At 45.7% G+C, this 143,373-nt stretch overlaps 21 protein-coding genes and 1 long non-coding RNA gene across 22 annotated transcripts; 14 read left to right on the top strand and 8 right to left on the bottom strand.

Annotated features, from left to right (window-relative positions):
• Window positions 1–43,901: 43,901 nt before the first annotated feature.
• Window positions 43,902–44,213, top strand: LOC308175747 (histone H4; the record flags this gene model as incomplete). Its single annotated transcript, XM_080550295.1, has 1 exon — window positions 43,902–44,213. One exon carries the CDS (start codon window positions 43,902–43,904, stop codon window positions 44,211–44,213), a length of 312 nt encoding a protein of 103 aa, XP_080406421.1.
• A 1,932-nt stretch (window positions 44,214–46,145) lies between these two features.
• Window positions 46,146–46,520, top strand: LOC308175736 (histone H2B-like; the record flags this gene model as incomplete). The annotated part of the gene is made up of 1 exon (XM_080550284.1): window positions 46,146–46,520. The coding sequence occupies one exon, from the start codon at window positions 46,146–46,148 to the stop codon at window positions 46,518–46,520; it is 375 nt and encodes a 124-aa protein (XP_080406410.1).
• A 3,651-nt stretch (window positions 46,521–50,171) lies between these two features.
• On the top strand, window positions 50,172–50,804 carry LOC308175683 (histone H1-like; the record flags this gene model as incomplete). Its single annotated transcript, XM_080550256.1, has 1 exon — window positions 50,172–50,804. One exon carries the CDS (start codon window positions 50,172–50,174, stop codon window positions 50,802–50,804), a length of 633 nt encoding a protein of 210 aa, XP_080406382.1.
• Window positions 50,805–51,839: 1,035 nt separating this feature from the next.
• Window positions 51,840–52,226, top strand: LOC308175727 (histone H2A-like; the record flags this gene model as incomplete). The annotated part of the gene is made up of 1 exon (XM_080550275.1): window positions 51,840–52,226. One exon carries the CDS (start codon window positions 51,840–51,842, stop codon window positions 52,224–52,226), a length of 387 nt encoding a protein of 128 aa, XP_080406401.1.
• Window positions 52,227–53,045: 819 nt separating this feature from the next.
• On the top strand, window positions 53,046–53,456 carry LOC308175714 (histone H3.2; the record flags this gene model as incomplete). Its single annotated transcript, XM_080550262.1, has 1 exon — window positions 53,046–53,456. One exon carries the CDS (start codon window positions 53,046–53,048, stop codon window positions 53,454–53,456), a length of 411 nt encoding a protein of 136 aa, XP_080406388.1.
• A 4,985-nt stretch (window positions 53,457–58,441) lies between these two features.
• On the bottom strand, window positions 58,442–58,804 carry LOC308155794 (histone H2B-like; the record flags this gene model as incomplete). The annotated part of the gene is made up of 1 exon (XM_080529167.1): window positions 58,442–58,804. The coding sequence occupies one exon, from the start codon at window positions 58,802–58,804 to the stop codon at window positions 58,442–58,444; it is 363 nt and encodes a 120-aa protein (XP_080385293.1).
• A 5,041-nt stretch (window positions 58,805–63,845) lies between these two features.
• On the top strand, window positions 63,846–65,185 carry LOC308175758. The gene is made up of 3 exons (XR_013937981.1): window positions 63,846–63,905; window positions 63,993–64,332; window positions 64,462–65,185. It is a non-coding gene; the product is annotated as an uncharacterized lncRNA (long non-coding RNA).
• Window positions 65,186–67,121: 1,936 nt separating this feature from the next.
• Window positions 67,122–67,433, bottom strand: LOC308155773 (histone H4; the record flags this gene model as incomplete). The annotated part of the gene is made up of 1 exon (XM_080529146.1): window positions 67,122–67,433. The coding sequence occupies one exon, from the start codon at window positions 67,431–67,433 to the stop codon at window positions 67,122–67,124; it is 312 nt and encodes a 103-aa protein (XP_080385272.1).
• Window positions 67,434–69,266: 1,833 nt separating this feature from the next.
• On the top strand, window positions 69,267–69,920 carry LOC308175597 (histone H1-like; the record flags this gene model as incomplete). Its single annotated transcript, XM_080550247.1, has 1 exon — window positions 69,267–69,920. One exon carries the CDS (start codon window positions 69,267–69,269, stop codon window positions 69,918–69,920), a length of 654 nt encoding a protein of 217 aa, XP_080406373.1.
• Window positions 69,921–70,653: 733 nt separating this feature from the next.
• Window positions 70,654–71,040, top strand: LOC308175725 (histone H2A-like; the record flags this gene model as incomplete). Its single annotated transcript, XM_080550273.1, has 1 exon — window positions 70,654–71,040. The coding sequence occupies one exon, from the start codon at window positions 70,654–70,656 to the stop codon at window positions 71,038–71,040; it is 387 nt and encodes a 128-aa protein (XP_080406399.1).
• An 815-nt stretch (window positions 71,041–71,855) lies between these two features.
• Window positions 71,856–72,266, top strand: LOC308155762 (histone H3.2; the record flags this gene model as incomplete). Its single annotated transcript, XM_080529136.1, has 1 exon — window positions 71,856–72,266. One exon carries the CDS (start codon window positions 71,856–71,858, stop codon window positions 72,264–72,266), a length of 411 nt encoding a protein of 136 aa, XP_080385262.1.
• Window positions 72,267–77,656: 5,390 nt separating this feature from the next.
• On the top strand, window positions 77,657–77,968 carry LOC308175745 (histone H4; the record flags this gene model as incomplete). Its single annotated transcript, XM_080550293.1, has 1 exon — window positions 77,657–77,968. One exon carries the CDS (start codon window positions 77,657–77,659, stop codon window positions 77,966–77,968), a length of 312 nt encoding a protein of 103 aa, XP_080406419.1.
• Window positions 77,969–78,638: 670 nt separating this feature from the next.
• LOC308175735 (histone H2B-like) lies at window positions 78,639–79,013 on the top strand (the record flags this gene model as incomplete). The annotated part of the gene is made up of 1 exon (XM_080550283.1): window positions 78,639–79,013. One exon carries the CDS (start codon window positions 78,639–78,641, stop codon window positions 79,011–79,013), a length of 375 nt encoding a protein of 124 aa, XP_080406409.1.
• A 2,987-nt stretch (window positions 79,014–82,000) lies between these two features.
• LOC308155750 (histone H2B-like) lies at window positions 82,001–82,375 on the bottom strand (the record flags this gene model as incomplete). Its single annotated transcript, XM_080529124.1, has 1 exon — window positions 82,001–82,375. One exon carries the CDS (start codon window positions 82,373–82,375, stop codon window positions 82,001–82,003), a length of 375 nt encoding a protein of 124 aa, XP_080385250.1.
• A 1,056-nt stretch (window positions 82,376–83,431) lies between these two features.
• Window positions 83,432–83,809, bottom strand: LOC308175756 (histone H2B-like; the record flags this gene model as incomplete). The annotated part of the gene is made up of 1 exon (XM_080550304.1): window positions 83,432–83,809. The coding sequence occupies exon 1, from the start codon at window positions 83,804–83,806 to the stop codon at window positions 83,432–83,434; it is 375 nt and encodes a 124-aa protein (XP_080406430.1). The 5' UTR covers window positions 83,807–83,809.
• Window positions 83,810–84,626: 817 nt separating this feature from the next.
• LOC308175751 (histone H4) lies at window positions 84,627–84,938 on the bottom strand (the record flags this gene model as incomplete). Its single annotated transcript, XM_080550299.1, has 1 exon — window positions 84,627–84,938. The coding sequence occupies one exon, from the start codon at window positions 84,936–84,938 to the stop codon at window positions 84,627–84,629; it is 312 nt and encodes a 103-aa protein (XP_080406425.1).
• A 6,129-nt stretch (window positions 84,939–91,067) lies between these two features.
• Window positions 91,068–91,478, bottom strand: LOC308175718 (histone H3.2; the record flags this gene model as incomplete). The annotated part of the gene is made up of 1 exon (XM_080550266.1): window positions 91,068–91,478. The coding sequence occupies one exon, from the start codon at window positions 91,476–91,478 to the stop codon at window positions 91,068–91,070; it is 411 nt and encodes a 136-aa protein (XP_080406392.1).
• A 984-nt stretch (window positions 91,479–92,462) lies between these two features.
• On the bottom strand, window positions 92,463–92,849 carry LOC308175733 (histone H2A-like; the record flags this gene model as incomplete). The annotated part of the gene is made up of 1 exon (XM_080550281.1): window positions 92,463–92,849. The coding sequence occupies one exon, from the start codon at window positions 92,847–92,849 to the stop codon at window positions 92,463–92,465; it is 387 nt and encodes a 128-aa protein (XP_080406407.1).
• Window positions 92,850–93,589: 740 nt separating this feature from the next.
• LOC308175712 (histone H1-like) lies at window positions 93,590–94,201 on the bottom strand (the record flags this gene model as incomplete). Its single annotated transcript, XM_080550260.1, has 1 exon — window positions 93,590–94,201. The coding sequence occupies one exon, from the start codon at window positions 94,199–94,201 to the stop codon at window positions 93,590–93,592; it is 612 nt and encodes a 203-aa protein (XP_080406386.1).
• Window positions 94,202–114,066: 19,865 nt separating this feature from the next.
• On the top strand, window positions 114,067–114,702 carry LOC308175627 (histone H1-like; the record flags this gene model as incomplete). Its single annotated transcript, XM_080550250.1, has 1 exon — window positions 114,067–114,702. One exon carries the CDS (start codon window positions 114,067–114,069, stop codon window positions 114,700–114,702), a length of 636 nt encoding a protein of 211 aa, XP_080406376.1.
• A 1,016-nt stretch (window positions 114,703–115,718) lies between these two features.
• Window positions 115,719–116,102, top strand: LOC308171669 (histone H2A-like; the record flags this gene model as incomplete). The annotated part of the gene is made up of 1 exon (XM_080546541.1): window positions 115,719–116,102. The coding sequence occupies one exon, from the start codon at window positions 115,719–115,721 to the stop codon at window positions 116,100–116,102; it is 384 nt and encodes a 127-aa protein (XP_080402667.1).
• Window positions 116,103–119,535: 3,433 nt separating this feature from the next.
• LOC308169751 (histone H3.2-like) lies at window positions 119,536–119,946 on the top strand (the record flags this gene model as incomplete). Its single annotated transcript, XM_080544487.1, has 1 exon — window positions 119,536–119,946. The coding sequence occupies one exon, from the start codon at window positions 119,536–119,538 to the stop codon at window positions 119,944–119,946; it is 411 nt and encodes a 136-aa protein (XP_080400613.1).
• Window positions 119,947–143,373: the final 23,427 nt, after the last annotated feature.

The following is a 143,373-nucleotide window of genomic DNA, read 5'->3' as shown; positions in this document are numbered from 1 at the left end:
TAAACAGCAAGCAAGATCCAAAACTAGGGCCGGTGGAGGAGGGCAAGTGTCACATTGGACAGACTACCAAAACAGAAAAATACAAAAAAACTACAGCAAGTGACACATCAACCTCTATTTCATGATTTTTTAAATATATAACGACGTAGATCATTGATCGGCAACGACACTATATCATTGTTTGCCTGACTGGCCATCCGATTTGGGCTCCTAATAGCTAAAAAGCAATACTGTTTTCTTATTTTAACGTATAAAAGTAGCAAAGACCATACATTTGCATTGACCGCAAGTCAAACTTCTAACAATTCTACCACCCAGAAATTGGGTCGACGGGCGGGGTTGGAACGTTTTAACGGTCTAGATATCATCACAAAACATGGTACCTGGAAAATCAATAGGTGGTATGGAAAATGATTTCAAGGCAAGCGTGGCAACCCTGTTAGTGTTAAGTTAAGGTTAGGGTTAAGGTCAGGGTTAGTGTTAAGTTAAGGTTAGGGTTAAGGTCAGGGTTAGTGTTAAGTTAAGGTCAGAGTTAGTGTTAAGGTCAGGGTTAGGGTCAGGGTTAGTGTTAAGTTAAGGGTAGGGTTAAGGTCAGGGTTAGGGTTAAACGTTGGCCATCCCAAGGATCCCATTTTGTATCTGTCCTGCCAAATGCTGCTGTGTCGGTCTGGCCGGGAGGCGTCCTAGCGATTCCCACCCGAGTTGGGGTAGACCACGCCAACTTCTGGAATATGTAGGGGTGTTTTTTTTTCTTTTTTTTCTCAAACACAAACACAATCACTGACACACAAGAATAGGCGCGCGTTCCAGGGCCCACAGGGCCCACAGGGCAATGAGAGCCCTAATTAGGGTTTGTTAGGGTTTCCGAGGCCAACTTTTAGGTATCGAGTCCAGCATCATGGAATAAATAGTAAATCATAATGGTAATAATAATAATGGCACACCGTCGGATTCGGCACGGCATGCCGGTAATTTAGCCATTAAAATTAACCCTTTCCGACCTTCCTATCAAAAGTTTTTTCTCGGCAGTAACCCCACCTGTCCATTTGGCGGGTGACTTTGACTTTCTGGGGGGTTTCACATCAGGGTATGGAAGTACAAATAAGATTATATAAGTCCCTAACCACCCTAACCTACATTTTTTTCCAAAGTGCATTATGGGGCATCCCACATCAGGGTATCAAGTCCAATACTATGGTATAAGTCCCTAACCACCCTAACCTAAATTTTTTGCCAAAGTGCATTATGGGGCATCCCACATCAGGGTATCAAGTCCAACACTATGGTATAAGTCCCTAACCACCCTAACCTAAAAATGTTGCCAAAGTGCATTATGGGGCATCCCACATCAGGGTATCAAGTCCAATACTATGGTATAAGTCCCTAACCACCCTAACCTAACATTTTTGCCAAAGTGCATTATGGGGCATCCCACATCAGGGTATCAAGTCCATTACTATGGTATAAGTCCCTAACCACCCTAACCTTTATAACTCCCCTCCTGAGTGAGCTAGAGTTCTGGCTCTCGGCACCGTGAAGCGGCATAGGGGTCCGGTCGCGTGCCCCGAGTTTCGAGGCGCTAGCTCAAACGGTCGCTCCGTGGCGCCCCCTTTAATTACGGATTTCGCACTTACTTCAAAGCTCCCCGTTTGGGCCACGAATGGCCGATCAAGCCGAAACGTTGGGTAAACACTTGTCTCACCAAGATGTTCGACATATGTGAAAACCAGACCTCTAGCTCACACTCAGGAGGGGAGTTATGAATTCTCTGCACTTACGAATGGCCGATCAAGCCGAAACGTTGAGTAAACACTTGTCTCACCAAGATGTTCGACATGTGAAAACCAGACCTCTAGCTCACTCAGGAGGGGAGTTATGAATTCGTTTGGACCACGAATGGCCGATCAAGCCGAAACGTTGGGTAAACACTTGTCTCACCGAGATGTTCGACATAATATGTGAAAACCAGACCTCTAGCTCACTCAGGAGGGGAGTTATGAATTCGTTTGGGCCACGAATGGCCGATCAAGCCGAAACGTTGGGTAAACACTTGTCTCACCGAGATGTTCGACATATGTGAAAACCAGACCTCTAGCACCTGTCCGGGGGTGCCGCCAAATCTGCTCGTAAAAATAAAATAAAAAAAGTATAATATAAAAAATATATTAAAAAATAAAAGTATAATATAAAATTATAATAATAATACATTAATAAACGTTTGTTTATTACATGTGCAATGGAGTTCATAAGCAAATAAAATATATATTTCTCAGATTTGAAAGATATTAATTTACTAACTAGGCCTACTAGTTACTAACTAACTACTCCTCACTGAAGTCTTGGACCAAGCGGTGAAAATGGTTAATTATGTAAAATCATGCCCGCTGAAGTCACGGCTGTTCAGCACATTGTGCAATGAGATGGGGTCCGAGCATGAGGGGCTCTTATTACACACAGAGGTCCGCTGGCTGTCGCGGGGCAAGGTGTTATCCCGTGTCTATGAGCTCCGAGATGAACTGATCACTTTTGTCAGTGAGCACGACTTGCCATACAAAGAACAATTGGAAGATGAATCGTGGTGGATTAAGCTTGCTTATCTGGCAGATATTTTCAGCCACCTTAATGACCTCAACATAAAAATGCAAGGGAAGGCTGAGAATATCCTGACAGCGACAGACAAACTGAACGGATTCCGATCCAAATTGAGACGGTGGCAAGACGGGGTGGCCAAGAAAAACATTGAAATGTTTACGTTGACGGCCAATGACGCAGCACACAAGTCAGCGTCTTTCTTGAATCTGATCGCTGCGCACCTACGTATGCTGGAGGAGAGATTTGAGTAATATTTCCCTCCAATGAACGAAGACTACGACTGGCTCCGGGATCCGTTCAACCCCCTCTCATCAGCATCAGCCGCTAGTTTGAGCAGCAAAGCTCAAGATGAACTGGCAGAGCTCATTATGGACCGCACACTGAAGCTCAAACATGGTGAGCTAGGTTTGGATAGGTTTTGACTGCTTGTGGGACATGAATATCCATCTCTCTCAGAGAGCGCCATCAAGGTGCTTTTACCCTTCCCAACTTCCTACTTGTGCGAGCTGGCTTTTTCTTCTCTAGCATACGTCAAGAACAAGACACGCACGCGTCTGTCAGTGGAACAGGACCTGCGTGTCGCGCTGTCCACTATCTCTCCCCGCATAAAGAGACTCTGCTCCCAAAAGCAGGCGCATGTGTCCCACTAATGCGCACAACATATTTCTTTGTCTCTCAATTTTTACAATTCTGTCATGATTATTATTGTTAAATTATTATAGTTGTGAGTTACCCGTTTGGTTCAGATGTGAAATAATAATCTCAGAATGAGCATTGAAATGAGAATTACATTTTAAGGCATTATTTTAAGCCCCAAAAAAAAGCATTGTTCCATTGATTGATTATACAGGCCTTTGATATTTTATTTGTGTGAAGAATTCCCTCTGAGTCTCCTCCCATATTGTACAATCCTTGAGGGACACAATTTTATTTAATTTAGCGATAGTTTGACTGACCTATGCATTCTTGCCCATCCATTACAGTTCATTTATGACTTTTATTATCTTGTTAAAATTCATTGGGGCAATACTTATGTATTATATATAAACACACATTTTCAAACCAATTCATCGTGTATTGTTTTTAGTTTAAGCTCCGAGGCATTTTTTAAATCTTCGTAGAGTTGGGGTGCCTTGGAGAAGGGGGAAAGCTTCAGGGGTGCCTTGGTTGAAAAAAGTTTGGGAACCTCTGCTCTAGCTCACTCAGGAGGGGTGATATAATCCAATACTATTGATTTTAATGATATGACTTTGCCATTATATTGGATCCAACTTCTATATCGGATCCAAGTTCTGTTATATGCAATGAAGTCCAACATCATTGTGGGTAATTATTGTTGATTTTAAATTTTGATTTAGCTTTTTCTGACCTTTGAATCAAGCAGTCCAGCTTCTGTAATATGAATTAGGATGAAGTCCAATATTATGGTATTCTAATCAAGCAGTCCAGCTTCTGTAATATATGGTATTCTATATCGGATCCGACTTCTATATCGGATCCAAGTTCTGTTATATGCAATGAAGTCCAACATCATTGTGGGTAATTATTGTTGATTTTAAATTTTGATTTAGCTTTTTCTGACTTTTGAATCAAGCAGTCCAGCTTCTGTAATATGAATTAGGATGAAGTCCAATATTATGGTATTCTAATCAAGCAGTCCAGCTTCTGTAATATGAATTAGGATGAAGTCCAATAATATGGTATTCTATATCGGATCCGACTTCTGTTATATGCAATGAAGTCCAACATCATTGTGGGTAATTATTGTTGATTTTAAATTTTGATTTAGCTTTTTCTGACCTTTGAATCAAGCAGTCCAGCTTCTGTAATATGAATTAGGATGAAGTCCAATATTATGGTATTCTATATCGGATCCGACTTCTATATCGGATCCAAGTTCTGTTATATGCAATGAAGTCCAACATCATTGTGGGTAATTATTGTCGATTTTAAATTTTGATTTAGCTTTTTCTGACCTTTGAATCAAGCAGTCCAGCTTCTGTAATATGAATTAGGATGAAGTCCAATATTATGGTATTCTAATCAAGCAGTCCAGCTTCTGTAATATGAATTAGGATGAAGTCCAATATTATGGTATTCTATATCGGATCCAACTTCTATATCGGATCCAAGTTCTGTTATATGCAATGAAGTCCAACATCATTGTGGGTAATTATTGTTGATTTTAAATTTTGATTTAGCTTTTTCTGACCCTACAATCAAGCAGTCCAGCTTCTGTAATATGAATTAGCATGAAGTCCAATATTATGGTATAAACGTATAAACCTATAAACTTTGCCAAAGTGCATTATGGGACATCCCACACCATACATTCAGTACATGTAGTCCCATGGGATTGAACCCACAACCTCAGCATTGTTAGTGGCACGCTCTACTAAGTGGGCTACAGAGAACTTGGTTTAAAAGTCTCTGTATTGCTACAGTAGTCTCCACAGCCTAATTACATGCTATGGAGTTCATGCTACCCTCCACAGCCTAAGTACATCCTGGGAGTTCATACTACCCTCCACAGTCTAATAGAACATACATACATGTCATGGTTCAGCCATCCACCAGCCACAAACGAAAACTGGAAGACAAAGAGAAGCAGCTGTGTTAGAGGAGACACAATTAATGAGAATCAATGGTGCCATACACTTTTTAGTTTTTTGTATGTGTGAGAAATAGTTTTTTTTCAGAACGACCCATGGAATCACGCACAATGACCTCGTCGAAAACGGTGCGTCTCTGCGCCTCGGAACGGCCGCGCTGACCGAAAAGCATATAAAAATAACTCAAATTCAGGCTTTTCTGGCCTAGTGGGCTAGGTTAAAGGACTTTAGCTCAGCAACCGTAAGTGCCACAGACACGGTTCAGATATTTTCCGAATCGGCTCGGGCCCGCCGAACACATATCCGAGCCCCGACTCGGTTGCGGCGCCCCCTGTGGCCAGAATTCATAACTCCCCTCCTAGCTGTGAGCTAGAGGTCTGGTTTTCACATATGTGGAACATCTTGGTGAGACAAGTGTTTACCCAACGTTTCGGCTTGATCGGCCATTCGTAAGTGCAGAGAATTCATAACACCCCTCCTAGCTGTGAGCTAGAGGTCTGGTTTTCACATATGTGGAACATCTTGGTGAGACAAGTGTTTACTGAACGTTTCGGCTTGATCGGCCATTCGTGGCCCAAACGGGGAGCTTTGAAGTAAGTGCACATATCTTCAAATCATGTCAGACACACACTTTGTCTGACAGGGCTGTGAAAAAGGCCTTTCTTAAAGGGACAAAAAAAAGTTTCTTAAGAGACTCAAAACTTTACGAAACTTTGCAGGATGGTAGAAGGTCATAATAATTCATATTAGGCAAAGTTTATAGGTTAGGGTTGTTAGGGGCCAATACGATACTATTGGACTTCATGCTATCTTCGTATTACAGAAGCTGGACTCCATTGATTACATTGGCGACCTCCTGAACTTTAGGCTCACTTTTGGGACACTTCCTATCTAGCCAGGGGAACAGAAAAAGACACACACCATCAGTGGGATGCCAGCTTTCAGCCAAAAGTGATTTCAAGTCTCTAGCCCAATGTATCACTAAACAGCACTCAATTTAGTCACTCACTACCCCTCTCCACTCAGCCGTTTAACATTGGCGACCTCCGGAACTTTAGGCTCACTTTTGGGACACTTCCTATGTAGCCAGCGGAACAGACAAAGACACACACCATCACTGGGATGCCAGCTTTCAGCCAAAAGTGATTTCAAGTCTCTAGCCCAATGTATCACCAAACAGCACTCAATTTAGTCACTCACTACCCCTCCCCACTCAGCCGTTTAACATTGGCGACCTCCTGAAATTTAGGCTCACTTTTGGGACACTTCCTATGTAGCCAGGGAACAGAAAAAGACACACACCATCACTGGGATGCCAGCTTTCAGCCAAAAGTGATTTCAAGTCTCTAGCCCAATGTATCACCAAACAGCACTCAATTTAGTCACTCACCTCTCTTCAATTTAGTCACTCACCTCTCTTCAGCTAACTACTAACATCAGCTAACTACTAACATCAGCTAACTACTAACATCAGCTAACTACTAACATCAGCTAACTACTAACATCAGCTAACTACTCACATCAGCTAACTACTAACATCAGCTAACTACTAACATCAGCTAACTACTAACTTCAGCTAACTACTAACATCAGCTAACTACTAACCTCCCCACTCAGCCGTTTAACATTGGCGACCTCCGGAACTTTAGGCTCACTTTTGGGACACTTCCTATGTAGCCAGGGGAACAGAAAAAGACACACACCATCACTGGGATGCCAGCATTCAGCCAAAAGTGATTTCAAGTCTCTAGCCCAATTTATCACCAAACAGCGTTCAATTTAGTCACTCACTATTCGCCTACCCCTCCCCACTCAGCCATTTAACATTGGCGACCTCCTGAACTTTAGGCTCACTTTTGGGACACTTCCTATGTAGCCAGGGGAACAGAAAAAGACACACACCATCAGTGGGATGCCAGCTTTCAGACAAAATTGTTTTCAAGTCTCTCGTCCATTGTATGGCCCCCTGTGGCCAGAATTCATAACTCCCCTCCTGAGTGAGCTAGAGGTCTGGTTTTCACAAATGTCGAACATCTTCGGTCGCGCCTAGCAGAAAAAACTCGACAGAGTACGGGTGCCAAGCCCCTTACGAATGACCTCGTCGAAAACGGTGCGTCTCTGCGCCTCGGAACGGCCGCGCTGACCGAAAAGCATTTAAAAATAACTCAAATTCAGGCTTTTCCGGCCTAGTGGGCTAGGTTAAAGGACTTTAGCTCAGCAACCGTAAGTGCCACAGACACGGTTCAGATATTTTCCGAATCGGCTCGGGCCCGCCGAACACATATCCGAGCCCCGACTCGGTTGCGGCGCCCCCTGTGGCCAGAATTCATAACTCCCCTCCTAGCTGTGAGCTAGAGGTCTGGTTTTCACATATGTGGAACATCTTGGTGAGACAAGTGTTTACCCAACGTTTCGGCTTGATCGGCCATTCGTAAGTGCAGAGAATTCATAACACCCCTCCTAGCTGTGAGCTAGAGGTCTGGTTTTCACATATGTGGAACATCTTGTTGAGACAAGTGTTTACTGAACGTTTCGGCTTGATCGGCCATTCGTGGCCCAAACGGGGAGCTTTGAAGTAAGTGCACATATCTTCAAATCATGTCAGACACACACTTTGTCTGACAGGGCTGTGAAAAAGGCCTTTCTTAAAGGGACAAAAAAAAGTTTCTTAAGAGACTCAAAACTTTACGAAACTTTGCAGGATGGTAGAAGGTCATAATAATTCATATTAGGCAAAGTTTATAGGTTAGGGTTGTTAGGGGCCAATACGATACTATTGGACTTCATGCTATCTTCGTATTACAGAAGCTGGACTCCATTGATTACATTGGCGACCTCCTGAACTTTAGGCTCACTTTTGGGACACTTCCTATCTAGCCAGGGGAACAGAAAAAGACACACACCATCAGTGGGATGCCAGCTTTCAGCCAAAAGTGATTTCAAGTCTCTAGCCCAATGTATCACTAAACAGCACTCAATTTAGTCACTCACTACCCCTCTCCACTCAGCCGTTTAACATTGGCGACCTCCGGAACTTTAGGCTCACTTTTGGGACACTTCCTATGTAGCCAGCAGAACAGACAAAGACACACACCATCACTGGGATGCCAGCTTTCAGCCAAAAGTGATTTCAAGTCTCTAGCCCAATGTATCACCAAACAGCACTCAATTTAGTCACTCACTACCCCTCCCCACTCAGCCGTTTAACATTGGCGACCTCCGGAACTTTAGGCTCACTTTTGGGACACTTCCTATGTAGCCAGGGGAACAGAAAAAGACACACACCATCACTGGGATGCCAGCTTTCAGCCAAAAGTGATTTCAAGTCTCTAGCCCAATTTATCACCAAACAGCGCTCAATTTAGTCACTCACTATTCGCCTACCCCTCCCCACTCAGCCATTTAACATTGGCGACCTCCTGAACTTTAGGCTCACTTTTGGGACACTTCCTATGTAGCCAGGGGAACAGAAAAAGACACACACCATCAGTGGGATGCCAGCTTTCAGACAAAATTGTTTTCAAGTCTCTAGTCCATTGTATGGCCCCCTGTGGCCAGAATTCATAACTCCCCTCCTGAGTGAGCTAGAGGTCTGGTTTTCACAAATGTCGAACATCTTCGGTCGCGCCTAGCAGAAAAAACTCGACAGAGTATGGGTGCCAAGCCCCTTACGAATGACCTCGTCGAAAACGGTGCGTCTCTGCACCTCGGAACGGCCGCGCTGACCGAAAAGCATATAAAAATAACTCAAATTCAGGCTTTTCCGGCCTAGTGGGCTAGGTTAAAGGACTTTAGCTCAGCAACCGTAAGTGCCACAGACACGGTTCAGATATTTTCCGAATCGGCTCGGGCCCGCCGAACACATATCCGAGCCCCGACTCGGTTGCGGCGCCCCCTGTGGCCAGAATTCATAACTCCCCTCCTAGCTGTGAGCTAGAGGTCTGGTTTTCACATATGTGGAACATCTTGGTGAGACAAGTGTTTACCCAACGTTTCGGCTTGATCGGCCATTCGTAAGTGCAGAGAATTCATAACACCCCTCCTAGCTGTGAGCTAGAGGTCTGGTTTTCACATATGTGGAACATCTTGGTGAGACAAGTGTTTACTGAACGTTTCGGCTTGATCGGCCATTCGTGGCCCAAACGGGGAGCTTTGAAGTAAGTGCACATATCTTCAAATCATGTCAGACACACACTTTGTCTGACAGGGCTGTGAAAAAGGCCTTTCTTAAAGGGACAAAAAAAAGTTTCTTAAGAGACTCAAAACTTTACGAAACTTTGCAGGATGGTAGAAGGTCATAATAATTCATATTAGGCAAAGTTTATAGGTTAGGGTTGTTAGGGGCCAATACGATACTATTGGACTTCATGCTATCTTCGTATTACAGAAGCTGGACTCCATTGATTACATTGGCGACCTCCTGAACTTTAGGCTCACTTTTGGGACACTTCCTATCTAGCCAGGGGAACAGAAAAAGACACACACCATCAGTGGGATGCCAGCTTTCAGCCAAAAGTGATTTCAAGTCTCTAGCCCAATGTATCACTAAACAGCACTCAATTTAGTCACTCACTACCCCTCTCCACTCAGCCGTTTAACATTGGCGACCTCCGGAACTTTAGGCTCACTTTTGGGACACTTCCTATGTAGCCAGCAGAACAGACAAAGACACACACCATCACTGGGATGCCAGCTTTCAGCCAAAAGTGATTTCAAGTCTCTAGCCCAATGTATCACCAAACAGCACTCAATTTAGTCACTCACTACCCCTCTCCACTCAGCCGTTTAACATTGGCGACCTCCTGAACTCTAGGCTCACTTTTGGGACACTTCCTATGTAGCCAGGGGAACAGAAAAAGACACACACTATCACTGGGATGCCAGCTTTCAGCCAAAAGTGATTTCAAGTCTCTAGCCCAATGTATCACCAAACAGCACTCAATTTAGTCACTCACTACCCCTCCCCACTCAGCCGTTTAACATTGGCGACCTCCTGAACTTTAGGCTCACTTTTGGGACACTTCCTATGTAGCCAGGGAACAGAAAAAGACACACACCATCACTGGGATGCCAGCTTTCAGCCAAAAGTGATTTCAAGTCTCTAGCCCAATGTATCACCAAACAGCACTCAATTTAGTCACTCACCTCTCTTCAATTTAGTCACTCACCTCTCTTCAGCTAACTACTAACATCAGCTAACTACTAACATCAGCTAACTACTAACATCAGCTAACTACTAACATCAGCTAACTACTAACATCAGCTAACTACTCACATCAGCTAACTACTAACATCAGCTAACTACTAACATCAGCTAACTACTAACTTCAGCTAACTACTAACATCAGCTAACTACTAACCTCCCCACTCAGCCGTTTAACATTGGCGACCTCCGGAACTTTAGGCTCACTTTTGGGACACTTCCTATGTAGCCAGGGGAACAGAAAAAGACACACACCATCACTGGGATGCCAGCTTTCAGCCAAAAGTGATTTCAAGTCTCTAGCCCAATTTATCACCAAACAGCGCTCAATTTAGTCACTCACTATTCGCCTACCCCTCCCCACTCAGCCGTTTAACATTGGCGACCTCCTGAACTTTAGGCTCACTTTTGGGACACTTCCTATGTAGCCAGGGGAACAGAAAAAGACACACACCATCAGTGGGATGCCAGCTTTCAGACAAAATTGTTTTCAAGTCTCTAGTCCATTGTATGGCCCCCTGTGGCCAGAATTCATAACTCCCCTCCTGAGTGAGCTAGAGGTCTGGTTTTCACAAATGTCGAACATCTTCGGTCGCGCCTAGCAGAAAAAACTCGACAGAGTACGGGTGCCAAGCCCCTTACGAATGACCTCGTCGAAAACGGTGCGTCTCTGCGCCTCGGAACGGCCGCGCTGACCGAAAAGCATTTAAAAATAACTCAAATTCAGGCTTCTCGGCCTAGGCACTTCAGGTCAAAGTACCGCTGCGTCGCAACCGTACGAGCCACAGACGCCGTTCTAATATTTCCTGAATCGGCTCGGGCCCGCCGAACACATATCCGAGCCCCGACTCGGTTGCGGTGCCCCCTGTGGCCAGAATTCATAACTCCCCTCCTGAGTGAGCTAGAGGTCTGGTTTTCACATATGTGGAACATCTTGGTGAGACAAGTGTTTACTGAACGTTTCGGCTTGATCGGCCATTCGTGGCCCAAACGGGGAGCTTTGAAGTAAATGCACATATCTTCAAATCATGTCAGACACACACTTTGTCTGACAGGGCTGTGAAAAAGGCCTTTCTTAAAGGACTTTAGCTCAGCAACCGTAAGTGCCACAGACACGGTTCAGATATTTTCCGAATCGGCTCGGGCCCGCCGAACACATATCCGAGCCCCGACTCGGTTGCGGCGACCCCTGTGGCCAGAATTCATAACTCCCCTCCTAGCTGTGAGCTAGAGGTCTGGTTTTCACATATGTGGAACATCTTGGTGAGACAAGTGTTTACCCAACGTTTCGGCTTGATCGGCCATTCGTAAGTGCAGAGAATTCATAACACCCCTCCTAGCTGTGAGCTAGAGGTCTGGTTTTCACATATGTGGAACATCTTGGTGAGACAAGTGTTTACTGAACGTTTCGGCTTGATCGGCCATTCGTGGCCCAAACGGGGAGCTTTGAAGTAAGTGCACATATCTTCAAATCATGTCAGACACACACTTTGTCTGACAGGGCTGTGAAAAAGGCCTTTCTTAAAGGGACAAAAAAAAGTTTCTTAAGAGACTCAAAACTTTACGAAACTTTGCAGGATGGTAGAAGGTCATAATAATTCATATTAGGCAAAGTTTATAGGTTAGGGTTGTTAGGGGCCAATACGATACTATTGGACTTCATGCTATCTTCGTATTACAGAAGCTGGACTCCATTGACATTACATTGGCGACCTCCTGAACTTTTGGCTCACTTCCTATCTAGCCAGGGGAACAGAAAAAGACACACACCATCAGTGGGATGCCAGCTTTCAGCCAAAAGTGATTTCAAGTCTCTAGCCCAATGTATCACCAAACAGCACTCAATTTAGTCACTCACTACCCCTCCCCACTCAGCCGTTTAACATTGGCGACCTCCTGAACTTTAGGCTCACTTTTGGGACACTTCCTATGTAGCCAGGGGAACAGAAAAAAACACACACCATCACTGGGATGCCAGCTTTCAGCCAAAAGTGATTTCAAGTCTCTAGCCCAATGTATCACCAAACAGCACTCAATTTAGTCACTCACTACCCCTCTCCACTCAGCCGTTTAACATTGGCGACCTCCTGAACTTTAGGCTCACTTTTGGGACACTTCCTATGTAGCCAGGGGAACAGAAAAAGACACACACCATCACTGGGATGCCAGCTTTCAGCCAAAAGTGATTTCAAGTCTCTAGCCCAATTTATCACCAAACAGCACTCAATTTAGTCACTCACTATTCGCCTACCCCTCCCCACTCAGCCGTTTAACATTGGCGACCTCCTGAACTTTAGGCTCACTTTTGGGACACTTCCTACGTAGCCAGGGGAACAGAAAAAGACACACACCATCAGTGGGATGCCAGCTTTCAGACAAAATTGTTTTCAAGTCTCTAGTCCATTGTATGGCCCCCTGTGGCCAGAATTCATAACTCCCCTCCTGAGTGAGCTAGAGGTCTGGTTTTCACAAATGTCGAACATCTTCGGTCGCGCCTAGCAGAAAAAACCCGACAGAGTACGGGTGCCAAGCCCCTTACGAATGACCTCGTCGAAAACGGTGCGTCTCTGCGCCTCGGAACGGCCGCGCTGACCGAAAAGCATTTAAAAATAACTCAAATTCAGGCTTCTCGGCCTAGGCACTTCAGGTCAAAGTACCGCTGCGTCGCAACCGTACGAGCCACAGACGCCGTTCTAATATTTCCTGAATCGGCTCGGGCCCGCCGAACACATATCCGAGCCCCGACTCGGTTGCGGTGCCCCCTGTGGCCAGAATTCATAACTCCCCTCCTGAGTGAGCTAGAGGTCTGGTTTTCACATATGTGGAACATCTTGGTGAGACAAGTGTTTACTGAACGTTTCGGCTTGATCGGCCATTCGTGGCCCAAACGGGGAGCTTTGAAGTAAATGCACATATCTTCAAATCATGTCAGACACACACTTTGTCTGACAGGGCTGTGAAAAAGGCCTTTCTTAAAGGACTTTAGCTCAGCAACCGTAAGTGCCACAGACACGGTTCAGATATTTTCCGAATCGGCTCGGGCCCGCCGAACACATATCCGAGCCCCGACTCGGTTGCGGCGACCCCTGTGGCCAGAATTCATAACTCCCCTCCTAGCTGTGAGCTAGAGGTCTGGTTTTCACATATGTGGAACATCTTGGTGAGACAAGTGTTTACCCAACGTTTCGGCTTGATCGGCCATTCGTAAGTGCAGAGAATTCATAACACCCCTCCTAGCTGTGAGCTAGAGGTCTGGTTTTCACATATGTGGAACATCTCGGTGAGACAAGTGTTTACCCAACGTTTCGGCTTGATCGGCCATTCGTAAGTGCAGAGAATTCATAACACCCCTCCTAGCTGTGAGCTAGAGGTCTGGTTTTCACATATGTCGAACATCTCGGTGAGACAAGTGTTTTCTCAACGTTTCGGCTTCATCGGCCATTCGTGGCCAGAACGAATTCATAATTCCCCTCCTGAGTGAGCTAGAGGTCTGGTTTTCACATTATGTCGATGTGGGATGTCCCATAATGCACTTTGGCAAAGTTTTTAGGTTAGGGTGGTTAGGGACTTATACCATAGTGTTGTACTTCCTTACCATGATGTGGGATGCCCCATAATGCACTTTGGCAAAGTTTTTAGGTTAGGGTGGTTAGGGACTTATACCATAGTGTTGTACTTCCTTACCATGATGTGGGATGCCCCATAATGCACTTTGGCAAAGTTTTTAGGTTAGGGTGGTTAGGGACTTATACCATAGTGTTGTACTTCCTTACCATGATGTGGGATGCCCCATAATGCACTTTGGCAAAGTTTTTAGGTTAGGGTGGTTAGGGACTTATACCATAGTGTTGTACTTCCTTACCATGATGTGGGATGCCCCATAATGCACTTTGGCAAACATTTTAGGTTAGGGTGGTTAGGGACTTATACCATAGTATTGGACTTCCTTACCATGATGTGGGATGTGGGGGACTCTCTGGCGCCACTAACAGGTCATCGGGTCTTCCTGCACAAGAATCCAGCTAGCTCTATAAAAGATACGAAACAGTTCTGTGTCTTTTAACATGGGCGCGGAGCTCTGCTGTCAGGAAACACTATATGGAATCCCGCTTTATGTATATGCCTATGGGAAAAGTCCAACTTTTAGGTACGAAATCCTCGCCGCGCCCGGCTGCTTGCCATTGGCCCGCGGCACACTTAGCGCCGCCGAGTTGCATACAGAGATGGGTAACCTATATCTAATCGTGCACCCCGTGTTACGTCACAAACTAAAATCCAATGGGGTTGCGGAACGACCTGCGGGGCGGAAGAACAAGATACAGAGAACACCCCTACATATTCCAGAAGTTGGCGTGGTCTACCCCAACTCGGGGCGTGGTCTACCCCAACTCGGGTGGGAATCGTTAGGACGCGGCCGGGAGATTAGAATAGTCACATGATTTCTTTTAACAGCATCAATGATGTGTAATACAACCTTCCACCTGTAGAGGGCGCTCTGACCACAGAGACGCACCACGGCTCTGTGTGTGTGTGTGTGTGTGTGTGTGTGTGTGTGTGTGTGTGTTGCTTCTCTCCAGGGGACTTTCCAGTCCTTGATTCATCGCCTGATAACTGTTGTTGTGGTAATCCCTCCATACACACACACCAACACACATACCAACAACTGCAGTTTTATTAATGTGTTAGTTGTTGAGAAATGCACTTTTATGAAAACTAAACTAACACAGAATATGACTCCATGTCATACTATTTTTTATTTATTTCTATTTTTGTCATTTAGCAGACGCTTTTAATCCAAAGCGATTTACAATTACGAATTACAGGGACATTCCCCCTGGAGTAACTGAGGGCTAAGTGCCTTACTCAAGGACACACTAGTAGTGGTGTGGTTTCAGGCGGGATTTGAACTCACAACCTTACACCTTTACGACGTTTACATTCTCATTAGATACACACACACATACACACACACACACACACACACACACACACACACACACGCACACACACGTGCTCTCACGCACACATGCACACACACATGCGCACACATGCTCTCACACACACACACACACACGCACACGTACGCATACACACACACACACTCTCTGAGCCACTCTGTCTGTGTCTGAGTGAAGGTGTGACATCACTGTGTTTTATTACTGCTGATTGACCCTGTCTGACTGAACCTCTCTCTCTGTCTCTGTCTCTCTCCCTCCCTCTCTCTCTCTCCCTCTCTATCTCTTCCCCTCTCTGTCTCTCGTCTCCGTCCCCCTCTCTCCTCCCCCTCTTTCTCTCTCTCTCTCTCTCCCTCCCTCCCTCTCTTTCTCTCTCTCTCTCTCTGTCTCTCTCTCTCTCTCTCTCTCTCTCTCTCAGATGTACACATTGCCCAGTGGATGCTTAGCTGTAGTTGGGATGAGGAGACTGGAGTCTCAGAGGGGTTTAGTCAGTATGGTTATGATGGACATACTGTAGATGGACAGCTAGATGATAACAAGCACTTCCTCACCCAGGAGTGCAACGAGTGGCTGAAGAAGCTCCTGCAGTACGGGGAGAGCACTCTGAAGAGGACAGGTACACACTGACACGTCACCTGACACGTCACCTGACACGTCACCTGACACAACATGTTCATATTCAACTACGTTGAAGTGGAACAATTACATTGCTTTTATTTCCTGCCCTATTTACTGCTGACCTTTCCCCCTCTCTCTCCCTCTCTTTTATTTTCTCCTCTTTTTTTTCACCTTCCCACCTCTCTCTCTCTCTCCACCTCCATCTCTCTCTCCCCTGCCCCCCCTCCCTCCTCCCCACCCCTCTTCCCCTCCCTCTCTCTCCCCCTCCCTCTCGTCCCTCCCGCTCTCTCCCCCCCCCCAGTCCCTCCCTCAGTGTCTCTGCTCCAGAAGACCCCCTCCTCTCCAGTCACCTGCCACGCTACAGGTTTCTACCCCAGAGAAGTTGTGATGTTCTGGAGGAGAGATGGACAGCATGTGTATGAGGATGTGGACTACGGAGAGGTTCTCCCCAACCACGACGGAACCTTCCAGATGAGGACTCGCCTCCTTGTGAAGCCTGAGGACTGCGAGAAGAACCAGTATGACTGTGTGGTTCAGCTCTCTGGGATGGAGGACGACATCGTCATCAGACTGGAGCGCTCCGTGATAAAGACCAACAGAGGTAAGAAGATACAACGTGATCATTCTCAGTGACTCAAAATACACACAGCAGAGCACCATGGACTCCCTCACTAAACGTCCTCATGTTCTCCATCTCTCAGTGGACCTGGTCAGCGTACCCCTCTCTGACAACATGTTCACTCTTCACATTCACAAAGTCCCTTCAGGAACTCTTACTGAGTGACTGAGAAAGTGTCTTGGTTGAGAGGAAACCAAACTGTGACCTTCAGTTCCAGTCTGACTGCTCTGTGTTGGTTACAGATCCCACTGCCCCCCTGGGCGTCATCATTGGAGCTGTGGTCGGACTCCTCCTCCTGGCTGCCATCATCATCATCACCACTGTGTTCTTCATCATGAAGAAGAACAGATTCCTGAACCAGTGGTTTAACATTCAAGCTGTTAGACTCTTTTCTCCAAAGCCACTGACAGTAAGGACAGTCTGTCAGTATGTGAATCACATCAGTCATCAGTGCCATCGGCAGTCTACAGTTCCATAGAACTCATCCAACCTTCCATAGAACTCATCCTCCATAGTTCCATAGAACTCATCCAAAATCTCATTAATGTTTTGGGGGATGAGAAACTTCCTTGATACAGATTATCTGCGCTCTTGTCACAACCAGAGATGGGACCCTAAAGCAACAAGAGAGCAGGGTTAGGGTTAGGAGTTCAAACTAAGTGTGTTTATTTAGCTTCCAAAAGTGCGCTGACGCGGTAGGTAGGCAGGTAGTCAGACAGGTGAGGGTCAGGCAGGTAGGCAGGCAGGTAGGCAGGCAAGTAGGCAGGCAGGCAGGTAGTCAGATAGGCAGGTAGGCAGGTAGTCAGACAGACACACGTACAGGGGCAGAGACGCATGTGGTACGGAGGAGCTGTGTTTTCTTGTGTAGTATATTTCTACTTAAACACACACAGATGCATGGATTGTATAATAATGGGCCTGTATGTATGCTGTGGGGGAGTGTTGTGGAATGGCTCTTGTGGTCTGTGACCTGCCCCCTGACTTAGGGCCAGGTGACATCATATTGGGCTCTCCCTTTTCACATCTTGACCATCTCTACAGTGAAGGTGATAGGCCATTGCCTGTGACTGTATTTGCATATTGTGTATAAATAAGGGTGTGGGGCCCAAGGGGGGCTCTCTTAACCACCCCAGCCCAGCAGAGCAGACCAGACCAGAATCCAGCTTTGGTATCTGTATACTTACTTTTATACTTTAAATAAATCGTCTTAAACTCAGAATTGATTCTTTGATCCATAACCAACAAGGTAATATACTACACTTGTCAAGGTGAAAATACTCGTAGGGCCCCGCGGTGGTGTAGCGGTCTAAGCACTGGCCACTAGTGCATGCTGCCCACTGGGGCCGGGGTTCGTATCCCGGCTCGCCAGACCCGGATATGGCCAGGGCACACACGGGGAACGGCATATTGGGCGGCCGCTCCCGAGGGGGGTATAGGAGTAGTTCCGGACAAGGATCCGTCGCGCAACAGCGCCCCCGTCTGGTGCTGGAATAACGGTGCTGGGCTCGAGGAGCCAGTCAGCTAGTCTGCCTGGCGGCCTCCTCTGGGACTGCCGGCCGCGGGGTCGTGCGGCGGATCCCTCGCAATAGGCAGGGGATAATTGGATGCTAGGTTGGGTTCAATTGGCTACCAAATTGGGTGAAAAAAGGGATAAAATCTGAAAAAATAAAATAAAAAATATAAATAAATACTCGTAGACTAAAATACTGTTCAAGTGTTGGCACAAGTATTACTGTGAACAGAGGACACCCACTCCTAGTTGCACAGAAACACACACACAAATGGGGTAGTGGTGGTCTAGTGGATAGTGAGTTGGACTTGGGATCGGAATGTTGTGAGTTCAAATCCCGCCTGAAGCCACACCACTACTAGTGTGCCCTTGGGTAAGGCACTTAGCCCTCAGTTACTCCAGGGGGAATGTCCCTGTAATTCGTAATTGTAAGTCGCTTTGGATAAAAGCGTCTGCTAAATGGCAAAATTATTAATTATTAAATTAGAATTGATTCTTTGATCCATAACCAACAAGGTAATATACTACAGAAATGGCGAGCCAGCCAGGAGGCCTATAAGAGGAAATCTGAGTTTGAAGAATCCAGCTGGAAACAGGTAAAGGGGGGAAAAAAAAGCGCAATTTTTTCTTTAAACCGTGCGCAATAGCTGTGATTTTCAAACATTTCTTTGAGGCTAAAGAATCTTTTAATAAGTAATCTTGTTGGAATAGAAACAAATCTTTCATAATCTTTAATAAGCTGGGGTTGGTGAGAGCCGGATTACGAAGTCCGTTTTTGTAAATATAGTCATTTGATGGTAAGGAAATGTGATTTGAGTAGAGTATTATGGAATATCGTGTGTGTGTGTAAAATTGTGTTTATGGAATAAGTATTCCTAATTTGATAAAGTGTTATTGGACTGTGAAGTCTATTTTGTAAGAAAGAGCATTATTGTAGTATATTAAGAAATCAAATCTTTAAAAACTGTGGCCTACAAGTATTTTGAGAATCCATTGTCCATTGTCCTTGAGAAAAGACACGCGCTCAGGCACGCGCAGACACGCGGACAAAAGAGGCCTTTAAGATCTCTGTGAAGAGAACGTGGAAAAAGCATATGCATTGTAGAATATTTTAATGAGATTTAATTTGGTAACTAATAGTTTAACTGCATTGAAAGATAATCTTGATATTGCTGTGTCGTGATTGTAATTTGTTTGTGAAAACAAAGTTGTGTTAAGTGATTGATTAAAGCGAAAACACAGGCGCGGTTTTCCCCAGAGGTAAGACAAGTAATAATACCCCTCCCCCTGTGCCCTCTGGCTTTTCTCTCCTGTTCGTTTTCAAATAGACGTGCGTTCACACACACGCACGAGCGTCCGCTCACACACATACTCATTCATTCAAGCTCCGAGAAAAAGGGGAGCTGAATTTGATGGATTTCATTACTCATCTCTTACAGATAAAGATAAATCCATACACATAGATTGTAGTATTTATAAAGATATATATATAGTGAATTGATCATCGGGGTATTTTAAATAGTTTAAAGATACGGTTAAACATTCATAGACTAGAAACAGAGGAGTTTACACGCAGTATACACGGAGGCTCGCGCATGTGCATTGAAGGCGCATTCCACACAGAGAGAGCGCAGTGTCACAGCAGGACATTTATTACCCCCATAAAACGTCTCTGTGACTGTGTGTGTGCTTGCAGAATGTTGATGAAATAATCATTTACAGTCATAGATTGATGTTTGTAAATGACTGTTGAATATTACATTTACATCTTTTATTTTAGTTAGGTCATTTCCTCAGCTTTTGATTAAGGAATAGCAGAATAGTACATATTTGATAGTTGAGCAGTAAAAGGGTTTTTGTAAATCAGTGAATACTTAGGTGTTGACCAGCCTTTGTAGTTTAATAATTGTGTTGACCAGAACTGTGATTAGTATTGAATGAGTAATTAAGTGACATATCATAAACAATTAGGAAAAACATTTAAGTATAAAGTACTTACACAGAGATTAGATTTAAGAATATTTTCAGCATATTGAGCAGTAGAAATCAATCAGCTTAAGATGGGGGCAGATTCAAGTAAGATGTTAAAAGATATTAGTGAACATAGTGGAATATTGGCTACTTTATCCCCTATGGCTATAGTAGAAAAAATGAATCCTCTTGTTAAGGTAATTAGCAAAATGTCAACGAAATGGAATAGTCGTTGGGCAGACATTGAACAGCCGTGGCCGAAAGAGGGCACCTTCGACTTACGAGTTATTGCAACTTTAGAGGTACTTATTAAAACATATAAAGCAAACCAGAAAAAGGCAAAGAATAGATCAGAAAAACGCAGGTTAGAGTTAGCTATTTTAAAGCTATTTAAGGTAGAGGGGCAGAAAATAGCATTAGCTTGGAATGAGAAAACAGCACAAATGGGAACGGAAAAGAAAAATGAATTGGCCAAAACACTTGAGGAGAAATTGAACATTCCATTCACAAACATGTGTCCAGTCTCCAGTCCCCCTCCATATGCTAAGGCACTGGAGGACAATTCCCAGAAGAAGAAGAAGGAGCCAAGGGGAAAAGGGGAGGACAAGAGTGACAAGGAAGATGACAGCGAAGATGGCAGTGAAGACTCAAGTGATGACGACAATGCAGATGAAGGCTACAACGCTCAGGTCAGGAAGATGATAGCCACAGCCGAAAAGAAAGGTGGGAGAAGACGCCGGGAGAAAAAGGAAAGAGAGGAAGAAAGACACCACAGACGGCTGAAGGAGCAACGGGAAAGGGAGGAAGAGGAAGATTGTCATCGAATGTCATCAAATACATTAAAGAACTGTCCAGTGCTGATTCGGGGTAACAAGATAGAATATCATCCTTGGAATCATACAGATCTGTCTGAAGTGATAGAAAAGCTCCCAGTCCTGGAGGATGGTGGCCACCCGTGGACTACAGAAGTGGACGTGAGACTGACAGGAACGCAAGCAGCGATGGGAGACCTGAAAAGACTCTTAGCTTTTATTGCAGGATTGGATACAATGCAGGAAATACTGATGAAGGCAGGACTTCATAGATATATCAATACATCAGTCTATGATCCAGAGCTCTTCGCAGCAAACAGAGGCAAGCTGTGGAAGGCAATCAGGGAAACTTACCCTACTCACGTTCACCCAGACAATATCATTGTGAAGCCACTAGGGGGAGATGAGAACCCCAGAGGATTTGTTGCCCGTGTGCACTCTCAATGGAGAAGTGTGACAGGGAAGGACGCTGAAGATAATCCGTTATCCGTTATATTCAGATACAGAAGACACAAGACGAAGAGTCACTCAGAATATTGACTCATGTGCAATTGACTGAAAGCAAGAGGAACATAGAGGGGGTGCAGGCTTTAGCTCTACAGGTCCCATCTCAGCCACAGCAACAGCCACCTGGAGTGCAGACTGCTACTTACCAGTCCTACTCACAGGGGCCACAAGGGGGGTATCCTGCTACTTACCAGCCATACCCACAGGGGCCACCAGGGGTGCAAGCGGTTCCATACCAGCCATACACACAGCCTGGCCAAGGACCACCACCAGGGGGATGGACAGCAGCAGGGAGGAAGATTCTAGGACCATGTTACCAATGCGGCCAGTATGGACATCTAGCCCGTACCTGCTACAACAGGCCCCAAGGGGGCGCAGGGGGGAGCCAAGGAGGAGGATATTGGCCTCCTGCTACACCTGCTCCAGGAGTGATGAACCTCTACGGAGGCCCAGCAGCTGGGCTATAGGGGTGCCCGGAAGATCCGAGTGGGAGGTGCCAGCTGGTGGTGACAAAGAAGCCTGAAGACGCCACGCACCTTCCTATGTCTGGAAAATATGTGAAGACAATCGGATTTGAGGGAATTAAACAGCTGATTCCTACAACTGAGCTTGTAGACTTAGAGTACAAGGGACAGAGAGCAACTCTGTCAATACTTGTGTCAGAACACACGCCAATAGGGCTGCTAGGGAGAGATGCTCTATGCCAATTGAACTGTACAGTGAAATGACGGTGCCATCAGAAAACAGACAGCTGTCTGTCATGATGGACAACAACGCATCCATGGTGTATTGGGTGGGAGGGCTTAGCCCAGACCTAATGGAACCAGCAAGGATGTGGGACAATTACATCCTGACAAACATGTCAGGGGCCAGAAGGCCTACTGATCCATTGCATTGTACACTCCAGTATTTTAGAAATGCTGCAGACGCAAACCCAGATGAGTGGCTGAAGCATCAACCAAAACAGGTACAGCTTAGCACAAGTTGTATAATCCTAGGCCCTCAGGGAGTGGCTATGAAGATAAATAGTGACACTTATCTAGATCAGGAGCATAAGGTTGAGGGTAGCATCCCTCATGTGACACTTATGATATCTGAACACTATGAACAGAAGCATTTAGGGGCAATGATGGCAGACTCAGAAAAGGCCAGATTTGTAACAACAAAAGAAAACCCTGCTATCTGGAGGAGCAGTGATGGACAGTTTACAAAACTGATGATCTCTGCTCAAGGAATGGGACATCCACACACTGTGAAGCTAATGAACAAGCCAATCCTTCCTGTACAAGCGGAAAGAGACCTCAGAGAGGAAATTATGCAGAATGTGCCAGCAGACCCGTGGGCAAATCCGTTAAGTAACACACCTCTTCTGCCAGTGAAGAAACCTGATGGTTCATATCGTCTGGTACATGACCTACATGCTGTGAATGAGGTGGTCGTCAGCTACCCAACTGAAGTTCCTCATGTGCTGTTGACTCAGATTCCATCGACAGCCAGAGTGTTTAAGCATAGAACAGACCTACAAGCTTTGCCTTTAAAGGGAGCTGATATAGAATATTGGGTTGATGGGTCTTGTTACCGGGTAGGAGAAACTTTGTGCGCTGGGTATTCCTTAGTTAAAGCACAAAATTCAAAGTTTATTGTGGAACAGGCTGAGGCAGTTCCTCAGCCTTGCTCAGCTCAGTTGGCTGAGTTGATTGCCCTCACAGAAGCATGCAACTTGGGAACCGGACGGAGAGTGACAGTGTACACCGACTCTGCCTATGCACATAATGTTTGTCATTTTAATGGAGCCGTATGGAAGGGGCGGGGTTTTAAGAGAACTGATGGTACGCCTATACAGCACCACGCACAGATCAGGAAGCTGTTACAGGCCATGATGAAGCCAAAGGAATTAGCCATAGTGAAGTGTGCCGCACACAGGTCTGACTCATCACATGTCACACAAGGTAACAGGGCTGCAGATGATGCAGCCAAAGCCATTACAGGAGCAGACAAGGCAGGTAAAGTTCTTCTGGTCGCACATGAAGTGCAATTACAGGGCATGGTCACACTTGAGGATTTATTGATGTTACAGAGTAGAGCAACTACGTTAGACAAGAACGTTTGGCTAGCAAGGGGGGCAAGTCAGGATGACACAGGTCTGTGGAGGAATCATGAGGGGTTGGTTGTAGCACCCTCAGATTTATTAGGCATGTTAATGCGGGAGGCTCATGGATTAGCACATGTGGCTAGGGGGGAGGTAAGACGCAAGATCACCAAGGAATATGGGTTTTGGAGTCCATATTTGATGGAACAGATTGACCATGCTTTAGGTCAATGTGGGGTCTGTTGGAGAAACAACATCAGAGTGGGTACACCAGTGGTGTCTGGGCATATCCCTACCCCAACTGGGCCACGGGTGGTGGACAGGGGGGTGGATGTACAGAGTAGGCAGGATATTGTGCCAACAGGTGACGAGGTTCCCAGAGAACCTGTGAAGGAGGAGCTACGAGGAGATGCTGTGGTGTTGCCAGAGCCAGTGGCAATGCCAGAGTTACAGCCAGTGACATTACCGGCAATGCCTGAAACCGAGGGGACAGTGGAAAGCTGTCCAGATGCCAATGAACCAGAAACCAATGAAGCAGAGAGTGTTGACAGTCTGGAGGTCCAGCCTGGGAGTGTCCAAAGCCTGGACACCTGTGCTACTGGGGATGCTGGCGAGTGCCTGCATCATGCTTCAGATGATGCTGAGGGCGACTCCCCAGACCTTGATCAGCGTGGGAGGGGACCAGATTACTGCCTGAACCTGAATGACACTGACAGACGACGACTAGTTAGGAAGAGATTAAAGTCTACGAATAGGGTAGTGAAGCAGCAGATCAAAGGGAACGACGGGAATGGACAGCAGATGATAGCATGGCTGGAAACAGTCTTAGGGGCATGGGAAACGTATTTTGCTAAGATAAGAGCACCTATTATAGCAGACATGATTTTTGACTTTCTTAGGAGACAGGGCCTCATTGACTGTTTTTGGAAAATCAGTCACTCAGTCCACGTTGATGAACTTTTCAGAAGACTAGTCCTCATCTGAGGTGAAGATCTATGCATTCATGCTTTCCCTTTGTCCTGTGCTTACTGTTGGGGAATTATGTGTTATGATAACTGAATGTCATTATTTGTGTCATTGTTTGTTTATTTCTATATCGTATGTGATTGATGTCAGTTGAGAAGTGATGTGGTGGTTATGCAAAGATAGGAAAGAAGTTCTGTTCCTAACGCAACGAAGAAAAAGCTCCTGACTATGGAAAGGTTATCAATCTGAGACAGCGGTAAGGGTTGTTCTCCAACTGGGGTCAAGTGCTAGTAACCTCTGACCCTGATGATGCAAGAACCAAGAAGACGTCGGTCGTTGGAAGTTTTTGTGTTGAAATGTGTATGATGTACTGTGTTTAGATTAATTTGTATTGTCATTTTTAGGATTTAAATTTTTTTTTTATTGTTGATTATTTTATATTTGGTTTGTATGTTATCTTTGGTTGCTGGTACTGGTGCTGGGTTGGTCTGTGTTATTATGTTTCTTGTGTTGTGTGTTGGTGTAGTTTTTCTGTCTGTTGTTGTTTATTTATTTTTTATTTTGTAAAAAAAAAAATTCTCTTTGGTTTCTTAGCTGCAGTATGTGGGGTTTTGTGTTTTTGTTTTTGTTTTGTGGTCGTTTAATTTCGGAACACGAGGGTGTTCCGAGGGGGGAATATGTAGTATATTTCTACTTAAACACACACAGATGCATGGATTGTATAATAATGGGCCTGTATGTATGCTGTGGGGGAGTGTTGTGGAATGGCTCTTGTGGTCTGTGACCTGCCCCCTGACTTAGGGCCAGGTGACATCATATTGGGCTCTCCCTTTTCACATCTTGACCATCTCTACAGTGAAGGTGATAGGCCATTGCCTGTGACTGTATTTGCATATTGTGTATAAATAAGGGTGTGGGGCCCAAGGGGGGCTCTCTTAACCACCCCAGCCCAGCAGAGCAGACCAGACCAGAATCCAGCTTTGGTATCTGTATACTTACTTTTATACTTTAAATAAATCGTCTTAAACTCAGAATTGATTCTTTGATCCATAACCAACAAGGTAATATACTACACTTGTCAAGGTGAAAATACTCGTAGGGCCCCCCGGTGGTGTAGCGGTCTAAGCACTGGCCACTAGTGCATGCTGCCCACTGGGGCCGGGGTTCGTATCCCGGCTCGCCAGACCCGGATATGGGCAGGGCACACACGGGGAACGGCATATTGGGCGGCCGCTCCCGAGGGGGGGTATAGGAGTAGTTCCGGACAAGGATCCGTCGCGCAACAGCGCCCCCGTCTGGTGCTGGAATAACGGTGCTGGGCTCGAGGAGCCAGTCAGCTAGTCTGCCTGGCGGCCTCCTCTGGGACTGCCGGCCGCGGGGTCGTGCGGCGGATCCCTCGCAATAGGCAGGGGATAATTGGATGCTAGGTTGGGTTCAATTGGCTCCCAAATTGGGTGAAAAAAGGGATAAAATCTGAAAAAACAAATAAAACAAATAATAATAATACTCGTAGACTGAAATACTGTTCAAGTGTTGGCACAAGTATTACTGTGAACAGAGGACACCCACTCCTAGTTGCACACAAACACACACACAAACACACACCTGAGCTTACACACAAAAAAAAGGAAATTACAATTACAGCTAATAAAGTGTGACTAGTAGTTCCACAGTGGAGGCACCGCACTATTATTTAATTGGTTATTTGCTATAAGATATAACTACATACATGTATCCGTGTCATTCAAACCTGTACTGACATCTGTTGGTAAAATGGAAAATGTAGCCAGCTCAACATCAACCCCCCTAACTCTAACCCTAACACTCAGGATCCTGTTAATGTAAATGTGAAGTAGAAGCTCTTTATAATCCTCAGCAGGGGTACATGGATAGGGAGAACAAGGTGAGGCAGGTAACACAGGTAACAGGCTGGACACTGAGACATCTACTACCCCCCTGTACTGTCCCTCCTGAGACATCTACTACCCCCTGTACTGTCCCTCCTGAGACATCTACTACCCCCTGTACTGTCCCTCCTGAGACATTTACCACCCCCCTGTACTGTCCCTCCTGAGACATCTACTACCCCCTGTACTGTCCCTCCTGAGACATCTACTACCCCCCTGTACTGTCCCTCCTGATCAGGTCATGGTATGGCGGCTGTATCGACTAATTCACCAGTCAGGAATTTGGGGCAAAATACAATAAGCCCACCGTCATCTGTGATGTCTTGTTCAATAAAGGTGCTGTGACAAACTGTGTCGATGTGTATGTGGCCATATACGTATGCGGTCTTAAATGTTGGTGTGTCTAGTAGACTGCAGCCTAGTAGAAAGTTTAGCTTGTTTGAATTGATGACCTGTCATAAATGTGTCTGTAGTCAATATGACGTCATTCTGATTGGCATGAAGGATGACAAATAAATGCAAATGTTGTTTTACATTTCTGATATGTAACAATACAAACCTGAACGACATTTAGGCATGTGTGGGACATGGCTGTGTGACAATTGGGGCAGATATAGATGGTCAACATGTCATAACAGGGCCACAGTGTTGGGATGTGCTGAGTGGTCGGTGCCGGTGTCAGAATCAGAAAGCTCTGATGAGAGCGAGCGGCAGGTAGAGGCTCACGAGCTCCCTGCCCTCGCCGCCCCATCTCGGTGCGCAGGCGGCGGCAGCGGCGAATAACATCGCCGTGTTTAACGCCGCCATTGCGAAAATCACCACAGACCGACCCAACGGTCTGTCTGCAGCGGAGGCGGAGCTTCTGAGCAAGCTCCACCTCTTCTTCTTCCGCCGTGGTGACGAATAGACCGTCAACGACTGCGAAACGGAGGTTTCGGCGTGATGCGGCACTGGCTCTACCTCTAAACGACGGAGCCATGCCCCACTCGGCATCCCCAGCCCCCGCCGCTGACCACTGGGAGGGCCAGCTACGGCCCCCCACGGCAGCGTGGCCCGGTTTCACTGGCGGAGGGGTCGGTAATGACCCCACCACCGGTTTCCTCTTCATGGCTGCTACCTCATAAAGAGGCAAAAGAAGGAAAATCCCCACCTTACTTTTTCAGTAAAGGAGATTTTTCCCATGTTATCTACCGGAGCGGAGACCCACCTGCCTTGTCGGAGCGTGGTCCAATCGCTACCGGTTAGAAACAAGGCGGAGACTGGCCCAGCTTACCAGCGTGTGGCCAGCTCTCTGCCTAGCGGACTAACCCCTATCACGACACAAAGGGGGTTAAACACCCCTGTCTGTAGCCGTATGGAGGGACCGTTATTTACATCAAAAACTCCTCCATGTCTATCAAGATCTGGCCCAGCTCATGAGCGTGCGGCCGGTTTTTTGGTTATCAGGCATAATAAACCTACGTCGATAAAGGGCATTGTTACTCAAAACAAGCACTCTTTACAGACGGCAAACCATCCCTAAGGAGGATTTTCCATGGTATCTACCAGAGCGGAGACCCACCTGCCTTGTCAGAGTGTGGTCGAATCGCTACCGGTTAGAAACAAGGCGGAGACTGGCCCAGCTTACCGGCGTGTGGCCAGCTCTCTGCCTAGCGGACTTACTACTATCACGACACGAGGCGGGTTAAACACCCCTGTCTGTAGCCGTATAGAGGGACCGTTATCTACCAGAGCGGAGATCGACCTGCCTTGTCAGAGTGTGGTCGACTCGCTAACGGTTAGAAACAAACCGGAGACTGGCCCAGCTTACCGGCGTGTGGCCAGCTCTCTGCCTAACGGACTTACCCCTATCACGACACGTAGCGGGTTAAACACCCCTGTATGTAGCCGTATAGAGGGGTCGTTATGTACATCAAAAACCCCTCCATGTCTATCAAGACCTGGCCCAGCTCATGAGCGTGCGGCCGGTTCTTTGATTATCAGGCATAATAAACCTGCGTCAATAAAGAGCATTGTTACACATAACACTCTTTACAGACGGCAGCCCATCCCTTTCGAAATGACCCCACCTTGGGCTGTGCCACCTCCTCGGTGTGCAGCGGCGGCTGGGATCATACAGAAATTCAAGTTTTTTCTGTCGACTGCACCACAACAGACGGTCCAGCCGCTGTCGTTGCGTTATGCAGAATGACTAGAAGGGACAGGTATTCTGTCGGGCTGGCTAGACAGGACATTGAGGAGGGGATATGCACTACAGTTCATTCAGCCTCCTCCGCCCTTCAGGGGCGTGAGAGAGACTGTTTTTTGTCCTGCCCGATAAAGACACGTGCGCTCCAGGAGGAGATTACGAATCTCCTAACAAAGGGCGCAGTGACATTGGTTCCGAGGGACCAGTGGGACATGAGATGGTACTCCCCGTATTTCCTTGTCCCAAAGAATTCGGGAGACATGAGACCCATACTAGATTTCAGGGTCCTCAACGAGAGAGTGGCGAAACGCCCCTTTCGTAGATACCTGAGGGTCGCGTATTTCGTGTGCCAATCACAGAGTGGCACAGGAAATTCCTAAGTTTTGCTTTCCAAGGGAAGGTTTACGAGTACACGCGCCTGCCCTTCGGGTGCACGCTTGCTCCTCGTTTTTTCTCCAAATGCGTGCAGACAGCACTCGAACCACTGAGGCGAAACGAGATACGCATATCAGCATATCTCGACGACCTACTGGTCTTGGCCCAATGCCCAAATCGAGCCATTCGGGACGCAACCTCACTGGTGCAGCACCTCACTCAGCTGGGGTTAGCTGTAAACTGGACAGAGAGTGCTCCGTGGCCGGCTCCACCAACCAAGCAAACCGCTCGTAAATCCACCGGCGGCAAAGCCCCAAGGAAGCAGCTCGCCACCAAGGCTGCCCGTAAAAGCGCCCCGGCCACCGGCGGCGTGAAGAAGCCTCACCGTTACAGGCCCGGCACCGTGGCTCTGAGGGAGATCCGTCGTTACCAGAAGTCCACCGAGCTGCTGATCCGCAAACTGCCCTTCCAGCGCTTGGTGAGAGAAATCGCCCAGGATTTCAAGACCGATCTGCGCTTCCAGAGCTCTGCTGTGATGGCCCTGCAGGAGGCTAGCGAGGCTTACCTGGTCGGTCTGTTCGAGGACACCAACCTGTGTGCCATCCACGCCAAGAGAGTCACCATCATGCCCAAGGACATCCAGCTGGCTCGCCGTATCCGTGGAGAGCGCGCCTAAGATGACCACACCGATCTGAGAGGAAATCCCCAAAGGCTCTTTTAAGAGCCACCTCAATATTTCCCTCAAAGGCGTGTTTCCATTTACCACCCGTGTAGGGCGTTAATCTATAACTTATACGACTCAAATGAGTAGCCTGCAGGGATGCTGACCGTGCCATCTCGGTAACCGAAATACATGTAGGCCAATTCACAGCAGCATAAGGCCTTAATGTGTGAATTCGTTGTGATTGTCCTTGTAAAATAATCCGAAGTACAGGTAAATCAGGGTCAGTCAGTGTATTCTGTAGATCACGGATTTTCTCCACACAAGGTCTGATTTACTTCAGCTAAAGCTTAGGGAGGACATCAAAATGCGGTACCCCCATAGGCTGTTCTTAAAATAGATAGTATATGTATATATACAGTGTTCAGACCCCTTCAATTTTCCACATTATGTGGTGTTATAGACTCAATTTAAAATGGATTAAATTAGAAGAATTTGCCATAAATCCACACACAATGAGCACATTATAAAAGCATGTTGTATTGTATTAAATATGTCAGGGTTATTAAAACATGTTAGACTATACTGCATATGTGAATGAAATGTGCCACAGTATGTATTGTAAATAAAGTTTAATCTGATTTGATGGTTAGGGTCATTTACATTGTACAAGGAAAACATTTAAATGTAGAAAATAATAATAATAATCTCTCAAAAAAAACAACTTCTCTTTTACAGTTTATTGAGAAAACATTGAAAACAAATGTCCTATTTGCAATCATTGGATCATTCAAATGAAGATGACCTGACCCCAGGAATATGTAATAGAGGTCCAACCTCACCAGACATGAACCCTGGAATATGTAATAGAGCTCCAGTATGACCAGATATGAACATCCTCTGACTGTTGACACCATCACAGGATTGGGATTCAATAATCTCAGATTCTAGACTTCACAGAGAGAGCTCAATCTGAGAGTCAACCCTCTGAGATTCATTGAAGTGGGAAATAATTACATATAAACTCTTAAAACCAAATCACAGAGAAATATATTTCTACAGAATAGTAGCTTATAATAAAGCATCACTCACTTATGGGGAGCTCTAAGATCACACAGCTCAGCACTGTCACCCCAATGAGGCCCAAACCCAGGATAGAGGGGCTGAGAGAATGTGGTCTGGACTCTGTGGAGGAGGGTCATTGTGTCAGAGGAGACGCTGTAGAAGGACAGAGTACCTGACCTGTGATCCAGGTACACTCCTACTCTGGAGGACAGAGGGCCTGATACTGCAGTAGGAACATTATTGTGATGGAAACTGTAACCATTACTACAACAACAAAATCAAATCATGATACAGGTGATGGTACTCCTGCTGGGCATTACTGCCTGACGCACCTCCAACAGTGCCTTTAGAACAGGTGTGCTGTGACACCTCACTGAACACCTATGTGGGCCTAACTGGGTCATCAGCTGGGGACCACCAGTCATTGACGTTTCGCTCCTTTAACCCCAGTACATCTCCTGGTGGCGGAGCGATGGCAGGGATCTCTCCCTGCCACCCCCTGCTGATGCCCTAGGTCTTGGGCTCTGGTGGCAGTAAAACATCCACTGCATTCACTACAGACACACAAACACATTCACAGAGAGAGAAAACATTCGCATCATGTCATATTACACACACATCATGTACTGTACACAAAGTGATGATTAGGACCGTGGTCTGAAGTTAAAGGGACCAGAGCAAAGTGATGATTAGGACCTTGGTCTGAAGTTAAAGGGACTAGAGCAAAGTGATGATTAGGACCTTGGTCTGAAGTTAAAGGGACTAGAGCAAAGTGATGATTAGGACCTTGGTCTGAAGTTAAAGGGACTTGAGCAGACGTGGTCCAACTAAGGCCCATGGACCGGATCCGGCCCGCCACAAGAACACAGATCTCAAGCAAAGGAAGAAAAATCGGGACCAACTCGAGCAGTCATAACTGAGCCTGATCTTTGCCATGAAAAAGGCATACGTATGGCCACCAGAACCGGTCCACTTATAATAATAATAATAACTTTTATTTGTATAGCGCTTTTCCTGCAAACGTTGCAGCTCAAAGTGCTCCAATCATTATATAATCATCATTTAATCATTTAGTCATTTAAAGGCAATATTAAAAATATGGGTTTTTAGTCTTGACTTGAAAATATTTGCTGAGGTTGCATCCCTAATGTAAACTGGCAGTGCATTCCACAATTTGGGAGTATAAAATGAGAATGCAGCCTCACCAAATCTCTTCTTTTGTACATGTGGTACACAGAGAAAACCAGCGTCAGAAGACCTGAGAGCTCTATTGGGCTGATATACTAGCAAAAGATCTTTCAGATATTCTGGTGCTGTGCCAGTGAGAGCTTTATAAACAAGCAGAAGGATCTTGAAATTTATTCTGAACTTAACAATAAAATTATTATTAATTAAATTATTAACAGGAAGCCAGTGTAGAGTTTCTAAATGCTGCTACACACACACACACACAAACACACACACACACACACACACACACACACACACACACTCTCTCTCTCTCTCCCTATCTCTCTTTTACCTTTGCTATGTCTTTTTCTCTCTCTTTCCTTCTCACTCCCTCTCTCCTTTACTTTCCTTTCTCTGATTTCCCTCTCTCCCTCAGTTGTTAGAAGCAGGAAGGACTCCTGACCTCAGTGCCTCATAAACCATAACCATAAACAAGACAAGTACAACACCAAAGAAAGTCCCCTCTGTGCTGTGTTCCAGGTAAAGGTGTGTGTGTGTGTGTGTGTGTGTGTGTGTGTGTGTGTGTGTGTGTGTGTGTGTGTGTGAATGACCTCTGTGTCCGAGCCGGGGTGTCCCTGGAGTGGGTGCGGTCTGACTCTGAGACTGTTCGGGTCTCAGAGAACTGTATATCTGACCCTCTCACACAGGTCAGGGCAACAGCCTCCTTTGCTGGACAGAGCCACCAGCTAACATCTAGAGGGGCCAGACGGACTCTCATGGACCTTCATCAACATCAACAACAACAACACTGGACTGGTCTGAAACTCCAGGGAAAACTGGCATGTCTTCCCACAGCTGATCACTCTGTTTCCCATTCTTTTCTAAAAAACACTGCACTCGATGAGGACATTGTCATATTCACAACCAAGGCCAGATTACAAGTCCTTCCTACCAGACTCAACCTCTCTATTTGGTTTCCCTCCACTCAGGTTCCTCATTGCTTGCACCACACCACAGAACAGGTTACAGAAACACTATCACATATCTTGAATGGCTGTTATGTTTACAAAGGAATGTATATAGCACGTCATGACAGAATTGTGAGCCTTATAGTAAAGGACATATCACTCCACTTCCCAGTTACAGTGAAAATGTATACACATGCTTGTGTCAATGCATCCATGTTCAATTTCTGTAATGACCAATGTCACTTTTCACAGTTGTCTGCTAACACACCAGATGTTGTTGTTGTTAATGAAGAGTCCAGAGAGGTGTCTGTATTAGAGGTAGCATGCACCTTTGATATAAGCCTAGAGGAAGCCTTCATGACTAAGGTCATGAAATACCAGCAGCTTGTAGACACCATCTCAGAGCTAGGCTATAGGTGTACGCTATTAGTCTTTATATTTGGCAGTCTTGGACATGTGCACAGATTGGTTGTCAGAGGACTACGTCTACTGGGAATGTCCAAGGGAGAAGCAAAAAGGCTCAGCAAGTATTGCTCTGTCTCTGCGATTATTGGCAGCCGCCATATATGGCGGAGACGGTGTTACTTGTACCCGTGAGTCTTGTCCTGTTGTATGTGAAAGACATTGTCCATGTCTGTTTGTGAATGCATCCCATCTGTGCCTTCAGTATTTGTGTCCCTGTATACTTGTTTCTATGTGGACAGAAATAAATGATTAAAATGTGTGTGTGTGTGTGTGTGTGTGTGTGTGTGTGTGTGTGCGCGTGCGCCTCACAAACATAGTTTCATCTCCCAGGAAATCCCCCCTCCCCTCTCTGCAGCAAAGGTGTCAGGTAATCAAGAGGTATAATTGTTTTAGGTTTTTATTTTCAAATGATCAATGTGGATCTCAATTGTACCTACAAATACTTAAATACACAATTAGTTCGACCCAGGTCTGATCTGCAATACATTTACATTTACATTTACAATACCAAATATTGGGAATTTGCATTTACAATAGGCCCTGTACTGAAGAACGTGGGCTCATGTTGACCTCACAAACACTGAGACAAAGCGGGTACATTCATGTAAGGTGCAGTCAGCTGTCTGTGTATCTATTAAATGTGTATCTGAAAGGTATGGCTATTTGAACTGATAACAGAGCAGGATGCACACAGACCATAAAAAGTTGGATAACAGCTTATAACGGCAGCTGTTACCTGCACAGCAGTTTAGTAAATCCTTAAATTGTCCTTGTAGGAGCCGTACAATAAGATATTTCAGTGTGTGCTTTCCCCCTCCTCTAATGGTCAGCTATGACAGGTTTAGGCTAGTTAAGGATGACTCCAGGGTGCAACTGGTCTGAGTGACTTTTAATTAGTACATCTCTATCTCTCTCTCATTTTGGGAGGAGAAAGAAGAGATCAGAAGAGATAAAGTGGGAGAGCCATATAAGGCGTGTGCAAATAGGCGGGAAATTAAGTGTAGGTGGGAAGTTTTTTTTTTTTGCTGTTGAGCTGAGCAATCAGTCTGACTGCCTCAAGCTCCAGCAGATTGAGGGGGAGTACAAACCACTGGTCCCTGGGGACTAGGACCATTGCACCCTTTGCCAGCAGATTCGCAATCTCCTCTCGGAGTGCCCTTGTCTTTACCGGGCAGGGCAAAACAGTCTCTCTCACCCCCCCCTGAATAAATCAATAAATAATTCAGTCATTGGCTACCTATAGGAGTAAACCAATAGGAGCAGAGCTCTCCTATGGGGCAGAGCTCCACACAATAGAACAGTTGAGCCTACATTTCCTACTACAACATTGAAATGGTTGAAATGGTTGCAGTCATAATAGTGTCTAAATTTGACCATGTGCTGTTGTAAGGAGTCAATCTTACCATTCCAAATATCTTGATTAATGTTATGTTATTTTACTGATTATGAGTGTGTGTGTGTGTGTGTGTGTGTGTGTGTGCGATGTCCTTTTGCTTCAATAATGCCCATAATGCCAAACGTTGTCCCTAGCAGAAGCTCCTCCCTCGACAAAAATCCCCCACAAGAAAAAAGAAAAAAAGAGGCAAGCGATAGCGCTAGATCCAATGATCTCTGACGATTAAAGTAGAGCTGGTTTGAAACAACCACAAAGTCATCTGGTGGCGAGGAGAGTTCTAGCAGCCAGAATGATTCTCATGAGGTCTTAGACACACAAAAATATTGTCTTAGTTTTGCCACAATACATACAAAAAAGGGTAGTGGTTTAAATCTTCCCCAATGAAATGGGACAACACTTCAACACCCTGATACATCATCAGTAGTTACATTTCAGGCGTCATATGCCATCAAAGGGGGGAAATGTGACATGGAAACATGTCAAAATGCAGGACTGTTATGCACAAATCAGCCTTAAGTGAATGTGCAAAATGAAGGGGTAGGCTAAATTGTAAGGGGTGTATTGGGATTGGGCCAGAGTGTGTATGGAGTATGTAATATCTACCAGAGCTTGAGAGAGAGAGGGAGATAGATAGATATAATTAAATAACTACAAAAAGGAGCTCCCAACCTTCATAGCAGTGAGATACTGCTGCTTGATATATACTATGTGCAATATGATCAACCCTAGTCGTCTATCTGTACAGTATAGTATAGTGGATAGTGTACATAGCCTCTATTTATGTAAACCAGCTCCTTCCCTTCTTGTGTTTTTTTTCCAGTTTTTTTTTTCTTTCCTAACACCAGGGGAGCTGTCAGGGCAAAACCTTCCGCTGGGCAAAAGCTACCGGGGGTGCGGCCTAACGCGTCACGACCAGCTGGCACGCGCACGCGTCACGACCTGGCGACTGTGACGTCATTCTAGTGCGCTGTGGAAACACCTGCTACACGACACACCTGCTACTACAGAGAACTACTAGAGAACTACTACAGATAACCCTATCATTTCCTTTTAATATATATATATATATATACACACAATGGCATCCTATACTAGCCACAGTGACATTTTCTTATATCTGTCCAAAGACCAGTTCCAGGAGGATATGTCTGCAGAGAAGAAGCGTGTTCTCCGGAGAGCAGCTGAGAAATACATGCTTCAGGGTAAGATTTGTTAAATTAACCCATAAAGCAATAAAGTAGTGTACTACTGTAAAAAAACAACAACAACAAAAAAACATTATTTAACAAGTCCTGGTCTCTTTTCTCTAATCCTTTTGATGTTGTAGATGGTCGCATGTATTTGAGGCCCAAGAAGGAGGGACAGCCACCAAGGAGGGTCATCATGTCAGACGAGGAAAGGGAGGCAGTGCTGACCGAGGTCCATGCCGGTCACTTCGGAAAGAAGCGCATGATTGGCAAGATTAATCAGCGCTTCTTCTGGTTTGGCATTGTGAAGGATTGTGAAGACTGGGCAAGCAAATCTATTATTTCTTTAGTTAGTTTTTATGTTTTACAAACAGTAGCAAGATTGTATTTTACACACAGATAATATTCATTCATTCATTCACATTTCATTTCAACTTGCACTTTACTGTTTGTTTCAAGGTCCGTACCTGCGTGGCTTGCCAGAGGTTTGAGAAGGTGAAGACTGAAGCCCCTGAGCTGAAGAGCATCAAGCCTGTTTCACCGTGGTACATGATTGGTGAGTTCTACACTTTTATATCCCAATTAATTTTTTGGGTTTTGACTTGTTTCCCACCATGCTTTCTTTCAGTATGCTCTTTTAGTGTGAATGTTTTACTTCCGCTTGTCCAATGTTAGAGTATGCCAACACATTTTTCTTGCTAGGTGTGGACCTCATCGGACCGTTCAAGGCCTCATCCAAGAATAGCAATCGCTACTGCCTCACAGCGACAGATTTCTTCACCAAGTGGGTGGAGGCCATTCCTATCCAGGTGTGTTATATCTGTGTTTAGTGTTGTTTTCTCAAATATAATGATCATGACCATGCTTTTTAAAATACTTGAATGTATTGTACTTGAACAGTTCATCACCATGTATCCCAATTTTCATCTTAAAATTAACATTATAAGTATTAATATAATAGTACCATATCCTGTGTGTATACACTGCTAGGACAAGACGGCAGTGGCAACATCCCAGGCCCTGATAGACATCTTCCACACCCATGGTGCGCCGGAGGTCATCCTGACTGACCAGGGCAAAGAGTTCTGCAACAAGGTCATGTACTTGCTAAAACATATGATCTTGTAACAGTTATGGACATACTTGTATGGACAAAACTAATGACTTCTGTCTTACTACTTTTAGGTCAACCAGATTTTGTTTGAGAAGTGGGGGATGAAGCACCGGATTACCTCTGCCTACCATCCCCAGACCAACGGACTGGACGAGCGGACCAATCAAACACTCAAGAGGGCTATCGGGAAATCTCTGGAAGGGCACCAGGAACGGTGGGAGGACAACCTTAAGTTAATCCTTTTCGCACATAACACCAGCGTCCAGGCCTCCACCAAGTACTCGCCCTACCGCCTGATGTACGGTCGGGAGCCACGGCTGTCCTGTGAGGTATGTCAACTCTTGATATTATTGTTCTTATAATATATAATTTGTTTTGCAAATTGATTCTCAATATAAACAAAAAATAAAACACTAACTCTATGCAAATGTATGTATTGCGTATCTCTATTTGCCTCTCATTTCAGATCACAGGCGACCGTCCTTTTGTGGAGATGGACGAGATTAATGAAGACACCGCTGCAGACTATCTCCACGCCAGGGCTGAGAAGGATGAGGAGGTCTTTGACGAGGTGAAAGATATTACACAACTATATACTGAACAACCACCTGAGTGATGCTAAGTAACTGCTAAAGCAATAACAATGCCTCAGCAATATACAGAGCTATACTGCACAACAGAGAATTACAATCTCTGCTGCTTCGCTTTTTCTTCAACGATCAAGGTGCGACTCAACGTGGAGAAGGCCCAGGAGAAACAGCGGGAAAGCTACCGGAAGAGGATCAAGAAGGGAACCAAGCGGTTTGAGATCCTCCCGGGCATGGAGGTCCTGAAGAAGAATGAGAGGAAACGTGGGAGACCTGGTGGCACAATGGACCCAGACTGGCCAACTACGTACCGGTAAATGTTAGACTTTTAAGAATATTCAGAATGAGAGGGTGATGTGTGATGTCCAATTTTGCCATTATTAATACATATTTTCTTCAGGGTGACTGAGGTTGGGGACAACAATTTGGTGCAGTTGGAGACCTTGGATGGCCAACAACTGGGAACCAAAACCCCCTATGCCTCAGTGAAGCCTCTGCGGACGAGTAAGTGTAACATACAGTTCACATTTTAAAGTTAATGTAATGTGAAACTGTATTTTTTTTACCACAAGATGTCATTCTAAAATTGTTTTGTTGATTGACTTAAGGATTCCGAGCCTGCCCGCCCACTCAGAAAGCTGTGTCCCATCCACCGGAGCCAGTGTGTTCTGATGACCCTGAACCGCTAAACTCTGAGCCGGAGTGGGACTCACTTCAGGTACACTTACAAATCCTAGCTTCATTCATTTTAAATAATCAAAATTCCAATGGCTGAGTACTGTAACATGACAGTCCCTTTAACCCAACATCATTATGTTTTTTAGGCACCATCTCAGCTGCTAGATGTCACCATCACAGATGTTCAGCTGGGGCGGGCCTGTCCAGCTTTACGTAGCGGGTTGGAGGTGCTTAGGCCTTTCTTTCTGGATCCCAATTGTTGGCTGAATGATCTCTCCATTGACCATGCTCAGGCTCTTTTACAGGCTCAACATCCCCATGTAGGAGGCCTCTACGCCACAACGTCCCTCTCCCTCCTCTCCTCCGTGCCTGCATCAACCCAGGGGTTTGTTCAGATTTTAAATGTTTGTTCAAATCACTGGGTTACGGTAAGTAACATCAACTGCGAGGTAGGTACTGTTAACATTTATGACTCCGCTGGTCACGGGTCGACCGAGGAGTTCATTTCTCAAATAACAGGTCTCCTCTCTTTTTCAGGTCCCAAGGTCCTTCTGCAGTGGCCTGATGTCCAGCAGCAGAGAGGCAGCTCAGACTGTGGGCTGTTTGCTATTGCGAACAGTCTCACATGCTGCAGAGGTGAGGACCCAGCAAGCAAGGAATTTGATCAGTCTGATATGCGTAAGCACCTCTTTTCCTGCTTTCAGGATGAGTACCTGAGACCATTCCCCAGCTCCATACGGTGTCCACGCACGGCCCAGTCAGTGTACACTATGGACGTTAGTGTGCACTGCATCTGAAGGAGGACCATCCGACCAGAGCTTCAGGTATCCTGCAGGAGGTGTTCCAAGTTTTTCCATTCGTCTTGTGTGTCAATTAATATTATGTTTCCTAATGAATTTGTTTGTACTGCTTGTAAAGTTGTTTTTTAAGTATTTTCCAGATTGTACACAGATAGCCCTGCTACGTCCTCCGTGAGGGCCCGTTCCCCTGTACATAAGTCCCTGTCCAGCCCTGCTACATCCTCCGTGAGGACCACCTCTACCACATCCTCCGTGAGGACCACCTCTACCACATCCTCAGAGAGGACCACCTCTACCTCAGGCTACTGCAAGTATGAGCCACAATTACATCATTGTTATTTTTAAATGTTCATATTGATTGTTTCATTACTAATACATTACATGTATGCTCATTCATTCACACAGCACCAAGATGTTTTGGACAAAATTACATCTGGACAGTTACCTTTCATCCCCATCCACCCAGTACACTGGTAAGTCACATTGAATAGGGATTATTTAGAAATGTGTTTACTCACAAAATGTTATTTTGACTGTACATATCTGTGCTTGTTTGTGTGTTTACACTAACAAGATGGTTATTGCTTACCTCAACAGGAGAGCTGATTGGTGTGATGTTACCTAACCCCCCAGATGTTACCCACCAACCCTCCAGATGTTACCCCCAACCCTCCAGATGTTATCCCCTAACCTCCCAGATGTTACCCCAACCCTCCACCACCACCTCAGACACACCACCACCACCTCAGACACACCACCACCACCTCAGACACACCACCACCACCACCTCAGACACACCACCACCACCACCACCACCTCAGACACACCACCACCACCTCAGACACACCACCAGGATGTGGTAGAGGTGGTCCTCACGGAGGATGTAGCAGGGCTGGACAGGGACTTATGTACAGGGGAACGGGCCCTCACGGAGGACGTAGCAGGGCTATCTGTGTATTTATCTGTTCTATTATTGTTGAATTTGTGAATGATATGTTACTCCCTAACTATTATTATATACCTGATTGTAACCTGTACAGTTCTTTTGCAAACGTTAGCCCCCTGAAGTGTTGTGTATTTATATATAAAGTTTATTCTGTTTTCTGAATCAGTGTGGACTCGTGGTGTGTTTGTTCATCGTCTGACATTGGCACGTTTTATTACAATATCAACTACTATACTAGTCCAAAAGTTACATATGACTGTAGTTATCATAACTGTACATGTCCTACTCTAATGGATCTTGAACGAAACGCGCATTTTTTAAATTAAGTTGAATTGCTGAGTTGCGTTTGCAACTTTATGAGAAAATGATCTGCTGATCAGACCACTCTAACAGGAGTGTTTGTCCGTGAATAACACCGGCTATGCCCGGGGTAGAAACACAAGACTATAGCTGGATAAGGTCTACACGGTCTACACGGTCATTTTAAGCCGTCGACCAGCCCTCTACGACCACGGGAAGTCATGTTAAAAGTGAAGATACTTCTGTTAAACTAAGCTAAGCTAAACATCGCTAATCGCTAACTCCCTCCTGGGCTTAAAGTGACAAGTAATAACGTTGTGAAAAAAACCGTCAGATCAGATAGATATAAGGGTTATTTTGATAAACCGGATACATTTTGTGAATATATATGGTTACTTTCTCGCCTGAAAACATATTAAAACTTCATAAAATGACATATTAACACTTGTAGAGCCAAATTAAAGCTTTTCGCTAATGGCGGCCAAAACGGAGGTTTCAAAAACACTCGCCAGCTGGTCGTGACGCGTGCGCGTGCCAGCTGGTCGTGACGCGTTAGGCCGCACCCCCGGTAGCTTTTGCCCAGCGGAAGGTTTTGCCCTGACAGAGCCACCCCTCCTAAATTTCGTTGTTTGGTACCTGTACTATAGCAATGACAATAAAGACCATTCATTCATTCATAATGACATCATGGGGGTGATATAAAAGCATTTTATCGATAGATAAGTGGGCATGTCTTGGCGGTAGTGGTAGGCTAACTTCTTGATTGTACTAGATTATCCACATGTGAACGCCGTTTAAACCATTATTATATTTATATGCTTGAGAAAGCAACACAAGAAGAAAGAGCGAACGAGGACTGCCTTCTACAGAGATCCCTACAAGTTCGTCAAAGACCTCTTTGTCAAGGAGAAAACGGGTACCCTCAAAGTACCCATAAGGGAACTAGAGGAGCACCTGAGGAAGACCTACTCTGACAACCAGAGGCATGTGCCAGCCAGCATTCCGGATGACATGCCACCAATCCAACCACCTGAGCACCAGATGGAAACAAGGCCCCCTACATGGAGCGAAGTTGAGAGCACAGTAAAACGGGCAAGAACAGCCTCAGCCCCTGGGCCCAACGGTGTTCCATACAGGCTATATAAGAACAGTCCAGGCGTCTTGAAATACCTCTGGAAGCTAATGAAAGTGGCATGGGAAAAGGGAATCATACCAAAGGCATGGCGAAGGGCAGGAGGGATCCTGATTCCCAAAGAGAAGAATTCCTCAACCATCGACCAGTTCCGCCAGATCAGTCTACTGAATGTGGAAGGAAAGATTTTCTTCAGTGTTGTGGCCCAGAGGCTCTCAGTATTCTTGCAGAAGAACAACTTTGTCGACACCTCAGTGCAGAAGGCAGGGATAAGTGGATTCTCAGGATGCCTGGAACACACAAATGTTATCTGGCACCAGGTACAAACGGCCAAGAAGGAGAAAAAAGACCTGCATGTGGTTTTCTTAGATCTTGCCAATGCCTTCGGGTCAGTGCCTCATGAGATTTTGTGGACAGCGTTCAACTTCTTCCAAGTCCCAGAGGGCATCACAAGGCTGGCAAAAGCCTACTTCCAGGACCTCCAGTTTTGTGTTACAGCACAAGCCAGTACAACTGCATGGCAGCACCTCGAGATAGGCATAATGGCGGGCTGCACCATCTCTCCACTGGCGTTTACCATGGCAATGGAGCTCATTATTCGAGCATCCCGATGGGTCGTTGGAGGGGAACGGTTGAAGAGCGGGCTGCGTCTTCCTCCAATCAGGGCGTACATGGATGACATGACGACAATAACAACAACAAACGCATGCACCAAACGCCTGCTGGATAAACTCCAGGGAAACATCAAATGGGCACGAATGGAGATTAAACCCAGCAAGTCCCGCAGTATCTCCATTGTCAAAGGCAAGCTCGCCAATGAGAGGTTCCACGTCAACAACGAGCCAATACCAACAGTTCTGGAGAAGCCTATCAAAAGCCTTGGCCGCTGGTATAGCGCAGAACTCAAAGACTCGAAGCAGGTGGAACAACTCAGGCAGGATACAATCAGTGGCCTCAAGCAGATCAACAACACTGCTCTCCCTGGGAAGCTGAAGCTGTGGTGCTTTCAGTTTGGGCTGCTGCCCCGTCTCATGTGGCCAATTTCCATCTACGAGGTCACACTATCCCATGCCAACCGGCTGGAGAGACTGGTGAATGCACAAGTGAGGAAGTGGCTTGGACTGCCGAGAGACCTTAGCAGCATAGGCCTGTATGGCAACGGAGCCCTCTCCCTACCAATCTCAAGCCTGGTGGAGGAGTACAAATGTGCCAAATCAAGGCTGGAAATGACTCTCACAGAATCCCGGGATCCATTCGTCAGAGGTGCTGCTCCGATCCTAGCAACGGGGAGGAAATGGAAGCCATCTGCAGCAGTTGCGGTGGCAAAGACCGCCCTCAGACACCGGGATATAGTGGGGCATGTCCAACATGGCAGAGGGGGCCTTGGTTTGGAAACAACAACACCCACATGGCAAAAGGCTACTCCAACCGAACGGCGGAAGATGGTGGTTGAGGAGGTGCGCCACCAGGAGGAAGCAGCCAGGTGCGCCAAGGCAGTCTCCCAAGCCCAGCAAGGCCGCTGGATGAAGTGGGAGAGCGTGGAGAGGAGGAAAATCACATGGAACGAGCTGTGGAGCATGGAGTCTAATAGGCTAAGTTTCATCATCAGAGCCACATAATCATATTATGATGTCCTGCCCTCTCCTACCAACCTACATCTCTGGTATGGAGAGGACCCAGCCTGTCTCCAGTGTGCAGCCCCAGCAAGCCTCAAACACATCTTGGTGGGTTGCAAGACCAGTCTAACTCAAGGAAGATACACCTGGCGCCACAACCAAGTGCTAAAGTGCTTGGCTGCCGAACTTGAGCACAAGAGGGTAACCACCAACGCCATGCCTCTAAATGCCCAGACTACCTTTCCACGGAAAACAATCTTCATCCGGGAAGGGGAGAAACAGCGGACCAAGCCATCACCTCCAGACTCAGGCCCACTGAACGCAGCCCGGGATTGGGAAATGCGGGTAGACCTCAGCCAGAGGCTCACCTTCCCACCCGAAATTGCAGCGACCAACCTGCGCCCAGACCTAGTCCTCTGGTCCAAGTCCTGCCGGCGTGTCTTCATCGTAGAACTGACGGTCCCATGGGAGGAGGCCATCGATGAGGCATTCGAACGGAAGAGGCTGCGGTATGCCAACTTAGCAGTCGAAGCAGAGGGGCGGGGCTGGAACGTGAAGGTGTGGCCAGTGGAGGTGGGCTGCAGAGGCTTTGTAGCCAGCTCCACCACAAGGCTCCTGAGGGCAGTAGGGATCAGTAAAGGTGTGTGTGTGTGTGTGTGTGTGTGTGTGTGTGTGTGTGTGTGATGTCCTTTTGCTTCAATAATGCCTATAATGCCAAACGTTGTCCCTAGCAGAAGCTCCTCCCTCGACAAAAATCCCCCACAAGAAAAAAGAAAAAAAGAGGCAAGCGATAGCGCGCGGTTCCTGTACAGCCTGGTCTCAATCACGTCCTCGTAGCTGAGATAAATTCAACCCACAACTTCATCGAAGCCATAATCTTACTGAACTCAATATGTCTGGAAGAGGGAAAGGAGGAAAGGGACTCGGAAAAGGAGGCGCCAAGCGTCATCGCAAGGTTCTCCGTGATAACATCCAGGGAATCACGAAGCCCGCTATTCGCCGCCTGGCTCGCCGTGGGGGAGTCAAGCGTATCTCTGGTCTGATCTACGAAGAGACCCGTGGTGTGCTGAAGGTGTTCCTTGAGAACGTTATCCGTGATGCCGTCACCTACACCGAGCATGCCAAGAGGAAGACCGTCACCGCCATGGATGTTGTATACGCTCTGAAACGCCAGGGACGTACTCTGTACGGCTTCGGCGGCTAAACTATTCGTAAACTCAACCACCCCCTACAAAAAACAACGGCTCTTTTAAGAGCCACCCATCTCCACACAAGAGAGTTGATTCCATTATTATAACACATTTTGTCAGGCCTGGGGCCTCATTCATAACACGTGCTTAGATCAAATGTTGATCTTACCCGTGTCGTACGTAGAAAACCACGTCAACGTAGTGATTTATAAAATTTCAACGTGAGTCGATTTGAACGTGGAAACGATCGTAGCTCGACGTCGAGTATTCAACTTGCTTACGTACATTACCTACTAGTTATGCGGAGTTATTACAGGCATGTGAGCCGCACTGGAAAAACGTTGTCTACATGTAATTCATGCGAAGTTTAATTAAGTGGCTCGTCATAAAATTAACGATGTTGTTACCAGCCGAGAAAATGAGTTAAATTCAATATTTAAAGGCAACTGATGTTTATAATTGTATTTCAGTCTTTCTTTATATCCCTCCGGAGCTGTCTATCTCTCTTCAACATGCCTATGCCTTGCCCGGCCACGCGCTAAATGATACTGGATTTCGAGTTGAGTCGGGATGGCACCCCCCCTGAAATAAAAACAGTCCAAATCATCCCCCTTCTAAAACTGCCATCCCCCCTTTGCATCCCTTATGTCATTTTATCAATGAACGTGGTATTACTGCCCTCTCCCGCTTCCAGACGCACGCCTACCCTAAGTTCTGGGCCCAGGACAGTCCGGACGGATTGTATGGCAGCTAGTGCTGAGGCACAAACATGTACATTTCAAGCCTGCAAACTGTGACACTTTAAAATAACGTGAAAAAATACTTTTGTGCAATATGACAACCCTAGTTGACTATCTGTGCAGTATAGTACAGTGGATTGTGTACATAGCCTTTATTTATGTAAACCAGCTCCTTACCTTCTTGTGATTTTATGCTTTTTCTAAAATGTTTTTTTTCCCCCTTTCCTAACACCAGGGGAGCCACCCCTCCTAAATTTCGTTGTTTGGTACCTGTACTGTAGCAATGACAAATAAAGTCCATTCCATATAGTATTAACGCCCTGTGATGGCGGCTCAAATAGCGGCTGAATGAAGCCAAGTGCTATAATATAATATAATACAGACAGTATATAATATTGTCAGTATTGTCTGTCTGTATTATATTATATTATAGCACTTGGCTTCATTCAGCCGCTATAATTGAGCCTCACAGGGCGTTAATACAAACCTCATTCACCTGCGTTCAATTCCAAGTATGTTTGGTATTTATAGAAGGAAGCACGTACGCAACTTTAAACCATCTCAGCCCGTTTTATAAATAATGCTTACGTCCGTTTAGAAAACTGCTTACGTGAAAGTCAAAGATGACGTTCAAGTACTTCTTTATGAATGAGGCCCCTGTACATTCAACGGGTTTAGCTGTCATGAATAAAAACATACGTTGCCAAATCAATGTCAACGCAAGTAAATGCGTAGTCTTGGCATTCCACGACTAGAAATGACCATCCCACATGCGCATGGTTATTATGGATTATTACGCACACAACACAGTGCAGCCCCTTTTTCTATTGCGCATCTAGTGATAATAATAATGCATGCCCTTGTCGTACCATCCCAAAAGGACAATTCCTGGTAGTAATCGCTAGGCTGGTTGGGAGTTTGGGGGACTTGGTGTTCTATGTATATCATTCTCAATCTTCCTCTTGACGCTTTCATGTTCATATCGCCATCGGAAACAAGGCAACCCGACAGCCGGGTGAAAAAGTAAGGAAGGGGTGGGGGGAGGAGCCCGCGCGTGCGCAGATAATGTATTTACCCGCGAGGCAGACTAGAGCTTTGGAAGTGGATGTCAGCAGCCGCCTAATTTGCATAGCCCCACCTTTATATTACGGGTGTGCGTTTGCCGCCTCTTCATTCGTTTCTGAGAAGTAACGAGCCACTATCAACATGCCTGAGCCTGCGAAGCCTGCGCCCAAGAAGGGCTCCAAGAAAGCCGTCACCAAGACCGCCACCAAAACCGGCAAGAAGCGCAGAAAGTCCAGGAAGGAGAGCTACGCAATCTACGTGTACAAGGTCCTGAAGCAGGTCCACCCCGACACCGGCATCTCCTCCAAGGCCATGGGAATCATGAATTCCTTCGTCAACGACATCTTCGAGCGCATCGCCGGCGAGTCCTCTCGCCTGGCCCACTACAACAAGCGTCGTACCATCACCTCCAGGGAGATCCAGACCGCCGTGCGTCTGCTACTCCCCGGTGAGCTGGCCAAGCACGCCGTGTCCGAGGGCACCAAGGCCGTAACCAAATACACCAGCTCCAAGTAAACTGATTTTCGTCTGTACTGCTTACCCCAAAAGGCTCTTTTAAGAGCCACCCACCCTATCAAAAAAGAAAGCAATTCCATAGTGAGATGACCTCGCGTGCTACAAATCAGTCGAATGTATATGCTGTACTGATTGTGTGTATTGTAACAAGTAAGTAAAATTATACAGTATTTATACAGCACCTTTCCCAGACCAAGGGTCTCAAAGTGCTTTACATAACAAGGAAGAAAACACAAATAAAACATAGTAATACAGGAGTGAAAGCCACAGCAGGTTAAAACAGGCAGAAAGCATACATAACATAACAAGCATGTATAAGGCATATGTATCAATTACTCGATGTTACAATTTTCAAAGACTCCAGTCCTTGAACGCGCCGGAGGTTTTGCGCGCCTTTTTTTGTTCCTCACTTGTTTGTTGCTCACTAGTTGTCTAAAACGGTTTCCTCTATTAATATAATGGACAGGAGTGACTACACTGCATACATACGCATGGCCAATTTCTCGGGACAGGTGGATTTAAAATAAATAATAAAATATAATAATAGTTTAAACGGCGTTCACATGTGGATCTACCATCACCTCCAGGGAGAATCAGACCGCCTGCTACTGCTCCACAGCAGATGAATGTGTGTATCTTGAACGGCGAAGACAAATGTAATCTTCTTGCACTTGAATAGCATTAAGGTTGATGCAGGCTCACTAGTCAGCTACCTGGACAGAACCTCAAGAACCAATGATGTGAACGAGTTCGGTCATGCATGTCTTTGAATTGTAATAATACCACTAGGTAGCGGGTTTTGTTTATGTAGTAGGGCTTTATATACAAAAATGAGTTATGAATAGATCTACAGGATTTAACGGTCCAGCCAGCCATTTATACAGAATGCAATGATGAGGATAACAACTATCATCTATGATAAAGCGATAATCAAACACCGCCATGAACGAACTGCCCAGGTAGCGGGACACACCCAAGATGCAAACATGAATCAAATAAAAACAACTTGTGATATGGTAGAACATAGATTTTTATCTTTCCAACATTAAGTATCATTCTCATTCTCAGCCCACCAAATGCTCTCTGCAGGACAGTGAATGCAGACTGTAGCTCAGAAAGAGCCTGGTCAGTCGTGGGGGCAATAGCATACTGTACAACAGTGTCATAAGCATATATATTATTGTATTATTGGTGAATATTAATACGATTAATACGAGGCTCAAGGACAGCCAAGCAGCGGCAGAACCATTATATTATATTATGTTACATTACAAATGTGATGTAATTTAAACACCCCGGTCCACAAAGACCCACAAACACATGGAGAGAGGAGGCAGGCTGACTACGTCACCATCGATAAACAACACATACATAAGCACATTTAATTTATTGAATTTACTTATTACTATTATTATTTATTTATTTACAAACAAAGTTATGATTGCAATTTCAGCTAGTTACCAACTAGTTTAGTAGCCGAACATATTCATCATAAGGCTGCTGATGTCCTCATTTACATTTACATTTTTGGCATTTAGCAGACGCCTTATTCCAAAGCGACTTACAATCAATATATTTGAATACTAAGCATGTGAATCAGCAGTCCACCATTCGTTGCAGGAAGAGTACTCTAGCTCAGGCCCGGGGCCACTGATAGAAGGAAAAACCTTCTCTCTATTATCGCCTTCTACTAAAACTTTTTTTATTTTATTTTTTAATTACTGGAGAAACTGAGAAACAGTACAAGGGGGGCAATAGAAGTTCTTAGGGACACAGTAGAGGGGAAAGCGGGTGTCTTTAGGAGACGTAGTGGTGAGGGTCAGAAGATGTCTCAGGAGGAGCAGTTAAGATGTAACCTGAAGAGATGGGTCTTCAGTCTACGACGGAAGATGGGTAGTGACTCTGCCGTTCTGACAGCCGTGGGGAGCTCATTCCACCAGCGGGGAGCCAGTGTTGTGAAGAGACGTGATCGGGCAGCCCGACTGCTGTGTAGAGGAGGTGGGGCCAGTCGGCCAGCCGAGGTGGAGGAGCGGAGTGAGCGGGCAGGGGTTTGGGGGGTTACCATTTCCTTCAGGTAGGCAGGGGCTGTCCCTTTAGCTGCCTGGTATGCAAGCACCAGGGTCTTGAATCTGATGCGAGCTGCTATCGGGAGCCAGTGCAGGGTGCGAAGGAGAGGGGTGACATGCGAGTATTTGGGGAGGTTGAATACCAGCCGGGCAGCAGCATTCTGGATGAGCTGCAGAGGTCTAATGGCTGAAGCGGGGAGCCCAGCCAGGAGTACATTGCAGTAATCCAGGCGGGAGATGACCAGTGCCTGGGTCAAGAGTTGCGCTGCCTCTCTGGTAAGGAATGGTCGTATCCTTCTGATGTTGTAGAGGAGGAATCTGCAGGAGCGAGCCGTTGCTGCAATGTTCTCCGCACAGGATAGTCGGTTATCCAGGATCACTCCAAGGTTCTTGGCTGTCAGGGAGGGGGTTACAGTAGAGTTCTCCACTGTGATGGAGAAGTCTTGGAGAGGGCAGGCTTTCCCGGGGATGAAGAGGAGCTCGGTCTTGTTAAGATTAAGCTTGAGATGGTGGTCAGCCATCCAAGTTGAAATGTCAGCGAGACATGCTGAGATACGGGTTGCCACGTGTACATCAGACGGGGGGAAGGACAGGAAGAGTTGAGTGTCGTCTGCGTAGCTGTGGTAGGAGAGCCCATGTGAAGAGATTACCGAGCCAAGAGACTTGGTGTAGAGGGAGGAGAGTAGGGGCCCTAGGACGGAACCCTGGGGAACTCCAGTGGAGAGGGTTCGTGGAGAAGATAGCGATTCTCTCCAGGTCACCTGGTAGGAGCGGCCCGCCAGGTAGGAAGAAAACCAGGAGTGTGCGGTGACAGAGATGCCCAGGTCTGAGAGGATGGAGAGAAGGATCTGGTGATTGACTGTGTCGAAGGCAGCAGACAGGTCAAGGAGACACAATTCTGGTGATAATATCGCAATTGATTCCTCAGAGTCGACATGCAGCAACCATAGTCTATCTATGGCTTTCACCTGTCTTGTCTAGATTTAATAGGAGGGAGAGGGACACCATCTGAAAAATCACCTATAGGGACAACCTCTCAGCCCCATCCCCGCGACTGTGTTTCACGACCACCAAAAGAGCTCATATTTATAACACCCCGCACCACATCGGGGGACCCTCAACCTTTGTACTCCCTTGCCAGACAACCTGGCTACCTGGACAACGAGTGCTGGTCGCAATCATATGCACTTTTAGCCACTTTAGGAGACAAATAACACAGGAAAAGCTGTGCGCACCGCTCCCTCCGACGGTGCAACGGTGGGGTTTTGATCGAGTCACAACAAAACTCACGAGGCCTTCGCGGCTCACATGACTTTATTCTAACCGGAGGCAAGTCTGCTCGCTGGCCCGTTTGCATTTGGACCTCAACTCGGCACCACCGGTGACTTTTGGCCCGTTATTCGCGAGGAGAAAACACAGGCGCCCAAGTATTTCGGCAGCTACGACTGCTGAGCAGGGATGGTTGAGTCTGCACGGTTCTCATGCCGCGTTTAAGGACAGCCCCTGCTCCGGGTTGAGCTTCATTCTCACAGAGCAGCTTTGCAGACTAGTTGGTTTACCGGAACGAACGAGACTTTCTACAGACATGGCAGAAGTCGCACCAGCAGCAGCCCCCGCGCCGGCCAAGAGCCCCAAGAAGAAGGCAGCAGCCAGGCCCAAGAAAGCTGGCCCCAGCGTCGCCGAGCTCATCGTGACGGCCGTGTCCGCATCCAAGGAGAGGAGCGGCGTGTCCCTGTCCGCGCTCAAGAAGGCGCTTTCGGCCGGTGGCTACGACGTGGAGAAGAACAACTCCCGCGTCAAGGTCGCCGTCAAGAGCCTCGTCACCAAGGGCACTCTGCTCCAGCTCAAGGGCACCGGGGCCTCCGGCTCTTTCAAGCTCAACAAGAAAGCCACCGAGGCGGTCAAGAAGCCGGCGAAGAAATCCGCCGCCCCGAAACCCAAGAAGGCGGCCGCAAAGAAGCCCGCCGCTGCCAAGAAGTCTCCGAAAAAGGCAAAGAAGCCCGCTGCTGCGGCCAAGAAGTCTCCCAAGAAGGCAAAGAAGCCCGCGGCAGTCATCAAGAAGGCCACCAAGAGCCCCAAGAAGGCGAAGAAGGCCACACCGGTCAAGAAGGCTCCGGCTAAGAGCCCCAAAAAGGCCGTCAAGGCAGCCAAGCCCAAGGTAGCCAAACCCAAAACGGTGAAGCCCAAGGCAAAAAAGGCAGCCCCAAAGAAGAAGTAAACATTCAAAGTGTTCTTTCCGACACAATTTGTACCACTAAAAGGCTCTTTTAAGAGCCACCCACATTTTCGTAAAAACGCATGATCATCCATGACGACAGAAAAAGTCGAGTGTTTATTTTAGAAAGTATTTTACACCAGTGTAAATGGACTGACTTATATAGCGCCTTTATCCAAAGCGATTTACAACGGCCTCTCATTCACACACCAATGGCGGCAAGCTACCATGCAAGGCGCCGGCCGGCTCACTGGGAGCAATTTGGGGTTCAGTGTCTTGCCCAAGGACACTTCGACATGTGGCCAGCTGGGGCTCGAACCGCCGATCTGCCAAACTTGTGATCATTAGACAGCGGCTCTACCTCCGCCACAGCCGCCCCCAGTGTCAGTGTCAAGCACGGACTTACAAACACGACAATCATGTTTTTACTTATTGAGTAAATAATGAGCAGTAATGAGAGATTTGACATCAAGGTCTAGTTTACACTTTGACACTATAAAGTGTCACTCGGTAGAGCTGTGTGCGGGAGAGGATGGTGGGGGTATGACAGTGTCCATAAAGTTGCATATAATATCAACATATACAGATAGTTATGAGATACTCTTTCCGTTACACCATTACGTTATATTTGGACAGAAAGGCGGGAGATAACAGACAACTTTTCGCTCAGTCAGGAGTAACGAACTACAGAGAGCTGGGAATGCACTTCACAATGTACATATTATATACGTATCAATTATATATTATTATTATTATTATTATTATTATGACATATACTAGTTTTAGTACACTGAATATGTCACGTGGGGCGAGTTTGATTTGAACTTCGATTTCTGGCGCGCGAGGGAAACTCACAAAGACAATCTTCAATATTCACAATGTATCCACAATCTCTGTCTCTTGATTGGATGAGGTGACGTCGACCCAGTGGCCAATGAACGCCGTCAAGGCGAGCTATAAGAACAACGCTCCAAGCGGCAGAACCGTTATTTGAAATTATTTTCTTCAGCTTCTTTGAGATCCCGCTAAACCGTCACCATGTCAGGAAGAGGCAAAACCGGAGGCAAGGCCAGGGCAAAGGCAAAGACCCGTTCTTCTCGTGCTGGGCTTCAGTTCCCAGTGGGCCGTGTGCACAGGCTTCTGCGCAAAGGCAATTATGCCCATCGTGTTGGCGCTGGCGCACCGGTCTACCTGGCCGCCGTGCTCGAGTACCTGACTGCTGAGATCCTGGAGTTGGCCGGCAACGCCGCCCGCGACAACAAGAAGTCTCGTATCATCCCCCGTCATCTGCAGTTGGCCGTCCGTAACGACGAGGAGCTGAACAAACTGCTGGGCGGTGTGACCATCGCTCAGGGTGGTGTGCTGCCCAACATCCAGGCAGTGCTTCTCCCCAAGAAGACAGAGAAGCCCGCCAAAGCCAAGTAAAACCTCTACTCCGGCTTTCACCCAACTACTTAACCCCAAAGGCTCTTTTAAGAGCCAACCACTTGTCTCTCAAAAAGTGCAATTTGTATTTTCATCTCTAAACGGTGTTTGTCCGCTATGTGTACCGTAGTGTGCCTCATGTTGAAGCCTACAATCACAAAGTTCAACAGTCATCATACACCTTCGTGAGGCTGAGAACGCACCCACAACAACACACTTCTGTTTTGGCCACGTGGTGTTGCCAACCAATGTTCCCTTCATGATGAGTGCTGGCTATAAGCATAAACACATTTTAACAGTACCTTACAGGGATATTGTGAAATTACATTAGCAGTCTTGTACGGCCATAAGCTCACATTCATTCATATTCAGCCTCAAACCTAATGCATCTGAGAATAGCGTAAAAGCTATAGCTGGGGTCGTTGTCCTTAAGAAAGTGGTATCACAACAGTGGTATCATCTGCCAGTTGACTAATAATTATGGATTTTCCCATAACACCGATTTTTACAAATCTTCATATTATGTTTATTATTATAATTCACATGGGCGGGGCGGGTGGACAAGGGAAGCGCGCAATGGAGGGAGCAGGAGGGGTTTACAGTTTTAATTTATGGCGGGAAGGGTGCACGGGGCTCGTGTCCAATGACAGCCTGAGAAGGAGGTGACAACGGGCCAATGAGCTCGTCTACATTCGCGGGCCAATGAGCTCGTCTATATTCGCCGGCCAATCGGAGCACGACGGCTCCGGCTTTATAAACGTGGCAAGTTGTCTTGTGAAGAATATCTACACTTTGACTCTACAAGAAGAAGGTAGCATTATGGCCAGAACCAAGCAAACCGCTCGTAAGTCCACCGGCGGCAAAGCCCCCAGGAAGCAGCTCGCCACCAAGGCTGCCCGCAAAAGCGCCCCGGCCACCGGCGGCGTGAAGAAGCCTCACCGTTACAGACCTGGCACCGTGGCTCTGAGGGAGATCCGTCGTTACCAGAAGTCCACCGAGCTGCTAATCCGCAAATTGCCCTTCCAGCGCTTGGTGAGAGAAATCGCCCAGGATTTCAAGACCGACCTGCGCTTCCAGAGCTCTGCTGTGATGGCCCTGCAGGAGGCCAGCGAGGCTTACCTGGTCGGTCTGTTCGAGGACACCAACCTGTGCGCCATCCACGCCAAGAGGGTGACCATCATGCCCAAGGACATCCAGCTGGCCCGTCGCATCCGTGGAGAGCGCGCCTAAGATGATGAGTGTCGGACTATGATCATGAACAAAAACCAAAGGTTCTTTTAAGAGCCACCTCAATATTTCTCAAAAGGATTTTTTCCATTAACTACTCTTATTTATATGACGATAGATGGGTTAAAGTAGAATGAGATCGCAGAATGCCAGAGGGTACCATATGACAAGTCATAGCAGAACAGTTTTACTGACACAAATAGGAAAGGACTTGAAATCCCTCGCTGTAATGTGCGGAATGAGCTTTTAGTTGGGCTCCAGTCGTTTTTTTGGGGGGGGCAGGATATCCATATGACTACACATTTTACATGATAAGCGCACTGTTGCAATTTCGACGGCTTATGTCATATTATTAGGCTATTTCTAATACAAAAATAATACTAAATGGTTTTACGCACAATGTGTTCCTTTGTACCACGTCCCTACGATCGCAATGCATTTGTTTGACATTTTTCGGTGCGTGTACACAGTCCTAGATCTGAATGACAGGGAAAGCTTCGTGAGAGCCTACTGTGTCTATTGAAAGGGGCAAGGGCTGTGTAAATTAAATCGTTAAAGAGGCAACACACACACATCCCCCCATTTCCACTCCCCACCCCCCAAAACACACAACCCCACTACCCAACACACACACACACACACACACACACACACACACACACACACACACACACACACACACACCTCCCAACTATCCCCCCTTCACCCAAACACACACTCCCAACACATACAAATAATATTTTTTTTAAAGTTATGGGTTCTGTCTTTTTTTATGCATACCAATATGATTTGGATATAGTGAGCCCACTCAATACAACAAACAACAGTTTTAGGATCACTAAATACTTATGTCCTAACCAGAATACTTGAGTATTGGGTAAAATTGGGCTTTATATATATTGGGTTATATATTATATAGTTGAAAGCCAGGGCCCTTTCCCTGTTAGAAACTTGATTCCTCGTTTCCTCTGTTGCGTGTCTCACTTGCTGCTTCTCAAATCGCATTGGAGGAGAATAGGGGAACAACCTAGATATTCTCCTCCAATGCATTTTAATTATGATGCGACGAGGGGACAGGAGATATGACGCGAGGAATGGAGTTTCTACAATTGAGAAAGGGCCATCGACTTTTGTCTACCACGGAGCACTAGTACTGTTACTTGTGCGTCAACGGAACTATATACTTAATTCGTGTTGTCCTACGGAGGATTCTAACTGGCTGGACCAAAGAAAAATGTTTTAGCCGATTCAGCATAATTCAAGTTAAATGGTTATCTTGGCTTTAGGCTTTCTTTTATCACTATGTTTTCACAAACTTTCACTTCTCGACTGAATTCGAGAAAACGTACGTGTATCTATTATTCCAAGACATAATCAGATATGCACACAGGTTGAAGAGGCATGGCTAGGTTTCAAAACCAAATTCCAAAATATTATTGACAGTATAGCCCCCATGAGAACCACCAGGGTTAAAGCCCGATCGGAACCATGGATGAATTCGGACATTCTAAATGCTATGAAAGTCAGAGACCTAAAATGCTCTGAAGTTCAAAAATGCAAATCAAAATTAGTGAAACACTTAAACGAAGATCTCAAAACCCACTTTGAGAAAATTAAAAAACAATGCAACAAACTAAGCAATCAGGTAATTACCATGACCAAATCTGCTAAGAAAGAATACCTCGATAACAAAATCGAAGAAAACTTAAACAAACCACGTGACCTTTGGAAGCTACTTAATAGCCAACTAGGTTGCAGTCAAAAACTCAAAACCAGGTCTACAAACATCAGCATAAAATCTGGAGATTCTCTCCTTACAGACAAGCTGGATGTGGCTAAGTGCTTAAACACTTTCTTTAGAACATCCCATTCCACTGACACATGCCTTCTCTATTTGAACGACCACATCAACCATGAGGTGGACTCGGGCAAGTACTGCGGCATGGTCATGCTGGACCTCCAGAAGGCCTTCGACACAGTAGATCACCACATATTGTTAGATAAACTGAAAGCAATTGGGTTCGATAGAACATCGGTGAGCTGGATGCAATCCTACTTAGAGGGGAGGGAACAGGTGGTTAGTGTGAACGGAACACTGTCCCCCCCCCTCCCAGTGACCTGCGGCGTTCCACAAGGAAGCATATTGGGACCTTTACTGTTCCTAATATATGTGAATGACATGTCATCAGCATGTGATTGCAATTTGTTCCTGTTCGCGGATGACTCGGCTCTGCTGGTCTCTGACAGGGACATATTGCAGGTGGAAAAAGCGCTAAGCACTGAACTGAGTAGAATCTGCATCTGGCTAGCTGACAATAAACTATCAATACACCTAGGTAAAACTGAAACCATCCTATACGGATCCCCATCTAAACTCAGAAAGGCTGAAAATTTTAAAATAAAAGTGGGTAACATTAATATCACAAGAAAAGAGGATATTACATACCTGGGCTCCATCTTAGAGGCAAATCTTTCCGGAGATAAAATGGCAGCAAAAGTAATCAAAAAAGTGAACCATAGAACTAGATTCTTGTACAGGATATCCTCACTTGTCAGTAAAAACACACTGAGGACCCTATCAGGAGCTCTCATTCAATGTCACTTCGACTATGCCGTAACATCATGGTACTATAGAACCACAAAGGCCCATAAAACAAGACTCCAGACAGCCCAAAATAAACTGGTTAGGCTTCTGCTAGGCCTCAACCCTAGGACACATCTAACCGCTGCTCATTTTTTGAGCCTTGATTGGCTACGAGTAGTTGACAGAGTGCAGCAGCTTGCACTGGGCCTGGTCTTCAAGATACGCTACACCACAAAGACACCCAAGTACCTGTCAACATATTTCCAAAAAACGTCCACACATACAACACCAGAGGAAGCTCCACGAACCACGTTCAACCGCGGTGCACCACAAACAAGGGGTTAAACTCGTTTGCAAACTATGCAGTAAAAATGTGGAACGCCCTTCCTATAATCTTAAAGGAGTGCAAAACACTGCCCACCTTCAAAACCACTCTCAAAAAACATTTACAGGAGGCTGCAATCCGTAACGGGACCCTCTAAATCAAAAATCAGATTAAAAGACCCGACCCTCTAAATCAAAAATCAGATTAAAAGACCCGAACTACCCACTGTACATACTTTGTGTTTTGTCCCCCGCCCCCACCTGTGGTGTATGTCCCCACCTGTCCTACCCGCTGTACATACCTTATGTTTTGTTGTATTGTTCTTCCCATGATGGATGTATGTTTATCTTGTAGATAGTAATAGTTATTTGTCTGTATTATCTTGTAGATAGTACTAGTTTTTTTGTCTGTCTTACATGTAACGATGAATTGAGAATCAAGGACCCCAATTGAAATAAGCCAGTGGCTTTCTTGGGTTTTTATCCTGTTAGTTGACCTTGTATGTAATATGTACTGTCATGTACCTACTTCTGCAAATCTTCTAATAAAGTTTTCAATCAATCAATCAATGGTAAAACCAGAGCTGCCAAGTCACACGCAATCACCGTGAGACTCACGCATTTCAACCAGTTCTCACGCTCTCAGACAAAACACTTTTGGTGAAACTTGGCAGCCCTGGTAAAACCAAGCGACAATTGAAACGAGACAACTGGCTGCGTGTGTTTGATGTCCCCAAAAGGTGACAGGGTATTAGAAATCTTTTAGACATTTTTAGATTACCCTTTCCTCTAAATATAGGCATTGTTGCTACTATTTAACGTAAATGTTGGTCCCAGCACACACGATTGATAGCTTTCAGGGATGATTGAAACATCTAGCCTTGAGAATGAATGACAGAAAAGCAGAGGTCTCAGGAAGGCCTCCAAGATCTCCAGAGACCCAACCCACCCTGGGTACGAACACTTTGCCCGGCTGCCCTCGAAAAGGCGGTACGGGACCATGGCCGCAAGGACAAACAGACTGAAGCACAGCTTCTACCCCAGGGCCATCCTGTCCCTGAACACAGCAAAGACCTAGGTTCTGGGCCCTGGACAGTCTGGACGGATTGATGGCAGTTGCTGGACTGAAAAAAAATCTGGTGTAGTGCTGAGGCACAAATATGTACATTTCAAGCCTGCAAACTGCGACACTTTAAATGAATGTGCAATAACACTATGTGCAATATGACAACCCTAGTCGTCTATCTGTACAGTATAGTATAGTGGATAGTGTACAGCTCCTTCCCTTCTTGTGTTTTTTTTTTTTCTTTTCTTTCCTAGCACCAGGGGAGCCACCCCTCCTAAATTTCGTTGTTTGGTACCTGTACTATAGCAATGACAATAAAGACCATTCATTCATTCATAATGACATCATGGGGGTGATATAAAAGCATTTTATCGATAGATAAGTGGGCATGTCTTGGCGGTAGTGGTAGGCTAACTTCTTGATTGTACTAGATTATCCACATCTGAACGCCGTTTAAACCATTATTATATTTATGATTTATGTTTAAATCCACCTGTCCGGAGAAATTGGCCATGCGTATGTATGCAGTGTAGTCACTCCTGTCCATTATATTAATAGCGGAAACCGTTTTAGACGACTAGTGAGTACACTACTCCAGCAGTTGAAAGAAACAATGACAGAGTGGAAAAACAAAAAAGGCGCGCAAAACTTCCGGCGCGTTCAAGGACTGGAGTCTTTGAAAATTGTAACATCGAGTAATTGATACATATGGCTTATACATGCTTATGTTATATATTCTTTCTGCCTGTTTTAACATGCTGTGGCTTTCAGTCTTGTATTATGTTTTATTTGTGTTTTCTTCCGTTATGTGAAGCACTTTGTGACCCTTGGCCTGGGAAAGGTGCTGTATAAATACATTTTACTTACTTGTTACAATACACACAATCAGTACAGCATATAAGTTCGACTGATTTGTAGCACGTGAGCTCAACTCACTATGGAATTGCTTTTTTTGATAGGGTGGGTGGCTCTTAAAAGAGCCTTTTGGGGTAAGTAATTCAGACGAAAATCTGTTTACTTGGAGCTGGTGTATTTGGTTACGGCCTTGGTGCCCTCGGACACGGCGTGCTTGGCCAGCTCACCGGGGAGCAGCAGACGCACGGCGGTCTGGATCTCCCTGGAGGTGATGGTACGACGCTTGTTGTAGTGGGCCAGGCGAGAGGACTCGCCGGCGATGCGCTCGAAGATGTCGTTGACGAAGGAGTTCATGATTCCCATGGCCTTGGAGGAGATGCCGGTGTCGGGGTGAACCTGCTTCAGGACCTTGTACACGTAGATGGCGTAGCTCTCCTTCCTGGACTTTCTGCGCTTCTTGCCGGTGTAAGTACCGGAATTTCCGGTCTGCGAGGTTTTTCCGACCCTACCAGATCCGGTCATAGGTTCAGCCCTTTCCGGCCATAGGTAGCGCTATGATTCGCTGACGACGATGATTTCCGATCACATGATGACCGCCATTTTTACCCATCAGTAATTTTGGCTGTTTATAGATCTAATCTCTGTAGCGACCTTAAGATACATGGATGTTGCGCGCGCACCCGCGCGCGACTGAGAGAGTTTAGGTGAAAACAAGATGGAGTTTGAGTTTCATACAGCATTGAAGTTTTACATGATGCATGGTGTGTATCCTCCTGGCATACCCAAGGCTGGACACCTTAAATCAAGGATTCTAAAGGCGTCCAAGAATTACTTGATGAAAGGTAAGTCAGTGTGAATAACTATGTTATATCCACTCTTGAAGCCACTGCTTGAAATGTCGAAAATGGCGAAAATGCATAGGCCTGTATCAAAATTGAGTGTCTCATTAAGCATCTGCTAACTATTGTGTGCATAAAACCTGTGGCTTTATATTTGCACTTCTAAATGAATGCTGTATTTTCCTGCTGCATCAGGTGAGGAGTTGTACTATAAGGACAAATACAAGGACAAACATCGCTTGGTGGTGTGCAACAAGGATGGAGTTCGTGATGTCCTGATGGTAACTTTCTTATCTGACTTGAGTTCTTGTCCATCATCTTTCCCAATTATGACAAGATTATCATTGTTGGAGACCTCAAAACCTACTTATTCAATCTCGCCTTTTAAATGTCTGTCTTTATTGTTGTTTCATCTGTACTATTGTTGTTTTATCTTATTTGCTCTCTGTGAAGCACATTGTGTCACATTTTTGTGAGAAATGGGCTATACAAATGAAGTTTGATTTGATCTGAAGGAGTGCCACGACAACCATGGGACTGGGGGTCATCCAGGGAGACGCCGAACGCTGGAGAAGGTGACTGCGTCCTACCTCTGGTCCACCTTGCGGGAGGATGTCATAAAATGGGTGAGTTTTTGATGTTATTAGTGCATGATGTGTGTGAACATTGTAATTTATACACTGCCCATTAGCAATGATCTTTTACTCAAAGATCTCCAACTCTTGTGTAATTCTCATACTGACCACAATCTGATTCTGCACTGGAACACCCAGACCATCATACAGGCCGCGGCCCCTCAACCACAGCGGTTCTGCACCTAAGGCACTAAGCCCAGCAGCTGACCACCACCACCAACATGACGCCTCAACCACATCAAGAATTCTCTGACTCTAGATAATTTCCTCTGAAATGTCACTGTTTTAAAGGTTGATGAGTGCCCCCGCTGTCAACATCATGAGAAAATAAAGACAGTTGCACCTGTACTCCATCCCATCCAAGTGAAAGAGGCATGGAGTGTCCTGGGGATTGATCTCATTGGTCCACTTCCCACCACTGCAAAGGGCAAAAGGTAGCTACTGAATGTTGGGCAGAAGTATGTGTAACCCCTTTTGGTTAAAGCTAGTGAGATAAGCTGACATCATGTATTGGATAAGTCAATAAAAGTTATGAAGCAAGTTTTTGGTGGACCCCATGAGGAATAGCTGCTGCAATGCTGTAGCTAATGGAGAACAATCTGCATTTTTCATTGCAGATACATTCTGACTGCAACCGACCTCTTCACCAAGTGGGTTGTGGCAAAACCCCTCACCACCAAAACAGCCAATGAGGTGTCCAGGAAGATAGTCAACATTCTTCTTGACTTTGGACTGGTAGAGAGGATCATTACCGACCAAGGACGGGAATTTGTGAATGAGGTACAGTTATCTATATAAGACACAGTGTATGTGATGTGTGACATTTGATAATTGTAATTTAATCTAATTTAATTGCATACACTAATGCATCTGCAGGTCAACCGTGGTGTTTTTGAGGCTCTGGGTGTCAAACACTGCATCACGTCACCCTACCACCCCCAGGCCAATGGACAGGACGAGCGCACAAACCGCAACGTGAAGACTGCGCTTGCCAAGTACTGTGGGGAGGGACAGAACGACTGGGATGTCCATTTGAGGGGCGTCGTAATGAGCATCAACACCTCTAAGCAGGTAGCCTACTATTGTGTAACAACTGCATATGTAAACAATTCAAACAAACATAGAAAGAAACAAAAAACAATTTAAACAATATAGAAAGATGGTGAAATGCTATTGATTGTACTTTTGTTTTGTTTTACAGCGATCAACCAGGTACACCCCGTACATGGCACTGTTTGGACGGCACCCTCGCAGCCCAGGTGTCATCAACACAACACAGACTGAGGAGGGTGACGACTCAGCTGTGGTTGTGGTTGATTTGACAGAGGAGGATGTACAGGCGAAGACTGTCGAAGTTACAGATCTACATGCAAAGGTGATGTAAAAATTGCAATTTATGCATAATAATATCTAATAATAACAAATATGCATACAATGGCAATATATGCTATAAAATATGAATATGTTTCAAGGGAAAATTAATTAAATGATAACAATTTTTCAGATCTACCAGAACATCCAAATTGCCCAGGCAAGGCAGAAAAAGACCTACGAGGCCCAGAAACAAAAGGGGGTCAAATCCTTTGACTTCAAAGTTGGGGATGAGGTCCTACGGGCAAACAAAAGGAAGGAGGGACGGAAAGGAGGGCGACTGGAGGCCAATTGGTTTGGGCCGCACATCATATCCTCCATCTCACCCAAGGGTGTGGTGATGCTGTCCAGCACCAAAGGGCCTCAGCTAAAGCAGGGTGTGAACGTTGCCCAGCTGAAGCCGTTCAACAGGCCTAATTTGAGAGGTATTATTATTGTTAATACAAGGACATACACACTAAGTGTGTATGTGCAGTAACTGTATGTATGTGATACTTGCATAATACTGTATCCTCTCCATCAGAGTCCAGAGAGCCTGAGCCACCAGTCGTCCCTCCGTATCTGTGCGCTATGACCCCAACCCAGGACATGCTGGTAGATATAAATGTCTACTTGATACGCAATCATCTTTTGTATGTTTGCTATTGATTTAAAGTATGTTTTATATCTATTACTTGTAGCTAAAGTATGTACTGGACCCACAAAGATCTGAAACGGAGATCATTGTGAAGGAGGGGGATGTCTGCCTGTTGCGGAAGGACTTTTGGAGCTTGGGCCTTCCTCAGCTCATGGAGTCCAATGTATGTATAGAATAGAATAGAAAGTTGAATTGCCATATATAACCAGAACAGGTACATTGGAATTCTTGTCATTGCTTGTCCTCACAGTAACTTATCGGCACAAGTTACTTACTTATATTACTCTGTTGCAGACTGGAAACGCATGTTTCAGATTCATCAAAGAGGCCACATAAAAACATGTAAGGTTTTGTTATTTGTTAAAACATAAATTATGCAGATGTATGCCGGTATTCATTAACACCTGTAACTTCTTTTTCAAAAAGTAGTGCAGTTTTCCCTTGATATTGCACTAATTAATTACAACATTTCTTTTTTGTGAAAAACTGTCAATATAGGGAAAAGACATCCACATTGTGGACTTGTACATAGTCCCATTTTGGAAGTCCAAGACTATGGACCCAGTGGCTGGACTTCCTGTAAGTTCCTTTTACCTGTGACCTGTGTTGCTTGACTTTGACATAGGCTTGGGCGGTATTGATGTATATCATGGTATATGGAAATCGATAAAAAGGAATAAAAAAATAGATACCACCCAAGCCTAAAAAAATGCAAAATAACTTCTAAAATGCTAGAAGGACCTCCTGCACAAGGATGCCATCGTCATCCCTGCCTGGAGTCGACAGCCAGGAAAAGCGGATCACTTTTTGCTTTGTGTGAGTGTAATCCAAATCCTCTCAACAGTCAAAGTAAAAATGTACTCAACTTGTGCTGTACATTTCTCTTCTGTTTTAGGAGAGCATGTAATGTTATCTGCTTTGTAAATGGTTGACAGATCATCAAACCTAAAGCAAAGGAGCTGCTTTTGGTGGACTCGCTAAACCCCGATGGTTTTGGCGACAGCTGTTACCATGGCGTCTTTAGGTTTTGTAACATAACGACAATAGTCAGCCCTGTTCTGTGGCTTATAAGGGAAATCTACATAATTCATAGTATTCTAATAATACAGTAAGACAGCTTATTGACCAGGGTTGTCAACTAATACAATTTAATTTATAACACATTTTCTTAGCAAACAACATGTCTGTAACAGGATACTATGAATTATAATGTTCGGCTTGTTCCAAGAAGCCTTGTTCAAAGCCTCGTTCAAAGGCTGTTTTCAAGTTATTTTGTTTACACCATGTTCAGTGGCTATCGTAACATTCATCTTTCTTAAAGCATGCAATAGTATGTTGAATGTAAGGAAACCCAGTAATATTAATTCTCTTGTCATTCTTTCACTAAGTCATATTGCAAGAGTAATTAATATACCATGTTCTGGTGCTATATTAGGGGGAAAAGAGACATTTATTTTGTGTCATAAGTGACATTGTTAGGTGTTCTTGTATTGTAGCATTTTTCATATAGTTAAGAGTCAATTTGTCTGACACAAATACTCTTATGCTGGATTTTGACAGTGATCTAGCTCATCGCATCGCCCCAGGCCAGTGGGCAACCATGTACGGCAGAGACATCAAGGTACTTTTGTCCTGCATCTCATGCACTTGCACATGTCTTTATTATCCTTTTGACCACATAACTGTTATATTGCTATTAACACCTTGTCCAATTCTTTCAGGGTTTCCCTCGCCAAAACACAGGGATTGATTGTGGTGTCTTCATGTTGATGGTAAATTCCTTTCTATTCTATTGAAAATGTTGTTCATTTGAAATGGTCATAACCTAATAAGCAGATCTTTGCCTTTCACAGTATGCATTCTGTCTCACCACTGACACTCCACTTCAGTTCACAGAGGTCAGTGTTTTTCTTCTCCGACGGTGAGGAGAGTCAAGGAGGAAACTAAATCTGTTACCATTAACATTCTAAACCATAACGGTTTGGCTGTTGTAGCATATATATATCTCTGGAAACACCCATTGCCCAAGCGCACAGAACCATTTTGACTTTACATTTCTTCTCTCAATTTTTTTAGAGGGATATGGGACGCCTGAGGAGATGGTGGTGCATCGTTCTAATGGAACGGTTCCAGATTGAGGGGTAAGACTTCACTTTAAATGTAACTTCCGAAACCGCATTTGTTATACATTGGCTTACTTTTTTATTCTGTCACTATCTCACTCAAAGCCACGGGCAGAGGTTTGCCCACTGGACCGATGAGGCCAGAGCGTTGCTCCAAGGGTCACTGCAGCCGGTTTTCAGGGTCCCCAAGAAGCGGAAGAGGGAAGAGGAGGTGAGCATGATGCTGAATGGTAAATAATAGTGGTTTTTGTTAGTTCAATAGTTGTGATTGCACCATGCATTTTATTCCTTCAGTGTGAGCGGTCTGACAGTGTGGTGGGCAGCAATGACCACAGCTATGCCGCAACAATGCAAGAGGAAGACAATGCCATAAGAAATGACCACAGCTATGCAACAATGCAAGAGGAAGACGCCAAGAAAAAGAGGACAGAAGACGACAACTAGGGTATGTTTCTCTTCACCAGTACTGTATATTACTATAACCTTATATGAAAACGGTGCCACTACACCACTGGCTGTAGAACTGTTTCTATGGACCACTGTAAGAGGACTTTAAACTGTTTTTGTCTTGTAGACCGTGGCAAGTCCACCCTCCTGGGAGCGGAGTGGATGAACTAGAACGCCCACCGGCTGTAAGGGAAGGTCCAGGAGCCTGCTTTTCTGCAATTGGACAAAATACAGAGAGAGGAAATAGAGGCTAAATTGACACTGATTGAAGACGAAGAAGAACGACAAGAATTGCTGGAAATATTTTTGTTTGAATTTGAACTTAAAATTGATTATGATTTATTTCTGTTAGAGGTCAAGGACAATCTTGGCATCCCTGTGTGCGCAAGTTTCAAGGCTCCCAGTTCGGAAGAGTGATTGATTAATTAGTGTGCTTGCAGTCGCAAATATAAAACTGAATCTGAACAGTAGTGTGAACTACATGTTGGTCACATTACCCCAAATGATAACGGTGGATGACCGATGGCCTTATTCACTTATTCCTTCCAGCTAGAGTCTGGATCTAGCTAGAGTTAGAGTCATGTCAGAGGGAGGGGCTTTTGACACGTGCATGCTGTCTGAGTCAGTCCATCCTCTCCATGGGCGTGGGTTAGATGTGGCTACAGGCCCCAAACATTTCCCAAATAAGATATATATGTATATGTACACATGCTATATTTCGGTTAACCTACACAATGTTTTTACTTGATTCCAGCTAATTTGTGAATGAATACGTTTTTGTTTGTGTATGGTCAATCCATTTTTATGTAAATATGGTTTCATGCTGTATTGATTTACAATAAATTCATTGCATTTCATTAAATCGTGTTGCTTTACTACAAAAAACACATCTGATTGAGGAAGACTACAAAACATTGAGAAAGGATTTGGTAAACCAAGTATTTCTTGCGTCATATGGTAAGAAGAGGGGTGGCCATAGTAATTAATACATCTCTACCATTCTCTGAAGAGAAAGTGATAAAAGATAATAGGAGAAGATATGTAATGGTTGACCCTATTACATTAACCATAGCTAAAGGTAATGAATCTTTTTTTCATTTCATACCCTAACTCTAACCCACTCTACCCATAACTAACTCTAACTCTACCCATACTCTAACGAATTAAAATGATTAACAAGCATAATGGCACAGAGAATGCAGAGATGTGTATATATACAAAGGGTTGAAATATATGTTATTATTATTATTATTACTTTATTATCACATAACAGCTATTTGAAGCAAACTATGGAAAATGTATAACTGAGTAGTGAAATACTCAGAAATAGTGAAATAAATTCTTAGAAATGTCTACCGTGTCATGATTACAAAGATACCACTTGAACACACACACTGTGACACATTGGTCACACGCGCGGGCACACACGCGCGCACGCGCGATGCGCGCGAAACACACACACAACACATAGTTTCAGATCTACTAACGGGTCTTCGTTGTCATCGTTGTCATCGCGAATCATAGCGAATCATAGCGCTACCTATGGCCGGAAAGGGCTGAACCTATGACCGGATCTGGTAGGGTCGGAAAAACCTCGCAGGCCGGAAATTCCGGTACTAACACCTGTTTTGCTGGCGGTCTTGGTGACGGCTTTCTTGGAGCCCTTCTTGGGCGCAGGCTTCGCAGGCTCAGGCATGTTGATAGTGGCTCGTTACTTCTCAGAAACGAATGAAGAGGTGGCAAACGCACACACGAAATATAAAGGTGGGGCTATGCAAATTAGGCGGCTGCTGACATCCATTTCCAAAGCTCTAGCCTGCCTCGCGGGTAAATACATTATCTGCACACGCGGGAGATCCTCCCCCCCACCCCTTCCTTACTTTTTCACCCGGCTGTCGGGTTGCCTTGTTTCCGATGGCGATATGAACACGAAAACGTCAAGAGGAAGATTGAGAATGATATACATAGAACACCAAGTCCCCCAAACTCCCAACCAGCCTAGCGATTACTACCAGGAATTGTTATTTTGGGATGGTACGACAAGGGCATGCATTATTATTATCACTAGATGCGCAATAGAAAAAGGGGCTGCACCGTGTTGTGTGCGTAATAATCCATAATAACCATTTTCTTTCTAGAGTGCACGTGCGGGATGGTCATTTCTAGTCGTGGAATGCCAAGACTACGCATTTACTTGCGTTGACATTGATTTGGCAACGTATGTTTTTTTAGTGTTGTTCCGATACCGATACTAGTATCGGCATGGCCACCGATACGCACAAAAATGCTGGTATCGGTATCGGCGAGTACACTACTACTACGACTGTTTTATATCTTAAATGGATATTGCACTGATTGGCATCTGTGAGAGCCACATTTCAGGTTTTATAAGGGGTTGATTTTCTTGTCACCATACCAGGTAGACAATAAAAAAAAGTTCTATAGCATTTTTTCCTGTTTTACAAAGGTTTTGAGCAGTGGCCAGACTAAGTGTTAGCAATAATTTTACATCGAGGTGAGTATGCGGCTCAAAAAACATGTTTTTTCAAACGCCGTGGTATCGGACCGGTACTCGGTATCGGCAAGTACTGCACGGTCAGGTATTGGTATCGGGATCAAAAAATGGTATCGGAACAACACTAGTTTTTTTCATGACAGCTAAACCCGTTGAATGTACAGGCCTGACAAAATGTGTTATAATAATGGAATCAACTCTCTTGTGAGGAGATGGGTGGCTCTTAAAAGAGCCGTTGTTTTTTGTAGGGGGTGATTGAGTTTACGAATAGTTTAGCCGCCGAAGCCGTACAGAGTACGTCCCTGGCGTTTCAGAGCGTATACAACATCCATGGCGGTGACGGTCTTCCTCTTGGCATGCTCGGTGTAGGTGACGGCATCACGGATAACGTTCTCAAGGAACACCTTCAGCACACCACGGGTCTCTTCGTAGATCAGACCAGATATACGCTTGACGCCCCCACGGCGAGCCAGGCGGCGGATAGCGGGCTTCGTGATTCCCTGGATGTTATCACGGAGAACCTTGCGATGACGCTTGGCGCCTCCTTTGCCGAGTCCCTTTCCTCCTTTGCCTCTGCCAGACATCTTTACGTTCAGAACAGTAAGAATGACTTCGATGAAGTTGTGGCTGTGAATTTATCTCTGGAACGAGGACGTGATTGAGACCAGGCTGTACAGGAAGCGCGCTGTCGCCTCTTGTGTCATTTTGTAGAGGGAGGAGCTTCTGCTAAGGACAACGTTTGGCATTATGTGCATCCCTTGAAGCAATGTCGACAGAAGCATAGATATTTCAATATAATATATATATATATATATATATATATATATATATATATATATATGGACAGAAGGGCACGCACGCACGCGCTCTCTTAACGGTCACACAGACACACACAATCAGTAGAAGAACATAACATTGATCAAGATGTTTAGAATGGTCTGATAAGATTGACTCCTTACAACAGCACATGGTCAAATTTAGACACTAAGTAACCAGAATGGATATAAAAGAGAAGCAAAGGGAACAGATGACCGACATGACAAAAAACCCACATGATTTTAATTTTAAAAATAAAAAAATAGAAGATTTACCTTTTGTCCAAAGCGACTTACAACAATAAAAAAAACTTTAATCAAATAAAATAGTACTCGTTCAGGATACAACACCAGTAACATAATAAAACGGGATATAAGACCTGAAAAATAAAGTTTCGGTAGAATGCACAGCCGTATAGCCGGATTGGTGAGGGTCGAGGAAGTTATTTTGAAGGAGATAGTTGGCTAGATACAGCACGTTCAAGGGTTTTAGAATGGAAGGAGAGGAGGGATGCCGGTCTGTCGTTGTGGACAGAATATGGGTCAAGGGTTGATTTCTTGAGAAGAGACTTGACTCTGGCTGTCTTAAATTGATAAATAACGGTTTCATATACAGCATGCACATACGGGCAATCTAATACTTTCTAAATGAGGAAGAGGGAAATTAGGTTGGCCAAATCTGTGTGATTTGGAGTGGTCCTGTCAATCTGATTGCTGTACAAATATAGCCTATATTATAATATGTGGTATATCATTTGGAGCTGGTCTACAAGTATATGCGCCCCGGCGAGTTTGCCAAACACGCCGTGTCTGAGGTCACCAAGATCTTGACCAAGTACACCAGCTCCAAGTAATATACCACATATTATATATATATATATATATATAAGAATAGGCTATATATATATATATATATATATATATATATATATATATATATATATATATATATATATATATATATATATATATATATATATATATATATAAGAATTCTCGAAGTTTTTTTATAAGAAGAAGAAGAGGGACACCATCCAGAAAGCTCCCAGCCCCGTCCTGGCAACTGTGTTTTACGGCCCCCAAAATAGTTCACATTTACATCATCCCGCACAACATTGGGGGACCCTCAATCGTTTTACTCCCTCGTCAGACAATCTGGCTATATGGATAACGAGTGCTGGACGCAATCGTATGCACTTTAAACCACTTTAGAAGACAAATAGCACGGGAAAAGCTGTGCGCAACGCTCCCTCCGACGGACGAACGGTGGGGTTTTGAGCGAGTTACTACAAAATAAAGGAGGGCTTCGCGGCCCATACGACTTTATTCTGAACGGAGACAAGTCTGCTCGCTGGCCCGTTCGCATTTGGACCTCAACTCGTCTCCACCGGTGACTTTTGACCAGTTATTCACGAGGAGAAAACACAGGCGTCGGAGAATTTCGGCAGCAAAGATTTCCGAGCAGGGATGGTTGAGTCTACATGGTTCTCATGTCGCATTTAAGTACAACCCCCTACGGTGGGTTGAGCATCATTCGCACAGAGCAGCTTCATAGACTCACTTGTAGTGTGTATACCAGAACAAACGAGACTTTTTACAGACATGGCAGAAGTCGCACCAGCCGTCGCCGTCGCCGCTCCGGCCAAGGCCCCCAAGAAGAAAGCAGCAGCCAGGCCCAAGAAAGCAGCTGGCCCCAGCGTCGCCGAGCTCATCGTGACGGCCGTATCCGCATCCAAGGAGAGGAGCGGCGTGTCTCTGGCCGCGCTCAAGAAGGCGCTGTCTGCCGGTGGTTACGACGTGGAGAAGAACAACTCTCGCGTCAAGATCGCCGTCAAGAGCCTCGTCGTCAAGGGTACTCTGGTCCAGACCAAGGGCACCGGTGCCTCCGGCTCTTTCAAGATTAACAAGGAGGCGGTCAAGAAAACGGCGAAGAAAGCCGCCGTCGCAAAACCCAAGAAGGTAGTAGCAAAGAAGCCCGCCGCCGCTAAGAAGTCTCCCAAAAAGGCCGTTGCAAAGAAGCCCACCGCCAAGAAATCTCCCAAAAAGGCCGTTGCAAAGAAGCCCGCCGCCGCTAAGAAGTCTCCCAAAAAGGCCGTTGCAAAGAAGCCCGTCGCCGCTAAGAAGGTTGCCAAGAGCCCCAAGAAGGTTAAGAAGCCCGCACCTGTCAAGAAAGCACCGACCAAGAGCCCCAAAAAGGTCGTCAAGGTAGCGAAGCCCAAAGCAGCCAAGGCAAAGAAGGCAGCCCCAAAGAAGTAAACTTGTGTTGACAGTGTTCATGTTGACACCACAAAAAAAGGTTCTTTTAAGAGCCACCCACCTTTCCATAAAACGTGCATTTTCATCCATGTCGATAAACGGAACTTTCTCAAATAAGAAGGTCCGATTTACACCAGTCTCAATCACTGACCTATGCACACGAGAATAATAGCTATATTAAATATTGAAATGGCCTTAATGAGAGTTTAATACTTTACACAAACATGTTTTAACAAACGATATATTAACTCACTCGGTCTCTGCGGGAGGGGGGGGTCTATGCTAGACTCCACAAAATACCTTTCAATATCGACATACGGTAGTTTGCTATATATAACGTTATTTGGATAGAAATTGTCAACTTTTCGCTCTAGTAGTAGCCTACTACATTGCGTATGGGGAGAGCTGTGATAGCCTAATGCACTTCACTTTTCGCTGTAATGCCAATAAGGAGTATTGTTTCGCTATTTAGTATATTATTAGGAAATTATTGGTTTGATTTGAACTTTGATTTCTGGCACGCGAGGGAAACTCACAAAGGCCGAGTGAAACAGCGGCCAATCGCTGGGCGGCGGGAAGAGGCGCGCGTATCCGGGTTGCTGATTGGATGAGGTGGCATCGGCCCGGTGGCCAATGAACGCTGGTCAGGCTGAGCTATAAGAACACCACCCCAAGCGAGCAAGTAGTATCCGCTTTTTCTTTAACTAGCACAGAACTCGCTTTAAGTTTCAAGATGTCAGGAAGAGGTAAAACCGGAGGCAAGGCCAGGGCCAAGGCAAAGACCCGTTCTTCCCGAGCCGGACTCCAGTTCCCAGTGGGCCGTGTGCACAGGCTCCTACGCAAAGGCAACTATGCCCATCGTGTGGGCGCTGGCGCACCGGTCTACCTGGCCGCCGTGCTCGAGTACCTGACTGCTGAGATCCTGGAGTTGGCCGGCAACGCCGCCCGCGACAACAAGAAGTCTCGTATCATCCCCCGTCATCTGCAGTTGGCCGTCCGTAACGACGAGGAGCTGAACAAACTGCTGGGCGGTGTGACCATCGCTCAGGGCGGTGTGCTACCCAACATCCAGGCAGTGCTTCTCCCCAAGAAGACCGAGAAGCCCGCCAAAGCCAAGTAAAAGCTCTACTCCGGCTTTCACCCAACTACTTAACCCCAAAGGCTCTTTTAAGAGCCAACCACTTGTCTCTCAAAAAGTGCAATTTGTATTTTCATCTCTAAACGGTGTTTGTCCGCTATGAGTACCGTAGTGTGCCTCATGTTGAAGCCTGCAATCACTAAGTTAAACAGTCATCATATACCTTCCTGAGAGGACGCACCCACCACAACACACTTTTGTTTTGGCCGCGTGGTGTTGCCAACCAATGTTCCCTTCATGATGAGTGCTGGCTATAAGCATAAACACATTTTAACGGTACCTTACAGGGATATTGTGAAATTACATTAGCAGTCTTGTACGGCCATAAGCTCACATTCATTCATATTCAGCCTCAAACCTAATGCATCTGAGAATAGCGTAAAAGCTATAGCTGGGGTCGTTGTCCTTAAGAAAGTGGTATCACAACAGTGGTATCATCTGCCAGTTGACTAATAATTATGGATTTTCCCATAACACCGATTTTTTAAAATCTTCATATTATGTTTATTATTATAAATCACATGGGCGGGGCGGGTGGACAAGGGAAGCGCGCAATGGAGGGAGCAGGAGGGGTTTAGAGTTTTAATTTATGGCGGGAAGGGTGCACGGGGCTCGTGTCCAATGACAGCCTGAGAAGGAGATGACAACGGGCCAATGAGCTCGTCTACATTCGCGGGCCAATGAGCTCGTCTACATTCGCCGGCCAATCGGAGCACGACGGCTCCGGCTTTATAAACGTAGCAAGTTGTCTTGTGAAGAACATCTACACTTTGACTGTACAAGAAGAAGGTAGCATTATGGCCAGAACCAAGCAAACCGCTCGTAAATCCACCGGCGGCAAAGCCCCAAGGAAGCAGCTCGCTACCAAGGCTGCCCGTAAAAGCGCCCCGGCCACCGGCGGCGTGAAGAAGCCTCACCGTTACAGGCCCGGCACCGTGGCTCTGAGGGAGATCCGTCGTTACCAGAAGTCCACCGAGCTGCTCATCCGCAAGTTGCCCTTCCAGCGCCTGGTGAGAGAAATTGCCCAGGATTTCAAGACCGATCTGCGTTTCCAGAGCTCTGCTGTGATGGCCCTGCAGGAGGCCAGCGAGGCTTACCTGGTCGGTCTGTTCGAGGACACCAACCTGTGCGCCATCCACGCCAAGAGAGTCACCATCATGCCCAAGGACATCCAGCTGGCCCGCCGTATCCGTGGAGAGCGCGCCTAAGATGACCACACCGATCTGAGAAGAAATCCCCAAAGGCTCTTTTAAGAGCCACCTCAATATTTCCCTCAAAGGCGTTTTCCCATTTACCACCCTTGTAGGGCGTTAATCTATAGGTTATACGACTCAAATGAGTAGCCTGCAGGGATGCTGACCGTGCCATCTCGGTAACCGAAATACATGTAGGCCAATTCACAACAGCATAAGGCCTTAATGTGTGAATTCGTTGTGATGGTCCAACTCGTTGTGATTGTCCTTATGTAAAATAATCCGAAGTAAATCAGGGTCAGTCAGTGTATTCTGTAGATCACGGATTTTCTCCACACAAGGTCTGTGATTTACTTCGGCTAAAGCTTAATGGTGCTGGGAGGACATCAAAATGCGGTACCCCCATAGGCTGTTCTTAAAATAGATAGTATATATATGTACAGAATACAGTGTTCAATGTTACACTATGTGGTGTTATAGACTCAATTTAAAATGGATTAAATTAGAAGAATTTGCCATTATTCCACACACAATGAGCACATTATAAAAGCATGTTGTATTGAATATGTCAGGGTTATTAAAACACGTTAGGCTATACTGCATATGTGAATGAAATGTGCCACAGTATGTATTGTAAATAAAGTTTAATCTGATTTGATGGTTAGGGTCATTTACATTGTACAAGGAAAACATTTAAATGTAGAAAATAATAATAATCTCTTCTACAGTTTATTGAGAAAACATTGAAAACAAATGTCCTATTTGCAATCATTGGAACATTCAAATGAAGATGACCTGACCCCAGGAATATGTAATAGAGGTCCAACCTCACCATGACATGAACCCTGGAATATGTATTAGAGCTCCAGTATGACCAGATATGAACATCCTCTGACTGTTGACACCATCACAGGATTGGGATTCAATAATCTCAGATTCTAGACTTCACAGAGAGAGCTCAATCTGAATGAATGAATGAATGAATGGTCTTTATTGTCATTGATATAGTACAGGTACCAAACAACGACATTTGGGAGGGGGGGCTCCCCTGGTGCTAGGAAAAAAAACTAAAAACAAGAAGGGAAAAGAGCTGGTTTACATAAATAAAGGCTATGTACACTATCCACTATACCAGGGGTCGGCAACCTATGGCACGCGTGCCAGCAGTGGCACGCGACAGCTTAAACAGTGGCACGCAAGCAATAAGTGCGAGAATGGGAGAATGTTTTTATTTTATGTTGGCTGCGTTCGTAAATTCGCGCACACTGGGTTCAACGTCATAATGGGACCAAGTAATTTGATTGGACTAGAGGCGGTCTCAGGGACGCTCCGGCGCTCTCAGGGCGAATTTACGAATGCAGCCCTAGTCTCTCTTCCACTCCACGAGAGCCGTATTCTGGCGTCAAATTTCAAAGTCAAATTCTGAATTCGATTCGATACAAGTGTTACTGTTAAGCACACATAACAATATAATAATAATATATAATAATTATCTTTTTTGTGTCCCAAAAAGACCGTGCTGTATGTGTCCTATGTCACGAAAATGTTGTTTGCCGAACTTCAAGCGTTAAACGGCATTATGAGACCAAACATCAGAAGTCGTTCAAGGATGAAGCAGACAAGGCCGAATCAATAAGACGTGCTGTGTCAAGGTTTGGGAAGCAGGCCAGCACCTTTAAAGCATTTGCCACTGCTAAAAATCACGCAACTGAAGCAAGCTTTCGCATTGCTCATTGCATTGCGAAACGTGGAAAGCCATTCACTGATGGAGAATATATTAAGGAGGCTTTCCTCTGTAGCTCAGATGTTTTGTTTGAAGGCTTATCAAACAAAGACACAATAAAATCAAGAATAAAAGACATCCCAGTGTCAGCCAGAAGTGTGGAACGAAGAATAGGAGAAATGGCAGAAAACGTGAAAGCGCAGCAGACCGCTGGTTTGAAAGATGCGACGGTGTTTAGCCTCGCACTTGATGAGAGCGTAGATGTGAATGACATGCCATGTTACTTAAAGTGACCAAGTACCACCCCCAGATAATGGAGTTGAGCAAAGGAAAACAGGGCCAAGGATCACATTGATTGTTAGGACTGTTTACATGGCTTTGCATACATAGCTCTTTGCAACCCCAAAAAAATGTTTGTTGTGGTTGGAATAAAAGAATAAAATGTAAGTAACAACCAAATAATTATATAAATATAAATTATAATTCATACAAGTAAGACCCTTGTATAATCACCATCCAGTTAGGCCTACTTATTAAAATGATAACCATGGGAGCGCAGTTAGCATTGCAACTTTGATAGAAATTGAGCGCACCAATTTGCTTAAAGTTGTGCTACGCATCACAAAGTTTAGTTGTCTTAGATGTTATGTTGGTCATTTCGTTCAAGTTTCAGTTAGTTGACTGTTAGGCCTGTTTATTTAGCATACATGGCTTTGCATACATAGCTCTTTGCTGAAAATTGTTGTTCATGTTGTGGAATAAAATTGCAGATCAGTTGGTCTGTTTGGTTTGGTTTGATGTCGAGTCATAATTAATGTTGATATTGTGGTTGGCACACTGACTAACAAGAACATTTTAAAATGGCACTTCATATCAAAAAGGTTGCCTACCCCTGCACTATACTATACAAATAAAACACTGTGCTGTACTCTATGCTATGCTATACCTATTCTAACATGTCCTATCTCTGAACCTTATGTACCCGAGGGTTGTCATATTGCACATAGTGTTATTGCACATTCATTTAAAGTGTCGCAGTTTGCAGGTTTTAAATGTTCACAGTTGTGTTTCAGTATTGCACTTGATTTCAATCTAGTAGCTGCCATCAAATTGTCTAGATTGTCCAGGGCCTAGAACCTAGGTCTTTGCTGTGTTCAGGGCCTGAATGGCCCTGTTATGTTATGTTATGTTAATTTCATTTATAATGCGCCCCCCATCCAACTTTTACATCGGCCCGGGGCGCAGCCCGGGTAAAGGAACAGATAAAGACAAAGACAAGGAACACAGAAAGCAATCAGACACAGACGACTTAAACGTAAAACTCAGGCATACAATTCACAACAAATAGGGAGTAGATTTAGGGAATGTCATTTTGGAAGAGGTGGGTTTTTAACTTGGCTCTAAAGGAGTCCAGAGTGGGGGCAAACTTGATGGCAGAAGGGAGCGCGTTCCACAGGGTCGGTGCTATCACCGCAAAGGCACGGTCACCCTTCCTCTTGAGGTTGGTACGTGGGACCCTCAGGCTGAGTTGGGCGTCGGACCTGAGCCTGGGTCTGGGCCTTGAGGAGGTAGACTGGTCCAGGAGGTCCTTGATTTAAATTTGCCCTGGGGTAGAAGCTGAGCTTCAGTCTGTTTGTCCTTGCGAACATGGTCCTGAACCGCCTGTCCGAGGGCAGCCGAGCAAAGTGTTCGTTCCCAGGGTGGGATGGGTCTTTGGAGATCTTGGAGGCCTTCCTGAGGCAGCGTGTGTTGTACAGCTCTTCCAGAGAGGGGAGGGGGGCGCCGGTGATCTCACGACTCTCTGTAGCGCATTCCTCTCTGCGGCTGTGCAGCTGGAGAACCACACGCAGATGCAGTAGGTGAGGATGCTCTCCACTGCGCAGCGGTAGAAGGTCACAAGCATCTTCTGTCCGATGTGGTTTTTCCTGAGGACTCTCAGGAAGTAGAGCCGCTGTTGTGCCTTCTTGATGATGGCTGCTGTGTTGATCTTCCAGGACAGGTCATCCTGTATGTGCACCCCCAGGAATCGGAGGGTTGAGACTCTCTCCACGCTCCCTCCATCGACGAGCAGGGGCTGGACCTCAGATTTTTTCCTCCTGAAGTCCACGATGATTTCCTGGGTCTTTGACTGGTTCAGCAGCAGGTTGTTAACCTTGCACAGCTTGCCCAGCTGCTCCACCCCATCCCTGTACGCCGCCTCGTCCCCCCCCCGAGATGCAGCCCACCACGGTGGTGTCGTCTGCAAACTTTACGATGGAGTTGCTGGGGTGGACGGGGGTGAAGTAGAGGTGTAGAGGATGGGGCTTAGCACGCAGCCCTGGGGGGACCCAGTGCTGAGTTTGAGGGCTGTGGAGGTGTGGGAGCCCACCCGCACCCTCTGGGGGCGGTCAGACAGGAAGTCCTTGATCCATGCACATATAGAGTGTGATAGTCCCAGGTCTAGTAGTTTGGTCACTAGCCTGTCTGGAAGAATGGTGTTGAAGGCAGAGCTGAAGTCCACAAAGAGCAGTCTCGCGTAGCTGTTTCCCCTCCCCAGGTGGGATAGAGTGAAGTGGAGAGTCGTCGCGATGGCGTCCTCTGTGGACCTGTGGGCTCTGTAGGCGAACTGGTATGGATCCAGGTTGGGCGGGAGGCGTGTGACTATGTGGGCCCGGACTAGTTTCTCGAAGCACTTCATGATGATTGGTGTGAGTGCCACCGGGCGGTAGTCGTTTAGGCAGCTCACCGTGCTTTTCTTCGGGACTGGGATGATAGTTGAGGTTTTCAGGCAGGGTGGGATGGTGGCCTGGGACAGGGACTGGTTGAAGATGTTGGTGAAAAGCTGGTCGGCGCAGTCCCTCAGCACCCGTCCCAGGACGCCATCCGGCCCTGAGGCTTTCCTGGGGTCCACCGCCTTCAGCACGTGTCTCACTTCATGCTCTGTGAGGGTGAGGCTGCTGAGAGCTGGAGAGAGTGGTGTTTGTGTTGTGGTTACCTCCGTTCGCCCCTCTTTAGTGTAGGTGGGAAGTGTTTTTTTTTAGCTGTTGAGCTGAGCAATCAGTCTGACTGCCTGAAGCTCCAGCAGATTGAGGGGGAGTACAAACCGCTGGTCCCTGGGGACTAGGACCATTGCACCCTTTGCCAGCAGATTCGCAATCTCCTCTCAGAGTGCCCTTGTCTTTACCGGGCAGGGCAAAACAGTCTCTCTCACCCCCCCTGAATAAATCAATAAATAATTCAGTCATTGGCTACCTATAGGAGTAAACCAATAGGAGCAGAGCTCCACAAAATAGAACAGTTGAGCCTACATTTCCTACTACAACATTGCTAAAAGATTGAAATGGTTGCAGTCATAATAGTGTCTAAATTTGACCATGTGCTGTTGTAAGGAGTGTGTGTGTGTGTGTGTGTGTGTGTGTGTGTGTGTGTGTGTGTGTGTGTGTGTGTGTGTGTGTGTGTGTGTGTGTGTGTGTGTGTGTGTGTGTGTGTGTGCGATGTCCTTTTGCTTCAATAATGCCCATAATGCCAAACGTTGTCCCTAGCAGAAGCTCCTCCCTCTACAAAAATCCCCCACAAGAAAAAAGAAAAAAAGAGGCAAGCGATAGCGCGCGCTTCCTGTACAGCCTGGTCTCAATCACGTCCTCGTAGCTGAGATAAATTCACCCCACAACCTCACCGAAGCCATAATCTTACCGAACTCAACATGTCTGGAAGAGGAAAAGGAGGAAAGGGACTCGGAAAAGGCGGCGCCAAGCGTCATCGCAAGGTTCTCCGTGATAACATCCAGGGGATCACGAAGCCCGCTATTCGCCGCCTGGCTCGCCGTGGGGGTGTGAAGCGTATCTCTGGTCTGATCTACGAAGAGACCCGTGGTGTGCTGAAGGTGTTCCTTGAGAACGTTATCCGTGACGCCGTCACCTACACCGAGCATGCCAAGAGGAAGACCGTCACCGCCATGGATGTTGTATACGCTCTGAAACGCCAGGGACGTACTCTGTACGGCTTCGGCGGCTAAACTATTCGTAAACTCAACCACCCCCTACAAAAAACAACGGCTCTTTTAAGAGCCACCCATCTCCACACAAGAGAGTTGATTCCATTATTATAACACATTTTGTCAGGCCTGTACATTCAACGGGTTTAGCTGTCATGAAAAAAACATACGTTGCCAAATCAATGTCAACGCAAGTAAATGCGTAGTCTTGGCATTCCACGACTAGAAATGACCATCCCACATGTGCACTCTAGAAAGAAAATGGTTATTATGGATTATTACGCACACAACACAGTGCAGCCCCTTTTTCTATTGCGCATCTAGTGATAATAGTAATGCATGCCCTTGTCGTACCATCCCAAAAGGACAGATCCTGGTAGTAATCGCTAGGCTGGTTGGGAGTTTGGGGGACTTGGTGTTCTATGTATATCATTCTCAATCTTCCTCTTGACGTTTTCATGTTCATATCGCCATCGGAAACCAGGCAACCCGACAGCCGGGTGAAAAAGTAAGGAAGGGGTGGGGGGAGGAGCCCGCGCGTGCGCAGATAATGTATTTACCCGCGAGGCAGACTAGAGTTTTGGAAGTGGATGTCAGCAGCCGCCTAATTTGCATAGCCCCACCTTTATATTACGGGTGTGCGTTTGCCGCCTCTTCATTCGTTTCTGAGAAGTAACGAGCCACTATCAACATGCCAGAACCTGCGAAGCCAGCGCCCAAGAAGGGCTCCAAGAAAGCCGTCACCAAGACCGCCACCAAAACCGGCAAGAAGCGCAGAAAGTCCAGGAAGGAGAGCTACGCAATCTACGTGTACAAGGTCCTGAAGCAGGTCCACCCCGACACCGGCATCTCCTCCAAGGCCATGGGAATCATGAATTCCTTCGTCAACGACATCTTCGAGCGCATCGCCGGCGAGTCCTCTCGCCTGGCCCACTACAACAAGCGTCGTACCATCACCTCCAGGGAGATCCAGACCGCCGTGCGTCTGCTGCTCCCCGGTGAGCTGGCCAAGCACGCCGTGTCCGAGGGCACCAAGGCCGTAACCAAGTACACCAGCTCCAAGTAAACATATTTGTCTACTACTTACCCCCAAAAGGCTCTTTTAAGAGCCACCCACCCTATCAAAAAAGAAAGCAATTCCATAGTGAGATGACCTCGCGTGCTACAAATCAGTCGAATGTATATGCTGTATGTATGACTGTGTGTATTGTAACAAGTAAGTAAAATTATACAGTATTTATACAGCACCTTTCCCAGACCAGGAAGAAAGGAAGAAAACACAAATAAAACTTAGTAATACAGGAGTGAAAGCCACAGCAGGTTAAAACAGGCAGAAAGCATACATAACATAACAAGCATGTATAAGGCATATGTATCAATTACTCGATGTTACAATTTTCAAAGACTCCAGTCCTTGAACGCGCCGGAGGTTTTGCGCGCCTTTTTTGTTCCTCACTTGTTTGTTGCTCACTAGTTGTCTAAAACGGTTTCCTCTATTAATATAATGGACAGGAGTGACTACACTGCATACATACGCATGGCCAATTTCTCGGGACAGGTGGATTTAAAATAAATAATAAAATATAATAATAGTTTAAACGGCGTTCACATGTGGATCTACCATCACCTCCAGGGAGAATCAGACCGCCTGCTACTGCTCCACAGCAGATGAATGTGTGTATCTTAAACGGCGAAGACAAATGTAATCTTCTTGCACTTGAATAGCATTAAGGTTGATGCAGGCTCACTAGTCAGCTACCTGGACAGAACCTCAAGAACCAATTCTGTAAACGAGTTCGGTCATGCATGTCTTTGAATTGTAATAATACCACTAGGTAGCGGGTTTTGTTTATGTAGTAGGGCTTTATATACAAAAATGAATTATGAATAGATCTACAGGATTTAACGGTCCAGCCAGCCATTTATACAGAATGCAATGATGAGGATAACAACTATCATCTATGATAAAGCGATAATCAAACACCGCCATGAACGACCTGCCCAGGTGGCGGGACACACCCAAGATGCAAACATGAATCAAATAAAAACAATTTGTGATATGGTAGAACATAGATTTTTATCTTTCCAACATTAAGTATCATTCTCATTCTCAGCACACCAAATGCTCTCTGCAGGACAGTGAATGCAGACTGTAGCTCAGAAAGAGCCTGGTCAGTCGTGGGGGCAATAGCATACTGTACAACAGTGTCATAAGCATATATATTATTGTATTATTGGTGAATATTAATACGATTAATACGAGGCTCAAGGACAGCCAAGCAGCGGCAGAACCATTATATTATATTATATTATGTTACATTACAAATGTGATGTAATCTAAACACCCCGGTCCACAAAGACCCACAAACACATGGAGAGAGGAGGCAGGCTGACTACGTCACCATCGATAAACAACACATACATAAGCACATTTAATTTATTGAATTTACTTATTACTATTATTATTTATTTATTTACAAACAAAGTTATGATTGCAATTTCAGCTAGTTACCAACTAGTTTAGTAGCCGAACATATTCATAATAAGGCTGCTGATGTCCTCGACACAATTCTATATATCGCAATTGATTCCTCAGAGTCGACATGCAGCAACCATAGTCTATCTATGGCTTTCACCTGTCTTGTCTAGATGTAATAGGAGGGAGAGGGACACCATCTGAAAAATCACCTATAGGGACAAGCTCTCAGCCCCATCCCCGCGACTGTGTTTCACGACCACCAAAATAGCTCATATTTATAACACCCCGCACCACATCGGGGGACCCTCAACCTTTGTACTCCCTTGCCAGACAACCTGGCTACCTGGACAACGAGTGCTGGTCGCAATCATATGCACTTTTAGCCACTTTAGGAGACAAATAACACAGGAAAAGCTGTGCGCACCGCTCCCTCCGACGGTGCAACGGTGGGGTTTTGATCGAGTCACAACAAAACTCACGAGGCCTTCGCGGCTCACATGATTTTATTCTAACCGGAGGCAAGTCTGCTCGCTGGCCCGTTTGCATTTGGACCTCAACTCGGCACCACCGGTGACTTTTAGCCCGTTATTCGCGGGGAGAAAACACAGGCGCCCGAACATTTCGGCAGCGACTGCTGAGCAGGGATTCACAGGCAGTCACAATGCTAGAAAAAGGAAGAATTACATGTTTTTATTATTAACTTATTTACTGTGGATAAACTGTACTGAGAGGTAGTGGGGATTGAGAGGTATTTGGGAGGGATACCACGTAAGGACTGGAGTCATTGACGATTGTAACATCGAGTTATTAAACACCAGTAATATATAATATCTACTATACCGTCGACTTCATTGTAGCACGTCAGCTCAAATCACTATGGAATTGCTCTTTTATTGACTTGTCACACTGACTTGGCCAGTTAATGACATCATGGGGGTGATATGAAAGCATTTTATCGATAGATAAGTGAGCATGTCTTGGCGGTGAACGCCGTTTAAACCATTATTATATTTATGATTTATGTTTAAATCCACCTGTCCCGAGAAATTGGCCATGCGTATGTATGCAGTGGTCACTCCTGTCCATTATATTAATAGAGGAAACCGTTTTAGACGACTAGTGAGTACACTACTCCCTAGTAGACTCCTTAGTCTCCAGCAGTTGAAAGAAACAATGGCAGTGTGGAAAAACAAAAAAGGCGCGCAAAACTTCCAGCGCGTTCAAGGAGTCTTTGAAAATTGTAATATCGAGTAATTGATACATAATGCCTTATACATGCTTATGTTATGTTATATTCTTTCTGCCTGTTTTAACCCTCTGTGTCTTTCAGTCTTGTATTATGTTTTTATTGGTGTTTTCTTCCTTGTTATGTGAAGCACTTTGTGACCCTTGGCCTGGGAAAGGTGCTGTATAAATACAGTTTACTTACTTGTTACAATACACACAATCAGTACAGCATAAGTTCGGCTGATTTGTAGCACGCGAGCTCAACTCACTATGGAATTGCTTTTTTTGATAGGGTGGGTGGCTCTTAAAAGAGCCTTTTGGGGTAAGTAATTCAGACGGAAACCTGTTTACTTGGAGCTGGTGTACTTGGTCACTGCCTTGGTGCCCTCGGACACGGCGTGCTTGGCCAGCTCACCGGGGAGCAGCAGACGCACGGCGGTCTGGATCTCCCTGGAGGTGATGGTACGACGCTTGTTGTAGTGGGCCAGGCGAGAGGACTCGCCGGCGATGCGCTCGAAGATGTCGTTGACGAAGGAATTCATGATTCCCATGGCCTTGGAGGAGATGCCGGTGTCGGGGTGGACCTGCTTCAGGACCTTGTACACGTAGATGGCGTAGCTCTCCTTCCTGGACTTTCTGCGTTTCTTGCCGGTTTTGGTGGCGGTCTTGGTGACGGCTTTCTTGGAGCCCTTCTTGGGCGCAGGCTTCGCAGGCTCAGGCATGATGATGAAAACAGCTCGTTACTTCTCAGAAACGAATAAATGGGTGGAGGTAGTGCAGCCGCTATATAAAGGGGGAGCTATGCAAAGTAGAAGACTCCTGACACTAGATTCTATTGGTCGAGTCTGGTTCTGAACAACATTTGAAAAAACACTCGTTGTCCAGTTAGCCAGGTTGTCTAAGAATCACCTATCCATCAGTCATCATAAGAAAATACATCTATGCTAGGACCAGGCAGTCACAATGCTAGAAAAAGGAAGAATTACATGTTTGTATTATTAACTTATTTACTGTGGATAAACTGTACTGGGAGATAGTGGGGATTGAGAGGTATTTGGGAGGGATACCACGTAAGGACTGGAGTCATTGACGATTGTAACATCGAGTTATTAAACACCAGTAATATATAATATCTACTATACCGTCGACTTCATTGTAACACGTCAGCTCAAATCACTATGGAATTGCTCTTTTATTGACTTGTCACACTGACATGGCTACATTATCCACATGTGAACGCCGTTTAAACCATTATTATATTTTATTATTTATTTTAAATCCACCTGTCCCGAGAAATTGGCCATCCGTATGTATGCAGTGTAGTCACTCCTGTCCATTATAGTAATAGCGGAAACCGTTTTTGACAACTAGTGAGCAACAAACAAGTGAGGGACAAAAAAGGCGCGCAAAACCTCCTGCGCGTTCAAGGACTGGAGTCTTTGAACATTGTAACATCGAGTAATTGATACATATGCCATATACATGCTTGTTATGTTATGCATGCTTTCTGCCTGTTTTAACATGCTGTGGCTTTCAGTCTTGTATGTTTTATTTGTGTTTTCTTTCTTGTTATGTAAATCACTTTGTGACCCTTGGTCTGGGAAAGGTGCTGTATAAATACATTTTACTTGTTACAATACACACAATCAGTACAGCATATACATTCGACTGATTTGTAGCACGCGAGCTTAACTCACTATGGAATTGCTTTCTTTTTTGATAGGGTGGGTGGCTCTTAAAAGAGCCTTTTGGGGTAAGTAGTACAGACGAAAATCGGTTTACTTGGAGCTGGTGTACTTGGTCACAGCCTTGGTGCCCTCGGACACTGCGTGTTTGGCCAGCTCACCGGGGAGCAGCAGACGCACGGCGGTCTGGATCTCCCTGGAGGTGATGGTAGAACGCTTGTTGTAGTGGGCCAGGCGAGAAGACTCGCCGGCGATGCGCTCGAAGATGTCGTTGACGAAGGAGTTCATGATTCCCATGGCCTTGGAAGAGATGCCGGTGTCGGGGTGGACCTGCTTCAAGACCTTGTACACGTAGATAGCATAGCTTTCCTTCCTGGACTTTCTGCGCTTCTTGCCGGTTTTGGTGGCGGTCTTGGTGACGGCTTTCTTGGAGCCCTTCTTGGGCGCTGGCTTCGCTGGTTCAGGCATGTTGATAGTGGCTCGTTACTTCTCAGAAACGAATGAAGAGGCGGCAAACGCACACCCGTAATATAAAGGTGGGGCTATGCAAATTAGGCGGCTGCTGACATCCACTTCTAAAGCTCTAGCCTGCCTCGCGGGTAAATACATATCTGCGCACGCGCGGGCTCCTCCCCCCACCCCTTCCTTACTTTTTCACTCGGCTGTCGGGTTGCCTTGTTTCCGATGGCGATATGAACATGAAAACGTCAAGAGGATGATTGAGAATGATATACATAGAACACCTGGTTTCACAGACAAGGCTTAGGACTAATCCTAGACTAAAAAGCATCTTCAATGGAGATTTTACATTGAAAGTGTGATTTAGTCCAGGACTAGGTTTAAGCCTTGTCTGTGAAACCGGCCCCAAGTCCCCCAAACTCCCAACCAGCCTAGCGATTACTACCAGGAATTGTCCTTTTGGGATGGTACGACAAGGGCATGCATTATCACTAGATGCGCAATAGAAAAAGGGGCTGCACTGTGTTGTGTGCGTAATAATCCAAGTAACCATTTTCTTTCTAGAGTGCACATGTGGGATGGTCATTTCTAGTCGTGGAATGCCAAGACTACGCATTTACTTGCGTTGACATTGATTTGGCAACGTATGGTTTTTTTTTCATGACAGCTAAACCCGTTGAAAGAACCCGTACATAATTGAATAAACCCGTTGAAGGCCTGACAAAATGTGTTATAATAATGGAATCAACTCTCTTGTGTGGAGATGGGTGGCTCTTAAAAGAGCCGTTGTTTTTTGTAGGGGGTGGTTGATTGATTGGTTCCGAATAGTTTAGCCGCCGAAGCCGTACAGAGTACGTCCCTGGCGTTTCAGAGCGTAGACAACATCCATGGCGGTGACGGTCTTCCTCTTGGCGTGCTCGGTGTAGGTGACGGCATCACGGATAACGTTCTCAAGGAACACCTTCAGCACACCACGAGTCTCTTCGTAGATCAGACCAGAGATACGCTTGACGCCCCCACGGCGAGCCAGGCGGCGGATAGCGGGCTTCGTGATTCCCTGGATGTTATCACGGAGAACCTTGCGATGACGCTTGGCGCCTCCTTTTCCGAGTCCCTTTCCTCCTTTTCCTCTTCCAGACATATTGCGTTCAGTAGGGTTAAGTTACTATGACTTCAGTGAAGTTGTGGGTTGAATTTATCTCAGCTACGAGGACGTGATTGAGACCAGGCTGTACAGGAACCGCGCGCTATCGCTTGCCTCTTTTTTTCTTTTTTCTTGTGGGGGATTTTTGTCGAGGGAGGAGCTTCTGCTAGGGACTACGTTTGGCATTATGGGCATTATTGAAGCAAAAGGACATCGCGCATACACACACACACACACACTCACAATCAGTAAAAGAACATAACATTAATCAAGATGTTTGGAATGGTCTGATAAGATTGACTCCTTACAACAGCACATGGTCAAATTTAGACACTATTATGACTGCAACCATTTCAATCTTTTAGCAATGTTGTAGTAGGAAATGTAGGCTCAACTGTTCTATTGTGTGGAGCTCTGCCCCATAGGAGAGCTCTGCTCCTATTGGTTTACTCCTATAGGTAGCCAATGACTGAATTATTTATTGATTTATTCAGGGGGGGTGAGAGAGACTGTTTTGCCCTGCCCGGTAAAGACAAGGGCACTCTGAGAGGAGATTGCGAATCTGCTGGCAAAGGGTGCAATGGTCCTAGTCCCCAGGGACCAGTGGTTTGTACTCCCCCTCAATCTGCTGGAGCTTCAGGCAGTCAGACTGATTGCTCAGCTCAACTGCAAAAAAACAAAACTTCCCACCTACACTTAATTTCCCGCCTATTTGCACACGCCTTATATGGCTCTCCCACTCTATCTCTTCTGATCTCTTCTTTCTCCTCCCAAAATGAGAGAGAGATAGAGATGTACTAATTAAAAGTCACTCAGACCAGTTGCAGCCTGGAGTCATCCTTAACTAGCCTAAACCTGTCATAGCTGACCATTAGAGGAGGGGGAAAGCACACACTGAAATATCTTATTGTACGGCTCCTACAAGGACAATTTAAGGATTTACTAAACTGCTGTGCAGGTAACAGCTGCCGTTATAAGCTGTTATCCAACTTTTTATGGTCTGTGTGCATCCTGCTCTGTTATCAGTTCAAATAGCCATACCTTTCAGATACACATTTAATAGATACACAGACAGCTGACTGTACCTTACATGAATGTACCCGCTTTGTCTCAGTGTTTGTGAGGTCAACATGAGCCCACGTTCTTCAGTACAGGGCCTATTGTAAATGCAAATTCCCAATATTTGGTATTGTAAATGTAAATGTATTGCAGATCAGACCTGGGTCGAACTAATTGTGTATTTAAGTATTTGTAGGTACAATTGAGATCCACATTGATCATTTGAAAATAAAAACCTAAAACAATTATACCTCTTGATTACCTGACACCTTTGCTGCAGAGAGGGGAGGGGGGATTTCCTGGGAGATGAAACTATGTTTGTGAGGCGCACGCGCACACACACACACACACACACACACACACACACACACACACACACACACACACACACACACACACACACCTTTACCTGGAACACAGCACAGAGGGGACTTTCACTGGTGTTGTACTTGTCTTGTTTATGGTTATGGTTTATGAGGCACTGAGGTCAGGAGTCCTTCCTGCTTCTAACAACTGAGGGAGAGAGGGAAATCAGAGGAAGGAAAGTAAAGGAGAGAGGGAGTGAGAAGGAAAGAGAGAGAAAAAGACATAGCAAAGGTAAAAGAGAGATAGGGAGAGAGAGAGAGAGAGAGAGAGAGAGAGAGAGAGAGAGAGAGAGAGTGTGTGTGTGTGTGTGTGTGTGTGTGTGTGTGTGTGTGTGTGTGTGTGTGTGTGTGTGTGTGTGTGTAGCAGCATTTAGAAACTCTACCCTGGCTTCCTGTTAAGTTCAGAATACATTTCAAGATCCTTCTGCTTGTTTATAAAGCTCTCACTGGCACAGCACCAGAATATCTGAAAGATCTTTTGCTAGTATATCAGCCCAATAGAGCTCTCAGGTCTTCTGACGCTGGTTTTCTCTGTGTACCACATGTACAAAAGAAGAGATTTGGTGAGGCTGCATGCTCATTTTATACTCCCAAATTGTGGAATGCACTGCCAGTTTACATTAGGGATGCAACCTCAGCAAATATTTTCAAGTCAAGACTAAAACCCCATATTTTTTATATTGCCTTTAAATGACTAAATGATTAAATGATGATTATATAATGATTGGAGCATTTTGAGCTGCAACGTTTGCAGGAAAAGCGCTATACAAATAAAAGTTATTATTATTATTATAAGTGGACCGGTTCTGGTGGCCATACGTATGCCTTTTTCATGGCAAAGATCAGGCTCAGTTATGACTGCTCGAGTTGGTCCCGATTTGTCTTCCTTTGCTTGAGATCTGTGTTCTTGTGGCGGGCCGGATCCGGTCCATGGGCCTTAGTTGGACCACGTCTGCTCAAGTCCCTTTAACTTCAGACCAAGGTCCTAATCATCACTTTGCTCTAGTCCCTTTAACTTCAGACCAAGGTCCTAATCATCACTTTGCTCTAGTCTAGTCCCTTTAACTTCAGACCAAGGTCCTAATCATCACTTTGCTCTGGTCCCTTTAACTTCAGACCACGGTCCTAATCATCACTTTGTGTACAGTACATGATGTGTGTGTAATATGACATGATGCGGATGTTTTCTCTCTCTGTGAATGTGTTTGTGTGTCTGTAGTGAATGCAGTGGATGTTTTGCTACATGCTTGTAGACTAGAGCTCAGAGCAACTGAGAGGAAATGGAGAAAAACTGGCCTTTCTGATGACCTTAACCTCTATCACTCTCTCCTTGCCAACTACACCTCCTCGGCATCAGCTGCTAAAACATCCTACTATCATTCAAAAATGCATTCCTCTGCCTCTAATCCTAGAAAACTGTTCTCCACTTTCTCTTCACTCCTTAATCCACCTCCTCCCCCTCCTCCTTCCTCCCTGTCCGCCGATGACTTTGTCACCTACTTTGAAAAAAAGGTGGACGACATCAGCAGCACCTTTCTCCCCCCACCGCTCCCTCCTCCCACTAACAATGCTAACACCGTTCCCACTAACAATGCTAACACCCCTTCCAAACTCTCCCCTCGACACTCGATCTCTGGATTGTCATCTTTTTCCCCCCTCTCCCCCGATGATATTCTCACACTTATCACATCAAAGCGGGCAACCACATGCCCTCTTGACCCCATCCCCTCCCCTCTTCTCCAATCCATTTCCGCCGACATCCTTCCTTACCTTACCACCCTAATCAACTCCTCCCTATCCACTGGATCTGTTCCAGCGGCCTTCAAAACCCTTGACCCATCATCTGTCCACAATTACAGACCGGTATCCCTTCTCTCCTTCCCTTCCAAAACCCTTGAACGCGCGGCATCTAAACAACTGACTGACTATCTCCGGAAGATGGATCACTTAGACCCCCACCAATCCGGCTTCAAGGCTGGGCATTCCACTGAGACTGCGCTCCTTGCTGTCACGGAAGCCCTCCACTCTGCCCAAGCTTCCTCCCTCTCCTCTGTTCTCATTCTCCTTGACCTGTCTGCTGCCTTCGACACAGTCAATCACCAGATCCTTCTCTCCATCCTCTCAGACCTGGGCATCTCTGGCACCGCACACTCCTGGTTTTCTTCCTACCTGGCGGGCCGCTCCTACCAGGTGACCTGGAGAGAATCGCTATCTTCTCCACGAACCCTCTCCACTGGAGTTCCCCAGGGTTCCCTCCTAGGGGAATGTCTCTCGCTGACATTTCAACTTGGATGGCTGACCACCATCTCAAGCTCAATCTTAACAAGACCGAGCTCCTCTTCATCCCCGGGAAAAAGTGGAGAAAAAAAGTGGAGAACTCTACTGTAACCCCCTCCCTGACAGCCAAGAACCTTGGAGTGATCCTGGATAACCGACTATCCTGTGCGGAGAACATTGCAGCAACGGCTCGCTCCTGCAGATTCCTCCTCTACAACATCAGAAGGATACGACCATTCCTTACCAGAGAGGCAGCGCAACTCTTGACCCAGGCACTGGTCATCTCCCGCCTGGATTACTGCAATGTACTCCTGGCTGGGCTCCCCGCTTCAGCCATTAGACCTCTGCAGCTCATCCAGAATGCTGCTGCCCGGCTGGTATTCAACCTCCCCAAATACTCGCATGTCACCCCTCTCCTTCGCACCCTGCACTGGCTCCCGATAGCAGCTCGCATCAGATTCAAGACCCTGGTGCTTGCATACCAGGCAGCTAAAGGGACAGCCCCTGCCTACCTGAAGGAAATGGTAACCCCCCAAACCCCTGCCCGCTCACTCCGTTCCTCCACCTCGGCTGGCCGACTGGCCCCACCTCCTCTACACAGCAGTCGGGCTGCCCGATCACGTCTCTTCACAACACTGGCTCCCCGCTGGTGGAATGAGCTCCCCACGACTGTCAGAACGGCAGAGTCACTACCCATCTTCCGTCGTAGACTGAAGACCCATCTCTTCAGGTTACATCTTAACTGCTCCTCCTGAGACATCTTCCGACCCTCACCACTACGTCTCCTAAAGACACCCGCTTTCCCCTTTACTGTGTCCCTAAGAACTTCTACTGCCCCCCTTGTACTGTTTCTCAGTTTCTCCAGTAAAAAAATAAAATAAAATAAAAAACGTTTTAGTAGAAGGCGATAATAGGGAGAAGGTTTTTCTTTCTATCAGTGGCCCCGGGCCTGAGCTAGAGTACTCTTCCTGCAACGAATAGTGGACTGCTGATTCACATGCTTAGTATTCAAATGTATTGATTGTAAGTCGCTTTGGAATAAGGCGTCTGCTAAATGCCAAAAATGTAAATGTAAATGTAATGTTTTTACTGCCACCAGAGCCCAAGACCTAGGGCATCAGCAGGGGGTGGCAGGGAGAGATCCCTCTGTCCTCCAGAGTAGGAGTGTACCTGGATCACAGGTCAGGTACTCTGTCCTTCTACACTACAGCGTCTCCTCTGACACAATGACCCTCCTCCACAGAGTCCAGACCACATTCTCTCAGCCCCTCTATCCTGGGTTTGGGCCTCATTGGGGTGACAGTGCTGAGCTGTGTGATCTTAGAGCTCCCCATAAGTGAGTGATGCTTTATTATAAGCTACTATTCTGTAGAAATATATTTCTCTGTGATTTGGTTTTAAGAGTTTATATGTAATTATTTCCCACTTCAATGAATCTCAGAGGGTTGACTCTCAGATTGAGCTCTCTCTGTGAAGTCTAGAATCTGAGATTATTGAATCCCAATCCTGTGATGGTGTCAACAGTCAGAGGATGTTCATATCTGGTCATACTGGAGCTCGATTACATATTCCAGGGTTCATGTCTGGTGAGGTTGGACCTCTATTACATATTCCTGGGGTCAGGTCATCTTCATTTGAATGATCCAATGATTGCAAATAGGACATTTGTTTTCAATGTTTTCTCAATAAACTGTAAGAGATTTTTTTTTGAGAGATTATTATTATTATTTTCTACATTTAAATGTTTTCCTTGTACAATGTAAATAACCCTAACCATCAAATCAGATTCAACTTTATTTACAATACACATACTGTGGCACATTTCATTCACATATGCAGTATAGTCTAACGTGTTTTAATAACCCTGACATATTTAATACAATACAACATGCTTTTATAATGTGCTCATTGTGTGTGGATTTATGACAAATTCTTCTAATTTAATCCATTTTAAATTGAGTCTATAACACCACATAATGTAGAAAATTGAAGGGGTCTGAACATATATAGTATATACATATACTATCTATTTTAAGAACAGCCTATGGGGGTACCGCATGTTGATGTCCTCCCTAAGCTTTAGCTGAAGTAAATCAGACCTTGTGTGGAGAAAATCCGTGATCTACAGAACACACTGACTGACCCTGATTTACGTCGGATTATTTTACATAAGGAGTGCTTATCATAGTTAGACCATCACAACGAATTCACACAATAAGGCCTTATGCTGTTGTGAATTGTCCTACATGTATTTCGGTTACCGAGATAGCACGGTCAGCATCCCTGCAGGCTACTCATTTGAGTCGTATAACCTATAGATTAACGCACTACACGGGTGGTAAATGGAAACACGCCTTTGAGGGAAATATTGAGGTGGCTCTTAAAAGAGCCTTTGGGGATTTCCTCTCAGATCGGTGTGGTCATCTTAGGCGCGCTCTCCACGGATACGGCGGGCCAGCTGGATGTCCTTGGGCATGATGGTGACTCTCTTGGCGTGGATGGCACACAGGTTGGTGTCCTCGAACAGACCGACCAGGTAAGCCTCGCTGGCCTCCTGCAGGGCCATCACAGCAGAGCTCTGGAAACGCAGATCGGTCTTGAAATCCTGGGCAATTTCTCTCACCAGGCGCTGGAAGGGCAGCTTGCGGATGAGCAGCTCGGTGGACTTCTGGTAACGACGGATCTCCCTCAGAGCCACGGTGCCGGGCCTGTAACGGTGAGGCTTCTTCACGCCGCCGGTGGCCGGGGCACTTTTACGGGCAGCCTTGGTGGCGAGCTGCTTCCTTGGGGCTTTGCCGCCGGTGGATTTACGAGCGGTTTGCTTGGTTCTGGCCATGACGATATCTTCCTTCGTTCAGTTGGAGTATAACCAATCTCAACAGAACGTTGTACATTTATAAACCCCCAGTCGTGCCCCGATTGGTTGGCGACTATAGACGAGCTCATTGGCTCGTTTGCGCCTCCTTCTCCGGCTGCCATTGGACACGAGCACCGTCCGCGCCATTGCCGTCACAAATTCAAACACTTAAACCCTGCCGCGCGCTTCCTTTGTTTGGCCCCTCCCCCAAACCGTTGGCTTCAAAGAGATGTAATTCCGATATCTTTTGTCAATGATAATCTATCCTTTAAATTATTATTTTTTAAAGCCAAAACAAGTGTGAAGATACAAAAAAGTATGTAATGTACGACTATATGAATACAAATGAACAAGAACAGTGTAAACATGATGTACAGAGATCAGCGTGGTGCAGACACTTATTTTGTCACCGGTTGTGTTCCATTGGACGTCCTTTAATCTCGCTGCTGTTGTGGACATTATTGTCCTCTATCCTTAATCTATAACTTCATCATTGTTGTCCTCTATTCTAAATCTATAATTTCATCATTGTTGTCCTCTATTCTTAATCTATAATTTCATCATTGTTGTCCTCTAATTTTAATCTAAAGTTTCATAACTAGTTGTCCTCATCCAGTTCATACAAATGATGAACCAAACAAAGTAACGCAAACTATAATTATGGAAGAACAAGGTCCACTACACAAGGAAGGGGTGATGTTTAAAACCTTATGAAGGACTGAACGTTATTTCTAATGCTGAGGCAGTGACATCACGAGGATGTTTTCTGCCCAACCCTGTGTAATATGTATGGTGCGTTCTCCGCCTCGTACATGAAATCATAATTAGTGTTCTTCACAACATGAAACACTCATAACGCAGACAAACAGTGGAGGGAGATGGACTGCACTTTTGGAGAGAGAAGTGGTTGGCTCTTAAAAGAGCCTTTGGGGGGTTTGAGGAGGTGAAGCAGCGGTGGGACGTTTACTTCGCCTTGGCGGGCTTCTCGGTCTTCTTGGGGAGCAGCACTGCCTGGATGTTGGGCAACACACCGCCCTGAGCGATGGTCACACCGCCCAGCAGTTTGTTCAGCTCCTCGTCGTTACGGACAGCCAACTGCAGATGACGGGGGATGATACGAGACTTCTTGTTGTCGCGGGCGGCGTTGCCGGCCAACTCCAGGATCTCAGCAGTCAGGTACTCGAGCACGGCGGCCAGGTAGACCGGTGCGCCGGCGCCCACACGATGGGCATAGTTGCCCTTACGCAGGAGCCTGTGTACACGGCCCACAGGGAACTGGAGTCCAGCCCGAGAGGAGCGGGTCTTTGCCTTTGCTCTGGCCTTGCCTCCGGTTTTACCTCTTCCTGACATCTTGAAACTTAAAGCGAGTTCTGTGCAAGTTAAAGAAAAAGCAGATACTACTTGCTCGCTTGGGGTGGTGTTCTTATAGCTCAGCCTGACCAGCGTTCATTGGCCACCGGGCCGATGACACCTCATCCAATCAGCAACCCGGATACGCGCTTCTCTTCCCGCCGCCCAGCGATTGGGCGCTGTTTCACTCGGCCTTTGTGAGTTTCCCTCGCGCGCCAGAAATCAAAGTTCAAATCAAACCAATAATTTCCTAATAATATACTAAATAGCGAAACAATACTCCTTATTGGCATTACAGCGAAAAGTGAAGTGCATTAGGCTCTCACAGCTCTCCCCATACGCAATGTAGTAGGCTACTACTAGAGCGAAAAGTTGACCATTTCTATCCAAATAACATTATATATAGCAAACTACCGTATGTCGATATTGAAAGGTATTTTGTGGAGTCTAGCATAGACCCCCCCCCCCTCACGCAGAGACAGAGTGAGACAATATATATCGTTTGTTAAAACATGTTTGTGTAAAGTATTAAACTCTCATTAAGGCCATTTCAATATTTAATATAGCTATTATTCTCGTGTGCATAGGTCAGTGATTGAGACTGGTGTAAAACGGACCTTCTTATTTGAGAAAGTTCCGTTATGTCGACATGGATGAAAATGCACTTTTTATGGAAAGGTGGGTGGCTCTTAAAAGAACCTTTTTTTTGTGGTGTCAACATGAACACTGTCAACACAAGTTTACTTCTTTGGGGCTGTCTTCTTTGCCTTGGCTGCTTTGGGCTTCGCTACCTTGACGGCCTTTTTGGGGCTCTTGGTCGGGGCTTTCTTGACAGGTGCGGGCTTCTTAACCTTCTTGGGGCTCTTGGCAACCTTCTTAGCGGCGACGGGCTTCTTTGCGACTGCCTTCTTGGGAGACTTCTTAGCGGCGACGGGCTTCTTTGCAACGGCCTTTTTGGGAGACTTCTTAGCGGCGGCGGGCTTCTTTGCTACTGCCTTCTTGGGTTTTGCGACGGCGGCTTTCTTCACCGTTTTCTTGACCGCCTCCTTGTTAATCTTGAAAGAGCCGGAGGCACCGGTGCCCTTGGTCTGGACCAGAGTGCCTTTAGTGACGAGGGTCCTAACGGCGACCTTGACACGGGAGTTGTTCTTCTCCACGTCGTAGCCACCGGCCGAAAGCGCCTTCTTGAGCGCGGCCAGAGACACGCCGCTCCTCTCCTTGGATGCGGACACGGCCGTCACGATGAGCTCGGCGACGCTGGGGCCAGCTGCTTTCTTGGGCCTGGCTGCTGCCTTCTTCTTGGGGGCCTTGGCCGGAGCGGCGACGGCGACGGCTGGTGCGACTTCTGCCATGACTGTAAAAAGTCTCGTTTGTTGCGGGCTACAAATCACTCTGCGATGCTGCTCTGTGATAATGAAGCTCAACCCGGAGATGGGGGCTGGTCTTAAACGCGACATGAGAACCGTACAGACTCAACCCTCGATGCTCGGCAATCTTGGCTGACAAAATGTGCTGGCGTCTGTGTTTTCTCCTCGCCAATAATGGGCCAAAAGTCACCGATGGAACCGGCTTGAGGTCCAAATTTGAACGGACCAGCGACCAGACATGCCTCCGTTAAGAATAAAATCATGTGGGCCGCGAAGGCCTCGTGTATTTTGTTGTGATTCGCTCAAAACCCCGCCGTTCCACCGTCGGAGGGAGCGATGCGCACAGCTTTCCCTGTGCTATTTGTGTCCTAAACTGGCTAAAATGTATACGATTGCGACCAATACTCGTTGTCCTGGTAGCCAGGTTGTTTGGTTGGGAGTTACAAGGTTGAGGGTTCCCCAATGTGGTGCTGGGCGTTTTAAATGTGAGCTCTTTCGGGGGGCGTAAAACACAATCGCCTGGATGGGGCTGGGAGCTTGTCCCTGGGTGGTGATGGTGGTGACACACACACACACACACACACACACACACACACACTCACGATCAGTAAAAGAACATAACATTAATCAAGATGTTTGGAATGGTAAGATTGACTCCTTACAACAGCACATGGTCAAATTTAGACACTATTATGACTGCAACCATTTCAATCTTTTAGCAATGTTGTAGTAGGAAATGTAGGCTCAACTGATCTATTTTGTGGAGCTCTGCCCCATAGGAGAGCTCTGCTCCTATTGGTTTATTCCAATGACTGAATTATTTATTTATTTATTCAGGGGGGGTGAGAGAGACTGTTTTGCCCTGCCCGGTAAACAGGCCCGGATTAACCCCCTAGGGTGACCAGACCTGATGTGTGCCCCCCCCCCCCAACACACACACCCTCCTACTTTGCAAGTGAAAGTGTGATATTTACGGTACTATGGTTACAAAACCCATAGATTTACAAGAGCATATAACTACAGTACAGGCTAATAAGAAGGGTTTGTGTAGCTGTTGTGTTATTCCATCTGCTCTGTCTGCCTGGACTGACACACAGCTTGATTGACAGGGCTGGTCATCACCTGAGCCAGCTCGGAGGGACAGCACCCCTGTCTACAGTCATTAGCCATCATCCTGTTTGACTTCACTTAGCTCCTCTCACCTCTGCTGCTTCTACCCAGAGACACCGTAGTGAACCTTCAGCCCTCCACGCCAGGCTTGACTAGACACCGTGGTGAACCTTCAGCCCTACATGGGAGGCTTGGCTAGCGTAGTTAAGCAGGTCACCAGGGTTGCTAGCGTAGTTAAGCAGGTCACCAGGGTTGCTAGCGTCGTTAAGCAGGTCACCAGGGTTGCTAGCGTAGTTGAGCAGGTCACCAGGGTTGCTAGCGTAGTTGAGCAGGTCACCAGGGTTGCTAGCGTAGTTAAGCAGGTCACCAGGGTTGCTAGCGTAGTTAAGCAGGGTTGCTAGCGTAGTTAATTGAATTGAATTGAATTGAATTGAATTGAATTGAAAACCTTTATTGTCCCCAATGGGGAAATTTTGTTGTCAAACAGCTCAGTTAGGGCAGAAAACATTCAGTACAGAAAACAGAAAAACATTCAATAAAAAACATAAAACAGTGCAGGCTCAATAAGTAAAAAGTTCCAAAAGTTCCATCTCCAGGTCTCCCCCACCCTGCAGGGCCTGGTTGTAGAGTCGGAGTGCAGCTGGAATAAAGGACTGTCCAAATCTTTTTGTACTTTGACGGGGGAGAACAAATCTGTGGCTGAACTTGCTCCTCATCCCTGCCAGCTCGCAGTACATCGGGTGGGAGGGATTGGCCAGCATGGCCGCCAGTTTTTTCCCCATCCTCTGTTCTGCCACCACCTCTAGGCTGTCCAGCCCGGTCCCCACCACAGAGCTGGCCTTCTTCACCAGTTTGTTTAGCTTCGCAGCATCCCTGGCACAGATGTTTCCACCCCAGCAGGCCACGGCAAAGAACAGAACGCTGGCAACCACCGACTGATAAAACATTTGCAGCAGCTTGTTGCAGACACCGAAAGACCTCAGCCTTCTCAGGAAAAACAGTCTGCTCTGCCCTTTCCTGAGAAGAGCCTCGGTGTTGTCAGTCCAGTCCAGTTTGTTATTAATTTGTACTCCCAGGTACCTGTAGGAGTCCACCCTCTCGACTTCCACCCCCTTGATGGTGATGGGGGCTGGGGTCCTTCTCTTCCTCCTAAAATCCACCACCAACTCCTTTGTTTTGCTGGTGTTAAGCAAAAGGTAGTTGGTGTCGCACCACTGCACGAAGCTCTCCACCAGGGCCCTGTACTCCTCATCCCTGTCGTCTGTGATGTAACCGACGATAGAGGAGTCATCCGAAAACTTCTGCAGGTGGCACTGGTCGGAGCTAGACTGGAAGTCGGAGGTATAGAGGGTGAAGAGAAAGGGTGACAGAACAGTTCCCTGGGGGGCACCGGTGTTGCACACCACCACCTCAGACTGACAGCCCTGCAGTCTCACATACTGACGCCTGTCTGTGAGGTAGTTGTGGATCCAAGCCGTCAGGGAGTCCTCCACACACATCACTGCTAGTTTGTCAGCCAGCAGTGATGGCTTGATAGTGTTAAATGCACTGGAGAAGTCGAAGAACATGGTCCTCACCATGCTCTGTGGCCTCTCCAGGTGTGTGTAGGCCCTGTGCAGCATGTAAATGATGGCGTCCTCCACCCCCATGCTCTCCTGGTATGCAAACTGCCGGGGGTCCAGGAAGTCCTTCACCTGGGGCTTAAGGTGTTGCAGCACTAGCCTCTCCAGGATCTTCATGACCTGTGGTGTCAGGGCGACAGGTCTGTAGTCGTTTGGGGTGCTGGGCCGTCCCTTCTTTGGCACTGGGACGATGCAGGAGGTCTTCCAGAGCTGTGGCACCCTCCTCAGTCTTAGAGATAGACTGAAGAGATGTTGGAATGTGTCCGCCAGCTCTCCAGCACACACCTTCAGAACCCTGGGGTTGATGTTGTCTGGACCTCTGGACTTGTTCACATTCACCCTGGAAAGCTGCCTTCTCACCTGCTCAGATGTTATAAAGCTGTGAGTACCGGTGTCTCCAGGTGTGAAGCATGCTCCCTGGCTCCTGGTGTTGGTAAGGGGAGGCAGTTGCTGCTGGGGTGCTGCTGGGGTGTCAGGGGGAGTGGGGGCTACTGTTGCCAGGGGTGCGGTACATTGGAGAGGGGAGGAGAGGGTCGGGGGCTGTGGGGGGTGACAGGGGGATGGGGGGGGTGACAGGGTCGGGGGCTGGGTCGGGGGCTGTGACAGGGTCGGGGGCTGGGTCGGGGGCTGTGACAGGGTCGGGGGCTGGGTCGGGGGCTGTGACAGGGTCGGGGGCTGTGACAGGGTCGGGGGCTGTGGGGGGTGGCAGGGGGATGGTTGGTCAAACCTGTTAAAGAAGCAGTTCAGGTCATCTGCCTGCTCTCGGGTCCCCTCCACCACAGGATGTGGCTGCTTGTGGCCCGTGATCTTCTTGAAGCCCTTCCACACCTCCTTGGAGCTGTGGGCCTCTAGCCCGCCCTCCAATTTCCTCCTGTATTCCTCTTTGGCTGCTCTCAGCTCCTTCTTCACCTCCTTCTGAGTGGCCCTGGCTCCCTCAGTGTCCCCTGCCTTAAACAGCCTCCTCTTCTTTTTCAGAAGGTTCTTGATGTTCCCATTTATCCACGGCTTGTTGTTAGGAAAGCACCGTACCTTTTTAATGGGGACGATGCTCTCCTCGCAGAACTTGATATAGTCTGTGACACAGTCTAGCAGACCATCTATGTCCTCCCCGTGTACTCTCTGGAACATCCCCCAGTCGGTTGTTTCAAAACACGCCCTCAGCTCCTCCTCCACGTCTTCTGACCATTGCTGGACAGTCCTGGTGGTGATAGGCAGCCTTTTTATGATAGGGGTGTATGTTGGTTCCATCCAGACCATATTGTGATCGGATGCCCCTAGTGGCGGGAGGGCAGTGGATGTGTAGGCTCCCTTCACATTGGCATATAGTTTGTCTAGTATTTTGTTCTCCCTTGTTTTACATGTGACATACTGGGTAAAATCCGTCAGTGTCTTTTCCATATTTACATGGTTGAAGTCCCCATTCACAATGATAAATGCGTTTGGGTGAGCGGTCTGTATCCCCGCGATACAGGAATGGATGACGTCATTTGCGCGCGCCGGGTTCGCGCTTGGTGGAATGTAACTAGTCACAGCCACAACATGTGAAAACTCTCTCGGACAGAGATCTGGCCTCAAACCTAGCGCCAACAGTTCTATGTCTGGAGTGCAGACTTGCTCTTTGATAGTGATATGACCTGGCTTGCACCATTTGGAATTAACAAACACAGCGATCCCGCCTCCTTTTATCTTACCGCTGTTTCTCGTTCTGTCCGCGCGGACCATTGTGAAACCATCTTGTTCCATCGCCCCGTCTGGAATACCAGGATTCAGCCAGGATTCCGTCAGGAATAGCAGGCTGCATTTCCCATATTCCCCCTGTCCCTTCATCAGAGCAGAGAGCTCATCAGCCTTGTTGACCAGCGACCTGACGTTCCCCATAAGAACAGACGGCAGGCAGGTCCTATTTGCTTGTCTGTCTCTCCTCGCCCTCACGTACGCGCCAGCCCTAGTTCCCCGTCTGCGTGTCCTTATTTCGCTGGGCACTCCTGTAGGGGGAGAGGCGGCGGCTCGACTCCTAAAGGCAATGAGCTCCTCTCTGGAATACACCCGCATTCCTCCGTTTATCAGGCACATATTGAGCACTCCGGTTAAAAGATAAAAGATAAAAGTTTGAAATAAAAGGTTGAAAAGGGCTAAAAAAGGGCTAAAAAGTAGAAGTAAGACTGAGCTGTTTCACTGGCAGCCACCCAACCGGCGCCATTTTGTCATGTGACAAAGTAAGCAGGTCACCAGGGTTGCTAGCGTAGTTAAGCAGGTAAGGGTCAGCTCACAATCTTTCAATACTATACTTTAAGCTGCGCTTGATTCGATAGTTTCATATCGTAACTTGATGTTGAAACAGAACTTGATCTCCCTACAACCCCACAACCCATACCACAACCCCACAACCCATACCACAACCCCACAACCCATACCACAACCCCACAACCTATACCACGTTTTTTCTGAAAAAATTGAGAGACTGCTAACAAGATAACAGTTTGAGACCAGGGCTCCATTAGCGGAAAAAAGTTAAACTCTGCTGATTGAAAAATATAGCCTTGAGCCACCTATTATAGTCTACAAACATTCATAGGCCTAACTTAACGTTACGATTAGGTTATATGTTAATTAGTTGCTAAAAATACAATGCCTCTGTGATGATCTAGTGATCTTAATGAAAATCCAAAGAGAATTTAGAACTATAGATTAACTAGATGGGACTGAATATGTGCTGGCTGTTTACAAACAGTCGACGAATCTGCTAGAGGGGTCAATCAGTTAATTTAATTTAATACATTTTGCCATTTAGCAGACGCTTTTATCCAAAGCGACTTACAATTACGAATTACAGGGACATTCCCCCTGGAGTAACTGAGGGCTAAGTGCCTTACCCAAGGGCACACTAGTAGTGGTGTGGCTTCAGGCGGGATTTGAACTCACAACCTTCCGATCACAAGTCCAACTCACTATCCACTAGACCACCACTACCCCTTGAATCATATAGATACCTTCTCTTTTGTATTCAAATCCAAAGTGTTCATTGCATTAACTCGGGTAGAATAATGACATATGACTCCTGTCACGACAGTCGGAGCGCAGTATAGGATTCTCACATTATTATTGGATTGGTTGTTTGCGTGCTGGGTGAAGTTAGCTAAACATTTAACCTGCTAGCTAGCAAGAGAAACATAATGTCACTCTCCAAAGGTCTAAAGAGGAAAGTTGACTGTGAAAATAGGGCATTTAAAGAGGAATGGACAGCGCACTATACGTTCATCCTACCTGGTTTCATCAATGCAAAGCCGTTGTGAGAGACTCACATTTTACGTGCTCACAATGAATGTTCCCTTCCACCTATACCTGTAACACCCCTGATATTATAGTGAGTTATCCCTCACCTCTCCTGTCCTCCCCCACCTCTCCTGTCTCCCTCACCTCTTCTGTCCTCCTCCTCCTCCACCTCTCCTGTCCTCCCTCACCTCTCCTGTCCTCCCTCATCTCTCCTGTCCTCCCTCATCTCTCCTGTCCTCCCTCACCTCTCCTGTCCTACCTGACCTCTCCTGTCTCCCCTCACCTCTCCTGTCCTCCCTCACCTCTCCTATCCTCCTAATAAATAATAAGAGGTATTATGAATATTGAATTTATACAGAATCATTTTGTTGCGCCGCGAATTAATGACTAACGGAACAAGGAAGCAGACAATGATGCTTTGCATAGGCTGTGTGTGTGTGTGTGTGTGTGTGTGTGTGTGTGCGTATGTGCGTGTGTGTGTGTGTGTGTGCGTGTGTGCTTTTGTGTGTACGTGTGTTTTTGTGTGTGTGCGTGCAAGCTTTTGTGTGTAGCCTAGATGCGTTTGTGTGTGGGTGTGTGTGTGTGTGTGTGTGCGCGCATCGGGACATCAGACAGGTACAAGCCTGCAGCCCTGCAGCCTGTCTGTATGTAAACAAAGCACAGGCACCATAATACACTTCCACTGTCTATTGATTTTCCCCTCGCTCTGCTTGCAACCTCCCCCCTTTGTTACTTCACAGCCCCACAGCAATACTATATATTCCTACTATAATATATATTGTAAATCGATTTGCATGAAGGCTTCGGTTAAATGTAAAAAAAAAGAAAAATAATCACTTAAATCAAGTCTCGAAGACGCAACCTTTGGAACTCTAGCTGGCTGCCTTAACCACTGCGCCAGCCAGACCGCTGTGATGACAGAAATGCAAGTTGAAAGAATTACTTTTTTTTTTTACACTCTTTTATTTATTGATCTATCGATCTATCTATCACACTTTCAAAATATCAAGTTATCTATCACACAATCAAACTATCTATCGATCGATCACACTTTCAAAATATCAAATTATCTATCTATCACACAGTCAACCAATCTATCTATCTATCTCGTGTGAAGTGGGAACTAATATTTCCTAAAAGACACTTGAGGAACTGGAACTGTCGTTCGGGATGTAGTTTCCGCCTGTGAGCCTTTTTTGACGCACGTATTACTTTAGCCAGTCTTTTAGCCTGCTCGCGACCAGGCTAATTATATCTGACTCAGAAGGAGCTCAACCAAGCAGCGAATTATTTGAGCCACATTGATGGAACCGAACGCAAGCTAACATTATCGAGGCTTAGAACTTTATCGAGGCTTAGAAGATAATCCACCTTAGTGGAATGGGCCCCTGGAACGTCAGCATCTAACAACATAAACAACAACATCAGGAATGTCAGCATCTAACAACAACAGGAACGTCAGCATCTAACAACAACTACAACAACATCAGGAACATCAGCATCTAACAACAACAACAACAACAACAACAACAACAACATCAGGAACGTCAGCATCTAACAACAACAACAACAACATCAGGAACGTCAAGTATAATTTTAATAATTATTCAAAGGCACTCTGCAGTACATGTACACAATGGTTTTGTAAATGGCAACATTTCTCATTTCTTATACAACAGCATGCAGCTGTATGTCAATAACAGAGGCCAGTGGTTTTCCGGAACATCTTTGGATTATTTACTATGACAGTTACACTGCCACCAAAATTACAAAGATTTTCTTAACCAAATGTTTTACCTTATCAATAAATCCTGTAATTTTCCTATAAGATGGAAACCTCATAGGAGCCAACGGACCCCCATGGGGATCCGAAGTGATATAAAGAGTTTACCTTGATCAATTCTCTTCATCGATATCACATTTTTTCACAACTTTGCATGCTATACGATGCCACCATTTTTTTTCCCGAGACGGTAAACACGGCCTAAGTCACATCCAGTTTTCTCCAATTGGAGAATGTGTCATGTCCGGTTTCAACGCCGAATTTCCATACCATTGGTAGGCCAACCCCAAAAAATCCCCCCCCCCCAAAAAAAATCTGATACATGAGAAAGGTCAAAGGTCAAAGATGGTGCCAAAATATCTCCAAATGGCCTAAACATATAGGTGTCCGCCTAAACATACCTGTACTAAAACAGGTACAAAGTTGCATTTGCTCACATTATTAGCATCGACTTTGGCACAAGTACTAATAAGACCCTGGAGTACTGATTCCTAGATGATTTGGGCTTCGTTATCAGGTTTCCAAGGTGATATTCACTGTAAAAGCTGTTGTTTTTTTAGGCGGAGACTGAATTTGAGATGTTTTATAATGTTCTAGCTCTATTTGCTCTGACACAGTAACATATATTTTGATTCTGACACTTCTACAGCCACCCCACAGGTGTTAGCTTTCATTTGATAACAATATCATTATGAAGGCCCTTGTGATTGTGGAGATATTCTATATTCACTGTGGGCATGTCATTTCGAGCAGAAAACCAGAAAAATGAGGTGGATAAGATCTGGGCCATATTCCACTAACGGTGGCTTAATATAGCGGCGCTATAATTAAATGCGGCGCTCAGGGACCTCGAGATTGGTATTCAAGCCTCAGGTGATTCCTCGAATGAGGATCAGCCTTGTGTCATCAGTGTTCACAGAAGACAGGCTTACAAATCTTCGATATGGGCGCGTGCACGCAGACATACGCAGCCCAGAAGAGTCGATCTGTCGAAATGAAGATACTCCACTCTGCAGGGGTACTACATTTGCGCAGCATTCCGAATTATTGATTTTTTATGAAGACGGAAAAATAAGATGTAAAATAGTGCAATACTGCCGCAATTAACAAGGCGAGGGAAATGGTTTGGCAAGAAATTGCTGACCGATTAAATGCGTAGGTCATACTAGCCCCAGTTATTGTTATATGTTCATATTTTAATAAATGAATATTTACTACTGTGGTGATATCAGCAGCAGGCTACAAACCGTCATATTGCCACAATGGCCTAGTAGTCCTTGGGCCAAACCCCCAAATTGAACATTTCACTACCAAATTCTGGGCAAATCCTAGATGTGATTTTCTTATTCCTATACATCCCTAGATTATGTTTTGATATGATAGACCTTTTGGATTGGCAGCTTATTAGTAGTTATCACCTCGTAAAGGTACGGAGTGCTTTTTTCAAAACCGGAGTTTTGCCTAGAAAAGTCCCCTGCCATATCTTGCTCCCCTTCGTATGATTCGCGCCTAGCTGTGGTGTGGTTTTGATAGAGACATGAGGCTTTTCATGTTCTTTATGCGCCTGAGTCTCCTAAACACGTAGAGACCAACCCCGAGTCGATCAATGATTCCTACGATGAGCTATGGTAACTTTACCGCACCTACCCCCTACCGATGAATGCCTAATTATTGCGGTTTTCCGGAGGTATTGTGCGGTAGGTGTGGGAAAGTTACCATAGCTCAGCGTAGGAAGCTCTGATCGACTCGGGGTTGGTCTCTACGTCTCTACGTGTTCAGGAGACCCAGGCGCATAAAGCTAACCTGGCTCATGTCTCTATCACAAGCACAGCCCGAGCTATGCGCGACTGACGTGAAGGGGAGCAAAATATGGCAGGGGACTTGTGGACCCGAATGCAGGACACTGAGGCGGAGTCAGATGAAAGGTCAAACCCATGGATGGGTACATTTATTGTTTTCTGAATTTGTATGTTTAAATATACAAATGATACATTATCTACTTAAAATATGCGTTAATTTACATAGTTTTCCAGAATAAAAATCTAAAACAAAGTGCTTAAAACAAATAAAGTGTGTGTTTACCTCCTCAAATAAATTAACTTAGCCCCAGCCAGATCCATATTTAGAGGTAAGTTAGCAAGCTAGTTTAGTGTTAGTGGTAATGTATAGCTGGTTACTGGTTAGATAACGAAGCGACCTTGGGTTCCCTGAAAGGTGCTATATAAATGCAAGTTATTATTATTATTATTATTATTATTATTATAACTAGCTAGCTAGTTTTTTCTACCATAAATCATCTCCTGAAGCCACAACCATCTCCCACTACTGAGGCTACAGAGCAGCGATGTAACAGCTTCATTGACTTTTTCAGATCCAAGGTCAACAACATTCGCTCTCTGATGCCCAGCTCTTCCTCTCTGTCTCCCTCTGCTACCAACCCCTCGCCTGGGAGTTTGCCATCTCTCCCATGTTTCACAGAGGTTCAACAGAGCCACATTATGGAAATCCTTAGAGGAATGAAATCATGCACTTGCGCCCTGGACCCCATTCCCACTGCTCTGCTCAAGTCATACACCAACCTTGCCTTCCTTTCCAAGGTGCTAGTGAAGGAAGTTGCTTCCCAACTCCAGGATCACCTCAAACACAACAACCTGTTTGAAAGATTTCAGTCAGGCTTTCGCTCAGCCCACAGTACAGAAACGGCTATGCTAAGGGTGACGAATGAACTGCTAATGACATCCTCCTGGACCTGACAGCAGCATTTGACATGGTGGATCACACTATCCTCCTAGAGCGCCTCCACACCACCATTGGACTCTCAGACTCTGCACTGAAGTGGTTTCAGTCCTATCTCTCTGGCAGGACTGAATACGTCTCACTGGGAGGATGCAAGTCCAGACTTCTCCCTGTTACCTGTGGTGTTCCACAGGGGTCGGTTCTCGGCCCCATCCTCTTCATCACCTACATGCTCCCCCTCGGTCGTGTCATCACCAGATATGGGATGTCTTTCCATTGTTATGCTGATGACACACAGCTCTACATTAAAACTGCCCCAAGCCCCTCTGCAGCCATGTCATGTCTCACCACCTGTCTTGAGGAGATAAAGGCATGGATGAACAACAACTTCCTTCAGTTAAACAGTAACAAATCCGAAGCTCGTCTTGTTGGCACCCCACACCAGGTTCAGTCTTCGCCCATATCACAGCTCACCTTCGAGGGTCAAGTCATCCTCTTCTCCTCCTCAGTTTCAAATCTGGGGGTTAGGTTTGACCCTCACCTGACCTTCAGTGACCATATAAAACACCTGTGCAAAACCTCCTTCTATCATCTCAGAAATATTTCCAAACTCCGTCCCACTCTAACCCTGTCAGATGCAGAGAACTTGTCCATGCCTTTGACTACTGCAATCCGCTCTTCATCGGGATTCCTGGCAAAAGCATACAGAAGCTGCCATACATCCAGAACAGCGCTGCCAGGATCCTGATGAGAGTCCACAAATACAAGCACATAACCCCTGTTCTACACTCACTACACTGGCTCCCTGTCTCATTCAGGGTTGACTACAAAGTCCTTCTTCTCACCCACAAATGCATCAACGGACACGCACCTCCCTATCTACAAGAACTCATCACTCCACAAACCTCCACCCGCACCCTCAGGTCTTCAAACAGTTTGCTCCTCCAGGTCCCCAATACCAGGCTCCGCACCATGGGGGACCGAGCCTTCTGTTCGGCTCCGCCGTGCCTGTGGAACAGCCTTCCTAGCCAGCTAAGGGCAGTACAGAGCCTGTGCAACAGCCTTCCTAGCCAGCTAAGGGCAGTACAGAGCCTGTGGAACAGCCTTCCTAGCCAGCTAAGGGCAGTACAGAGCCTGTGGAACAGCCTTCCTAGCCAGCTAAGGGCAGTACAGAGCCTGTGTAACAGCCTTCCTAGCCAGCATAAGGGCAGTACAGAGCCTGTGGAACAGCCTTCCTAGCCAGCTATGGGCAGTACAGAGCCTGGACTCTTTTAAGACAGGCCTTTGACTGTTGAACTGTGTTCATTTTTGTGATTTATTTTGAGTTGTTTTACTATGTTTTTAACTTATTATGTTTTAGTTTTTTTTACTCTGTAGCACTCTGAGATTCTTTTGAATGAAAAGTGCAATACAAATAAAATGCATTATTATTATTTATAGTTAATAACACTTTAGTTAGCTAGCTAAACTAGCAAAGTAGCCTGTTGTGTACCCAGGCTTGAGACAGGGTTTTATATTGTAGTAATATTAATGTAACTTAATTTACATTACATTTACAGAAGATTCCTTGTTTGTAGCCCCTCTAAGTTGTAATGAGATCTGCCCCAATTACTGCACCCTGACAATATTTTAGTTTAGAATAAGGTTGGTAATTTAATGTCAAACTAGATGTATTCCTCTATTTCAGAGACCCACATCATCAGCAGTAAGTGTAAGTCTAATGATGGATCCAACTTCAGGTGAATGCAGCAGCAACCTGCCAAGAAAGCGGCATGGACAGCATCATCCACTGCTCTGATGATGGACAGCATCATCCACTGGTCTGATCATGGACAGCATCATCCACTGCTCTGTCATGGACAGCATCATCCACTGCTCTGATCATGGACAGCATCACCCACTGCTCTGATCATGGACAGCATCACCCACTGCTCTGATCATGGACAGCATCACCCACTGCTCTGATCATGGACAGCATCATCCACTGCTCTGATGATGGACAGCATCATCCACTGCTCTGATGATGACTCCAACTCAAACCTGGTGTCACCCCAAAACCTGGACTTATGGAGAACTTTGTTGAGGGCGGCAGAAATCAGAAAACATCTCCCAATTTTGGACCACACCTACCACCGGACTCCATACACCTACAGCTTTCACTGCCTTGTGGGCTAAATAAATGTAACTGTTCATCTGCCTCCGCCTCAGTGTCCTGCATTCGGGTCCACTCCCGTACAGAACGTAGGCTAACACACATTTTAAATGACAGCAGTCCATACTTTAAGAGGGGATAAGGTATTAAACTACTAACAACAAGGTCCAACAAGGTCTATTACATCAAATAATAATCTAGGGATGTATAGTAATTAATTACTGTCTTTATCCAATCTGTGGTCCAAATGTTCTTTAAAGATATGCACATTTACTCATATTTTAAGTAGATAATACATCATTTGCATATTTAAACAGAACATTTCTGAAAACTTGTAATACAAAAAATTATTGTCTCAATGTAAGTAATCAACTGGGGAAGTCTCATGGTGATATCTATTAGGTAAAATGTTTTACCTATCAAAAAGTCCCCGGCCATATTCTGCTCCCCTTCGCGTCAGTCGCGCATAGCTCTGGCTGTGCTTGTGATAGAGACATGAGCCAGGTTAGCTTTATGCGCCTGGGTCTCCTGAACAAGTAGAGACCAACCCCGAGTCGATCAGAGCTTCCTACGCTGAGCTATGGTAACTTTCCCGCACCTACCGCACAATACCTCCGGAAAACCGCAAAAATTAGGCATTCATCGGTAGGGGGTAGGTGCGGTAAAGTTACCATAGCTCATCGTAGGAATCATTGATCGACTCGGGGTTGGTCTCTACGTGTTTAGGAGACTCAGGCGCATAAAGAACATGAAAGGGCTCATGTCTCTATCACAATCACAGCACAGCTAGGCGCGAATCATGCGAAGGGGAGCAGGATATGGCAGGGGACTTTTCTAGGCAAAACTCCGGTTTTGAAAAAAGCACTCCGTACCTTTACGAGGTGATAACTACTAATAAGCTGCCAATCCAAAAGGTCTATCATATCAAAACATAATCTAGGGATGTATAGGAATAAGAAAATCACATCTAGGATTTGCCCAGAATTTGGTAGTGAAAAATGGTTTGGCCCAAGGACTATAGTGGTATCGACCGCTGCCATAGGATTTATTCGTCATCTTATATCGGTGGTTCAAATCCCTCTTCAGGCGCACTTTTTACTGCATTTCGTTGTCTGAATCTAATCTAAAATCTCATCTAAAAAAGTATGTAGGCTATAAAATTATGGTGCAGGCTAATTTACAAGAACTGACACGATTACAATGGTGTTTGAAACCTTTGCATGAAATCTTCGGTTAAATGTAAAAAAAATAAAATGAATGACTTAGTCAAGTCTCGAACCCGCAACCTTTGGAACTCGAGTCCGCAGCCTTAACCACTACGCCAACCAGACCGCTGTGATGACAGCAATGCAAGTTGAGACAATTACTTCTTTTTTTTTTTACACTCTTTTCTTTATCGATCTATCTATCACACTTTCAAAATATCAAGTTATCTATCACACAATCAAACTATCTATCGATCGATCACACTTTCAAAATATCAAATTATCTATCTTTCACACAGTCAAACTATCTAATCAAACTATCTAATCTATCTATCTCGTGTGAAGTGGGAACTAATATTTCCTAAAAGACACATGAGGAACTTTCGTTCAGGGTTTAGTTTCCGCCTGTGAGCCTTTTTTGACGCACGGATGACTATAGCCTGTGTTTTAGCCTGGTCGGGACCAGGCTAATTATATCTGACTCAGAAGGAGCTCAACCAAGCAGCGAATTATTTGAGCCACATTGATGGCACCGAAAGCAAGCTAACATTTTCGAGGCTTAGAACTTTATCGAGGCTTAGAACTTTATCGAGCTTTGTGGAATATGGCCCTGGTTAACTTTCAAATAACCAACCCATTATTTCTAAATATTTACGGCTTCCGTTTTGTTACTATTTCAATGATAGTTCAGGAACTCTCCACTAGTACCACTAATTTTTGAACTGGACGTTTTAACCATTTACGTTGCCAGTAGTTTACAAGCGCTTCCACGCTCCCAACAGTCCTCATTTCCCTCCATGGAGACCTGGTCGTTTATATTTTGTCCGGCAAATATCTGCGACCATACATGTAATGCATGTCCTTGCAATGTACTGCCTCCAAAAGACAATTTATTGCGTACGTGCAAGCCTTATAGTATTATTGGGACTTATTCTAGGTATTCTAAACTCCTCAAAAAAAAGTTCGGAAACATTATTTTTGTCGATTATTATATATATATATATATATATATATATATATATATAATATTTCTCCCCTTTAATAATACCAATTGGTATTGTATGTTATATCGTTGGAAAGCCTGATTTTTCACCTTTACAACGAGGTACAACTTGTAAGGATAATGCATGCGTGGAAGGAGCAACACAGCTGAACGTGTGGGTAGCGGCCCCAATTTTTTTTTTGACAAAATCGCCTGCAATATTCTTCTGTTGGTATTCACTCTCGTTTTGAGTTGCTTGGTGGATTGGATGATTGCACTCCAACAGTAATATGGAAAAAAACTAAACATATTGGCCATTTTTACACTTTATTCATTTTACACTGTCAGGGACCTCAGTACCGTTTGGAAGATCCAAAGCCAGTCACAACAGCATGGCACCTCGTTGTAAAGGATGAGGAAGAAATATCTTTCAAGTAATACCGTACAAAAAGTGATGGCGACGACCAAGACACCGCCTCACATATCTCCTCCACTCCCACTCCCCTGAGAATGGCCACTGATGTGGCCATGCCCCTGGTGGAATGAGCCCGAATGCCAGTCGGCCTCGCAAATCCAAAGGGACAGCCTCTGCTTCGAGAGTGGTGTCCCGGCTTTCTGTCCGCCATAGCAGATCAGAAGCCGGGGAGAAGATCTCAGTCCTGCCGTGCGCTTCACATATTGTGCCAACGCGCGCACCGGACATATACAATGTAAACGCCTCTCCCTCTCTCCTTCGTGAGGAGGAGGAAAAAAAGTCGCTCAGAGCACAGCTCTGAACCCTAAACCCACGATTAACCGTAGGGATAAAAGCCGGGTTAGGGCGTAATACAGCTTTAGTTTCGTCATCAGATATGATCAAACAATCTGCCCGTGACGAGAGAGCGCACAAATCACTCACTCGCTCAGCCGTAGTCAAGGCGAGGAGTAGACTCGTCTTGAGAGACAATAAAACGCAACGACACAGTGACAATGGGTTCGAATGGGGGCACGCACAGCGCCTCTAGCACAATCGACAGGTCCCATTTTGGCATTAGAGTCCTATGAAGGCGTCTAAGCCTACACACTTCAGTCAAAAAACGCTTAACCAGCGAATGACTGAAAAAACAGTGTCGTTGTCGCAAAACCCTCATGACAAGCTGAGATGGCAGCCGCGTAAACTTTAATAGTTCCCGCCGCCAATCCCTTGTCAACAGCGACTGTAAGAAGCACAAGAACGTTTCGACCCGACAGCAGACAGGGTCAACGTCCTGTCCCTCACAACACTGTGTAAAAACTCGCCAGCGCGCCGCATATCCCTTTGCAGTGGATTGCGCGCGCGCACTCTGAATGGTCTGAATGACCGCGTCTGTCAGACCCCTGCGTTCTAACAAATCCCTCTCAGTAACCAGGCCATGAGTGGCCCCCCCTCATAGGCGGCCCCCTCACCAAGCCTCCGGCTTGAGAGAGTGCATCTTGTCGATGAGGTATGGGCCATGGGCCCTCTACCAACATCTCCATCAGTTCCGGAAACCACGGGGCTCCGGGACGGTCCGGGGCTACCAGAATTAACTCTAGCCTCTCTGACCTCACTCGTGCCAACAGTGGGAGGATAGATGTCAGGGGTGGGAACGCGTATAACAGGACCCTCGGCCATGGGTGGTGTGCGAATGTATCGACTCCCAATGGCGGGTTGTCCCGTTCGCGCAGGGAGAAACCAAAGGCGACACTGCGCATTCGTCCGTGACGCAAACAGATCCACTTCTGCTTGCCCGAACCGTGCCCAAATCAGCGACACAATGGAGGGTGCTAACCTCCAGTCGTCGTCCCTCGGGCCTCCCCGTGATAACAGATCTGCTCCTTCGTTGAGCAGACCTGGAATGTGGAGAGCTTTTAGCGAACTCAGGCGACTCCGCGCGCGATGACGCGCGGGTCTCTCCAGTAGCTCAGGTCGGTTTTGACCGATCTCTGTATTACAATCAACTTGCGACGGCGTCTCACTGGAACCAGTCGCAGTCGTGCGAACCGCCTCTGCAGTCTGCACATGTGTAACAGGCCTAAGGGGACCACTACATGGGCTGCAGACATCAGTCCTAGTAAGGACATCCTTGACAGAGCGGTGATTGTATTTGTCACTCGACACACCCGGAGAGCTGACGTCAGTGTCGCTCTCCGTGGTGCCGATAAACTGGCCCTCATCTCGGCAGTATCCAACTGAATGCCTAGATAGGAAAACTGTTGAGCCGGCCACGGAGCACTCTCTGTCCAGTTTACAGCTAACCCCAGCTGAGTGAGGTGCTGCACCAGTGAGGTTGCGTCCCGAATGGCTCGATTTGGGCATTGGGCCAAGACCAGTAGGTCGTCGAGATATGCTAATATGCGTATCTCGTTTCGCCTCAGTGGTTCGAGTGCTGTCTGCACGCATTCGGAGAAAATTCGAGGAGCAAGCGCGTACCCGAAGGGCAGGCGCGTGTACTCGTAAACCTTCCCTTGGAAAGCAAAACGTAGGAATTTCCTGTGCCATATGTGAAATACGCGACCCTCAGGTATCTACGAAAGGGGCGTTTCGCCACTCTCTCGTTGAGGACCCTTAAATCTAGTATGGGTCTCATGTCTCCCGAATTCTTTGGGACAAGGAAATACGGGGAGTACCACCTCATGTCCCAATGTAAACGCCTCTCCCTCTCTCCGTCGTGAGGAGGAGGAAAAAAAGGCGCTCAGAGCACAGCTCTGAACCCTAAACCCACGATTAACCGTAGCGATAAAAGCCGGGTTAGGGCGTAATACAGCTTTTGTTTCGTCATCAGATATGATCAAACAATCTGCCCGTGACGAGAGAGCGCACAAATCACTCACTCGCTCAGCCGTAGTCAAGGCGAGGAGTAGACTCGTCTTGAGAGACAATAAAACGCAACGACACAGTGACAATGGGTTCGAATGGGGGCACGCACAGCGCCTCTAGCACAATCGACAGGTCCCATTTTGGCATTAGAGTCCTATGAGGGCGTCTAAGCCTACACACTTCAGTCAAAAAACGCTTAACCAGCAAATGACTGAAAAAACAGTGTCGTTGTCGCAAAACCCTCATGACAAGCTGAGATGGCAGCCGCGTAAACTTTAATAGTTCCCGCCGCCAATCCCTTGTCCCTCGGAACCAATGTCACTGCGCCCTTTGTTAGGAGATTCGTAATCTCCTCCTGGAGCGCACGTGTCTTTATCGGGCAGGACAAAAAACAGTCTCTCTCACGCCCCTGAAGGGCGGAGGAGGCTGAATGAACTGTAGTGCATATCCCCTCCTCAATGTCCTGTCTAGCCAGCCCGACAGAGTACCTGTCCCTTCTAGCCATTCTGCATAACGCAACGACAGCGGCTGGACCGTCTGTTGTGGTGCAGTCGACAGAAATAAGGTGAATTTCTGTATGATCCCAGCCGCCGCTGCACACCGAGGAGGTGGTACAGCCCAAGGCGGGGTCATTTCGAAAGGGATGGGCTGGCGTCTGTAAAGAGTGTTTGTTATGTGTAACAATGCTCTTTATTGACGCAGGTTTATTATGCCTGATAATCAAAGAACCGGCCGCACGCTCATGAGCTGGGCCAGGTCTTGATAGACATGGAGGGGTTATGTAAATAAAGGTCCCTCTATACGGCTACATACAGGGGTGTTTAACCCGCTACGTGTCGTGATAGGGGTAAGTCCGTTAGGCAGAGAGCTGGCCACACGCCGGTAAGCTGGGCCAGTCTCCGGTTTGTTTCTAACCGGTAGCGAGTCGACCACACTCTGACAAGGCAGGTCGATCTCCGCTCTGGTAGATAACGGTCCCTCTATACGGCTACAGACAGGGGTGTTTAACCCCCTTTGTGTCGTGATAGGGGTTAGTCCGCTAGGCAGAGAGCTGGCCACACGCTGGTAAGCTGGGCTAGTCTCCGCTTTGTTTCTAACCGGTAGCGATTGGACCACGCCCTGACAAGGCAGGCGGGTCTCCGCTCTGGTAGATAACATGGGAAAATCACCTTTACTGAAAAAGTAAGGTGGGGATTTTCCTTCCTTTGCCTCTTTATGAGGTAGCAGCCATGAAGAGGAAACCGGTGGTGGGGTCATTACCGACCCCTCCGCCAGTGAAACCGGGTCACGCTGCCGTGGGGGGCCGTAGCGGTGCAGTGGTCAGCGGCGGGGGCTGGGGATGCCGAGTGGGGCATGGCTCCGTCGGTAGAGGTGGAGCCAGTGCCGCATCACGCCGAAAACTCCGTTTCGCAGCCGTTGACGGCCTAGTCGTCACCACGGCGGAAGAAGAAGAGGTGGACCAGGTACATCGTCGCGGCACTGAGCTTGCTCAGAAACTCCGCCTCCGCTGCAGAGCTTTCTGATTCTGACACCGGCACCGACCACTCAGCTGGGTGAGGGCGGCGTGATGTCAGGGCCGGCTGAGCGGGCGGGACCATCCCTACTTGGGGAGGTGCCTGCCCAGAACGCCGCTCTGGGGCCTGTCCGGACGCATCATCGGCAGAGCTATTCGAGTCGGATAGCATCCCCGAGATAGCGCCCGCCAGGGGAACGCTCTCCTTGAACCAGGCCATCCCCTTTCGCCTTTCCGCGACGGAAAGGAGGTGGAAGGGGAGGCAGCTGGGGGAGGCGACCAACGCCGCCTCGGCATGTTCGGGGCCGAGGCAGACGTGGCAGAAGTCGTGCTTGTCCTCCGCTGCTTGGAAGTCGCAGCGGCAGGCGTCCCAGAGATACTTCTCCATAGGCGGCGGACGATCCATATCTTGAAGGGAAAAGTCTGGCGGGTTCTCCAGTCTTAGTAGTCGTCCTTCTCAGTCTTCAGATATAAACCCGTGCTGAACTTTTTGGGAGAATGATGGAGCGAAGTACGCCCCTTTATATAGCACCCCAGGCGGGCGCAGGCATTGAAAAATTCAGTCATTGGCTACTTTAGGTAGCGGGTAAACCAATAGGAGCAGAGCTCCCCTATGGGGCGGAGCTCCACGATATAGAACGAGACTTTCTACAGACATGGCAGAAGTCGCACCAGCAGCAGCCCCCGCGCCGGCCAAGAGCCCCAAGAAGAAGGCAGCAGCCAGGCCCAAGAAAGCTGGCCCCAGCGTCGCCGAGCTCATCGTGACGGCCGTGTCCGCATCCAAGGAGAGGAGCGGCGTGTCCCTGTCCGCGCTCAAGAAGGCGCTTTCGGCCGGTGGTTACGACGTGGAGAAGAACAACTCCCGCGTCAAGGTCGCCGTCAAGAGCCTCGTCACCAAGGGCACTCTGCTCCAGCTCAAGGGCACCGGGGCCTCCGGCTCTTTCAAGCTCAACAAGAAAGCCACCGAGGCGGTCAAGAAGCCGGCGAAGAAATCCGCCGCCCCGAAACCCAAGAAGGCGGCCGCCGCAAAGAAGCCCGCCGCTGCCAAGAAGTCTCCGAAAAAGGCAAAGAAGCCCGCTGCTGCGGCCAAGAAGTCTCCCAAGAAGGCAAAGAAGCCCGCGGCAGTCACCAAGAAGGCCACCAAGAGCCCCAAGAAGGCGAAGAAGGCCACACCGGTCAAGAAGGCTCCGGCTAAGAGCCCCAAAAAGGCCGTGAAGGCAGCCAAGCCCAAGGTAGCCAAACCCAAAACGGTGAAGCCCAAGGCAAAGAAGGCAGCCCCAAAGAAGAAGTAAACATTCAAAGTGTTCTTTCCGACACCATTTGTACCACAAAAAGGCTCTTTTAAGAGCCACCCACATTTTCGTAAAAACGCATTATCATCCATGACGACAGAAAAAAATCGAGTGTTTATTTTAGAAAGTATTTTACACCAGTGTAAATGGACTGACTTATATAGCGCCTTTATCCAAAGCGCTTTACAACGGCCTCTCATTCACACACCAATGGCGGCAAGCTACCATGCAAGGCGCCGGCCGGCTCACTTGGAGCAATTTGGGGTTCAGTATCTTGCCCAAGGACACTTCAACATGTGGCCAGCTGGGGCTCGAACCGCCGATCTGCCAACCTTGTGATCATTAGACAGCGGCTCTACCTCCGCCACAGCCGCCCCCAGTGTCAGTGTCAAGCACGGACTTACAAACACGACAATCATGTTTTTACTTAATGAGTAAATAATGAGCAGTAATGAGAGATTTGACATCTAGGTCTAGTTTACACTTTGACGCTATAAGTGTCACTCGGTAGATCTGTGTGCGGGAGAGGATGGTGGGGGTATGACAGTGTCCATAAAGTTGCATATAATATCAACATATACAGATAGTTATGAGATACTCTTTCCGTTACACCATTACGTTATATTTGGACAGACAGGCGGGCGATAACACTTTTCGCTCAGTCAGGAGTAACGTACTACAGAGAGCTGGGAATGAACTTCACAATGTATAAATTATATACGTATCAATTATATATTATTATTATTATTTTATGACATATACTACTTTTAGTATATTGATTATGTCACGTGGGACGAGTTTGATTTTAACTTCGATTTATGGCGCGCGAGGGAAACTCACAAAGACAATCTTCAATATTCACAATGTATCCACAATCTCTGTCTCTTGATTGGATGAGGTGACGTCGACCCAGTGGCCAATGAACGCCGTCAAGGCGAGCTATAAGAACAACGCTCCAGAACCGTTATCTGAAATTATTTTCTTCAGCTTCTTTGAGATCCCGCTGAACCGTCACCATGTCAGGAAGAGGCAAAACCGGAGGCAAGGCCAGAGCCAAGGCAAAGACCCGCTCTTCTCGCGCTGGGCTTCAGTTCCCTGTGGGTCGTGTCCACAGGCTCCTACGCAAAGGCAACTATGCCCAGCGTGTGGGCGCTGGCGCACCGGTCTACCTGGCCGCCGTGCTCGAGTACCTGACGGCTGAGATCCTGGAGTTGGCCGGCAACGCCGCCCGCGACAACAAGAAGACTCGTATCATCCCCCGTCATCTGCAGTTGGCTGTCCGTAACGACGAGGAGCTGAACAAACTGCTCGGCGGTGTGACCATCGCTCAGGGTGGTGTGCTGCCCAACATCCAGGCAGTGCTGCTCCCCAAGAAGACCGAGAAGGCCGCCAAAAAGTAAACAACTTCACCTCCTCAACCCCAAAGGCTCTTTTAAGAGCCAACCACTCCTCTCTCCAAAAGAGCAATGCATCACTCCATCCTCTGTTTGTCTGCGCTGTGAGTCTCATGTTGTGAAATGTCCTCATTCTGTCATGTGCGCGTAGATGAGGCAGAGGACACGCACCATAATACACACGGCTACAGAAACATTCCTCGTTATGTCACTTTCAGAATGTTTTCTCCTTCATGAGGGTTTTAAAATCAGAATCGCTTTTATTACATATTATTGTACTACAAGTAGGCATGAGCCAGACACAAAACACGATAATAATAAGTAATGTAAGCAAGTAAAGTAAGTCAATCATACATTGCTAAAGTAATAAAGTACAGTGGTTTCAATAGTGCAAAGTAGATGATATGAAATGCAATATAATATAATATAATATAATACGGTATTAATTTACTCCAATGGTATACAAGTAATCCAGTAGTGCGTGGGACGTATAATACTGTAGTGAACAGTTATAATACTGTAGTGAACCGTGTTGTTGTTTGGTTGATTGATTGATTGAAAACTTTATTAGAAGATTTGCAGAAGTAGGTACATGAAAGTACATATTACATACAAGGTCAACTAACAGGATAAAAACCCAAGAAAGCCACTGGCTTATTTCAATTGGGGTCCTTGATTCTCAATTCATCGTTACATGTAAGACAGACAAAAAAAAACTAGTACTATCTACAAGATAATACAGACAAATAACTAGTACTATCTACAAGATAAACATACATCCATCATGGGAAGAACAATACAACAAAACATTAGGTATGTACAGCGGGTAGGACAGGTGGGGACATACACCACAGGTGGGGGCGGGGGACAAAACACAAAGTATGTACAGTGGGTAGTTCGGGTCTTTTAATCTGATTTTTGATTTAGAGGGTCCAGTTACGGATTGCAGCCTCCTGTAAATGTTTTTTGAGAGTGGTTTTGAAGGTGGGCAGTGTTTTGCACTCCTTTAAGATTATAGGAAGGGCGTTCCACATTTTTACTGCATAGTTTGCAAACGAGTTTAACCCCTTGTTTGTGGTGCAACGCGGTTGAACGTGGTTCGTGGAGCTTCCTCTGGTATTGTATGTGTGGACGTTGTTCACTTTTTGGAAGTATGTTGACAGGTACTTGGGTGTCTTTGTGGTGTAGCGTATCTTGAAGACCAGGCCCAGTGCAAGCTGCTGCACTCTGTCAACTACTCGTAGCCAATCAAGGCTCAAAAAATGAGCAGCGGTTAGATGTGTCCTAGGGTTGAGGCCTAGCAGAAGCCTAACCAGTTTATTTTGGGCTGTCTGGAGTCTTGTTTTTTGGGCCTTTGTGGTTCTATAGTACCATGATGTTACGGCATAGTCGAAGTGACATTGAATGAGAGCTCCTGATAGGGTCCTCAGTGTGTTTTTACTGACAAGTGAGGATATCCTGTACAAGAATCTAGTTCTATGGTTCACTTTTTTGATTACTTTTGCTGCCATTTTATCTCCGGAAAGATTTGCCTCTAAGATGGAGCCCAGGTATGTAATATCCTCTTTTCTTGTGATATTAATGTTACCCACTTTTATTTTGAAATGTACAGCCTTTCTGAGTTTAGATGGGGATCCGTATAGGATGGTTTCAGTTTTACCTAGGTGTATTGATAGTTTATTGTCAGCTAGCCAGATGCAGATTCTACTCAGTTCAGTGCTTAGCGCTTTTTCCACCTGCAATATGTCCCTGTCAGAGACCAGCAGAGCCGAGTCATCCGCGAACAGGAACAAATTGCAATCACATGCTGATGACATGTCATTCACATATATTAGGAACAGTAAAGGTCCCAATATGCTTCCTTGTGGAACGCCGCAGGTCACTGGGAGGAGGGGGGACAGTGTTCCGTTCACACTAACCACCTGTTCCCTCCCCTCTAAGTAGGATTGCATCCAGCTCACCGATGTTCTATCGAACCCAATTGCTTTCAGTTTATCTAACAATATGTGGTGATCTACTGTGTCGAAGGCCTTCTGGAGGTCCAGCATGACCATGCCGCAGTACTTGCCCGAGTCCACCTCATGGTTGATGTGGTCGTTCAAATAGAGAAGGCATGTGTCAGTGGAATGGGATGTTCTGAATCCTGATTGAAATTCATACATCAGATTTTTTTCGGTAAGGTACCTATCAACCTGTTCATAAACTATTTTTTCCATAAGTTTCGAGATGGAATTAAGAATAGAAACAGGTCGGTAGTTGCCTGGGTCTAATTTGCTTCCTTTTTTATACAGTGGGGTTACCCTTGCTATTTTAAAGTCAAGGGGGACGTGTCCTGTTTGATGGAGAGGTTTATTATGTGGGTGATGATTGGGGTAATGGAGGCAGCTGAGTCTTTTAGAAATCTGGCTGGAATATTGTCATGGCCCGTGGCCTTTTCTGAGTGTAGAGCGCCCAGTTTTTTAAACACCTCATCGTTTGACACCATGGAGAGTTTAAAATCATCTTTGCGTACACCCAGTTTATTGTAGAACGCACGGATGTGCTCTACACCATAACGCCCTGAGTGGGGTGGTAGATTGTTAACTAATTTAGTGGCTATGGTTGTAAAGAAAGTGTTTAAGCACTTAGCCACATCCAGCTTGTCTGTAAAGAGAGAATCTCCAGATTTTATGCTGATGTTTGTAGACCTGGTTTTGAGTTTTTGACTGCAACCTAGTTGGCTATTAAGTAGCTTCCAAAGGTCACGTGGTTTGTTTAAGTTTTCTTCGATTTTGTTATCGAGGTATTTTTTCTTAGCAGATTTTGTCATGGTAATTACCTGATTGCATAGTTTGTTGCATTGTTTTTTAATTTTCTCAAAGTGGGTTTTGAGATCTTCGTTTAAGTGTTTCACTAATTTTGATTTGCATTTTTGAACTTCAGAGCATTTTAGGTCTCTGACTTTCATAGCATTTAGAATGTCCGAATTCATCCATGGTTCCGATCGGGCTTTAACCCTGGTGGTTCTCATGGGGGCTATACTGTCAATAATATTTAAGAATTTGGTTTTGAAACCTAGCCATGCCTCCTCAACCTGTGTGCTTTTTAGTTCATCTAACCAGTCTTGATTCTCCAGTTTATGTATAAGCAGAACTAATGAAGCAGCTGTAGATCAATGATATAAATCAGGATAAAGGAAACATCTCTGAAGCCTGTTTGGGGGAAGGGCCGAACATAGGAACAACAACAACATAGGAAGCGGCAGGATTCAAATCTTTGAATTTATGGCGGCAATGACGTGGACGAGGCTCGTGTCCAATGGCAGCCGGAGAAGGAGGTGACAACGAGCCAATGAGCTCGTCTATAGTCGCCACCCAATCGGGGCACGACTGGGGTTTATAAATGTAACACTTTCTTTGTAGACTGGCTACACTCCAACTGAACGTAGGAACTTGTCGCCATGGCCAGAACCAAGCAAACCGCTCGTAAATCCACCGGTGGCAAAGCCCCCAGGAAGCAGCTCGCCACCAAGGCTGCCCGTAAAAGCGCCCCGGCCACCGGCGGCGTGAAGAAGCCTCACCGTTACAGGCCTGGCACCGTGGCTCTGAGGGAGATCCGTCGTTACCAGAAGTCCACCGAGCTGCTCATCCGCAAACTTCCCTTCCAGCGCCTGGTGAGAGAAATCGCCCAGGATTTCAAGACCGACCTGCGCTTCCAGATCTCTGCTGTGATGGCCCTGCAGGAGGCTAGCGAGGCTTACCTGGTCGGTCTGTTCGAGGACACCAACCTGTGCGCCATCCACGCCAAGAGGGTGACCATCATGCCCAAGGACATCCAGCTGGCCCGTCGCATTCGTGGAGAGCGCGCCTAAGATGACCACCCTGATCCAACAGTAGATCCCCAAAGGCTCTTTTAAGAGCCACCTCAATATTTCCCTCAGAGGCGAGTTTCCATTTACCACCCGTGTCGAGCATGAGTCTCTATTATATGGAGTTATCTATTATAGGTCTTACGACTTCAAAGAGTATCCTACAGGGACACTGACGTACAACGTTCTTTTAAAAAGCGCCAATGATGTATAATACAACCTTCCACCTGTAGAGGGCGCTCTGACCACAGAACCACAGTTCTCTCTGTGTGTGTGAGTGTGTGTGTGTTTTTCGCCAGGGGACTTTCCAGTCCTTGATTCCTCGCCTGATAACTGCACTTGTTGTGGTAATCCGTCCCTCCATCCATTTTGCGCTCTGACCACAAAACCACATTTCTCTCTATGTGTGTTTCCCTCCCTCCATCCATTTTTTCGTTCATTTCGGAACTGCGCTCCCTGTCTAACGTTATATATAACGTTATATATATATATACACTGTATAAGACATGTTATAAGGCTGATCTGTGCATGACAGTGCTGCATTTTCACATATTTCATGTCGCATCTCCCCCAGTTGATGGTATATGACGCTATAGTCAGTCCCAATGGAGAAGGGTCCAGCTGCAAGCTTGCAGCCAGGGGAGAAGGGTCCAGCTGCAGGCTTGCAGCCAGGGGCCGAAAGGAATGTGGGGCCGAAAGGAATGTGGGGCCGAATGGAATGTGCCTGTGTGTTGATTGCTATCTGCGCATGCGCGGTGCTAACGGAGGTAGCAAGATGGCGTCGCGGGTGCAAACAAAGAAAGATAGAACAGCCTCTGAAAGGTATAAATGACTTTAATATCGTTTATAATGTTCATAATATCATGTATAAGGTGCATAATATCATGTTTAATGTCCACATTGTCGAGTGTAATGGCTATTCTATCGTGTACAAGGCCATGACTGAGCTAGCACGGTGCTAACGGAGGTAGCAAGATGGCGTCAGACAGACCTGCTACTGTATCATTAGACAGACCTAACTCTACTACTGTATCATTAGACAGACCTAACTCTGCTACTGTATCATTAGACAGACCTAACTCTACTACTGTATCATTAGACAGACCTAACTCTACTACTGTATCATTAGACAGACCTAACTCTGCTACTGTATCATTAGACAGACCTAACTCTGCTACTGTATCATTAGACAGACCTAACTCTGCTACTGTATCATTAGACAGACCTAACTCTACTACTGTATCATTAGACAGACCTAACTCTGCTACTGTATCATTAGACAGACCTAACTCTACTACTGTATCATTAGACAGACCTAACTCTGCTACTGTATCATTAGATAGACCTAACTCTACTACTGTATCATTAGACAGACCTAACTCTGCTACTGTATCATTAGACAGACCTAACTCTGCTACTGTATCATTAGACAGACCTAACTCTACTACTGTATCATTAGACAGACCTAACTCTGCTACTGTATCATTAGACAGACCTAACTCTACTACTGTATCATTAGACAGACCTAACTCTGCTACTGTATCATTAGACAGACCTAACTCTACTACTGTATCATTAGACAGACCTAACTCTACTACTGTATCATTAGACAGACATAACTCTACTACTGTATCATTAGACAGACCTAACTCTACTACTGTATCATTAGACAGACCTAACTCTGCTACTGTATCATTAGACAGACCTAACTCTGCTACTGTATCATTAGACAGACCTAACTCTGCTACTGTATCATTAGACAGACCTAACTCTGCTACTGTATCATTAAACAGACCTAACTCTGCTACTGTATCATTAGACAGACCTAACTCTACTACTGTATCATTAGACAGACCTAACTCTGCTACTGTATCATTAGACAGACCTAACTCTGCTACTGTATCATTAGACAGACCTAACTCTACTACTGTATCATTATACAGACCTAACTCTGCTACTGTATCATTAGACAGACCTAACTCTACTACTGTATCATTAGACAGACCTAACTCTGCTACTGTATCATTAGACAGACCTAACTCTACTACTGTATCATTAGACAGACCTAACTCTACTACTGTATCATTAGACAGACCTAACTCTGCTACTGTATCATTAGACAGACCTAACTCTACTACTGTATCATTAGACAGACCTAACTCTACTACTGTATCATTAGACAGACCTAACTCTGCTACTGTATCATTAGACAGACCTAACTCTACTACTGTATCATTAGACAGACCTAACTCTGCTACTGTATCATTAGACATACCTAATGTGCTGGAGGGTAAGACTAGTCTATTGATGTTGCTCGTGGAGATGATGTTTGCACAGTCCGGTATGGCATTTCATATGAACCCTTTCACCTCCTTTTGATTTCTGTTATTTGCATTCTTCTTTTTTACAGATTACATTACTGGAGTTCCCAGAGGAGATAAGGCCCTTGGCTATGTAAGTGTTGTGTATCCAGTACTCACTCACTCACACACACACACACACACACACACACACACACAGATACTCAGACCTGTGTTCGTATAGTATTTGATTCATTGAAAAATACTTGTGCTTGATTCAGTGTTGCCTGAAACAAGGCATCCAATGGAATAATCCCAAAAGTCCAAACCCCCCCGCCCACCTGGCCAAGCCAATGCTCAAACAAAGCATCGCTTTCAAAGTATTTGTGTAAGCTTGGGCGTAAGGGAACTGAGTGGGATATTTTGTCTTTGACAGGTGAACATTTTCAACGGGAAGAACATGGAGTCCATGTTGAACTTCACAGGAGTGCAGGTAAGCCACGACCCTCTAGGCGTGTCCAATCAGGGACCCTCGTCCACCCAGGCATCAAGGCCATAGCCTTTTGCTATCCAATACTTAAAATTAATTTTGTTGTTTGAAAGGTATGGCCAGATGTTTGCCTTTTGGACCAATGAGGCCAGAGGGTTGCTTAAGGATAACCATAACCCGGTCTACAGAGTCCCAAGCGGGAGGGCCAGCACGACAAAACTTCCAGCCCATGTCCAGGCAGCCATTGACCACTCTGCAGAGGAGAAGAGACTGGTGGACCTCATTGTCCAATCACAGGCGGCTGAACAGCATTTGTTGGTATTTTGCAAAATGTTCATATTTACAGGGGTGCACATAACTGGTGCGCCAGTGCGCATGCGTCGCCAAAATGCATGCTGCGCGGAAGATCAGCGGCATGAACGCGCTCTTGCGCACCAACAGCTGGGAGCGCTGGGAGAGGAATTTACTTCCTCAAAATCCACCTGCTGACTGCTGACTGCTGCATCACTGCAAGCGCCGTAACGCCATCACAACGACCACGGCGACTCCCCTCACGAAAACATTCGGAAAGTATCGTAACTTGTACTTTCATTCCGCGTATCGCGTTTCGCACGGTTATCACGCCGACACGTGACAATTCAGTCCCGAACGACTCGTCGCTAAAAGGAAAAACAACACCAAGGAACTTCACGTTTCTTTTCTCTGAAGCTTTCAAACGTTCAGACGTTTGTTTTACAGCTTAATTATCGCACCTAGACCCCTGACCCAGGGAATATGGTTGGGAATTCTATTAGGAAAAAAAAAGACTTTGTTGCACAATCAAAATAATGAGCTATTTAAAGTGATAGCCTACAACATCCTCTACCATGGTTGAAATTGAGGACAGTGATAACTTACAGCAGTCAAGAGAGCAGTGATGATGATGATTAAGCTTGTAGCATAAATAAATGCTTAGGCTGTAACTTTTAGTTGAAAAGTGTTATTAACACAGTGTTTACAGAACAGAGCAGTGCTTAAAGAGATGTCAGTTGATTTCATTGTGTTTAAAGGAGTCTGACAGACTTTCATGCTTAAAGAGCAGTCATTTGATTTTGCATTTGTTTCTTTTGTTTTGCACACAATCATTTGTTCGTTCATCTTTATTTAGGAATAAATGTCGTTTTGCTAATATAAGTTATCCATGTATCCCTTTTTTATCCATCCTGTGGGACGGGTCGTGACTCGCGAGCTCGGGGAGCACCAAGCAGCATCCCTAGGTGCTCCTCTGAGCACTGGCCCCAAAAAGTTATGTGCACCCCTGCATATTTGATCTCAAAGTAAAGCTTCACCTAGGGTCTTTAGGAATAGGATCAACTTACATCATTTAACTATGACTCATTTCTTGTACTGTATCTTTTGAATGAATGTATGAATGTAAGTGACATTTCATGCCTGTTTTGATTCACATAACCACCACACAATGCACTGATCCAATTTCCACAAAATTGTTGTCAGGATGTACTCAATGGGAAGGCGAAGTACTTTCTAAAGAAGTCCCCTAAGGTGCCTGTCTACCTCTGCACCGAGGAACACCAGGAAACCCTCTTCGGCCATCTTGGAGAAATATTACACAGAACACCATGTCTGGTGCAATTCACGGATGAAGTGAAGTTCATCCTGGATGTTCTGTTTCCGGAGGTAGGGATAATCATTGCTGGTCCTGCACTTTCAAAACATATAAAGAGGTTGCCTGCAATAGTGCCATTGTGTATGGACCCATATAATGGCTTTGTGTTTTGTATTGGTAGACTGGATCAGATATAAAAAATCGTAAAAATTAAATTACTTACTTTTTTTTGGTAGGCTATCATTCATGGCCTTGCCCTCCTCAAAAATGTGACATTGCGGCAGGCTGAACAGCTCTTCCTTGATGGTCCATGTTTACATCAGAGGTGAGAGTACTTTTTTTTTTTTTTACAGAATGCCCTGAACTCTTATCGCCCTATTTACTGTTACATAATACCTTAAGAATTATGTATGATTATTGTTATTGATGTACTCTTTATTTTTTATTTTTTACTGTTGACAACGTTTCTGTCAACAAAGTTGTGATTTTTATGTCTACTATTTCAGTGAAAGGGAGGAATTTGACCGGAAGATTGCCAAAGAAATGAAGCAAAAGGGAAGATATTGAAAGGTATTTTTTGGGTTGGTTTTTGGTGCCGGCTTTGCTGTGGTAAAAATGGTAGCGGGTGCGTGGGTCAAGGAGAAATCTGAAAAGAGTGAGGTCCTGCCAGACCTGCAGTTCATCGCCAGATCGTAGCCTTATGTTCACGGTACTATCTTGCTCCTTGTGTTTTTCTAGTAACCTGCCTTCTTTCCAAACCCTGCCTTACCCCGTTTGTGTTCTCTCCCAAGATTCCCACGGACCCTCCCTCGCGTCTCCCCGGCCCCGGCTCTCGCATTCCCGCGGATCCCTGCCCCGTCTCCACGGACCCTCAGAACCCCTCGAGCCACCCCCGAACCCCTGGACACCCTTGGACGGATCTCCCGGTACCACCCTCGCCTCCTCCCTTGGACATCCCCTTTTGGACTCTCGGACTGTACTGTTGCCAGGCGCACGCACATACTGACAACACCCTGCCCGCCTACGTCACCCCGCACCCACGGTAGACCACACACATAGTCTTGACTACGCATTACACATAGGTATCCACATATCCCATACTCCAAGACTATCAGCACACCACACATTCTCCCGCACACACCCTCCATAAATCCTGTGAATAAACACGCCCACGGGCTAACGGATTCTCGCTCTGTGCCGCCTCTTTGGTCCCCCCGGGTAGTACCCCATAACACACACATGTTGAGCCATTCCTCCACCTCGTTCTACAGCTGGTAAGACAGAGAGAAACGGTTGGTCCTCACAGTCACATAAACCTGACCCCCTCCAGACTCTTGAGCACAATCTTAATGAACCAGTCCAGGTGCGTTAGGATCCGTTAACGTCGGTACAGGCCAGGGTCTTGTCAACTTCTCTCTCTCTGTCTCTCTCTCTCTCTCTCCTGCAGGGGAAGGAGTCCAGCTGATAATGACAGCAGGCCTGTCAATACCTGAGCACCACGGCCGTCCCCCAGCTGTTCCTCCAGGGCCCTCGTCCGCCCTCCATCCATCCCTCTATCTATTCAACCCTACCTCCTTCCTAGCTGCCACGGATTGTCAATAAAAGAAATAAACAAATAAACCTGTTCCGTCCTCTGACCTTTTAAAAGTAGACAATCTGGTTTAGGCAACTTAGATTACAAGTCAGTTTTGGGAAAAGTAAGTGAACACAGAAGAGCACAGCTTGTGATAACGGCTGCAGTGACTACTTATGAGTTTTATATTGTTAATATATTGTGTGAGCAAAAAGAAAAGAAAAATACATTTTATGAAGTATAGTTAATTTACTCATATACAGTATGTATATCCTCTGGCTTGTTTGTAGAACTGCCCTGTATTGTTGACAAAGCTAAACCCTATTGATATGAAGTCTACTGGGAACACGAGAGGATGCCGTCAGTATTGCATTACTGAGTTAAGATTTGGTACTGAGGAAAGGTCAGCGTTTAGGGGTAACTGGATAGCACTTGGAACACCATCCGTGTTCCATTTCTTGGTTTGACTGTGTGTATATGTTCTGTTTGTAGTTCCTCATAGGTAACAATTGTGTGTTAACACTTTGCCATCTAACCCTAGGTTATGAGGGAATCAAGTACATGTGGTTGGTGTCACAATTATGTATAACTAATACACAATCTATGCTGAGTCTTTCAGGCTTCATGTTAAGTATTGCATAAATCACAGATGTAACATTCATAAATGCTAGAGATCATCATTTGACTCACTTCATCAGTCAGTTCTACAAATCGGAATGTTAAACTCAATGGTTCAATGATAAACTCAATAGAATCCAACTGGATTCCCTCTTGTAAACAGTAGGTATTGGCGATTTTTTGGGAGGAGTAAGCATTATGTCACACGTGAAATAGACTTAGCATTTCATGTCTTGGTGGTTTACAAAAACTTTCACTGATTGTGTGTATTGAATGTTCAGCCATGAGAGAGCATCAATCGTTCATGAAGGACATAGTATATAAAGGAGAATGCCAGTTGTTGGGTGTTTTCCGTCTAGGTGTTTCCCACGCATGATTGGCCATGAGGAAATGCATAAGATCTTAGGTGAGTTCCATAAAATGCTCTGGGTTCTTTCGTCTGCTAGGGGTTTACTGTGTAACCACGGGAATGGTCTAACATGTGGCTTGTGTTTCTAGAAAGACTGAAAACTAGATCCTCTTTTAAGAGAGGGTAAAAACTAGACCACTGAAAAGCATCATAATGCTAGTGTTAGGAGTTCCCCTGCCACTTATTTATTTTGTTGTTTCTTAAGTGAGCTGCTGTAACTCATTAATTTCCCTTCAGGGATCCCATTATGTACAGTATTGTACAGTATTTTTCTGCTGAAATCATAACCAAGGTACCATAGAACTCCTAGCATCTGCTATTGTAACCATGTACTTTAGTAACCTTGTCTCAATGATAATATAATAATAATAATAAATGGTTAAAGTGTATAGTACACTTTAATAATATAATAATAATAATAGTAATAAATTGTATTTGTATAGCACACTACTGGAAACTGTTCTCCGCTGCAATACTCCAATTTATCACTACTGGAAACTGTTCTCCGCTGCAATACTCAAATGTATCACTGGGTGGCGCTTTCCGTCCTGAAAGGCACATTCCATTCGGCCCCACATTCCATTCCGTCCTCACATTCCTTTCGGCCCTCTGCTGCAAGGACGCAGCTAGATACTACTGTCCCAATGGTCCAAAAGTCAAGTGCTTCGTAACACAGACGGGGTGAATTTATGAATGAAAGTGAAAGTTCTGTCACAAAACGCCGTTACGTATCCTCACACATGTTTAAGTGGGTATATGGAAATCCTTGGCCTTTCCTAGTGGGTATAAGGCGTAGTCAGTGGCGTAGCGCAAAATCCCGGGGCCCCCCCGCAAGGTGGCGGCGGGGGCCCTTTCGCAACGGAGGTTAAAAAAAAAAAGGGAAAAAAAGTGCGTTTTTTAGAGTCCGATGGGTTATTGACGTTGCGAAATTTCGCAATATGCACTCTACATTCTAAATGCTTGACTTAGCAAAAGGTACAAACAAGTGAGAGCAATAGCCTATAACTAAAACCAAATGACTACATCAGTAGAATGTATTATCAGTAGAAAAGTACAAGCTTTATTTCTTTTAACAAAGTGTGGTGTCAGTGTGCACAGCAGCGCGATATCTGTAAACATACAAGCTGTGACTCTCCGCTAAGGGTTGCCAGATGGGATTGAGAATTTCCAACCTAACCAATCTAAAAACTGCTAAATCCACCAAAAACCAGCCAATCTGGCAACCCTGTCTCCGCTGCATCAGAGTCTACTTGTTGCGCAAAATAGGCCAGGGTTAGTCAAATCCTTTGTTGGACATCTCGTTTCTTAAGTCCTGGTATATTGTGGCATTTCTTTACTGTTTGCCATCTGGAATACCCAGGGAGACGCAGACAGCAGAAGTAGAATAGAATAGTAGAATAGAAAAAGAAACCGCTATAACCAGCTGAATGATGTACCTGTATGATGCACTGGCAGTCTGTGACTGTGTGCACCTGCCCGGACCCTGCCCTTCTGCCTGAGTTTGAGTAGGATGCTGCCCAAATGAATGTTATTGTTTCGTGATGCTGCCCAAATAAATGTTATTGTTTAGTGCTGTACGCTTTCGTGGTATTATATTGTGTTAATTATCATCTGTATGTTGTTTTCTTTCACTCGACTAACCGCCGAGATAATACTTGAGACATGTACTTCCGTAAGCATTAATCCAACTGTCCTGCAGTTCTAATTTGACGATGTGTCCCTCTACCATGGCAGAGTGGTCAATAACAACTCTCAAAAGGCTTTTGACGGACGCGAAAAACGCAGAAAATCGAACCTGTTCCGATTTTTTGGGGGGGGATGGACGAATATTACTGATTCGGTGTGCAAGCGTGATTGACACAACATGAGTTCTAATTTATTTTTTTAACGGATGTAAAAAACGCATTGGTGTGCAAGGGCCAGAAGCTGCATTGGGTAAAAGAAAATATGACATTTTTCGAAGTTTCGCTGAATTTTGTTCCTTTTTATAGGAAAGTTCCTGTTTTTGCGCACCGCTGAGGTATTTTCGCTTGCTCATTTTCGTGTGACGTCAAAGTCATGTTGCTATTGGATACGGCTAACTATGTTTATATTTTTTATTATAGGCCTATATATTAAAATTAAGGTTGACACAATGAAGGGCCACTTCTTTTCTTTGTTTTATAAAAAAAAAAATTAAAAAAAAAAAAAAAAAAAAAGTTTGGATCCGATGTTAGGGGGCCCCCTAGTGGCTGGGGCCCCCCCGCGGTGCGTCGCTTGCGGGCCCGTCCGCTACGCCACTGGGCGTAGTCCTGCGTATCACGTAGACTACACCACTGGTATAGTATAGTAGGGCTCCACCGAGGGACAGACAGCACTTTTCTGTCAAAACTGGAGTTTATTTTCAGTAACAAATCCAGATGAGGGGTTTCCTGGGTTTGCTCCTCTGCGTTCACAGCGCATCTGCAGGTCAGTGAGCTACAACACATTTAACACATGGAAACAGGTGTTGTTTTGCCTCGTTCACTTAAGACACGCACTTCAGATTATTGTTACATTATTATGTTTGCTGTATCAAATCATGGGCCTGTTTGACCTTTCTTAAATTATTTAGCCTACAGAATGAAATTCAGTCACGTGGACGCTCCGACGCTCTCAGAGCGAATTTACGAACGCGGCCTAACTAAACTGAAACTAAACTAAACTAAACTAGTGTTTCTCTAGTCACTGCACCCTTTAAACGTAGGCAAAATCTTTATTGGCATCATGGGAAACATACGTTTTCATTGCCAAAGCAAGTGTGAAGATAAAAAACAAACAAAAATAAAGTAATGTACGACTACAATAAAGAAATTGTTAACAAAGCTGTGTATAAATATAATATACAGGTAAATAAAGATATCTTTAAAGAAAAATAGAAAAGCATGGAAATTGCAGTTTAAAAATATGAATACAAATGAATGAGAACAGTGTAAACATGATTATGTACAGAGAGCAGCCTGGTGCAGACATGCAGGTACTTATTTACAGTGTTTAGATGGTTGTGTTCCATGGGCGTCCAGCCCTTTGAAATAGATATAATGACTATCTAATGGTATAACACAGCTACATTTGTGTGAACATCGAATGGAATGAACATAAAGCTACACTGCAAACTAGTTAAGTAAAGTGGCTTTGTAACTTTTCAAGTAATTCAAGTATTCAAACAGTCAAGTAATGCATTCAAAGACTGAATCCAAGGCACTGGCGTTGACGGGGTCTGGTGAACTTGCGAACAACACGCTCACTCGAAACGTATTGTGTCAACAATATCTACTTTTCGGGGTTTTTTATAACACCAACTTGACATGTTAAAGTACCCACTCGATATAATAAACAACAGTTTAAAGATCACTAAATACTTATCATTGTGGATTGGATTGATTCACTAGACTTGACAACATAGTTTCGTTCTCGGTCGTGTTCAAAAGCAAGAACTGTGTGTTTATCTAGTTATGTGTTTTTAGCATGTCGATGTTCTCTCTGCATGTTGTTGTGTTATTAAAATACAGTTTAGACGTTCGTAGGGATGTGTTTTGTTAGCCGCTAGCTGTTAGCAGCGTTCGTAGCTGTGGCTGCGTTTAAAGCCCAATTTAGAGTCACCAGGGTTGCCAGATGGGGCGGGTTACCGATTTAGCGGTAAATTATTAACTGGTTAGGCTGTACATTGTTAATCCCATCTGGCAACCCTGAGAGTCAGGGGTGTACCAACATTCAAATACACCTGTCGTGTTCAAATTTTCTCCGATTTCAATGTATGACACATAATTTGAAAGCTTACAATCTGTAGTTTAAGCACATGCAAAACAACTTTGCCTTCTGGTTGCACATTTCACCAGACCGCGTCACCTATGTGTTACCTCATTGCTCGCCTTCGCTAGTTGCCTAATTTTCCCAGCATGCAACGTGTTTTGATCACGTGTGCCAGCAAGGTCTGTTAAGGTTAGGGCTAAGTTAATGTCAATGTCTATCAAACCTGAACCCAATAATTTAACTCTATGTATCCGTACATTGATGTAATAAAAGCAATTCTGATTCTGATCTGAGTTATGGTGTGGGTTAAGGTTAAGGTCAGGGTTAGGGTTAAGGTCAGGGTTAGTCAGGGTTGCCACGCTACCTGGAAAACAGGGAAAACATGGAAATTATTGAGCCCTGTTCCATACCTGGAAAAGGCATGAAAACTGAACAAAATTGAAAATGTACATGGAAATCTTGTGTTGTCCTGGAAAATTGTATAGGCTTTCTAAAACATTTAATCATTTAAGTTTAGTCTCAAATTTAAGTAGTTGGCTTGGAACTGTCTGTGGCTGTTTTAAATGTGGCTTAATCAATGTTGGTTGGCAAGCACATGGTTCATTGTTGCAAACAAACATTGATGTGCTTGCTAGCTAGCTAGCGCTTGGAATGTGTTGCTAACGGTAACGGCCAATAGCGCTATAGCTCTAATACTTCCTGATATCCACGAGTGGGGGGCGCAAGTTAAAACGGTCTCAGCGTAGGAACGTTGGATTTACTCAGGAAGTGGTAGAAGTTTGACTGGTGGTCAATGCGAATGTGTGATCTTTGCTACTTTAATAGATGATGCATTTACCAAGTGATCAGTATTTAGCCTGTATGGTATATATAGTATATGTATGTGTGTATATATATTTATATGAAGATGTTATATCTAGCTAGCTACGATTTATTATCGAAATAATAAACAGCAAGCAAGATCCAAAACTAGGGCCGGTGGAGGAGGGCAAGTGTCACATTGGACAGACTACCAAAACAGAAAAATACAAAAAAACTACAGCAAGTGACACATCAACCTCTATTTCATGATTTTTAAAATATATAACGACGTAGATCATTGATCGGCAACGACACTATATCATTGTTTGCCTGACTGGCCATCCGATTTGGGCTCCTAATAGCTAAAAAGCAATACTGTTTTCTTATTTTAACGTATAAAAGTAGCAAAGACCATACATTTGCATTGACCGCAAGTCAAACTTCTAACAATTCTACCACCCAGAAATTGGGTCGACGGGCGGGGTTGGAACGTTTTAACGGTCTAGATATCATCACAAAACATGGTACCTGGAAAATCAATAGGTGGTATGGAAAATGATTTCAAGGCAAGCGTGGCAACCCTGTTAGTGTTAAGTTAAGGTTAAGGTCAGGGTTAGTGTTAAGTTAAGGTTAGGGTTAAGGTCAGGGTTAGTGTTAAGTTAAGGTTAGGGTTAAGGTCAGGGTTAGTGTTAAGTTAAGGTCAGAGTTAGTGTTAAGGTCAGGGTTAGGGTCAGGGTTAGTGTTAAGTTAAGGGTAGGGTTAAGGTCAGGGTTAGGGTTAAACGTTGGCCATCCCAAGGATCCCATTTTGTATCTGTCCTGCCAAATGCTGCTGTGTCGGTCTGGCCGGGAGGCGTCCTAGCGATTCCCACCCGAGTTGGGGTAGACCACGCCAACTTCTGGAATATGTAGGGGTGTTTTTTTTTCTTTTTTTTCTCAAACACAATCACTGACACACAAGAATAGGCGCGCGTTCCAGGGCCCACAGGGCCCACAGGGCAATGAGAGCCCTAATTAGGGTTTGTTAGGGTTTCCGAGGCCAACTTTTAGGTATCGAGTCCAGCATCATGGAATAAATAGTAAATCATAATGGTAATAATAATAATGGCACACCGTCGGATTCGGCACGGCATGCCGGTAATTTAGCCATTAAAATTAACCCTTTCCGACCTTCCTATCAAAAGTTTTTTCTCGGCAGTAACCCCACCTGTCCATTTGGCGGGTGACTTTGACTTTCTGGGGGGTTTCACATCAGGGTATGGAAGTACAAATAAGATTATATAAGTCCCTAACCACCCTAACCTACATTTTTTGCCAAAGTGCATTATGGGGCATCCCACATCAGGGTATCAAGTCCAATACTATGGTATAAGTCCCTAACCACCCTAACCTATTTTTTTTGCCAAAGTGCATTATGGGGCATCCCACATCAGGGTATCAAGTCCAACACTATGGTGTTATGACACGGGAGCGAGGGGGCTCAAGGACACGACACCGGAGGCAGAATACAGTGTTAGCCCCGTAGGGTATTTATTTACAGTGCAGGCGGGTGGAAAAACAGATGATGAGTCCGGGGGTTTCAGCCTGGCGGGCTGGGGGTAGTGGCTGGCGTGGGCTGTAGAGAAACAGAGAAACAGCGTAAGTCTCTACGGTAGGCCAGTACAAAAAGGTATGACAAAAATAGTAACGAGAGCAAAGTACACGACTGGTAATAGAGGATACTTGCCAGGCCATTCTTAGGGAAGAACTGACGATGAATGAAGGGAGTCCAGGGTAGATGTAGCCAGAGGGTTGATTGGGAGTGGAGACAGGTGTGTTGGTTTGACTGTGGCTGGATAACCCTCCAATCACCGGGAACGAGCTTCACCTGCGGCGGAGAGCACGCTGTGCTCGAGTTGTGGGGGCGGGTGCTCGAGCTGTGGGGGCGGGGGAGGGCGTGTGTGACGGCCCAGCCGTAACACTATGGTATAAGTCCCTAACCACCCTAACCTAAAAATGTTGCCAAAGTGCATTATGGGGCATCCCACATCAGGGTATCAAGTCCAATACTATGGTATAAGTCCCTAACCACCCTAACCTAACATTTTTGCCAAAGTGCATTATGGGGCATCCCACATCAGGGTATCAAGTCCATTACTATGGTATAAGTCCCTAACCACCCTAACCTTTATAACTCCCCTCCTGAGTGAGCTAGAGTTCTGGCTCTCGGCACCGTGAAGCGGCATAGGGGTCCGGTCGCGTGCCCCGAGTTTCGAGGCGCTAGCTCAAACGGTCGCTCCGTGGCGCCCCCTTTAATTACGGATTTCGCACTTACTTCAAAGCTCCCCGTTTGGGCCACGAATGGCCGATCAAGCCGAAACGTTGGGTAAACACTTGTCTCACCAAGATGTTCGACATATGTGAAAACCAGACCTCTAGCTCACACTCAGGAGGGGAGTTATGAATTCTCTGCACTTACGAATGGCCGATCAAGCCGAAACGTTGAGTAAACACTTGTCTCACCAAGATGTTCGACATATGTGAAAACCAGACCTCTAGCTCACTCAGGAGGGGAGTTATGAATTCGTTTGGACCACGAATGGCCGATCAAGCCGAAACGTTGGGTAAACACTTGTCTCACCGAGATGTTCGACATAATATGTGAAAACCAGACCTCTAGCTCACTCAGGAGGGGAGTTATGAATTCGTTTGGGCCACGAATGGCCGATCAAGCCGAAACGTTGGGTAAACACTTGTCTCACCGAGATGTTCGACATATGTGAAAACCAGACCTCTAGCACCTGTCCGGGGGTGCCGCCAAATCTGCTCGTAAAAAATAAAATAAAAAATATAATATAAAAAATATATAAAAAAATAAAAGTATAATATAAAATTATAATAATAATACATTAATAAACGTTTGTTTATTACATGTGCAATGGAGTTCATAAGCAAATAAAATATATATTTCTCAGATTTGAAAGATATTAATTTACTAACTAGGCCTACTAGTTACTAACTAACTACTCCTCACTGAAGTCTTGGACCAAGCGGTGAAAATGGTTAATTATGTAAAATCATGCCCGCTGAAGTCACGGCTGTTCAGCACATTGTGCAATGAGATGGGGTCCGAGCATGAGGGGCTCTTATTACACACAGAGGTCCGCTGGCTGTCGCGGGGCAAGGTGTTATCCCGTGTCTATGAGCTCCGAGATGAACTGATCACTTTTGTCAGTGAGCACGACTTGCCATACAAAGAACAATTGGAAGATGAATCGTGGTGGATTAAGCTTGCTTATCTGGCAGATATTTTCAGCCACCTTAATGACCTCAACATAAAAATGCAAGGGAAGGCTGAGAATATCCTGACAGCGACAGACAAACTGAACGGATTCCGATCCAAATTGAGACGGTGGCAAGAGGGGGTGGCCAAGAAAAACATTGAAATGTTTACGTTGACGGCCAATGACGCAGCACACAAGTCAGCGTCTTTCTTGAATCTGATCGCTGCGCACCTACGTATGCTGGAGGAGAGATTTTAGTCATATTTCCCTCCAATGAACGAAGACTACGACTGGCTCCGGGATCCGTTCAACCCCCTCTCATCAGCATCAGCCGCTAGTTTGAGCAGCAAAGCTCAAGATGAACTGGCAGAGCTCATTATGGACCGCACACTGAAGCTCAAACATGGTGAGCTAGGTTTGGATAGGTTTTGACTGCTTGTGGGACATGAATATCCATCTCTCTCAGAGAGCGCCATCAAGGTGCTTTTACCCTTCCCAACTTCCTACTTGTGCGAGCTGGCTTTTTCTTCTCTAGCATACGTCAAGAACAAGACACGCACGCGTCTGTCAGTGGAACAGGACCTGCGTGTCGCGCTGTCCACTATCTCTCCCCGCATAAAGAGACTCTGCTCCCAAAAGCAGGCGCATGTGTCCCACTAATGCGCACAACATATTTCTTTGTCTCTCAATTTTTACAATTCTGTCATGATTATTATTGTTAAATTATTATAGTTGTGAGTTACCCGTTTGGTTCAGATGTGAAATAATAATCTCAGAATGAGCATTGAAATGAGAATTACATTTTAAGGCATTATTTTAAGCCCCCAAAAAAAAGCATTGTTCCATTGATTGATTATACAGGCCTTTGATATTTTATTTGTGTGAAGAATTCCCTCTGAGTCTCCTCCCATATTGTACAATCCTTGAGGGCCACAATTTTATTTAATTTAGCGATAGTTTGACTGACCTATGCATTCTTGCCCATCCATTACAGTTCATTTATGACTTTTATTATCTTGTTAAAATTCATTGGGGCAATACTTATGTATTATATATAAACACACATTTTCAAACCAATTCATCGTGTATTGTTTTTAGTTTAAGCTCCGAGGCATTTTTTAAATCTTCGTAGAGTTGGGGTGCCTTGGAGAAGGGGGAAAGCTTCAGGGGTGCCTTGGTTAAAAAAAGTTTGGGAACCTCTGCTCTAGCTCACTCAGGAGGGGTGATATAATCCAATACTATTGATTTTAATGATATGACTTTGCCATTATATTGGATCCAACTTCTATATCGGATCCAAGTTCTGTTATATGCAATGAAGTCCAACATCATTGTGGGTAATTATTGTTGATTTTAAATTTTGATTTAGCTTTTTCTGACCTTTGAATCAAGCAGTCCAGCTTCTGTAATATGAATTAGGATGAAGTCCAATATTATGGTATTCTAATCAAGCAGTCCAGCTTCTGTAATATGAATTAGGATGAAGTCCAATATTATGGTATTCTATATCGGATCCGACTTCTATATCGGATCCAAGTTCTGTTATATGCAATGAAGTCCAACATCATTGTGGGTAATTATTGTTGATTTTAAATTTTGATTTAGCTTTTTCTGACTTTTGAATCAAGCAGTCCAGCTTCTGTAATATGAATTAGGATGAAGTCCAATATTATGGTATTCTAATCAAGCAGTCCAGCTTCTGTAATATGAATTAGGATGAAGTCCAATATTATGGTATTCTATATCGGATCCGACTTCTGTTATATGCAATGAAGTCCAACATCATTGTGGGTAATTATTGTTGATTTTAAATTTTGATTTAGCTTTTTCTGACCTTTGAATCAAGCAGTCCAGCTTCTGTAATATGAATTAGGATGAAGTCCAATATTATGGTATTCTATATCGGATCCGACTTCTATATCGGATCCAAGTTCTGTTATATGCAATGAAGTCCAACATCATTGTGGGTAATTATTGTTGATTTTAAATTTTGATTTAGCTTTTTCTGACTTTTGAATCAAGCAGTCCAGCTTCTGTAATATGAATTAGGATGAAGTCCAATATTATGGTATTCTAATCAAGCAGTCCAGCTTCTGTAATATGAATTAGGATGAAGTCCAATATTATGGTATTCTATATCGGATCCGACTTCTGTTATATGCAATGAAGTCCAACATCATTGTGGGTAATTATTGTTGATTTTAAATTTTGATTTAGCTTTTTCTGACCTTTGAATCAAGCAGTCCAGCTTCTGTAATATGAATTAGGATGAAGTCCAATATTATGGTATTCTATATCGGATCCGACTTCTATATCGGATCCAAGTTCTGTTATATGCAATGAAGTCCAACATCATTGTGGGTAATTATTGTCGATTTTAAATTTTGATTTAGCTTTTTCTGACCTTTGAATCAAGCAGTCCAGCTTCTGTAATATGAATTAGGATGAAGTCCAATATTATGGTATTCTAATCAAGCAGTCCAGCTTCTGTAATATGAATTAGGATGAAGTCCAATATTATGGTATTCTATATCGGATCCAACTTCTATATCGGATGCAAGTTCTGTTATATGCAATGAAGTCCAACATCATTGTGGGTAATTATTGTTGATTTTAAATTTTGATTTAGCTTTTTCTGACCTTTGAATCAAGCAGTCCAGCTTCTGTAATATGAATTAGGATGAAGTCCAATATTATGGTATTCTAATCAAGCAGTCCAGCTTCTGTAATATGAATTAGGATGAAGTCCAATATTATAGTATTCTATATCGGATCCGACTTCTGTTATATGCAATGAAGTCCAACATCATTGTGGGTAATTATTGTTGATTTTAAATTTTGATTTTGTTTTTTCTAACCCTACAATCAAGCAGTCCAGCTTCTGTAATATGAATTAGCATGAAGTCCAATATTATGGTATAAACGTATAAACCTATAAACTTTGCCAAAGTGCATTATGGGACATCCCACACCATACATTCAGTACATGTAGTCCCATGGGATTGAACCCACAACCTCAGCATTGTTAGTGGCACGCTCTACTAAGTGGGCTACAGAGAACTTGGTTTAAAAGTCTCTGTATTGCTACAGTAGTCTCCACAGCCTAAGTACATGCTATGGAGTTCATGCTACCCTCCACAGCCTAAGTACATGCTATGGAGTTCATGCTACCCTCCACAGCCTAAGTACATCCTGGGAGTTCATACTACCCTCCACAGTCTAATAGAACATACATACATGTCATGGTTCAGCCATCCACCAGCCACAAACGAAAACTGGAAGACAAAGAGAAGCAGCTGTGTTAGAGGAGACACAATTAATGAGAATCAATGGTGCCATACACTTTTTAGTTTTTTGTATGTGTGAGAAATAGTTTTTTTTCAGAACGACCCATGGAATCACGCACAATGACCCCCTACAGATTTGACGTTAGTCGTGGCCTGTGCCCTTAGGGAAAAAACTCGACAGAGTACGGGTGCCAAGCCCCTTACGAATGACCTCGTCGAAAACGGTGCGTCTCTGCGCCTCGGAACGGCCGCGCTGACCGAAAAGCATATAAAAATAACTCAAATTCAGGCTTTTCCGGCCTAGTGGGCTAGGTTAAAGGACTTTAGCTCAGCAACCGTAAGTGCCACAGACACGGTTCAGATATTTTCCGAATCGGCTCGGGCCCGCCGAACACATATCCGAGCCCCGACTCGGTTGCGGCGCCCCCTGTGGCCAGAATTCATAACTCCCCTCCTAGCTGTGAGCTAGAGGTCTGGTTTTCACATATGTGGAACATCTTGGTGAGACAAGTGTTTACCCAACGTTTCGGCTTGATCGGCCATTCGTAAGTGCAGAGAATTCATAACACCCCTCCTAGCTGTGAGCTAGAGGTCTGGTTTTCACATATGTGGAACATCTTGGTGAGACAAGTGTTTACTGAACGTTTCGGCTTGATCGGCCATTCGTGGCCCAAACGGGGAGCTTTGAAGTAAGTGCACATATCTTCAAATCATGTCAGACACACACTTTGTCTGACAGGGCTGTGAAAAAGGCCTTTCTTAAAGGGACAAAAAAAAGTTTCTTAAGAGACTCAAAACTTTACGAAACTTTGCAGGATGGTAGAAGGTCATAATAATTCATATTAGGCAGAGTTTATAGGTTAGGGTTGTTAGGGGCCAATACGATACTATTGGACTTCATGCTATCTTCGTATTACAGAAGCTGGACTCCATTGATTACATTGGCGACCTCCTGAACTTTAGGCTCACTTTTGGGACACTTCCTATCTAGCCAGGGGAACAGAAAAAGACACACACCATCAGTGGGATGCCAGCTTTCAGCCAAAAGTGATTTCAAGTCTCTAGCCCAATGTATCACTAAACAGCACTCAATTTAGTCACTCACTACCCCTCTCCACTCAGCCGTTTAACATTGGCGACCTCCGGAACTTTAGGCTCACTTTTGGGACACTTCCTATGTAGCCAGCGGAACAGACAAAGACACACACCATCACTGGGATGCCAGCTTTCAGCCAAAAGTGATTTCAAGTCTCTAGCCCAATGTATCACCAAACAGCACTCAATTTAGTCACTCACTACCCCTCTCCACTCAGCCGTTTAACATTGGCGACCTCCTGAACTTTAGGCTCACTTTTGGGACACTTCCTATGTAGCCAGGGGAACAGAAAAAGACACACACCATCACTGGGATGCCAGCTTTCAGCCAAAAGTGATTTCAAGTCTCTAGCCCAATGTATCACCAAACAGCACTCAATTTAGTCACTCACTACCCCTCCCCACTCAGCCGTTTAACATTGGCGACCTCCTGAACTTTAGGCTCACTTTTGGGACACTTCCTATGTAGCCAGGGAACAGAAAAAGACACACACCATCACTGGGATGCCAGCTTTCAGCCAAAAGTGATTTCAAGTCTCTAGCCCAATGTATCACCAAACAGCACTCAATTTAGTCACTCACCTCTCTTCAATTTAGTCACTCACCTCTCTTCAGCTAACTACTAACATCAGCTAACTACTAACATCAGCTAACTACTAACATCAGCTAACTACTAACATCAGCTAACTACTAACATCAGCTAACTACTCACATCAGCTAACTACTAACATCAGCTAACTACTAACATCAGCTAACTACTAACTTCAGCTAACTACTAACATCAGCTAACTACTAACCTCCCCACTCAGCCGTTTAACATTGGCGACCTCCGGAACTTTAGGCTCACTTTTGGGACACTTCCTATGTAGCCAGGGGAACAGAAAAAGACACACACCATCACTGGGATGCCAGCTTTCAGCCAAAAGTGATTTCAAGTCTCTAGCCCAATTTATCACCAAACAGCGCTCAATTTAGTCACTCACTATTCGCCTACCCCTCCCCACTCAGCCATTTAACATTGGCGACCTCCTGAACTTTAGGCTCACTTTTGGGACACTTCCTATGTAGCCAGGGGAACAGAAAAAGACACACACCATCAGTGGGATGCCAGCTTTCAGACAAAATTGTTTTCAAGTCTCTAGTCCATTGTATGGCCCCCTGTGGCCAGAATTCATAACTCCCCTCCTGAGTGAGCTAGAGGTCTGGTTTTCACAAATGTCGAACATCTTCGGTCGCGCCTAGCAGAAAAAACTCGACAGAGTACGGGTGCCAAGCCCCTTACGAATGACCTCGTCGAAAACGGTGCGTCTCTGCGCCTCGGAACGGCCGCGCTGACCGAAAAGCATTTAAAAATAACTCAAATTCAGGCTTCTCGGCCTAGACACTTCAGGTCAAAGTACCGCTGCGTCGCAACCGTACGAGCCACAGACGCCGTTCTAATATTTCCTGAATCGGCTCGGGCCCGCCGAACACATATCCGAGCCCCGACTCGGTTGCGGTGCCCCCTGTGGCCAGAATTCATAACTCCCCTCCTGAGTGAGCTAGAGGTCTGGTTTTCACATATGTGGAACATCTTGGTGAGACAAGTGTTTACTGAACGTTTCGGCTTGATCGGCCATTCGTGGCCCAAACGGGGAGCTTTGAAGTAAATGCACATATCTTCAAATCATGTCAGACACACACTTTGTCTGACAGGGCTGTGAAAAAGGCCTTTCTTAAAGGACTTTAGCTCAGCAACCGTAAGTGCCACAGACACGGTTCAGATATTTTCCGAATCGGCTCGGGCCCGCCGAACACATATCCGAGCCCCGACTCGGTTGCGGCGCCCCCTGTGGCCAGAATTCATAACTCCCCTCCTAGCTGTGAGCTAGAGGTCTGGTTTTCACATATGTGGAACATCTTGGTGAGACAAGTGTTTACCCAACGTTTCGGCTTGATCGGCCATTCGTAAGTGCAGAGAATTCATAACACCCCTCCTAGCTGTGAGCTAGAGGTCTGGTTTTCACATATGTGGAACATCTTGGTGAGACAAGTGTTTACTGAACGTTTCGGATTGATCGGCCATTCGTGGCCCAAACGGGGAGCTTTGAAGTAAGTGCACATATCTTCAAATCATGTCAGACACACACTTTGTCTGACAGGGCTGTGAAAAAGGCCTTTCTTAAAGGGACAAAAAAAAGTTTCTTAAGAGACTCAAAACTTTACGAAACTTTGCAGGATGGTAGAAGGTCATAATAATTCATATTAGGCAAAGTTTATAGGTTAGGGTTGTTAGGGGCCAATACGATACTATTGGACTTCATGCTATCTTCGTATTACAGAAGCTGGACTCCATTGACATTACATTGGCGACCTCCTGAACTTTTGGCTCACTTTTGGGACACTTCCTATCTAGCCAGAAGAACAGAAAAAGACACACCATCAGTGGGATGCCAGCTTTCAGCCAAAAGTGATTTCAAGTCTCTAGCCCAATGTATCACCAAACAGCACTCAATTTAGTCACTCACTACCCCTCCCCACTCAGCTGTTTAACATTGGCGACCTCCTGAACTTTAGGCTCACTTTTGGGACACTTCCTATGTAGCCAGGGGAACAGAAAAAAACACACACCATCACTGGGATGCCAGCTTTCAGCCAAAAGTGATTTCAAGTCTCTAGCCCAATGTATCACCAAACAGCACTCAATTTAGTCACTCACTACCCCTCTCCACTCAGCCGTTTAACATTGGCGACCTCCTGAACTTTAGGCTCACTTTTGGGACACTTCCTATGTAGCCAGGGGAACAGAAAAAGACACACACCATCACTGGGATGCCAGCTTTCAGCCAAAAGTGATTTCAAGTCTCTAGCCCAATTTATCACCAAACAGCACTCAATTTAGTCACTCACTATTCGCCTACCCCTCCCCACTCAGCCGTTTAACATTGGCGACCTCCTGAACTTTAGGCTCACTTTTGGGACACTTCCTATGTAGCCAGGGGAACAGAAAAAGACACACACCATCAGTGGGATGCCAGCTTTCAGACAAAATTGTTTTCAAGTCTCTAGTCCATTGTATGGCCCCCTGTGGCCAGAATTCATAACTCCCCTCCTGAGTGAGCTAGAGGTCTGGTTTTCACAAATGTCGAACATCTTCGGTCGCGCCTAGCAGAAAAAACTCGACAGAGTACGGGTGCCAAGCCCCTTACGAATGACCTCGTCGAAAACGGTGCGTCTCTGCGCCTCGGAATGGCCGCGCTGACCGAAAAGCATTTAAAAATAACTCAAATTCAGGCTTCTCGGCCTAGGCACTTCAGGTCAAAGTACCGCTGCGTCGCAACCGTACGAGCCACAGACGCCGTTCTAATATTTCCTGAATCGGCTCGGGCCCGCCGAACACATATCCGAGCCCCGACTCGGTTGCGGTGCCCCCTGTGGCCAGAATTCATAACTCCCCTCCTGAGTGAGCTAGAGGTCTGGTTTTCACATATGTGGAACATCTTGGTGAGACAAGTGTTTACTGAACGTTTCGGCTTGATCGGCCATTCGTGGCCCAAACGGGGAGCTTTGAAGTAAATGCACATATCTTCAAATCATGTCAGACACACACTTTGTCTGACAGGGCTGTGAAAAAGGCCTTTCTTAAAGGACTTTAGCTCAGCAACCGTAAGTGCCACAGACACGGTTCAGATATTTTCCGAATCGGCTCGGGCCCGCCGAACACATATCCGAGCCCCGACTCGGTTGCGGCGCCCCCTGTGGCCAGAATTCATAACTCCGCTCCTAGCTGTGAGCTAGAGGTCTGGTTTTCACATATGTGGAACATCTTGGTGAGACAAGTGTTTACCCAACGTTTCGGCTTGATCGGCCATTCGTAAGTGCAGAGAATTCATAACACCCCTCCTAGCTGTGAGCTAGAGGTCTGGTTTTCACATATGTGGAACATCTTGGTGAGACAAGTGTTTACTGAACGTTTCGGCTTGATCGGCCATTCGTGGCCCAAACGGGGAGCTTTGAAGTAAGTGCACATATCTTCAAATCATGTCAGACACACACTTTGTCTGACAGGGCTGTGAAAAAGGCCTTTCTTAAAGGGACAAAAAAAAGTTTCTTAAGAGACTCAAAACTTTACGAAACTTTGCAGGATGGTAGAAGGTCATAATAATTCATATTAGGCAAAGTTTATAGGTTAGGGTTGTTAGGGGCCAATACGATACTAATGGACTTCATGCTATCTTC

Source organism: Nansenia antarctica (assembly GCF_963989245.1).
Source record: "Nansenia antarctica genome assembly, chromosome: 1".
Taxonomy (NCBI): domain Eukaryota; kingdom Metazoa; phylum Chordata; class Actinopteri; order Argentiniformes; family Microstomatidae; genus Nansenia; species Nansenia antarctica.
Note: the sequence above shows the minus strand (reverse complement) of the source record. Positions and strands in the feature narration are given on the sequence as shown.